At 39.7% G+C, this 144,179-nt stretch overlaps 3 protein-coding genes across 7 annotated transcripts; 2 read left to right on the top strand and 1 right to left on the bottom strand.

The window, feature by feature from the left end:
• Nucleotides 1-2,189: 2,189 nt before the first annotated feature.
• Nucleotides 2,190-11,937, top strand: LOC127580824 (olfactomedin-like protein 3). The gene is given in 7 exon segments (XM_052034746.1): nt 2,190-2,347; nt 5,131-5,188; nt 5,191-5,412; nt 9,134-9,459; nt 9,461-9,544; nt 9,546-9,631; nt 9,633-11,937. Coding segments are annotated over 7 exon segments (1,293 nt in total). The 5' UTR covers nt 2,190-2,239; the 3' UTR covers nt 10,042-11,937.
• Nucleotides 11,938-38,402: 26,465 nt separating this feature from the next.
• mcee (methylmalonyl CoA epimerase) lies at nt 38,403-39,743 on the top strand. Its single transcript, XM_052034816.1, has one exon. The coding sequence runs from the start codon at nt 38,445-38,447 to the stop codon at nt 38,940-38,942; it is 498 nt and encodes a 165-aa protein (XP_051890776.1). The 5' UTR covers nt 38,403-38,444; the 3' UTR covers nt 38,943-39,743.
• Nucleotides 39,744-52,577: 12,834 nt separating this feature from the next.
• LOC127580673 (homeodomain-interacting protein kinase 1-like) lies at nt 52,578-143,141 on the bottom strand. Of its 5 annotated transcripts, none has more exons than XM_052034366.1 (18): nt 142,165-143,141; nt 133,439-133,731; nt 128,945-129,079; nt 127,038-128,130; nt 101,407-101,530; nt 95,764-95,883; nt 88,628-88,714; nt 85,561-85,745; nt 84,141-84,303; nt 82,770-82,989; nt 79,878-79,996; nt 76,667-76,801; nt 70,901-71,043; nt 68,651-68,824; nt 65,939-66,148; nt 64,733-64,983; nt 63,312-63,424; nt 52,578-58,361 (listed from the first exon to the last, which is right to left on the bottom strand). In XM_052034366.1, the coding sequence occupies exons 3-18, from the start codon at nt 128,949-128,951 to the stop codon at nt 57,873-57,875; spliced, it is 3,633 nt and encodes a 1,210-aa protein (XP_051890326.1). In that variant the 5' UTR covers nt 128,952-129,079; nt 133,439-133,731; nt 142,165-143,141; the 3' UTR covers nt 52,578-57,872. The 5 variants fall into 5 exon arrangements, with proteins under 5 accessions (XP_051890326.1, XP_051890327.1, XP_051890330.1 ...); XM_052034367.1 differs by having other exon boundaries at nt 70,901-71,040; XM_052034370.1 differs by lacking the exon at nt 76,667-76,801.
• Nucleotides 143,142-144,179: the final 1,038 nt, after the last annotated feature.

Below are 144,179 nucleotides of genomic sequence, written 5' to 3'. Positions count from 1 at the left end.
CAGCTTTACAAAACTCTAGTTAGACCACACTTAGAGTACTGTGTTCAGTTCTGGTCGCCGCATTATAGGAAGGATGTGGAGGCGTTGGAGAGGGTGCAGAGGAGATTTACCAGGATGCTGCCTGGATTAGAGCGTATGGAATATGAGGAAAGGCTTAAGGTGCTAGGGCTTTATTCACTGGAAAGGAGGAGGATGAGAGGAGACATGATAGAGGTATATAAAGTATTGAGAGGAATAGATAGAGTAGACAGCCAGCGCCTCCTTCCCAGGGCACCAATGCTCAAGACGAGAGGGCATGGCTTTAAGGTTATGGGTGGGAGGTTCAGGGGAGATGTCAGGGGGAGATTTTTCACACATAGAGTGGTTGGTGCATAGAATGCACTGCCTGGGGTGGTGGTGGAGACAGATACATTGGACAGGTTCAAGAGTTTGTTGGATAGGCATATGGATGAATGTGAGATAGAGGGATATGCGGGAGGAAAGGGTTAGATAGTGTGAGGGTGGTTTGATGGACGGCACAACATGGTGGGCCAAAGGGCCTGTTTTGTGCTGTATGGTTCTATGGTTCTCATCTCCAATCATTCGGGAGGTTTCAGTATATGAACTCTGTCACATGGACTGAACTTCTCTTTGTGGCTTATGTTATGGTGCATATTGTGTTTGGACTAGTGTTTCTCCACTTTAGCTTCCAAATTAACTTAAACAAGATTCAACTGTGCCCTGTGTCTGTTGTGCATTGGCACTTGCACCAGAGTGCATCTAACATTGTGGAGTGTGAGATACCTTGGAAAAAATCTGCAAGTCGATGCTACATTGTGATGTTCAATTGGCCATCCATGAACTGTTTCTTCAATCCCTGTTTTACCAAGTAAGCTAGTCTTTCTGTTTCTCCTTTGGAAGCTGAAAGGAGAAGTGAAGCTCTATTCCACTGCTCTTCCTAAATTGTTCAAGCTAAAGCAATCTAAATCATGGACGATCATCTGATGTGACTTCTTCCGAAAGACCATGTGTGGCAAAGCTAGATCTTAATTCTTTCGCTGCAAGTCTTGTGGTGATGCAAGGTTTCACAGGCCTTACTTCTAACCACTTCAGTCAACTGCCAATTAATCTTAAGAAGTCGTCGGCTTTTTTCATAATAACCTATATGGACTCACTGATATGGTCTTGTAGGTCACTTCCACTTCTGACATGGTGCTTTAGCAGGTTGTGTTCTGCAGCTCTGAAGTACAGACCAGCTACTGACTAAGTCTTCCACATCCTCATTCAGCCACTTCCATTCAACTTTGCAGTTGAGAAGTGAACGCCAAGACCCAATGTTCAGTAATGCATCTTACTTCAGTGCACTCTGCTAATGCCCAGCAGAAGTCATTGGCATCATTAATGCTTTTTCTGCTCGAAACTGATGCTTCTATCTCCAGTACTTGCTAATGGGAGCAGTTAGTCAGGCTGCAGTGCATTAACTTGCTGCAAGTAACCATATTCCAACTCACAAAGTGCTCCTGGCCCCACAACGTCTACTATACCTCCGCTCAGCACGTTTCCTTTCCTTTGTAATCTCCAACCCTGCAGATCTCAGGGATCCTCCAATTCTGGTTTTTCACACATCTCCATTTCCCATCTCCTCAACATGGTGGCCTGGTCTCTGGCTGTCTAAAGTTCGGGAACTTCCACCTCCCCACCCCATCCGCCACCTTAGTTCTGCACCTCTCCACCCTTCCCTCTTCCTTCAAAGTACTCCTTGAAGCCTGCTTCCCAGTTTTGTCAAATCTCTTTGTGTGTCAAATCCGATTTGATAACTCACCTGTGGAATGCCATGGGATGTTTTCACTATTTTAAAACTTCCATATAAATGCACATGGTTGTTGTTATTGTCATAGAAACTTGTAGAAGGAGCCAAGATTTTAAAAACATGCCTAAATTATAATCTAGTTATAAATACCACTGCTGTTCCAGATGTCTATCCTGATGTTTGATTAAACATAATCCCTTCTGATGCTTTGATCCACTTTTCCCTGACCCATAAAACAAACAATGAGCAAAACATATGGAATTAATAAGAGGCTGATTGGGAATATTGCATAGTCCTGAGCCCCCACCCCCACTTGTCTGCTGGTGCATTCCAAAGCCATGAGCTGGAACCAGCTTCAACAGAGAGGCAAAGGCACATGATCCTCTTAGTACTCACACTCGGAGAACTACATACTCCCTTTCAAGTCACAATTTAGGGCCATCTCAGAAGATGGGGACCTTGATCCAGCATTTCACCGTGGCATCAGCCATCATTCTGGCAGTGCAGTGTCAGACCCCGTTCATGGAATATATTGAGAGAAGACTGTCTTCTTTCGAGGTGAGCCTATTAATCCTTCCTAACTTGCAAAGAAAGAAAACAGGATAAAAATGTTTTATCGGGTTGCGGTCCACAAGTTGCTGAGTTAAGGATTTGTAACTCACATTTCCTTTCTCCAGCTTCCTGTGCTTTGTGTAGAAGGAGTACATTTTCTTTACTGACTGGAGCGAAAGTCTGACTGCTTAGTTCAAGTACATCAAGATGTATTTCTAGTGTCGCACTAGTTGGTTTATTTGGTGTTGTTTTAATGTGGATGTTAACCCATTTGAGCATTCCTGCAAATGTTCTGAATAGAACTAAAGTGAGAGAACTTCATGCAAATGTATTAACCAGTGCACTATCAGAAGAAGTTAAACTCTTATGAATAATATGTAGTGACCTTAAAAAACTCCAGACCAAACTTTATAGTGGAGAATCAATTATCCTTGTGGGAGATTTAAAAGGGACTCCCCAGCTGGACTGGAACCAGGAGGCTCTCTAGTAGAACTAACTCAATATAGTCAGATAAATGCATATAGTACTGAACCAGATGTCATGCAAGGTTGCACAGAGTATCAAATGATAGTGGGAAGGTGACTAATTACTGGAATAAAATAAACACCATCCAATGTGCAGGTACATTGTGAGGCTTACTTTCCACAATATGGAGTTGAACTGAGATAAATTTTCACTGATATAAATAGTTAAACAAGCAGTGTGTCAGGGAAGTTTTAAGATTTTATTGAGTCACTGTTGGCAGTGACTCCCTGACATTTACATCTTGGAACCTCAGTTTTAACTCATGAGTCGGATTGACAGATCTTGCTCTTCCTCTTCCCTCCACCTTTTTGTACTGGCTATCTCCCTCATTCTTTCAGTCCATGCGAAATATCAACTGTCCATTTCCCTCCATAGATGCTGCCTGACCTGCTGAGTTCCTCCAGCACTTTTTGTGTTGTTTCTAATACACTATTTGATAAACACACTGCCTGGTGTGATAGTGAAAAAGGTAATGTTTAAAAAAAACTGTACAATGCAATCAAATATCATTATTCATCTATTATTGGCAAAAAGCTGAATCCCCAGTACTGATCACCAAAAAATATCCATGTTGCGTCCCAACATTCATAAGGCCTTCTTTGTATGATCATTCTATCAACCAACCAGTGAACCATGTCACGGGGTATGGGAGTTGGGATCACTGAGGTCTGAGGAGAGAACAGCCATGACTGACTCATTGGTTGCAGAACACAGGTACAGGTCATCAACCCCCCAGGACTGGATTGAGGAGCCCAGGAACTGCTGAGCACACGTCTGAGATCAGTATAGGGTGAATATCTTAGGATGTTGCATGTTTTTCTTTTCACTTTGTTCAAACGCATTCCATTAATTATGGAGGTATTGCAGGTAGAAATAATTATTTTCCACACTGACTCTCAAGAAGCAGCTCACTGAGCAAAGAAGTTTCCTTTCTATTTACCATTGGGAAGCATAGAAGATTATAGGAGGCCATTCAGCCCCTCATACCTTTACTAACAATCTGAAAGATCTATCTACTCTCCCTGCTCTTCGTTGAAAGTTGTGTAATTTCTTTTAATGTCCAATAGCTGTCATAAGTACTCAATGATTAAAAGTTCTCCCCATCTCCCCTTTGATTCTTTCTCAAACCTACATCTTTTCATCATTGACAGTAATAATGGAAGCTGGAAGGATTCTAAAGACACACAAAAAATTCCCTCACCCCAACATGACACCAACAAGAACAATATATATTTATGTAGTGACCTCAAACTAGTAAAACATCTCAAGGATTATCACCAGAGTGTAACTGAATAAAATTTAACACAGCATCATACTCGATGCTACGTGGAACAGGTGAGCAAAGTTTTGATCAGAGAGGGAGGTTTTATAGGTAGAATGGCAGGTGAAGAGGCAGAGAGATATAGGGTAGCACGATGAGGTAAGCCAGTAAAGCTGCTGCCTCAGCCCTAGTCACCTGGGTTCACTCCTGACCTCCAGTGCTGTCTGTTAAACTTGCATGTTCTTCCTATAACCACGTGTTCCCCTAGGTGATCCGGTTACCTCCCACATCCCAAAGACAAGCAGATTGGTAAGTTAATCGGACGTTGTAAATTGCCCATCGTGTAATTGACTGGTGAATGTCTGGGGAGTTGATGGGAATGAAGGTAGAATAGGGATTGCTCTGTGAGGTGGCACAGACTTATTGGGTCAAAATGGCCTCCCTTTAATGGGACCAGATTGGATGGGGCATCTTAGTCAGCGTGGAGCAGTTGGGCCGAAGGGCTTGTTTCCGTGCTGTATGATTCCATGACTCTCTATGACTCCATGACTTTATATCATGAGGAAATATGGAAATATGTAGAGATTAGGGTCTAGGCACTGAAGCTATGTCGAGCAAAAGTGGACATTGAATTCAGGGTGCACAAGTGGCCAAAACTGGAGCACACAGCACTGAGGGTTACAACACATCAAGGGATTTGAAAACAAGTATGAGAAATTAAAAATAGAGGTAGCGCCAGTCAAGAAGCCAACATGACATTGAGCACTGAGGAAATGAAATGAATGGAAGTTCATATAAGTCAAGATATGAGTAACAGAGATTTGGGTGAGCTCACATTCACTAGGGTTCAAAGTGAGACAACGGCTAGGACAGCATTGGAATAATTGAATCTAGCGGTGCCAATGGCAAGGATTTGGGAGCATGTGGGCTGAGGCAGGAGTAGACTCAAATTCAAATACTTGGCAGAACCACAAGAATGAACTGCCACCTATTCCTTCAACAGGTTCGAATTGCCGTCTGGTACGACCAAACACAGAGATACTCCTCAGAATACAGAGAATTCAAAACCAGATCCTTGCTCTTGTTGAAAGCTTGGATAAGGAGAAAGAAGAGCAGAGAAACAACCTTGACATAGCAACTTCCCGCATCGATCGCATAGAGCGGGAATTAGACTACCTGGAGACCAGAAATCCCGCACCCACCTGTTTGGAGGTAGATGAGAAACTTACCGACCATATTGCTGAAAGTGCTCAGGAAAAGAAGAAGCGCAAACAAAAGATGATAGGTAAGAGGTGATTGATACATTATTAATTGTTGATCACTGCATTCAAAGTAATCTGGTTCTTTATTATCTGTTGCTCATAGAAGCTTTTCTAATCAGCCACCACATGATTTCTGGTAGCCTAATGATTAAGAGAAAAATAACTAACTTGGATTTATATGCTTTAAAATACTTTACAAGCAAGGAGTACTTTTGAAATGTAATTACTGTTGTAATGTTAGATGTATAGTGTGGAGCCGAGCCAGGATTATGTCCGTATCTCACCCCCTACTCTAAGTCATTCTAAGATCTGTAAAGTCAGACTCAGTCACCTCAGATGTGCGAAAAGCAATCAGGTTCCCCAGGAAAGGAAGGAAAATAGCAGCCAGAGTTTCTCTGGTTTTTTTCTATCTAATTAATTTCTTGAATTTGTGTGATGGTCTGCAAAATGCACACGGAGCCATGTGTGTGCATGTATGTGATGCATGTACACAGATAGCATACCTGTGTTGAGGTTCACGTTTGCACAAATTTGTGCCTCTCTACTTGGCTACATTATGTATGCTCACTGTGTGTGAGTCCATGTAGACTTTGCTGTATGAATGTGTGCGTACACGTTTTGTTTGTGGGTGCATGTATACATGTTTATTTTTGTGGGTCAGATAAAGATGAGATTGCTCTATATTGCAAAGATTGAATAAGTCGATTACTTTTTCTGTGTGGACTTTGATGTGAAGAACTGCCAGTCAGGTAAATACTTATTAGTGTGTTGGCCCCATATATAAAGTATATCAAAGAGTTAATACAATCGAGATGCAGGTAATTCAGGAGAACAACTGTTTCTTTCACTATGTTAAATCTGATAACAAAGGATGCAAAAACTTGGTGTCATAGAAATTCCTTTGTCTTGTGCAGTACAAGTGAATTTTATCTGGAACTTGCTCATTTCTGGAAATTTGATCCTGTTCCTCCATGCATATGATGTACATGCACCCAGACATTGCTGAACAGGTCCAGGAATGTCAAGTAGAACGAATGATATAACCTGAACCATTTATTACCACACAAATGGTGCAGGCCTTAAACTCTGGAGAGCTAGTTAAAGGGCTCATCATTGTCTAGGGCTGCTACTTTGGAACACAGGGCATCTTTAAGGTAACTTCCTATTATGTGGACTGAACATTCCCCACAATTGATTCCCCACCAGATTTGCTAATGGCACTATATGGCACCATACCACCCAATCCTCCCCAGCTATCTCCTACATCCTCCCCCTACTCTGACTTGCCATTCAGCCATAGCCCCTATCTTCCCCAAGAATTTCTCCCATTCTTGATTATTCTCTCCCCAGCCTCCCAATAATATAGTTTCTCCCCACTGATTTTGGCCATTTACAACCTTCACACCACCACTGCATCTGCGGTCTCCAGTCTCACCGTGGGAGAGGCTGTGGAGGAAGTGTTGGTGCACAACTGAAGATGCACACTAACATTGTCCTTCACACAACATCACTTTAGAGCATGAAAGCAAATGTGATAACACCCTTTGAAGAATTTATAAATCACAGAGCGACAGGCCCTTTGGCCCACCAAGTCTGTGACGACCAGCAACCGCCCATTTTACGTGACCCTACATTAATCCCACATTCTCATCAACACTGGGGGCAATTTGCAGTTGCCAAATTAATCTACCAAACCTGCAAGCCTTAAGGATGTGTGAGAGAACTGCAGCACCTGGAAGAAACCCATGCAATCACAGGGAGAATGTGCAAAATCCACACAGAGAGCACCCGAGGTCTCCGGTGCTGCGAGGCAGCAGCTCTACTGATTGTGCCACTGAGCTGCCCTTGTCACTTGGCATTGAAGGCAACATTTAATCAAGTATTTTCCTGTCCTTGAAGAAAAACACAATGACGCTGGAGGAACTCAGCAGGCCAGGCAGCATCCGTGGAGAAAAGCAGGCGGTCAACATTTCAGGTCAGGACCCTTCTTCAGGAGGTCGGGTCAGGACCCAAAGAAGGGTCCTGACCCGAAACATTGACCACTTGCTTTTCTCCACGGATGCTGCCTGGCCTGTTGGGTTCCTCCAGCATCATTGTGTTTTTCATCTAGATTCCAGCACCTACAATCCTTTATTTCTTTAATTTTCCTGCCCTTGTTAGGTCAAGGAAACATAAAGCTAGATAGAAGTATCACTTCTCAGGATAGCAAGGTTTTTTTGTGATCACTGCATGAATCACGTTTATAGGTAGCCCCAAATAATTTTTCTGCAAAGGTTGCCAGGCTATTGTTTTGGGGGGCATGGAGTCATGAGGCCCACTGACTACTCAGTGCATTTAGTGTTAGCCTATGAGGCTAACGATTGATTAAACCTGTTGGCCTACAGACAAGCTGTGTGCAAATCTCATTATAGTCCCAAATGGCATGCCACTAACCCTGGAGCGTCTAAGCAGTAAAACTGATAACTTAAACCAACGGATATTTCAGGGAGGACCCAAAAGAGCAAATACTGCTGGTGCTGGGAAATCTGAAATTTCAGAATGATCATGACATAGTGGGAGGCCCTTCAGCCCATCAAGCTCCTGCAAGGAAGAACAATTCATCCAGTCCCATTCCACCACTTTCTCCTCAGACCCCTGCCCATTCTTTCTTTTCAGATATTTATCCAGATCCCTTTCAAACAACACAATTGAATCTGCCTCCTCTACAACTCCTGGCTGTGCATTGCAGACCCAGATCATCCACAAGTTTCTCCTTGTGTCAATTTTGGTGCTTTTGCAATCACCTTTGGTCTATGCCCCCAGTTCTTGAACCTTCTATCAATAGGTATAGTTTTTTTCAGCTGCTTCAGATTCTCTCTCTACGTCTTTTGTTCCAAGAAGGATAACCCCAGCTTCTTCAGTCTACCACTATTGGCTTGGACATATTTGCTAATGATTTACTATAACATGCAAATGGAACAAATCAGCAGCCCATTTCAAATCGTGCTCAGTTCCTTTTTTTCATTGGTAGATAGATATCTTATTAGTCACATGTATGTCAAAACACACAGTGAAACGCATCTTCTGCATAGAGTGTTCTGGGGGCAGACCGCAGGTGTCGCCACGCTTCCGGCGCCAACATATCACGTCCACAACTTCCTAACATGTACGTCTTTGGAATGTGGGAGGAAAACTGGAGGAGGGGGAGGGATGTTCAGAATCAGAATTATATTTCATTATCGCTGACTTATATGCGTGAAATTGTTGTTTTGGCAGCAGCAGTACAGTGCAAAGACATAACATTACTATAAATTACAAAATGAATAAATAGTGCAAAAGAAAGGAATGACAATGTATTCATGGACCATTCAGAATGTGATGGCGGAGGGGAAGAAGCTGTTCCTGAATCATTGAGTGTGGGTCTTCAGGATCACGTACCCTCCTCCCTGATGGTAGTAACGAGAAGAGGGCATGTCCCGGACGGTGAGGGGTCCTTAGTGATGGATGCCACACTTCTTGAGGCACTGCCTCTTGAAGGTGTCCTTGATGGTGGGGAAGGTTGTGCCCACAATGGAGCTGGCTGAGTTAATAACCCTCTGCACCTCCTTGCAATCCTGTGCATTGGAGCCTCCATACGAGGCTGTGATGTAAGCAGTCAGAATGCTCTCCACCAAACATCTATATAAATGTTTTCTGCTTCTCCCTTCAATTTGCAGCAATTTTTTCTTGTCAGCCCTTGATCTTTTCACTTTGTTTCCTTTCCAGATTGTGGAGAAATAATCTTCAACATTAAAGCAATGAAAATAGTCAAGAAGTTGGAGACTACTTCTGGCCTGTGGACCAAGGACCTCATGTCAGATTCGGAGAAGGTGTATGTCTTTGATGGTGTAAGTAACGACACAATCTATGAATTCACAAGATTGAGGGACTTCACTGACTTTACTGGCTTGATTAAGGCAAAGAAAATCAAACTGCCTTATCCATGGGCTGGCACAGGTCACATAGTGTACAAAGGCTTCTTATATTACATCAGAAATGAGCCTCAGTTTCAAGTGATCAAGTTCGATCTGGAGAACCAGACAGTGTCAGACAGGCGCCATGTTCCCTGCCGAGCAGCAGATCCCAGTGTACGGCCTCTCGCCATTCAATTACATCGATCTGGCCGCGGACGAGAAATGGTTTATGGGCTGTATACGCCACCAGAGAGGATGAGAAGCACATCTGCCTAGCCAGGTTGGATCACAAAACGCTGGACATTGAGCAATGTGGGATACCCATGTCCCATTGAGAATGCTGAGAATGCCTTTGTCATCTGCGGGATGCTTTATGTGGTGTACAACAGCAAGCTCCGTAGCCGCTCGCGTATCCAGTGTGTGTACGATGTCACTGACATAGTGACCACTGACCAGGCACCATTGCTGTACTTCCCCATGCGATATGGATCGCACTCCAGCATCAAGTACAACCCGAAGGAGAAGCAGCTGTATGCTTGGGATGATGGTACCAAAATAATATACAGGCTGACTTTGAAACAGAAATCACAACTGGTAAAACTTGCTCCTAAATACAAATTATTAACAGGAGGACTGGGCAGTGAGACCCTCCCCAAAGGCAGTAGGGAAACCCAAAAAAGAGGAAGAAATGACAATATTTTAAGATGGTTGACTAGCTAATTTGCCCTGGCTCTGTTAAAGTACCTAGCCTTGCAAAGATAAAGTCAGCCATATCATAAAGAAGAAAATTATAATTAACTATGTTCATATGACTGGTAATGTGTTACATGTCATTGCATCAAGGGCTTTGCATAGTGATGCAAACTGCAGCAGTCATTCAAAAGAGACACAGCGGAGTGGTGTGGCAGGTGCTGTATGCCAGGGGAATAGGAATGCAACAAGCACATTCACATGAAACCAGGCACTGCAGTTAAAACAGCAAGCACTGGAACTTCACATGAATGTGCCGATGAGTTCAGATGCTAAATAAGTTCTCCCAAAAAAACAACCAGCATTAATACAGTGCCTTTTGTGACATTCCAAAACTCTTCACCGTTAATTACATAACCTTGCAGCAGCTACTGTTGTGTGGTAGGAAATCCCACAGCCAATTTCACACAGCAAAATCCCACCAGCAGCAGTGAAATAAATGACAAGATGATCAGTTTTATAGGGAGCTTGAAGGTCAAACTTTGGTCAGAACGCCAGGAAGAACTCCCCAGCTGGGAGGGTAAAAGGATATCTCAGCAAAGGGTGATGCCCAATGTGCTATGTCCCACATCTCAGTCTAGGTTATTCGTTTAAGTTTCTGAAGAATTGGTTCAACCCACAACCCTCAGACTCAGAGACAAGAGTGCTTACCACCAAGACACTGCTAACACTGACACCTAGGAGAATTTCAACCTCATCAACATGAAAGGCAAAAAAAGAACCAGCATAGAATCTTAAGACATCTCAGTACAATTAATTGGTTTATTCAAATGAATGTGGCATTGAATTCATACTGCCCTGTATCTTGAGACTTACATCAATTTAATTCTACACTTCTGAATGTTAAGTATAAGGTGATCTCATGGTTCAGCTGATGTTCAGGAGCTCTTCATCCATCCCATATGCTGGCATTGAACAGATCCCTATTGTAAACATTATTCTTGACTAGAACCCCATTACAGACATTGTCAGGTACTGTACCTTTATCCTAGATACTTGCCAAAGACTAGACCTCCATTCCATGTGTAGTCATAGGCTACTGACCAGACCTGTATCCTAAACAATCTCATGTCCAAGATGCTTCATGTTGTAGACTAAACATTGTCATGGATTAGAAGTCTTTTCTAGATGCTGTAAATAGACGTCCTCTCCCCAATCCACATACTGTCATGAACTACACCTCTTCTTTCAACCCAGTCATGGACTGGAGCTTCATGTCAGATACTTCTATGACCGATAGTCCATTACTTATACTGTCATTGTTTAGAATCTTTATGACAGACACTGTGAAGGACCAAATCTCTATCCCAGATACTGTCACTGACTGGCCTTGACTCCGGACACTATCGAGGACTAGACTTTTTATGCCCGTCACTGTCCTAAACAAGACCTCAGACATTACCTTTAACTAAACCTGTCATTGCAAAGTCATTCATCCCATAAATACAAAAGTGTGATGCTATCATTTCTCTAATGCTGGGAAGTTTGTTAGTTATGGTAGGGCATATGGGTTTCTGTTGTAACTTCTCAACTTCCAGATTTGAATGCAAACTGATATTTTCACTGCATCCTGAATGTCTACATGGATACAAAATCATTCTGCTTGTGGTTAAGTATGGAATTCAGTATTGATATATGGAGGAACATCCCCTCACTGTGGCAAGGCACTGACCTCAGCCTGATTACCCTGCCACTGGGCTAGGCACTGCTCACCTTTATAACCTACCACTGAACACAACTATTAAAGTTCTACACACAAAATGCTGAGGAATTCAGCAGGAGAGGCAGCATCTCTGGAGGGAAACCAACAGTCGACATTTCAGGTCGAGACCCTTCATCAGGACCGCTTTCCTCCAGCATTTTGTGTGTGTGTTTGCTCCAGATTCCAGCATCTGCAGAATCTCTTGTGTCTCCATTAGAGTTCTATCAATTGGACCGAGCTTCTTAATATCCTGACAGTGAGCTCGTCTTTAATTCCCTGACTTTGGATTCACCCTTGGCACTGAAAAGTCCTGTTAATACCCTGTTACTGATTTTGCTCCTTAGATACTCTTCCCCTGGGCTCTATCCTTAATATCTTGGCATGGACTTGTTCATTGATACTATAACACAAATTAATTTGTCCTCTGCAAACCAAGCATTAATTCAGTGAATCATTGGTTCCTGTCACAATGAGATCATTATACTGTTGCAATGTGAACAAATTTACAAACATATATATTAATTGTACTCTCCATTAATTGTATTACCTTTTATATAATCATTATGTAGATTTTATAGTTATAGTTATCTGTATTAATAATAATCAGTAATTGTGAGACTGGTTGATACAAGAAATTAAAATGCTCTGCATTTCATACCACTTATAGACTGAGAATGCAAGTCTTTCTGTTAGCTGTTCTGGTATCATAGTAAGTATTAAGTTCATAATATCAAGGAATAATAGAGGAACAGAAGGAATCCATTCAGTCCGTCAGGCCTGTTGCCTGCTGGCTCTTTGAAGGAGCGACCTGATTAGTCCAAATCCCCCACTACTACCCTTCCAAGTATACATTTTTTGAAAGTTATGGAATCTCTCTCTCAAACATCTTTAGGCACTGCATTCCAGATCATAACAACACAATGCAGGTTTCTCTTCATTTCTCCTTCTTAGCCGAGTATTTTAATCATTGTTGATCCCTCTGATATTGAGCACCCAAACTCACCTCTTCCATTCATCACCCTTGTTCTGTGCAGGAAATCTTCATCTCCAATGTGTCCATATAATTGATAAACCCCATCCCTGAAGATCCCAAGTAATATGAGTTAGGTCAGTATCGATCCAGATTCTATTCAGCACAAGTACACCAATGGGTGTTCATGCAGAGAGGACTATTATACTTCGGATACATACTCCAGACCGTCTTGTCAGAATTTGTGGATGGGGGATAAAGTCTATCTTGGTAGTAGTGAACAGGAAGTTTATTTTACACTGACAAATTCACATGAACAGTTCTTCTGGTTGGCCTTTGCTTTCCAGATCCTGTCAGTTAACAATACAGTTTACCACCTGAGGTACCTTTAGATGTTGGATGGTTGTAAAGTGGAACCAGTCCACCTTTATCTAATTGTGTCTATCTCCTCCTCTACTCCCCTTTACCAACTAGTGCTATGTCTGGAAGAGCTGGATTCTAGCTGTACCGAGCACTAAAGTTGACCTTGTGCTTTTCGTAAATAATGGTAGTATCAGAGATTCTTAGAGGAAGCAACAACGTTACATCTCATTAAAATATTCTGATGCTTCAAAAGTCATTTTCCATTATTTGTGACATGCCATAGCATGTCATTTTTCAGGATCTGACGCTGTTATCCTATTGCCGATTTCTAGAGATAGCCTCCATCACTGCATCTTTTAATCCAATGAACACTTAACAAACATCGACGAGCCAAATTAGCTGCTTGCATATTGCCCTGATTTAAAGCCACACAAAGTATAATTTCTTTCTCTAATCCTTCTAATCTCTAAAAGCTGCAACTCTGCAACAACAACAATCTTTAAGCACTGGTATCTCTGGGTTAGAAGGAAAAAGATTGTGCTGCTTGCTTCATCAGTGATCTTCCTTCCCTATACATCAGAAGTGGGGATGTGTTCCCTGATGATTGCACAATGTTGCAGTTCCAACACAATGCCTCAGATAATGAGCCAGTCTGTTTGAATGTCTGCTCTCATCCATTCTCTAAGATACTGGTGAATAGGCAGTAATTTAAACCAACCAACCCAGGTACTGTCCTTATAAAAGAATTGTGCAAAGCAGCATTTCTTACATTATTTTCCTCCAGAGAAAGGGACAGCCTTTGTCAGTCTGTACACTGCATACCGCAGCAACAATGCAGACAGCAATCAATCATGTGCTGCAATTCTTAAAGTAGGTCCAACCAATATGTTATGCAATCCATGCCCACATGAAGCAAAGCCTAGACATGGGCTGACTATAGATCAATGACAGTCTTGCCACCAAGTGCCAGCAAATTACCGCCTTCATCAGCAGAACTTATTCTTAAATGGCTCTTCCATTGCCAAACTCCCACCATTAACATCTGGGGTCACCACTGACCAGAGTCTTAACCGTCCTGCCAACTATGTAGCTAACAGAGCAAGTTAGAGGATGATCATCTGTGGTGAGACACTAACATTCTGACTCCTCAAAGCCTTTCCACCATCCACAAGATATAATGAAGAATTGCCTTGAAGACACTCCACAATCCCGCATGAGAAGAGCACTCCAGAAGCTCAACACCATTCAGGATTAAGTGGTTAGCTTTAAGTGATAACTCAAACTTCACCAGAAACATTCATCCCTCCGTCATTGCTGCACAATGACTGGTGTTTACCATCTACAATTGTAAGTGACTTAGATGAGGATGTGGAAGGGTGGGTTAGTAAGTTTGCTGATGACACGAAGGTTGGTGGTGATGGGGATAGTACAGAAGATTGCTGTAGGTTACAACAGGACATTGATAAGATGCAGACCTGGGCTGAGAAGTGGTAGATGGAGTTCAACCCAGAAAAGTGTGAAGTGATACACTTTGGAAGATCAAATTTGAAGGCAGAATACAAGGTTAATGGCAGGGCTCTTAGCAGTTTGGAGGAACAGAGGGATCTTGAGGTCCACGTCCATAGATCCCTCAGGTTGCTGCACAGGTCAATAGGGTTGTTAAGAAGGTGTATGGTGTGTTGGCTTTCATTAGTCGGGGTATTGAGTTCAAGAGCCACGAGGTAATGTTGCAGCTCTATAGAACTCTGGTTAGACCACACTTGGAGTATTGTGTTCAGTTCTGGTCACCTCATTATAGAAAGGATGTGAAAAGCTTTAGAGAGGGTGCAGAGGACATTTACCAGGATGCTGCCTGGATTGGAGAGCATGTCTTATGAGGAGTAGGTTGAGTGAGTTAGGGCTTTTCTCTTTGGAGAGAAGGAGGATGAGAGGTGACTTGATAAGAAGTGTACAAGATGTAAGAGGCATTGATATTGAGCGGACAGTCAGAGACCTTTTCCCCGGGTGAAAATGGCTAAACACGACGAGGGGGTATAATTTTTAGAGGTAATTGGACGGAAGGTATAAGGTGGATGTCAGGGGTAAGTTTTTTTGCACAGAGAGTGGTGGGTGCATGAAACACACACTGCCGGCCAGAGGTTGTGGGGGCAGGATATACATTAAGGATATTTAAGAGACTCTTTAGATAGCCACATGAATGATAGAAAAATTAAGGGTTTGTGGTGAGGGAAGGGGTTAGATAGAAATTAGAGCCGGATAGTTGTCGGCATAACATGTGGGCTGAAAGGCCTGTACTGTTCTTTGTTCTATGCTCTAAAACATGGTCAGCTTGTGCTCGATTCACCCCACTTCCCGCACTTGCCCCCAAACTGCTCCAACCACCTGGCCCACCAAGGCCCGGGCCCAACCATTTACAACTGCTTTCATCAATGGCCTTCCTTCCATCATGAGGTCAGAAATGGGGACGTTCGCGGATGATTTCACAATGCTCAATTCCATTCACAAGCTTCAACAAATGAAGAAGTCCCTTCCCTGCTTACAACATCTGCACGATAACATTCAGGTATGGGCTGTAAGTGCACAGTAACATTCACACATGCAAAGTGAGAGTCAATAACTACCTCCAATGAGAACGGATCTAACCACCTACCCTTGATATTCAATAGGCATTACCATCAGAGAGTCCCCCAACATCAACATCCTAGGGTCACCATTGTCCAGAATCACAACTGGACTAGTCACATAGGTACTGTGAGTACAAGAGCAGGTCAGAGGCTGAGCATCCTGCACCGTGATTCACCTCCTCACACCCCAAAGCCACTCTAACCATATACAAGGCACATGATGGAATACTCTCCCCTTTGCCTGGATGAATTCCAAAACAATTGCAATGCCAATAACTCTCAAGAAGCTAAGCACCATCCATGACAAAGCAGCCCACTTTGTGAAAAGGGCTCTGCAGAGTCAGATTATGAGTCCACCCACTGCAGTGGATCACCCTCCAACCTGCTCTTATACAGTCAATACTCTGGTCAGCAGTGACCCCCCACAACCCCTGCCCCCCCACCCCAAATGTCAGCCTTGGGGTGTGACAATGTTAGAAGCCGTTTAATTGCAAGTATTTGACTTTTTGTTGATAGAGGTGGTGATTGCATGGCACCAAATGGCATGACTATTGCTTATCATCTGTCAGCCCATGACTGAATGTTGTCCAGGCTTTTGCTCCATTTGTAGCATTGGGCTGGAACAATATTTTCCACAGCTGCACTTACTTTTTGTTGGGCCAGCAGTTCCAGTCTTTTCCTGCACAAGCTATCCCTTGAGGCACAGCAGACCATGGGTGGTGACTGAACCACAGGCAGCAAATCCTGAGACCCTGCCCGCGACTACCCAAAAATACTTCTGACATTTAATAGTTGTTTCATACAAATTTAGATGGTATAAAATTTAATATTTTTGGAAAAAAAATTCAAAAATAAAAATGTTTACTTACAAATAATCTCTAAATACTAGAAATTAATTAAATATATAATGGTTAAGTAATATAACAACACTTCTTTCTTTTCCATTAATATCAACCATCCAGACAATCTGGATGCAAAATTACATCATCAGGGCAAAGTGAAACGTGTAACCGCCAGCTGGAGGTACAGTGCAATCCAGTCCATTTTGCAGCAACTCACCAAGGCTTCATTGGCTGTAAAGACTCACAGCCTCTACCATGGAGAAGGAGAAGGGCATCTGCCACACTAACATCTTCAGCTTCCCTTCAAGTCATCTCATCCAAACATATTGCTGTTTCTTCATTGACACTAAATCCTGAAACTCCATCCCAGCAGGCAATGTTGGAGTGCCTTCATTAATAAGGACTGCAATCTCAGAAGTGTTGACTAATGCCATCACCACACTTGCAGACCCAACTACCATGGAATGACTGATAAACATTACTACTTCTTTCACTGCACAGAAGTCAGCATCCACCACTATCTAAGTGCTCCAGTTAAATCTCGGTCTGCTTCCATCATGACGTTGAATACCAGGATCACAACAAGCCAGTAAATTCTTCACTAACACATTACGAGGATTGTTGAAGCACTGACCAACAGGAGCGGTAGTAGTTCCATGGGAGCCACACTTTTGATCGATCATTGTCACAGACCCTGTGCCTTTCCTGACACCTGGTAGCAATTCCTTTGGTTCGATGTGGGTAGTTTTACACTAATTTTTTCAAGCTTCTAGGCATCACTGGCAAAGCCAACATTTATTGCCCGTCCTTAAACTACTCTTGAACTGAATGGGCCCGCTAGCCAATTGGAGAGATTTAAAAAGTCAACTACATGATGGGTCTGGAATTACGTACAGGTCAGATTAGGTAAGCATGGCAGTGTACCTCCCACAAAGGAATTAGTGCTCTCGTGATTCTCCCTGCTCGCTTTCCCCAGTCATGCAGTTCTCTCTGCAGAAAACCAACTGATTCCACCTTCTCTGGGAGTCGCCGCCTTTGTTCAGAAGCCATAATGTCAGGATAAAGTCTTCAACACTCCCACCTCTTGTTAATTTTAGCAACTAAAGAATTCTAGAAAGCACCAAACACTCATTGATTTGTAACAGTTAATAGAAATTAATTTGCAACTAATAATGATCCTGTAAGCCAGTACTGGTGGGAGAAGCGGGGGTTCGCCCATGCAAGGTTAAGAGGTGGGTGTTTAGCTGAAGAACTGTCAGTAAGTCAGGATCTGCCTGCTGTGCATACTTCCTGCATGTATTAGCTGCACATGGGCTAACCCCTCACTAATCTGTTGTAACTAAGCCACAAGTATATGTACGCACATTTATGAACTAAATTCTAGATTCACAGCACTCAAAAGTACAAGTTAGAGCCAGAGTTTGCAGCTTTATTTTAATACCCAAGCCTTATCTTGTTGTCTTTTTACAACTTGAAAATACACTTACTGGATTGATCCATGGAGTGCCACAAAGATCCAAGTCAAAATTACTAATGCAATTCCTAGGAATGTTTCCAGGAAACATTCCTGTACTGTGGTAATATGTTATGCAGCCAATTTTTACCTCCTTTATGTAACTACTTTTGCTTACAGGCCAAGTTTTTAAGCCGACCTGCAGAACTCAAAGCAATTCACAGTTCGCAATCATCCTTTCCCGCTACGAGCTCTGTTGTTTCCTCTGGGATAGAAACATGCAGATCCACAGCTGGGCTTTCCAGCAGTGTGTCAACAGCTGGATTCAAGTACATGAACATGGGATTCTTTCATGAAATTAAAAGTCTAAAAAGATAAACCATCATTCTCCAAACTTAAAATAACATCTCTCCCTCAGCAAATTCCACATCCCCTTCTTGGGTACCCCTTCCCCTTGTCCCAAGCTGTTATCACTCTGCACTACAACTGCTTGAGTCTGGAGTTCCTTCCTTCTTCCTCCTCTCTCTTTTTCTTTTGTTTTTTATCCATTTTTGGGAATCTCAGGATTCTCACAATGATCTGTACTGTGAACACTGTTGGTTCATTTATTAAAATGATCTAGACTTTGAAACAAAAACACAACCTCTACCTTTACAGAAAGCATCAAAGTAGAAGTATACAGTTCATATTAACGAAATGCACAGCCTCATGTTACATTAGTAAACTTGCAGAATTGCCACATAATTAATAAATGGGGCGGCACGGTAGCGTAGCGGTTAGTGCGATGTTGTTACAGCGCCAGCGATCGGGGTTCGAGTTCCCGTCGCTGGTCTGTAAGGAGTTTGTAACGTTCTCCCTGTGTCTGCGTGGGTCTCCGCCAGGTGCTCTAGTTTTCCTCCCACATTTTAAAGATGTACGGGTAGGTTAATTTGGGGTTTAAAATGGGCGGCGCGGACTCGTTGGGCCAGAAGGCCTGTTACCACGCTGTAAATAAAATTTTTTTTTAAAATTTAAAAATTTATAATTTAAATGTGCAGTAGTACATTTTAGTAAGAAAAATACAAAGTCCACAAAGTTATACCAACACTGAACTTTGATCAGACTTCATTTATCTCCTATGTAAGATTCTGGTCATCATATTATTAAAAAGTACATAGAGACTTGGGAGGGGGTGCAAAATAAATTTATGAAGGTAGTAGCAGAAATGCAGGTTCTTTTTTCTTCCAGTAATGAGACTGTGGCATTATCTAACAGAGGTGCTTAAAATGTGGAAAGATTTTGATGGTGAGCACTTGAGGAAGAGGCCACCAGCATAAGAAAGTCAGCAAGATAGCCAAAGAGAAAATTCAGAAGAAACTTCCCTACCCAAAGGTCGACAAGAAAGTAGAACTCACAACCACAGAGAGTGGTTGAAATGAGTAGATGCCATTTGAGACAGGCTAAATCAACAAATAATCGGATACAGGAGTAGAAGAATAAACTGATAGAATGAAACGAAGAAAGGCAGGAAGATGTGTGCAACGTAAAGGCAGCAGTGGACTGGTTGGTGGAAATTATCTGTTTCTGTATGCCAGAAATTAAGATTAGATCTAGTTAGAGGCTAACAAAATTTAGTTTTTGAATAGCATATTGGTTTGCGACAACGTAGTTCAATACATCACTCCAATGAGTGGAAATTGGCTGCTTATAAACTAGTTATTGACTTACCGTATACATGGCTGAATCAGCAAGGTAGATATTGGGCAGAAGTGGGGTGGGCAAGGTTTCTGATTGGTTGTTCACTAAGTTCCCAACATAAATATGACCATAAATCTGTTGGGTATAAAACAAATTGAAGTGAATTTATGGGAATTAGTCACAGGTGGATGGAACTGCCCAAGATTAGATTCAACAAATGCTAATTTGTAAACTTCAGGGTTTGTCAACAGAAGTAGGATTTTTTAATGTGTTCCTGCAATGAGAAACATTGGGCCAAAACATACTGATCATTGCCTGTACTAAATTCATGTTGCCATAAAGCTCTCAGTGCACTGCCAGATTCATTGCCACAGTCCTACCAAGTGCAAGTGACGAGAAGGCTGCGGTTGATGAGAAGTAAGGCCCTGCCCACTGACTACCCTGACGGGTGAAGAGAGACTATTTCCACATCAGGAACCCAGAGGTCATCATTATAAAATTGTCATCAATTTCAAACCACAATGCCAGAGAAACTTTTTGCTGCTTTCAAATGTAACTAATGATCAAAGACTACTGGAACTGGTTCAGAGTTAAATAATTAAAAAGTATGAAACAGTAATAAAAAAATTAAAAGTGATAAATTTATTTATCACACTTGAAGCTGCTGTTTAGAAGGATAAATATACATTGAAATAAAGAAAAGTATACAAAAAGAAAATTCATAGCATCTTTGGAATGAAGGTTGGCAAAGCTATTCAAATGAATGGGGTCAAACTAGGTGTGCCTGCTGTGGTTGGCGTAAAGCAGAGAGGACAGGTATGAAGTGTACCCAGCCCTCAGCTCAGCAACCCAATGGCGAGTCCAGGGGAGGGAGAGAGGTCGGTTGCACACACGTGGCTTCTTGGACATTCCCAACATTTGTGCCAATATGTGCTCTGTGGCTGGACAACAGCTCTCTATCAACCACTGGTTAGCCAGCATCACAATCCAGCCCAATATGAGGATGACTGAATTTCACTAGCAACCATACCCCCGATTTACATTTGTTTGCAACACCACTCAATTACTCTTGTTGGATTGGCTCTCTGAAGCACTGAATTATATTTAAGGATTCAGAAAGAGCAGGTTCTATGAAAGTTGCCAGCTTGCAAACCAGTCTAGTGCACTTCAACTCCCAAATTCTCCAGCTTTACACTCGGTATTGGTATTGGTTTATTATTGCCACTTGTACCGAGGTACAGTGAAAAACTTGTCTTGCATACCGATCGTACAGATCAATTCATTACATAGTGCAGTTACAATGAGTTAGTACAGAGTGCATTGAGGTAGAACAGGTAAAAATAATAACAGTGCAGAGTAAAGTGTCACAGCTACAGAGAAAGTGCAGTGCAATAAGGTGCAAGGTCACAACAAGGTAGATCGTGAGGTCAGAGTCCATCTCATTGTATAAGGGAACCGTTCAATACTTGGATTTTCACTACGTACACCTCTTCCTGCATTGATTTCCATTGTCTTGTGAACATTTGTAATAAAAAGGGGCAGGGAAAGATCATCTGACTGCTTAAACCAATAATGGAAAATCCCAGCAAAATGATAGCATTTTGAAAGAAAGCCCCAGACTGACATAGGATAAAGAATTATGACACTTTCCTCCCCAACGCACAAAGACAATTCCAGGTGGTCCATAAGCTACATCCCCAAAGTTGCTCCACCTTTATACAAAACAATATTAGCTGATTATACCTTTTTGAAGCACTCACAGCAACATTTACACTCACAGCTTGAGTCAACAACTTCTTCCAAGGGGCAGTGACCTACTTTGAAACAAAGGAGTCTCTCAACATATAATCTAGTTTCACGTACATATTGACTGGTCTTTCCTACCTGTTTAATTCAAATAGTCAATAAAGGAAAAGAAAGACTTGCATTTCTATTGTAATTCTCGAGTGCTCAAGACCTCCCAAACTATTTTAAACCCAATGATGTCTTCCTGAAAGTGGTGCAAGAAAAACAGCTGCTAAAAAGTGCACAGGAAGCTTCCACAGACAGCAATGTGATGATGACCAAATAATCTGTTTCAGTAGTGTTGACTGAGGGATAAGCATCGGTCAGAACTCTCTTACCATTCATGTTGTCACCTTCTAACCATTATTTTAAGTCAATCAACTCACTAAATTCCTTTATCAGTATTTACTTCTTTTCCTCTCCATTTTGAAGCTATCAAATTCAAACATTACAAGTTCAGTAAATGGAACTCACCAACAGAAACATAGAGCAGGCTGTCCCAAAAGCTTTGAGTTTCTGCACTTACAACAGTGTAATTCACTTTACTGTTTTCCTTGCATGAAAAACACCACGTGAAAACATTGGTTTATGAGCAGACGAGAGACATAATCAACCATTAAAATATTCATGTGTGAGCCTATTTTCGTGAACTAGTATGAGACCACCTACCAAGAATTGGCACTACAGGTGTCTTTTAAGGGCATTGCTAATGTAAGAAACAATCATAATAGTCTCTTCAAACTGAAAGATGCCAAAGTAAGCAACTCCTGAGCCTCTGAGGAACAGTGGGTAATAACTGGAAATTTTCTCCCACTTTTTTTTACCTAGGTTTGATCAAGGATCAAGAAAACCATTGTGAGCTCTTTACTTTGAAGTCACACTTCAACATTTTATGAATGATTTTCTCTACATGAAGTAAATGAGGCCAGGCTCTGAAACTTTCCATTGCCTAAGTATGCAAGCAATCAAAGCCACACGGTTGAAATGGAATAAGTAAATATATATTGTTTGGAAAACAATTCCATGTGCTGTTTGGTCAAATTTAATGAGGTTCTTTATTTTCATTGAATATTAAACTGGAGTTGAAATGAAACACACTGGGAAATAACAACTTGTGGCATGTACTACATTTGGATAAACGCCCAAAAATGTCACTTACAATTTTCATCTCACCACTTTCTTCTGTAGCGTGGCCATTGATCTGTCTGATGTTTATTATCCTCGAACCCTAAGAATTCTTTCAAGTTCCTATAGAGTTTAATGTAGAAGCAAATATCTCTTGTTCCACGGGGATGACTCCAGGAGAGACCTTACCCTTCCATTCTCCTTTCTATCCACGTCCCTGCTTTCACCCAACAAGTTGACTCCAAGGAATAATGAAAATTTGTCTCCTGCAACAAGTCATCAAGAAGGGCTGCCCAGTCTGGCAGTTCCTTCTACTTTTCAGGACGATTCCCCTTGCCTTCCTAGATCTTATCACTCCATCTCCTTTCAGTGTTCCATATTAGAGTGTGGCGAGGACAAACAAACTCAGTGCCAAAAATTCTTGTTAGGGCGTCATTTTGACAGGAAAATGCCTTAATCTCACTTGCAAATTTTCCCTCTCTGTTCAGAAAATGTGGAAATGAGTCATTGCATGTTAGTCGAGATTACTGCCCACTAATCTGCCATAGTTCTACCTGTCGGTGAGTCCCCTTTGTAATTTCAGTGAATAGAACCAGTTTCCATTAGGAACAACAACACACTTTGTGGCAATCATTTCAATTTTTCAAGATTAATAAATTTATCTTAGGTCTGGTTTAAGAATTGGTGGGAGATGGGTTGTTGGTGGTGAATGGATGGGATAGGGTGTATGTGGGGGTGTGGGAATGGTGGTGATGGTGAGGAGTGGGGATGTTGTTGGTGTTAGAGAGGGCTGACGGGGTGAGTAGGTGGAAAGATTGTTGCTGATGGTAAGGGGATAGAGTGGATTGATGGGGATGCAGTGAGTCTGTGTTGGTGGTAGGTGGGTGAGGTAGAGTCCTACAGTCATAGAGCAATTACAGCACGGATACAGGCCCTTCGGCCAACCTGTCCATGCTGCCCACGGTGCCCACCCAGATAGTCCCAATTTCCTGCGTTCGGCCCATATCCGTCTCTAAGCCCCACCCGTCCATGTACCTATCCAAGGGCTTTTTAAATGATACTATTGTACCTGCCTCAACCACTTCCTCTGGCAGCTCGTTCCATATACTCACCACCCTCTGGGTGAAAAAGTTGCCCCTCAGGTCTCTTTTAAATCTTTTCCCTCTCACCCTAAATCTATGCCCCCCAGTTATGGACTCCCCTACCCTGGGGAAAAAGACTGCTACCATCCACCTTATCTATGCCCCTCATAATTTTAAACATTGCTCTAAGGTAGTTGGTGTTGGTGATGGTAGAAGGTTCAAATTAAGCCAATAGTTTCAAAACAAACAAACCCGAAAATGCTCAATCACTATTTTGCACATGTGCTTGTAGTATCGAAATTACAGGAAAGTCAAGCCAAACTGTACTGTGAGGCAACTCTGTAAGCAATCAACAGTTGGACTGCCCTTCATGCCAAGAGAGAAAAAAGATTATTTTACAAAGTACTTGTCCCTGTTTCTGTTAGTTACTAGCTGCCAGAATCCTGCTAATCTTGGCTCACAGATCAACTCTCAATGCCAAACTAAGGCCTAAAATGGAGGATTATCTCCAAATGTTTTGTGTACACCCGGGCACATTGTTCGCTAGCGATGGTTGTGCTCCAGTCCAAGCCATGAGGAAACAAAAATTAACTGCATGGCAGCCAAAATCAAGGCTTTTGCATCAAGCAAGTTGTTTTTTAACTTTGCGTTGACTATTGCATATTGGAGTGCTATTTTAAAAGAAACCAAACTGCTTTTTTAATCCTTTTTTTTTTCCCCTGTGAATCTGTGTTGAGGGTGTCATCGTTAATGAGCAGATACTTGGACATTTCAGATACAGTGTTGAGTTGAGCCTTTCCTGCTCCATTACTCTCCTTGCCTTATGCTCAGCAGAGTAAACACCGCATCTGCTACTTTGCCAGTGCAACATTTACCTGTTTTTCCATCGGGTTAATTTTTGTGAAGCTGCCTACGGAGCAGTTTAGTGGTGGAGATCTGAAGTGCACGCATGAAACTACAAGGGGGCAATGCAGGATGGTAGGATTGAAGAGGATGGCGGTTACACGTGCTAATATCACGTGCCTGAGGGCAAAAGCAGTACCTACTTGAAGGTTGCAGGGGAAATGCATTTCCAGGCTTTTGAAGGCAGAGAAAAATTCATGAATAGCCGTGCATCCTTAGAGGACTGAGGAAAAGGTTTTTTTTTTAATAAAACAAGGAGAATCTGAATAGATGTATTAGGTCCCATATACAGAATCCAAAGCATGTACGACGTTACTGTGCTCTGGTTGTGAGGAGAGTGGATGGGGACGCTGGGCCACTACTGTGGTAATTATTGAAGACATCATAACTTGGGTTGATCCATTGAAAATTCAAATGGTGAGTTTGCTTCTGTTCCCTTTTGTTTTAAGATTTTAAAATCAAGTACATGCATTATCATTAAAAAGAATACACTTTCTAGGTACAAATCAAAATGTTTTCAGGTGATATGACTCCAGGAAACCTTACTCTTTGTCCCTTTAAATATTTCAATTTTCTCTTGAGATATCTTGAATTGTCTTTGTGTTCAGTGCCAATAAAATGGATATACCTATGCCTCAAGCATAAACCTTGCGTACAATCTTGCTAAGGTGCATTGCAGCTTTTAATCTGCGGAGATCTGTGGACAATGCCAAAGTGGTTCAAATTTTTTGCTCAACTAGCATTAATTTTCTTGGTTGGTGAAAATGTAGTGAAATACAAAGGATGATGCGGTGTCTTCATATGGAGTGATTTAACCCAGGTCTCAGATTGAAAAGGTTTAGAGGATGGAAGAGATTTTAGAGCAAAACGGACCAAATGTAGACAAATGGGACTGACTCGGGCAGGTAGCTTGGTCAGCATGAACCATTTGGACTGACGGGTCTGTTTCTGTGCTGTGAATCATGTCCAATAGCTGTAACAACCAGTGTCACAGTTTAACTGGTCTAGAACCACAAGATAAGATCAGATCTTATTAGTCACATGTACATCGAAAACACAGTGAAATACATCTTTTGCGTAGTGATTTGGGGCGCAGCCCGCAAGCGTCGCCACGCTTCCGGTGCCAACATAGCATGCCCACAACTTCCTAACCTGTTCGTCTTTGGAATGTGGGAGGAAACTGGAGCACCCAGAGGAAACCCACACAGACACGGGAGAACATACAAACTCCTTACAGACAGTGGCTGGATTTTCGGATTTGAACCCTGGTCACTGGCGCTGTTAAAGCATTATGCTAACCACTATGCTACCATGCCTGCCAACAGGGGTGCAACTACATAATGAGAATTTGATCAAGTTTTTGGGAAGCACACTCAGGTTCCAGTGATCCTCGAGGTGGCCAAGTTTGGGACTTGAGCAAAAATGATGGGTTAGCTTGTGTTAGGCACGTGTCCCCATCATGTGAATGAGTCAAACCCAAAACATGAATGGCTTCTCAGGCTCTTCATAGAACTGACTTCCAGTACCTCAGTGCAGTAAAGAGCCAGCATAGCACTTGCTGGTTAGAACCTCAACCAATGCCCTCCGCTAACGGCAACCGGTTGCTTAGGATTAAAGGTATCAGTAATACCAATTTCAATCACTAGTTGAAAGAGTTGAAGGAATATCCACTGTGTCAAGTCTATTGTTGCTGGAACTATGAAGAAGCCCTCTAAAAATTCATCAGGAGATATTCTGGAACATCTTTGTCAAGAGTCTACCAAGACTTTAGCAACAATAATTCCAGAAATTCTATGAGGACTTCACCCAGAAAAAGTAACTGCTGTTCCTCTCCATCTCATTCAGGGAGCCATCACAGTAAAGGTGTTGGTCGCTGACTGGCATCTTGTCAGATGGATGGAACAGAAAGCCAGTCAGAACAGCATCAACTGCTGAAGGAGAGAGGTACAGCAGAGCAATACGGCATCTTTTCTCTCTGTGATCCAGGGCATCATTTGTCCTCCACAATTCCTACACAGGATCTCCACTATCACATCCTACACTCTCCTGTCTCCCAGAATCACTACGCAAACTGGCATTGTGTGCCATGCAACCTCAGTGGACGTAGGGTGCAAGAAACTCTGTGAAGATCTCAGTGTTTTAATGTTAAATTTACAGGTGTTTGGATTAGCACCTCCAGACAAAAATTAAGTACAGCACGCAGCAATTAGGTCAAAATCTTTTGCTAAATCCAGGCGTTTCCAACAGGTGGACCTAATTAGCACTTTTGCTTACTTTATGTTAATTCATCCTTTGGTCAAAATAAGGAGAGTTTATTTAAAGATGTTGTACACATTTGAACTAAAGGAGACTATTAAGGCTCATAAGCATGTGCTAAGATCAGGCAAACATCATTTTGTTCCCAATAGTGTTTAAGGTCCTCTCATCTGATGAGAATGCAGCCTAGTCAAAGTGGGAGCTAGGTACAATGTGCATTGAGGATGCGACCAACTGATGTCCTTCTTTACTCAGGACAATAAGGAAGCAATTTATTCCATACCTTTGCCAGTCAAAGCTACTCAATATCTAATACTTTAGAGTGCTTGTAAAAATATCAGAAGTGCCCTTGTCTTGGACTCAAAGTTAAAAAACAGAAAACCAATTTCCCAGCATTTCACCACTATGAGTTGAAATTGATTTGTCTTTTTTATTTAATTCCCAGGGCATAGAATTTTCAATTTTAATTAGTAATATGCAAGAAAATTTACTTGGAAAATTGTTTTTTTATATTAATAAGCTCTGTGTTGCCAATATATTTTATGACGTCAACCATAAATTTTGCTTTAAGACTGTGGCTTTCAAGTTACCAACCAAACGGCTTTGTATGTGGACACATAATAGAATAAACTAGCTGGTTACATGATTGGTGAAAAAGAAACAAAACAGAGAAAACATGGGTGGGAATGGACTATAAAAACTGGTGCATGAGTCCACTTCCTAGCTGTTGTTGGAATGGGGCTAAAATGTGGGAGTGCAGTAAGGAGTCTGACATACACCAGTGTGACTTACATCCAACTATACTCATCAAGTAAAATTAGGCTGGTAGAATTCAAAGTGTAGATTTCAAGACACCATTTACTGATGCCTAAATTTTTCATGTCTGTCTATGTTGTATTAACTTTTTACTTGAACAACTTAATTTTAAAATGTAACATCAGAAAGGACAAAGATGGGCTGAATATTTTCCTTGTTTATCATAAATTTTCTAAGATTCCATGAACACAGTACTTTCCTAATAGAATAGGGTTTCAAAACTTTGAACTGATTTATTTTCTGAAGCATACAGAGGAAAAAAGTAAATGTATTTTAAACTCAAGAAATATTCTTTCCTGAAAGTGTAGGTCCCCAAAATGGAAGGAAGCGACTTCTATGCTTTGACTGCATCTGATGTGATGAATTGCTGCTGATTTGCATCAGGAAGAATTTGGATGGCCCTGATAGATGACCTTGAGCAGTCACAGGCCTTAGTAGCTCAGCTTTTGATCATTTAGGGCCTGGCCTGGCAGGTCTCAGTGAGGTAGAGCGACAATTTTCAGGCCATGTCCTGAGAGAGGATAGCAGGTTGTACTCCACAGAACCTCTGCCACTGCCTGAGGGGTTGCCGCACCGTTCAAGGTTGGGTTGCCGGAGTGCAGTGAAGTCCACAGTCTTCTTTGATCACTGGTCAGAGTCGTGACAGCAGTGGTCTGAGCTTTCCTGGGTGTGTCAGAGCTAGAGGGATCACCAATACTAAATGATAAAGTCAGGCAACAACCACTCAGGGGGTGGAAATAACTTATATTTCTTACCAGTGCCGAATATTGCAAACAGCGTTGGCCTCTTCCTTACTGGTACATCAAACTAGATGACCTCAGCTTACTTTTCACCCCCAGCTGTGGTCCAGTCAGTTTTATGGCCGGGGATTGTTTGCCCCACACGCAAGATGTTTTTACAGTACTGCAAGTCCCATTGAGCCCTCACTGCAAGGGAATAAACTGGCTCTGGACACCGAGTTCCAGTGTTAATTTAGTTTTGTAAATCAAACCTATTTCTCCCTTTTAACTCTATGATACTGATGTTTAAAGATGGTGGGATGCAATAGGCACTCCCTGGGTCCTAGTGCTGGTGGCGAGCTATCGGGCCCAGGGCGGAACTGAGGCCAGGCAGATAATGAATCCTGTGGCCTACGCTCCTTAACTCTGCCCACCTCTCTCCCTGCTCCCTCCACCACCAGTCTCACTGCTAATCACCTCCGAGTCACCACAGGAGTTTCTGCCTCCAACCCACTAAACCTAGGATTTCCCACTGCTGCCAGGCAGACAATCTCCGGACCCCTGCTGTTGACCACCGCACCCCCCCCCACTCCTACTGCCTCCCATACATGCCCTGGACCCCTGCCGTCATCTCCCCCACTCACCCCTCCTGCAATCTCCTGTAAGCAACTCCTGATCCCTGCTGTTGACTCCCCCTACTGCATCCTGCTATCCACGCTCTGGCCCCTGCTGTCAGCTCCCCCACTGCCTCCCATTCTATCTCCAGACTCCTGCAGTCAATTCCCCCATTCCCACACTGCTGCCTGCTGTACACACTCTAGATCCCTGCTGCTAACTTCCTCGTTCTTCCCCCCCCCCCCACCACCTTCCTGATCGCTTGCTGTCAACTTTTCCGTCCTCAACTCCCTACTGCCTGCTGCACACACTCTGGACCCCCTGCTGTCGACTCCCCCACTTCCGATCCTGAGGCCTGTGGATCCCTACTGTTGACTTGTCCAGGAGGTAGTGGGAGAGGGAAGAGTCAGGGCTCAGTGCACTGTATGTAGCCAGACCTCCAGCAAGAATGCATTTAACTCAAATCGAAAGAGCAAATTCTTTACTCAGAGGAGATGAATCTTTGGAATTCTCATCCCTTGATGGATATAGAAGCTCAGCCAGTGAGTTTGATAGATTTCTAGATATTAGAGGAATCAAAAGACCTGGGGTGGTGCAGGAAAATGGAGCTGAGGCAGAAGATCAGCGATGATCTTAATGAATGGCAGAGCAGGCTTCAGGGAACTCCTGCTCCTATTTCTTATGCTCTAGGGCAGGTACGGTAGTGTAGTGGTTAGCGTAACGCCATTACAGTGCCAGCGACGTGGGTTCAATTCCGGCCACTGTCTGTAAGGAGTTTGTACGTCTCCCCGTGACTGCATGGGTTTCCTCCGGGTGCTCCCAGTTTCCTCCCACATTCCAAGGACGTACGGGTTAGGAAGTTATGGGCATTGCGATGTTGACGCTGGAAGCGTGGCGACACTTGTGGGCTGCCCCCAGAACACTCTACACAAAAGATGCATTTCACTGTGTGTTTCGATGTACAGGTGACTAATAAAGATATCTTATCTTATATTAAAATAAACCAACATAAAAGGGTTTCAGACACCTATACTGTAATGGCAGCTGTGGCCTACACATGTAAAAACTGACCAAGCTTTATATCCCAGCCCAGGAAGCCTTCAAATGAACTTGTAAAACAGGCTGTGAGCTGATGGAAGAACTGAAGGAGTTATTCATACAGAGACACGAGCAGGATGGACTTCACACTGAATCAAGGAGATCCATCGCCAGACCATACAAGGACATGTGTGCCTGCTTTCTCTGAACCCCTGTGGTCTGGTTCTCCACGAGACTACAGGTCTGCTGAGGAGTAACATGGGAGGCAGTGGGAAGTGAGGAGAGGATCAGGTATGAGGGCACCATTTGTTTTCTACCCCTCTTGGCTAAAAGCTCAACATTACCACTTCAATAATGACAGCACACTATCCGCTGACTGGTGAATCCTTGGATACCATTGGTCTGGTTTTGCACCGACTTTACTTTTAAAGCATCTTCAATGTATCTGGGACTAGGTCTTGGGATGATTAAATAAGCAGCAATCTATGGGACCTGGAATTGTGTTAGCCCTGCAAGGTATGGTGGGGCATTTGAAGTTAGGGCCCAAACCTGAACTGACAAAGATCATTGTTAGGTGAATGCTGAAGTGTATGACATTGAGCAGTGGGTGGGGATAGTGGTCCAGTTGTTGGGAATGCGATTTGATGAGCTTAACCAAATGTCGAACGTATTAAACTTTTCACAGCGATGTTTCCATGTCTTCAGGCTTCAATGTGGAGTTGACTTCCTCCCATTGCTGTGTGCTCATCTATCCAGAGAGCTTCCTGGGCTCCTATGTACAGAGGGCCTTGTTCCTCTCCACTGCATCAACCAAGGCAGCACGGCATGGTAGTTGTAGCGGTTAGCATAACGCTATTGCAGCGCCAGCAACCCGGGTTCAATTCCGGCCGCTGACTGTAAGGAGTTTGTACATTCTCCCCGTGTCTGCGTGGGTTTCCTCCGAGTGCTCCGGTTTCCTCCCACATTCCAAAGATGTACAGGTTAGGAAGTTGTGGGCATGCTGTGTTGGCGCCGGAAGCGTGGCGACACTTGTGGGTTGCCCCCCAGCACATTCTGAGTAACGCAAAAGACACATTTCACCATGCGTTTCGATGCACATGTGACTAATAAATAAATATCTAAATATGTATATCTAAAATGTTCAAAGCCACATCCGAAAATCAGGGCACTTGTGCCTGCCTATGCTCTGCCATGGTTTCCAGCCAGAGTTGACGACTTGAGGAATCACATTTTGATGGACTCAGTGGGCACCTCCCAGTCAAGAAGGGCAGGCATGGTGGCTTCAATCAGCGAGAGCTGGCTTCAACTGGTGCTTGGCACTCGCAGAATTAGACTCTGCAGATCAGTACCAAGGTACTAAGCAGCTGGTTAATGCTGCCTGGATGTGCAAATGGTGGACAATAAAGCAATAAGAGGAACTTGGTATGCAAGGAGATCAAATCAGACAGCAAGGGTTAGCTGCACACAATGGTCCCATTATTCTCAAATTTCTCCCCCTGGATCTCTGGACATCTGATCTTCACCATCCCTCAGAGGGCCGCTTGAAAGGCAAAGAATTGCCACGATAGCATCAGATAGTCTTCTTCTATAGATCACAGCAGCACATCATTTTTCTTAGGAATGGTAGTCCTGACGAAGGGTCTCAGCCCAAAACAGCGACTGTTCTTTTCTCTTCATAGATGCTGCCTGATCTGCTGAGTTCCTCCAGCATTTTGCGTGCATGCTGGAAATCACTGTTCCTTCACTTCATTCCTTTCCATACATTTCTCCTCACCTCCACAGCAGTATTTTCTGCAACAGGTTACGGGTGTCATGGAGACTGGTTTATTAAGGTCTGACCATCTTCCCAGCAGGCAGTGTGGCTGCTACCTAGCAACTGGAATTCTTCGTGTAACTTCTTACAGGAACCATGCAGGTCCTGATCAATGCATGAATTGGTGTGCAGAATGCCATAGTACTACTTTTTAAATGAACTTTGGGGGAAAATTTGAGCGAGATTTAATGCTATAGGCCAGCACATTTTTGTGGTCCAAAACACACTGAACTCTTGGCTTCCTGGTTTAAATAATGTGGACAACAGCACCCCCCAGTGGTTCTACTCTGAAGGCAATGACCAGACAAATGGACCTTAAGTCTACCAACACCATGGAAAGATGTTATAAGGAAGCTCCCCCACAACTCTCTTTAACTCCAGCAACCCCTCTGCTAAACCTGCTTTGATTACTCCTATAGCATAAAAACGCACAAGCAGCCACCTGCAGTGGATTGAGTGAAAGGTTAAATACTGGTCTGTTGAGGACCTGTCACTTGCAATTTGACCAGAGTTCGTCGGCACTTGGAGCTTCAAGCTGGAGATAATTGACCATCAGTACCTGGTAAATTCAATACATCACAGATAAGAGAATCTATCCAGTCCTTGTGTGCATACTGATGTCAACATTAAAGGTACACCTCTAAAGCCTGTTTTTTCAACTTAACCAAAGCCTACCTGTCAACAGATCTTCTCCAGCAAACAAATGTGGGTGCGATTCAAGTAATGGGATTCAATATTTTGATGGTACTTAATTAATAGGCAGTCATCTTTTTTTTAATTCCAAAATAAACTTCATTCATCATAAAAAACAAACTATGTACAACATAAAACAGTGCAAACCTTTACATTCGTGTACGGATCAATCATTAGTGTTATCTTTTTATATAAAAAAAACACAGCACCGATGCCACCTGTGTGGCTCCCTGGGGTGCTACCACAATCCGTATTTACAATATTTAAGGAGCTTTCGTGCCTGACCCCACCCCTCCCTCCTCAAGTGGCAGAAGAACCCTAAACTGTAGTCCTTCCCCACTGAGCCCTTGCGTTGGCTGCAGCCAGCTTCAGTGCGTCCCTCAGCACGTACGCCTGCAGCCTGGAATGTGCCAGCACTCACCTGTCTGCCTAGTTTTCTTCTCTCTTTGTTCACCTTTCCCATCTTCTCCCTTCCCTCACTGGGTTTCCATCTGCACATTGTCCCCTGCCCACCTGGTTGCACCTATCATCTACCAGTCTCTGTCCACACCTCTCCATCGTCCTGCTATAGTCTGACAATCTTTCCCCTTCCCTCTCAGTCCTGATGCAGACCCAGGCAAGTTACATTGTAGTGACCTCTCCACGTTCCCCCATACCTGAGCAAACCCCCATCACACTTCCAACCAAGATCCTTCTTCCAGGGTCTCACTCAGGCTGAGGTCTCCTGCTACTGAAAAATCTCCGCAGAGCCTGAAACCATTGTAAGGGGAGATCATCGGCCAATTGTACAGGCCAGGGGAACCAGCACCCAGTGGCACAGCAAGGAATCTGATTGACCAGCAGGAAGGTCAGTGCTCAGCAGGAGTTATGCTGAACAGGAATGAAGGTAAGTAATAGTGCTTAGTCATGTGCTGTGGTTAGTGAGGCCACAAAAAAATGTAGGCTCAATCCAGGAGCAGACCAACTCTCACCTTCCTCTGAGTTACATCTATTTTACACATAGAGTAGTTTGTGTACAGTAGCTTATTGTATTGCAAGTACTTTGAAGTAAATCAAGGGAGATGAGATAAGATGCCACATAAGTGGAAATCTTTCATTATCTGGGAGGTACAAATCTCCTCTGAGGAGCTCATTATATGTTGCAATAATTTTCTCCTATAAAAGAAGCCATTTGCAATTTCACCTGAAATAATAAACTGATAAATTTTGGAAATATGTCTTCTGCAACAGCGTTAGTTGCTTTAGGGATCAGAACAGGTTTTCCAGATTTATTTCAAAGTCAAAGTCAAGTTTATTGTCATATGCACAAGTACAATCATGCAAGGGTGCAATGAAAAACTTACTTGCAGCAGCATCACAAGCACAGAGCATCAGATTCACAAGAAAAACATAAATTATACAAAGATTATACAAGAAAGAACACAATTAGAACAAAAAAAAAGTCCATTGTACTGCAAAGTGGTCATAGTGTTGCAATACTGAGGTAGTGATTAGAATTGTGCAGGTTGGTTCAAGAACCAAACGGTTGAAGGGAAGTGCTGTTCTTGAACTGGTGGTGTGGACTTCAGGCTCCTGTACCTCCTGCCCGACGGTAGCGGCACGATGATGGTGGGGATCTTTGATGATAGATGCTGCCTTCTTGAGGCAGCACCTCATGTCGATACTTCCAATGCCGCCTGCCTTGGCCTGTTTTGAAGATGGTTTCTTGCTTATCCCAGGAGACTATGTGGTCAGTGGTGGCGGTGAGGGAGTGCACAAAGTGCCATACTCATGGAGGGCAGATTAATGGATCAGAGGACTTTCTTCCTCCATCAGTGTTCACTTGATACTATTTACAGAACAGGTCATCAGACCAAGGGAACGTTCAATCTCAACTGAGGAACTGAGTGCATCTCCCCTGGCAACAAAAGTTGCATCGCTGCCCACTTCTCTCTGGAAATTAGTTGACCACCAGTCAGCTATTCTGTCACTGCCATTGCCTCTGCTCTACCAGACAAAGGTACTTCAACATCTACCTACACTGTGGGAAGATGCCATAGGGAAACTCCCCCAGAACTCTCTAACTCCAATAACCCCTCTACAAAACCTCTTTGGCTACCCTTGTAGCAGTAACAATGCACAAACAGCCACCTGCAGCCCTTCCTGAGCTCCTGCCCTTTCAGATTCATGCCTCCTACCTCCTCTCTAGACAAGTTTCTTTAGACCCTCAGACGCCTCACCGGAGAAGGTTGCTCTTTACATGGGTGCCTTCAGGCTATTGACCCTTCTAATTGATGATATGCTTCTGTACTTCACCACTGATTTCTTGTCATCCTTATCAGAAATAGACTAGGGCTTCCATACCATATAGTACAGCAATGTAGCGGAATATTATTGGATTTTGATATACAGTAAATTGGCATAAAATACCATGGAGAATAACACACTATATGGCACACTGTTATCCAATAACATCATGCAGTAAGATTGTGTAATGTTGTACAATATAATGCAGTACTGTAGTAATGTTTTAAAACAAAATAGCACACTGATATGGCATAGTAATACTTCACAATCACAAGATCACAAGACAAGGGAGCAGAAGCAGGCCATTTGGCCCATCGAGTCTGCTCCAAGGAAAGGGAAATAGAAATGAGAAATGGGGAATGGGGGAAGAAGAAGAAGAAGAAAAAAAACTATTCTAATCCCAATTACCGGCCTTATCCCCATGTCCCTTGATATCCTGACTATTTAGATATCTATCTATCTCCTCCTTGAACGCAATACAAGAAAGTGATATCATGTGGAAGTCCGGCATCATATTATAGCACAGCAATATGGTGCAGAAAATGCTACAGTAAAAAGCCAGTAATGTAGTATTTAACGTTTGAAATAATATAAATCTCTTACCCTGAATGTTACTGCAGTAGGTCCTCGTGGCAATGTCCTAAATTCTTCCATCTTTAACTGCTTTGCCAAAGGCCTTTCTGCTATCACAAGGCTGATGTTTATAACTTTCACTGCTGCCTTTTGCTCCTCTGATAATGAAGCAATCCTCACTTGACCTGCATACAGAAAGACAAAGATAGCATCAAAGCTGGGGTTGGTAAAACATTCACACCTTACATGTGGCGGGGAACACCAACTGCAAGTACCAGCAAAGAGTGTAAAGATGTCACAGACAAACAGAAGTACAACAGGTACATGTGATGTGGTTCCTTCTTTTAAAGGCAATCCAAGCATTTATTTGGATGCATGGGTTTGTGGCCCATGGATTTTGTTTAATTTGTAACGTTAACACTTGTAGTTTTTTTCAAGTGCGTTGAATGCAATGTACATAAGTTGAACAGAGGTTTGTTGCACCTAGATAGAATTGTATGTTATCATATGTAGTATGTTTGTAAATGTAACCATGCAACCTGTGTTGGCTTGATTGTACCTGCATTTCTTGTGTATATATGCTTCCAGTGTAAATATGTTTATCTGTTTATACGGTATTGTTCAGTTTTCTTAAGGAGAGAGTAAGATGGTGCATGTCTGTTAGCTGTTAGGGAGGTATTTATGGTTGATGGGTTGCTGTTACCTTAAGAAACTATACTATGTAGTTATACCTTGCACTGTACCTGCTTAAAGTTCAGTTGAAGCTAATTATCACAAATAAAGTTTACTTGAAACAAAGAACAGAATGCTGGAAGAATTCAGTGGATCAAGCAGCATGTCTGGAGGCAAAAGATATCCATCAAGGCCCTGCATCAGGACTGAGAGGGAAGGGGAAAGATTGTCAGACTATAGCAGGACGATGGAGAGATGGGACAGAGACTGGTAGATGATAGGTGCAACCAGGTGGGCAGGGGACAATGTGCAGACGGAGCCCAGTGAGGGAGGGGGAGAGGATGGGAAAGGTGAAGAAAGAGAGAAGAAAACTAGGTGGGCAGGTGAATGTGTGCAGGAGGGGAGCATCAAGGGTGTGGGTTAACTGAAATTGGAAAATTCAATGTTCATACCTTGGCTTAAGCTACTCAAGCTCAATATGAGACGTTATTCTTCCAATTTGTGTTTGGCTTCTCTGCAGCAATGGAGAAGGCCGAGGACAGACAGATCAGTATGGGAGTGGGAAGGAGGATTAAAATGACATGCAACTAGAAGCTATAGTTGGCCATTGTGGACAGAGCACAGGTGTGCCACATAATGGTCACCTAGTCTACACCTGGTTTCTCCAGTGTTTTCCTTGTGTATATTTGTGTCTTAGTGAATGAATAACTAACAACAATACTCTGCTCTACAGACTCGTGCAAGAGGAGCCCACGTTATTAGTTCTTCTGTTTGACCTTTATGCTTTAATTGAAGTATGGGCTACTTGATTGGATCCTGTTTCATCTAGGTGATACTTCATTACTATTTGCTATGACAACAATTACACTATTGAAATTCCTGTGATAACACCTTTTCATCAGGGCACTTGTGAGCTAACTTCCTTATTAATAGGACTGGCAACTCCAGTTAAAGTAACTCATTGGCAATTAATCAAACAGGTCTGATAGTTCCAGCACTTCCTTTGTTCTCTTCTATTAATCTTCTATTTACACCTCCACCAGACAGATTAGATGCTGTTAAGAAACTCATTCATCTGAAATCGGTCTGTGTCACCAATTTTCACTCGATCTCTGCCCAATCACAGTCATTCCCTTTGCTCTCTCTACCCCTCCCCTGCACTGTCTTCGTTTTCCAACTTTTACCAGCAACAATCAATCTACTGGAGGAACTCAGCAGGTCAGGCAGCATTGGGGGTCAAAACCCTGCATCAGTCAAAATCAAGTTCATTATCAGAAGTCCTGAGGCAGGGTTTCCACTAGACACATCGACAATTCCAGCATCTGCAGTCTCTTGTGCTTTTCAAATGTTAGTGCTTTTCCTCCCACCACAGATGCTGCCTGACTGGCTAGTGTTTCCAACATCCTCTGTTCTAAGATCCAAGGGACTCCTGTTCTCCTCTCCTGGACATTCACAACCAATAAAACAAACACACTCAGCTAAAATAAGACCCTAATAATAATAAAAATGTGGTTCCTGCAGCCTCCCACTGATTCCCCGGGGTCCTGAGTACCCAGGGTTGGCAGGCTTCATCCAGGGGATGGGGCCTCAGTCAGGGGGAGGGGCTTCATCCAGGGGGTGGGGCCTCAGTCAGTGGCAGGGCCTAATCCAGGAAGCGGGGCTTCACCCAAGGGGCAGGGCTTGGTGCAGGGGGTCGGGGGCTCAGTCAGGGAGAGGGACTGCATCCAGGGGGCAGGGTCTCAATCGGAGGCCAGAGCTTTATTCAGGGAGGGGCTTCATCTGGGGTGGGGGGCATTGCGGCCTCAGTCAGGGGTGGGGCTTCATCCAGGAGGCTCGGCTATCTGGGGGTGGGGCTTCAGTCTGGGGCGGGGCTTCATCCAGGGGAGGGGGTGCAGGGATATCCAGGGGGAGGAGCTTCAGTCAGGGGCAGGGCTTCATGGGGGGGCAGGGATATCCAGGGGGCAGAGCTTCAGTCAGGGGCAGGGCTTCATGGGGGGGCAGGGATATCCAGGGGCAGAGCTTCAGTCAGGGGCAGGCGGGATATCCAGGGAGAGGAGCTTCAGTCATGGGTGGGGCTTCATTCAGGGGGCGGGGCTTCATCCAGAGGGGCATCCAGAGGGCGGTGCTTCAGTTGGGGGCGGAGCTTCATTCAGGGGGCGGGGCTTCATCCGGGGGGGGCGGGATATCCAGGGAGAGGAGCTTCAGTCATGGGTGGGGCTTCATTCAGGGGGCGGGGCTTCGTCCAGGGGAGCAGGGATATCCAGGGGGCGGGGCTTCATCCAGAGGGCGGGGCCTCAGTCAGAGGGGCATCCAGAGGGCGGAGCTTCATTCAGGAGGCGGGGCCTCAGGGTCAGGAGGCGCCCGAGATGGCGGCGGTGTGGGCGCTGAAGGTCGCCCGGGCACTGAGCTCGGGGGTCCGGGGAGCCCGGGCGCTGAGCTCGGGGGTCCCGGGCTCCCCCTGGCAGCTCGGCCGCCTCAGCCATGTGGCGGTGGCCGTGCCGGAGATGGAGAGCGCCCGCGCCTTCTACCGGGACGTGCTGGGCGGCCGGGTGGGCGAGCCGCTGGCGCTGCCCGACCACGGCGTCCGCGCCGCCTTCGTCGAGCTGGGCGGCGCCCGGCTGGAGCTGCTGGAGCCGCTGGGCGACGGCAGCCCGATCCTCGGCTTCCTCCGCAGGAACCCGGCCGGCGGCCTCCACCACATCTGCCTGGAGGTGGACCGGCTGGCCGCCGCCCTGCAGCAGCTGCGGGCCCGGGGGGTGCGCACCCTCAGCCCGCAGCCCCGGCTCGGAGCCCACGGCAAACCCGTCATCTTCCTCCACCCCAAGGACTGCGGCGGCGTCCTGCTGGAGCTGGAGGAGGCCTGAGAGCCGCCCCTCCCCGAGGAGACGCAGGAGGCTGCGGGGCGCTGGCTTCATCTGATCCTGAGGCGGTTCCTCCCCCCACCCACCACCACAGATGCTGCTCGACCCGTTGAGTTCTTCCAGCAGAGTGTTGAGCCCAAGTGTTGACTCTTCTTCTCCCTCCGCCAACCTGCTGAGAGTGTTCCAGCGTTTCCTGTTCCGAATTGACACCACACCGCCCAACGTCCTGTTGCATTGGGACTTCGCTTCAGCCTCCTGATTAATCCAAGTCTACCAGAGATCTGGCAACACCCGAGAGGTTCTGGCAACTCCTCATCTGGTCGAGCAGCACCTGTGAGAAGAGAAATAGTTTTGACCCGATATTGTAACTGTTATCTCTTTCCGCTGATGCTGCCTGACCTGCTGAGTGTTTCCAGCACCTGCAGTTTTCTTTTTCAGCTTGCCTGAAGCAGATTATCACTGTATCAAGTTGGACTAAAATCTCAAACAGGACTTTTCCTCACCAGGAATGCTCAACAGACCGAAGATCTTTGTTCTCCAGTGATCACGAGGGGAGTGGAGTGAGAGTTTCCATAATTTATTTAATTCTGCATTTTTGGCCACAGCCTTTACAAGTAACTGAAAATATTTCTACTTCTGCAAGATCAACATTAAAGGCCGGGGAGTGTTATTTGTGGACAACTTGTTTCTCTTGTGTTAAATTGTACACTTCTGTACACTGAACAATTCAAATATTAAATTAGTATTCTGAACTCTGTACAAAATGCTGTTAAAATTTCAAATTAAAACAGCCTTAAAACAAAATTGTGTCAACCCTTTCAAGAAGTCACTTGTTAGCATTTTTGTTTGAGTTAGAAGGCTGGGAGAACACTCCAACACATTGGCATTAAGAAATGTGTTGGTTTGAAGGCTTTGGTTAAGGCTGAGCCCCTCATTAAGTGCAAAGTTGTGCAATAGTCAGCAACCAGCCGCAGTCAGTGAAACGTTGCAGGTAAATGTTGCAATGTCCCCCTTGACCTGTCCAGGCAGCAGAAATTGTGACTGTCCTCTTCACCACCTGCGACGTGCACAGGATTGTGTTTGTCCTGAGCTGCAGTATTGGCGCGGCAATAGGGCATCATCGGTCAAGGTTTCAATAGGCAACCTCTTATCTGTACAGACCCTGTGCACAGTGCCACATGGGCATCATGCAGGACCTAATGCCATTGAATAAATCTATTGTACATGCATCTGCAGTGATTAGCACCAGCAGGTGGCTTTAGTATGATGTGTGTCACCTGAAAGAATCCAGCCTCTGGTGGAAAGTTGTGGCCCTGTCCCTCTGCTGTTTCTGACAGGTGCACACTGATGGACTCCAGTGCAACTGCTACTTGCCGGTCTGAATACTGCTGGCTGCTGCCCTTGCTGCCCCCTCGGCAATGTTGCTCATTACCTCTAATAGCCAATTGGAAAGAGCCCAATGCAAAGAAATTCAATGGTCACCATGAATTCACTCAAAACAATACCCTTAAGCATTTCTCCTGGTCATCCTTGATCAGGTCAGTGATTGGATCAGCAGTCTCCTTTGTGAAATGGAATTCTGTCACACACATCTGATGGTCGTATAGTCTTTTTACAATATTTTTCTGCAAAGAAAATACAGAGTACATGAATCAAAAAGATAAAAATACTACTAAATACATTGTGTTAAATCATACTTGAAATCACAATACTCTATATTAATAATCAAACATGATAATAACCAGAAAATAAATTGGAATAATTTTATTATAAAAAAAATCTAAACCCACTACGAAGACCAAAGCTGTTCAGTAAAAAAAAAGGACAAGGAAAACCCTTGACACATAATGATATCAGCCAATATCTGTACTTTAGCCCCCAGATCAAAGGTTTTGAAAACAGTTCAAAGAAAGGACCCACAGCATTTGAAAGTCTAAGTTAGATTCTGAAATTGAACAACGGATCTTCTCTTAATTTAGGTAATGACATAACATCCCATAACCATTGAACATGAGTAGGCAGAGTGACTTCCTTCCATTTAAGCAACACAGCCCTCCTGGCTATAAGAGGAACAAAAGCCAGAATGTGTAGATCAGAAGCATCCAAAGTTATATCTTTTTCTCGAACATTCCCAGATAATGCAGTCAAAGGATTAAGTTTAAAATTTATTTTAAAGAACACAGAAAAAGTTTGAAACACCTCTGTCCAATATTTTTTAAGACTCTGACATGTCCAAAACATGTGAATTAAAGAAGCCTTTCCGTTATTGCATTTATCACAATAGGGAGATATATCCGATTAAAAACGGGATAGCTTGTCTTTAGACAAGTGAGCTCTGTGGACCACTTTAAATTGAAGGAGAGCGTGACGGGCACGTAATGATGAAGTGTTAACCAATTTAAAAAATTCATTCCAAGTTTCCTCAGAAATTGAAATCTGCAAGGCTTGTTCCCAAGCATTTTTAATTTTATTTAAAGGAGCCTTATTCATTCTTAATAACCTGTCATAAATATTAGATATTGAGCCATCATAAAAAGGCTTCAAATTAAAAATTACATCTAGTAAGTTCTTATCAGGACTCATAGGAAAAGAGTGTTATTGCGATCGGAGTAAGTCTCTAATTTGTAAATGTTGGAAAAAATAAGTTTTTGGTAAACTATATTTGGTTGACAATTGTTCAAATGAAGAAAGATTTCCTCCAACAAACAGGTCTTGAAAACAAACAATACCCGATTTGTCCCACTCTTTAAAAACTACATCAGTCATGGAAGGTTTAAAAAAAAATTTGAAAAAAATGGGACTAGACAAAGAAAATCTGGATAAGCCAAAATATTTTCTAAATTGTAACCAAATCCTCAAAGCATGTTTAACTACTAGATTATCAGTTAGTTTATTTAATGATAAGGGAAGTGAAGAACCAAGCAAAGAGATAATAGAAAATTTTTTATCAGAGTTAGCTTCCAAAGAAACCCATGCTGGACAAGCCTCATGATTAATGTAATGTAGCCAAAACATAAGATTTCGTATGTTGACTGCCCAGTAATAGAACCTAAAATTAGGTAAGGCTAAACCTCCAATCTTTTTTAACCTTCTGAAGGTGATCTTTATTTAATCTAGGATGTTTGTTTTTCCATATGTAGGAAGATATAATTGAATCAAGAGAATCAAAAAAGGACCTAGGAATAAAAACAGGTAAAGCCTGAAATAGGTATATAAACTTAGGTAGAATATTCATTTTAATCGAATTAATTCGGCCAATCAATGATATAGAGAAGGGTGACCAACTTGATAAAACCCTTTTCACATAATACAGTAAGGTAAGAAAATTTTCTTTAAATAAATGTTTATAGTTTTTAGTAATTGGTACACCCAAATAGGTAAAATGATTTCTTACAATTTTAGGTTAATATCAAGTGATATCAGATTATTCAAAGGAAAAGGTTCATTCTTGTATAAATTCAATTTGTATCCTGAAAACTGACTGAAACAGGAAAGTAGAGAAAGCAGAGGAGGTAACAAGGTCTCAACATTAGAAATAAAGAGTAAAAAATCATCAGCACAGAGCGAAATTTTATGGGTAATACCCCTTCTAAAGATACTAGCGATATCTCTGGATTCTCGAAAAGCAATAGTAAATGGTTCTAACCAGATCAAAGAGCAAAGGGCTCAAAGGGCATCCCTGTCTGGTTCCCCGTTGAAGTTTAAAAGGTTTGCAATTTTGAAAGTTAGTAAGAACTCGAGCAGAGGGAGATAAATAAAGTAACTTAATCCATTGAATGAAATCGGGTAGGGTCGTATAGTCAAAGTTATACAACATGGAAACAGGCCCTTTGGCCTAAATCACCCATGCCAACCAAGATCTCTACTGGAGCTAATCCCATTTGGTATTGGTTTATTATTGTCACTTGTACAGAGGTACAGTGAAAAACTTATCTTGCATACCGATTGTACAGATTAATTCATTACACAGTGCAGTTACATTGGGTTAGTACAGAGTACATTGAGTTAGTACAGAGTGCATTGATGTAGTACAGGTAAAAACAGTAACAGTACAGAGTAAAGTGTCACAGCTACAGAGAAGTTGCAGTGTAATAAGGTGCAAGGTCACATCAAGGTAGATCGTGAGGTCAGAGTCCATCTCATCATATAAGGGAACCGTTCGATAGTCTTATCACAGTGGGATAGAAACTGTCCTTAAGTCTGGTGGTACGTGCCCTCAGGCTCCTGTACCTCCTACCCGATGGAAGAGGAGAGAACAGAGAATAACCCAGGTGGGTGGGGTCTTTGATTATGCTGGCTGCTTCACCAAGCAGCGAGAGATAAAGACAGAGTTCAAGGAGGGGAGGCTGGTGTCTGTGATGCACTGGGCTGAGTCCACAACTCTCTGCAGTTTCTTGCGGTCCTGGGCAGAGCAGTTGCCGTACCAAGCCGTGATACATTTGCCTGCATTTGGCCCATATCTCTCTATCTATCCATGTACCTTCCACGTGTCCTTAAAGCATTGTAATTGTACCCACCTCTACAACTTCCTCTGGCAGCTTGTTCACCCTATGCATGAGATTGCCCCTAAGGTCACTTCTAAATCTATATGCTCTACTTTAAACTTAGGCCCTCTAGTCTTAGACTCCCCTATCCTGGGAAAAACAGACTATCCACCTTATCTATGTCCCTCACGATTTTGTATCCATCTGTAAGGTCACGCCTCAGCCTCTGACACTCCAGGCAAAACACATCAGCCTATCCAGCCTCTCCCTGTAACTCAAGCCCTCCAGTCCCCAGTAACAATGTTTAAGCTGCTGCTGATATTGAGCTCTGGTGGATAAGCAATCCTCTGCCAGTGATTCAGTCTGTAAGTTTTTTCCCTCTGTCTGCCCTGCAGCAAGGTGAGACGCACATTTCACTCAGGCCCCGAAAGGCAACTTTTCCCAGAAAGGACTGAATCAGAGGCTGCAGGTTCAAACATATAACACCAAACACAAACTGTCTCAGTGGAAATGTATCTACAGAAGACCCCCATGTCTGATGCTGAACTAGAGGACAATTAGGGAGCCTTTTAATCCCGTGAAGGGGTATACTGACAATTATTCACTACAACAGTGACGTTCATTAAAGTCTGAGCATTTCATACCATTTTGAATAAACAGCAGCTCTGTTGGCAGAGACAAGAAGCCACATTTCTTCACTACAGCTTGTTATCCTACAGATGATGCAGACAACTCTAGAATTCATGTGCATTTTATCATTGCAGGAAGTCTAACTATTTCAGACAGAATGGCAGCCCTGTTGTCAGGAAAAGGAAATTTATTACAGATTTTACAATCCTTGAAAAGAGAAGAATCACAGATCATCACAAACCGTGCACATACCATTCACAACACTACTGTGCTTTTTTTTAAACAGTGCACATATGATTGTCCTTAAAACAAAATAGCAACCCTTTGGTATTTGGCCAGCTTCAGGGGCCTGTTTTCCAGCACTCCAGAATGGTTCTCCAGAGCCACTTATCCCATTACTGAACCTCACAAACTATTCTTTCCAAGCATAGTGATAAATTTCTTGAGCAATTATGTTGTTAGATTGCTGTAAAGGATCAAAGCCTATGCAGGTGAGTGAAAGATTGGGATATATCCTGTGTCATGGCCACTTGCACTGTGACATGCAGGCAAGTAGGAAAACTAGTGCTAATGATCCAAAGAAATATTTACATCATCAATTATTTTAAAAGCAACATTGGCACAAAGCAAAGTTGCAACACAATTAATGGTATTATAAGTATCATCAGGCAAATTCCTTCAATGAAATTAATGGTAGAACAACTCGCAGAAATGGGCCGCATTGATGGAGAGTAGCCAACGGGGGGCGGTAGTGATCCACCTTTCGTTTTCCATCTCCAGAACCCTTGCACAGAACATCACGTTGAGAATGCAGTTCTAAGCTTGAAGAGCACTCCAGGATTGCTGTTTTTCTTCCAAGATGTATAAGCTAGTGATTAATTTACAACATAATTTATTTACTGACCAAAGTAATAGCATTAACTAACAAAAAAAAAACATAAATCTTAACAAAAATGGATTAGGCATTTTCCTCTCCCCACTTGTCTCAGGGTACAATTCAGAACCACAGGCATCTGTTCTGATTCAGTGGTTTCTTTCTTCCTCAGGGACTCCCATTTCTCCATACCTGCTGAGCCAGAAGAGGAGCCAATATGTTCAGTCTACAGTGTTTCAATGTTCCTCTGTGGGTGTAATATAAAATACAACAAATAATAACAAGAAACTACAAAAGAATTCGTCATATATCATACAAATGTTACTAACTATAAAGTACTGTACATTGCTGCAGCTGTTGATACAACCTTTTACACAGCTATTAACTCTTGATCAACTGAAACTCCTGCTCCCATATAATTAGCTCTAACTCTGGTTGTGGACTCAACTCACCCCAGCATTGCCCTGTCTGCAGTTTGAGTGACTCATCAGTAGCTTCCTTGTAAACTGCCCAGATTTGCGCTGAACTCCTACACAAAAGATTCATACCTGTGACAACAGGTTGATACAAACCCCTCACTTTATGATTGTACCTTCCAGTTTCAGCTTACTCCTAAGGTGGTGCACCCTAACCCAACTAATCCTCTGTCATGACTTTTCACCAAAGAGTCCATGTGGTGGGGAAGCAACTCTCAACTAAATTGGCATCCGGAGAAGCTATTCCTCCCCAGGGATGTTCTGTAGACAGATACAAAATCCTTGAGGAGAACAGTTGACGTAAACTGATTATTTGGGTTTATCTTGTTTGTGAAAGAAAAGGAATTTTTTTGCAACTTCTTCAAATTGCAGTCTGCTTTTCCTAAAAAAAACTAGTTAGAGAAAAGGTCTCCTTGTCCCTCATGCTGGATAGAATTCAGATAATTTCTGGTCTACAGGAACTAAAGGCACATTTTCCTAAAGTATTGCCGACAGGAGACTTCCTCAAGTGACTGATGTCCCGACTCCCCAGGACATTGGTCATTTCTAAACAGTTTCTTCTGTTCCTGCTGTGGCACAATGACATGCCTTAAATTTTGATGGTTCTTCTTCATGGTTCAACCAGTTACCACATCATCCTGGAATGCCCAAACATTATCACCTTGCTTTAGGAGTTGATCTATTTTTCAACCCATATCTAAGTTTAGTAAAGTTCATAAAATGAAGAGTCATTATAAGATCTTCATATAGCTGTTGCTGTATTGAACCATTGTTGTGCTGCACAAAACTTTTAAGTTGCCTCTTTGCTTTCTTCAATCAGGAAATTTCCTGTCAATTTAACTCATGTCATTAATTTATTCATCAAACCTCTTCCTTTCCCCTTGTGAACTTAAGTTATGATCATAGTGGGGTGAAGTAAACCACTTTTCACTTCTTCAAACTGACTTTCCAAATCTTTGAATTCCCAAAAGTCTTTAACTATTTGTTTGCTGCACCATCTCACTTTGGTCAAATTTAAAATAACTGGAATAGTTTGATACAGTACATCTGCTACTGTCCTGATGGAGGGCTTCAACCCAAAACATTGACAATTCCTTTCCTACCACAGATCCTGCTTGACCCGTTGAGCTCCTCCAACAGATCATCTGTTGATACATTTGATCACTTGGAATTATTACTAGTCCACCTTTACATCCAGTGCTTTCGGACACTTCAATGAACTTTATTGTTGCTGATTCCTTTAAGGCTGTTTTGAACTGGTACATTGTCATTAGTTTACTTCCTCACTCAGGACTATTCCTGCCACTTTGGCCTCAAGTGTTCACAATAATATTTTCCTTCATACTGTTCACTCCAGGTCAGCCAACAGTTCATTATACCAATGGCTTATAGGACAGTCGGTTTCATACTTGTATCAAAGCTAAATTCCTTTCACATCCTGATTTCCCCTAGCCAGAGCTGAGGTCATTCTTAAACTGACTTATGAAAAGAAGCTCCTTGGAGAACATTAACCACTGTCCCAAAATAAATGACAGTTGAAGAGGTCAACCAGTTTTGGTTGTCACAATCTTGCTCCACGGAACTTCCAAAGAAACACCACCACCCTCTTCATTCTTCTATGCAGAATAAAAAAAAAGTTGCTCTGCATTGACCCCTTTTATGTGCTCCAAGCTACACAGATCTAGTTGATTAAATAAGCTGCATGTTTATTTACAAAATTTGCTTACGGGTCTTTAGCATATTTGCCTTCTCCAGTCATACCTTCTGCCTGCTCTCCAAGAGGCTGGGACTAACTAACTGTGGTGGGGCCTCATTGGTGTCCAGATGTGAGCTAGCAGAGCTGCTCCAAGTCTATCCCATTCAGCACACCAAATACTTCTAGAAAGACTTAGAACACTACAGCACAGTACAGGCCCTTCAGCCCACAATGTTGTGCCGATGTTTTATCCTGCTATAAGATCTATCTAACCCTTCCCTCCCACATAGCCCCCCCCATTTCTCTATCATTCATATGTCTTCTTTAAAAAAACAGATCAATCACATTGACATCCTCAACCCTCTCCATTACCTCATAGAAAAGCTCAAAGTTAGTTAAGTAAGCAAAAAAATAACCCCACAGATGCTGGAAGTGCTGTGGAAGTGAGCTTTGGTCAACACCCAATCAACAACAAGGGAAACAGACTTAGGGACAAGAGGCAGCTGGAAATCCAATTATCCCAACACCTTATCAGAAACAATTTGGCAGCCCTTGGGACTCGATATTGAATTCAACAGTTTCAGATAATCAGCCTTTCCTGTTTGTGTCAGAAGTGATCAATACTGATGAAAAGTATCATTAATTCAGTTTATTCTTACTGTGTATTTTTAGTATTCTTTATTATTTCAGTCATCTAGTGACTGCTGTGTTCCGAATCTCACAGTTCTAGCATGTTTTTCTCTCTCTACTCCCCCATTAATATTCCTGCATTTCAGTTAGGACTACGAAGCAGTGATTTCTCTTTCAGATGGTACAGAAAGTACTGTGTGTGTTACCTGGGTTACCCCACCTTACACAGCTCTGGACCTCCCACTCACCATTTTGTTCTCTGCCATCGTCCACCTGTGCTTGCTATCTCACTGTTTCCACAGGAAAAAAATAATTAGCCAGCACTCAGAGGTTACAAGATACAGAATGTCTTTATAAATCCGTCTTTTTATTTAATAGCTTAATTGAGACATTTTCTTCCACAAGTTTCATTAATGGCTTTCTATTCAGAATGTTTATCACTTGTTACATTATTGTTCACTCTGAAATGTTAACTCTCTCCACAGATGCTCCCTGACCTGCTGAATAATTTCTACTACTTTGTTTTTATAGCAGATAACATCTGCAGTGGGTGTTGGAGTCACTCTTTGCATGATACATTGATTTAAAATGATCGTTGTTATACCATTCCCTGACCAGTGTAATCTTATTGGGAAAAGAATGAAGTAGAATGCTTTGAAAATAATGAATAGGCAGGGATTTCAACTTTCTTAGACTGAGTGCTTTATCAAATGTTAAATAAATAGAGATTAGAATGAAAACTTAAAGATATAGGAAATTGCATCTTGCTAGAGTTTTACAATGATCTAAAGTTAGTAGAACTGAAACAATCTAGAGTTAAAACCAAGAGGTAAATGCCTCAACAATGTAACACAACAATGGTGGGAGATGCTTCACAATATAATACTAGAAAATAACAGGCAGGAAAAGTCTGGCTGGTTCATCAGGCATGCTGGCAGTCATGAAGTCTGAGAGCAATTTAAATCAATTTAGCCTTAGGTCATGGAGGTGGTCTCAAAGTACAAATGTGTCCATGGTTCAGCACAGGTAATCTCACCAAAAGGCCTGAAGACAGGTTAATGTCCACCAGTTGTCTGGGGAATGTTATTCAAGATTAGTTATAAGCAGGGTCCAGGATTGGCAGGGATCAGGGAACTTTTGTACCTATTAATACATTTGATTTGGGAGTCATCAGCCCACATGTTATGTGAGGAAAATTTTACTTTAAGTACTAAGTTCACCTTGTAAAATTCTTGCCCTTTCAGACTAAAACAAATGAAGTAGCAATCTCTTTCTAGAGCTGTAGATGGACTTTGTGATTAGCCAAACCTTGTTTCTTCTAACAGATCATGACAAACTAACAAGTTCTTCCTCTACTCAAGGGAAACAGAAAATGCATGTTAATGATTAGAAATCTAGTCATCCAGGGTGGCAGCTTTTCTCAAGATACTTTTTTTTGTTGTTAACATGAACTCAGAGGGTTATAATTTAATTGCATCAGTGATTCATTTTGTTTTTGCAGTGGTTAATGTATTTAGTAATCTATGCAACACCAGCTTTTGTTTATAAGCTCTGCTGTGGTTCCAGCTAAGCTGCTACTCTACTGAGATTCATGAATACAGAAATATTTTGGTAACATCAGAGACACGCAACAGTAACTTGATGCTAAGCAGCAAAAAAAAAATGTTCGTGTTGAAAATCTGGTACCAAAAAAGAAACTGAAAATGCTTGTAAACACTCAGCAAACCAAGCAGCATCTGTGGAAAGAGAAACAGAATTAATGCTTTGGATTGTTGACCTTTTGTCTGAACTAGAAATCAATGACATTTTAAGTTGTAGAGAAGGGGGACTGCTTGTGATAAGGGGTGGGGAGACCCAAGGGCTAACTGACAAAAGGTGGTTGGCACTGGCTAATAGAGGTGACGATTTGTTTATTTAGTTGAACTGTTCTAGAGAAGGTGTAAATAGGAGATCAATTAGGGCATTGGAAGGTGGAAAACAATGCTGGAATTGGACAATACGAAAACAAAGTTGATGGAAATTTGAAAAACTGGAAAAAACTTGGCAGATAATAGTGTCCATGGAGAGAAGAGGAAAAAAACTTGAATTAATGTTACAGGTGGATACTTACTTTGGAAGTGCCAAATTCTGACCAGCTAGAAAGGCTGGTTATGTGAAATTATTGAATTCAATGTTGAGCCGTGAGGGCTGTAACATGTCCATTTGGAAGACGAGATACTCTTTGGAAGGTTCCTTGAGCTCATGTTGGATCACATTAAAACAGCGCAGGAAGTGGCTACAAATGGATAGAGGTAGATTAAATGGGCAATTATCTGTCAAATGGAATATCATGGGAAAATATGTTAAAGAAAAAAAGCATCAATCTAAATGAAAAATGTCAGAGCTCCAGATTCAGAAGGATTACAGTGCCCAAGTGCATGATTCACAAAGGCATTTAGGGAAGTTAATAGAATGGTTTATCACCAGGGAAAATGAATACAAAAGTAGAGAGGTTACCCTTGAGTTACATATGGCATGACAAGACCATGATGGGAGTACTCTGTACAATATTGGTCTCCTTATTTGAGGAAGGATGCAAATATAGTTGGAAGCTGTTCAGAGGGGATTTAATCATCTAGTACCTGGTACATGAAGCTTTTCTCACAAGTTTGAATAGGCTAGATTTTTATCCACTGAAGTTTGGAAGAGTGATGGGTGACGTAATTGAATCATACAAGACCCTGAAGGATCTGGATGGATGGGTGTGGAGAGGCTGTTTCCTCTTACAGGAGAAGAGGGTTTGGTCATTCAAGACGGGCAAGGCCAAAATGTTTCTCTCTAGAACATCAGGAGTCTTTGGAGCCCTCTGCCTCAAGGGGCTTGTGGAAGCAGATTCTTTGAATATTTGTAAGGCAAAGGCAGATAAATTCTTGATGAGCAAAGAGGATTGAAAGGTTACTCTGGGTAGATGGAAATGTGGAGTTGAGAATTCAGGCTGATTAACCATTACCTCATTCAATGGCAAAGCAGGATCAAGGACTTGAGCAGCCTATTCTTGCTTTGAATTCTCATGCACATTTGTAATGCAAGAAGCCAAAGACAAGGGGGGGGGGGGGGGGGGGGGGGGACCAAAACCAACAGGAAGAGTCACTGTTGCAGACTGAAGTGCTTTACAAACCAGTCACCCAATGTACCTCTGGCATCTCCAATGTAAACCACACTGTCAATACCAAATGGAGTAGACTAAATTGCAAATATCACAAGTACTTTTCTTCTTCACATGGGAGGAGTATTTAGGCCCCAGAAGAGGTTAAAGGGCAGCCATAATTTTGTAATATTTGTTAATAAGGAAAAATATCCACCATTAAAAGACTTCAAGATTAAAATTGTAAAAGATAGAAAGTTTTCAAAGGATATCATGCTCTAAAGACAAGTTTTAAAGGGGATAAATACTTGTAAATTTATGACACTTGCACCTGCTGCAAGTGTCATAAATCACAGAACAAACAAGCAAAAGCTTTCACAACACCCATTTCTTCCCAAATAATTGCAGAGCTATGCATTTCTCGCATTGGCTCACTGTCTTTCACAGTTATGGTACAGAAAAGCCCTTTCCCCATTCATAGAAACCTACAAAGCAGCACACCCACAGGCCCAATCTCAACATCCCTCTCTCAAATCTTTCCAGAAATTGAGACACACCTCCACCTTCCAGTCAGATTAACTTCACCTGCTTCTTTCGATGGGCCTTTTTCCAACTCTACTTGGTCTTGATTTCCACTGTTCCTTCTCTCTTGCCTACCCCAAAGGGAGAGGATAGTGATTTTTTTGTTTAAACAAGTCTTGTTTAGAACTCGTATAGGGAGGAGTTTCTAAGGGAAATGCATAAATAGTTTTACTGACATCTTACACAAATTCTTCCACGAGTTTTCTGACAATTTCCAAACCCTGCTTGACAAGATTTCTAACAGTTCATTTGGAACCTCAAAGCAAATAGGATGAACTTCATTCAGGTGGGCGGTGTGTTACTAGTTTCTTTTTTTATGAACACTTTGCAACCATATATTGTCACCTCTAAAATCTTTTTTTCTATAGGGAAATTAATCAGAAAAATTGCTGCTTCATCCAGTCATTTCTGGATCATCTTTTATATGCACTGCTTAAAAATAACCAAGTTCATTGCTTTTCCCAGTGGCTACTCTTTAAACATTTTGCTGCATGTTTTTGCTATTTGTTTTCCTACATATGATTTTATATTTTAATGATCAAAGGATAATATCCATAATCTTACCAAGGAACATACCAAGATGATGGAAGCAGAGTAGGAAAATTCTTTTGGAGGCAATAAATTTGCATCTTGATTGTGCTTGGACACTGCTTGGGCTGGAACTGTGCAAAATAGACCAGAAGGTTCCCATATTTAACTGAGGCCTTTTCTAAAACATAAACAATGATGGGAGTTTTGTAATTGGTTTATTCCTGAAGCAGGGAAATCAGTGTAAATGTATATGCATGGACACTAGGTCTGGGCTGTATCAGGCTCTGATATGACACTATACTTATTTCTCCCTTTCACGTTCAATCATTCTGCAAGGGCCACAGATGGAGAACCAAAGGTGGAAGACAGCTGTAGTCAGAATAAATGAGAATCCCCGAGGTTAGGGAATAAAAGCAAATTAATAGTCTTCTGGTATATTTTGATGTAGTTGAGTTTCTCTCTCTGGATCACTGTCTAGAAACTGACAACTCCAAATCCCAGAGAGATAATGACTACAAAACTCTACGCATCAAAGTTCATGATCCAGTGAGCTGGCTTTATAAAAGAGGCTGATTCCAGGACTCATAAAATGACACAAAAAAAATACACAAATGTAGCCCATTTTATTGGTAACTCAATGCATTTTTAACATATGTAGAAAATACTTCAATCAGAAGACAAGCTACTTTGGAAACCAAAGACAATAAAACAGTGAATTACAAGATAAAACAGTTTCATCACAATGGACCCCTTTTCCCAGTTTAAAGTTAGTATTATGAACTTTTTTTAAATAACTATAATCTCTTTATCTTTTGTTAAATTTATTATTTTACAATAACCTCTACAGTTTAACTGCCAGACTACCATAGAAAAATCAATAATTTCTATGAGCTGCCTACACATTACATGTGATAATCACATAGCTATATCAAAAAGTAAGAAACCGCAGTTCATACAAGAACTAGAGTAGCAAATAACATTATACAAACCAGTCAAATAACCTATTATAGCAATATCAATGATACAAGCCAAATATGCTACTAACAACTGTTGCATTCGCTACAATCATACTATTTTAAAAAAAACACTGGTTCACCCACATATGATTAGCATTAATAAATGCAGACACATACAGCAAAATAATGAGAACATGCTCCAGCCAACAGTAAATAATGACACACCCATATGTAACCATATAAGTCAACCCTATAAATATATACTGTTTATATAGATTTTAAAGAGACAGTGCTTTTGCAGCCCTACACAGGTTATGTTAAACAAAAATCCTGGAAAATTTTGTTTGAATCAGTGCAGCAAACTTCAATCCCTAAAAATGCTCAGTTGAACTTGAATCAAAGTTGTTATAATGATTTTCAAAAATACAAAAAAAAATCAATTGGCTGCATAATCAACTTGAAGTTATTCATGATTAGTCTTGGTCTAAATCCCAATCCCTTCATTCTTCCCAAAAGAAAAAGTAAACTGTATCCCTATTCAAAGGTGGACTGTGACAAGGTTCATTTAGGTGTTGCTTAGATCACGTCAATCATTTTAAATACAACTAGTGTGGGCGCCTATCTCTTTAAATATACATTTTAGATACTAAATGACTTACACAGGATACAGATGGTTTCCTTACAAAACATTTGACAAAAATTTGTTACAAAGTAGTACTTAAAGGTGCAAAGACACTGGCAAGTTTATCTACAGATCTATTTGATCTGCATTTATGGTTAAAACCAGCATCATTCCTTGGGCAAATGTTTTCATAAATAAAATCAAACTTCTAGAATTTTGTATTTTGCTCCATCCCACAAGAAAATCCCAATGAGTTTCACCATCAAGGATCTCTCGCAGCAGGTTTGGACACATTAATACAGAATTGGACAAGAGTCTAACATTGCAAGAGTATCCAATGCCTGCAACCAATAACAATGAACAGCAAAATAAACTACAAGTCACAAATACTTTCCTCTGCTCCATTGAACTGGTGCATCTCAGTTTGTGGGCAGGATAAAAAGACTACACAAATCTAAATTTGCAGCAAATGCATCTCCCAATTACTGTAACTAACAATAAAAGAATACAATGTGCTTGGCCATAGATTTTAAGACTTATTTTGAACCTTATGATTATAAATGTGAGTTTAAAAAACCCTCTCATTTTGAGGCCAAGAATTATTAAAAATGCACCAACACAGATACAATACAGCAGGACTATGAAATGCCACATTATGAGCCTCAGTCTTGATAGCAATAAAAATGAACACTTGGCTTGTCAAAAATCCAATGAGAAATCACAATATATAAATGTATTCTGTAAATTCCAGATGCTGCACCATCCAAGGATGTGGGGGAAGCAAGGATGGAGGAAAAGTGGCAAAGTGAGTTTGTGACATCGATCAAAATCCATCTGCCATAAAGCAGCTGTGAAAATTCACTTCTGAAAAAAGTTTTCAAATTTGAATTACCATCCGTTTCCCCCACAAGTTTAAGTGAACCAAATTAACCTACACAATACATTAAACTGAGAGCTTGAGGACTCTCCCATCCCTGCTGAAGAAGATGTGTGCAAACAGTGCTGAAGCCAAATACAAAACATATGACATGCTTGGGCCAGAGAAAGCAATGCTCCAGTTACTCCATCCTCACACGTTGGTTTGCTTTATACAAACCGAGATTGTGGTGAATAGAAAGTACATGTCTGAACAATTCAGGTATCTGAAAGGTCTAGAAGATGGAGCATTCTGTAAAAATAAAATGCTGTAGAAATAGTTACCTGGTATATAAGTATTGGTGGAATGTTTGTTCCATGTTAGAAATTTAATTTTTTTTAATAAAAACATCTGAACCAGCAGGCTAGTGTTTTTCTGTAAACCCTCATTTCTACCAGTTCATCATTTTACGAAGCTGGCATTGCGATAAATTCTAATGGAGATCCGTGCTCTCCAAGTGTACACATAGAACTACAACCTTTCGTACAGAAACACCTGCAAGGACACCATCCCCTATTAAGTCTTGCAACAAGATAGGTTTCGCAACACCAGATGTATTTGACATAGGCCAGTTCTCTGGAAGATCTCCAAACAGACATCAACTTCTTGCAACCTTATGAAACCAGGGCATGAAATAAGAGTTTAAAACATTATAAAATACAAATGGCTTACATAAACACTTCGAACAGCAGAAAGGGGAAGTAGTGTGCTTATTACTCAAATGCAAACTGCACAAAGCAACTTCTTGCAGCAAGAACATTTAGGTTGTGGAATAGGATTTTTTTTTAAAGATTTGAAAATAATGATTAACAAATACTTGCATATCTGTTCAGCAATACAACTTATTCCATGCCCTGTAAATGAGGCAGAATAAATAGGCTTTTCTTTGGTGTGATGAACATGTGCTTTACAGGCAGTTTGCCTGCGTGAAACCAAAATCTGGACAGTTGCTTTCAAAGGGTTTACTCAAAATAGCATCCTACTGCCACAAGGAATGTAAGCATCCACAAACTATCGAAAAGTAAAATTAAAATAAAAAATACACATCTAGAAGAACCACAACCACCTAAAGCTAATTGCACATAACTTTCCTTGTCCAAAAACTTAAATCAAAATACTGCACTACCCTCACACAATTATGATATGCTTAACCATACCTTTAACTTAAAAAAAAATTAAAAGGACAGTACATGGATACATGCATTTTCACATTCTAAGTAGCTTGCTGCATTAAAAGGAGCATGGTTATATGTGCCAAACAAAAAGAAAAATAACTTCAAAAAGAGAAACAAGAATACTGTTTCAAATGTCATCTCCTTTTCCTAAACTAAAACAAATTTTAAAATAGTCAACTGATTTTGCTTTTAAAAAGACGAAGATTTAAAATCAGTTCCAACAGCACAATACCCTCTCCTGTGCTCCTCTCCCATCACTTTGTTTTGTACTCTCCAGAGGTGTTCCGTGCACACACAAGTCCAATGTTCTAACTGTAGCAAGTTGGGATTTTCTAAAGCACAGTGTAAAAGTATTAGTTCAATGCACTATGTAAAAATCTGTTAAGGCACTATCTAGGGGAAAGGACTCATCAAATAAACCCCCACAACATTCACACCTGTGCAAAAACTGAGTCAAAGAATTACTCCCATTCAGAACACACAGATGATGCCTGTTCTGCAACCACTTCTTTTCAAACACAATTTCTTTTTCATCAGTGCTACAACAATTAATAAAGATCCAAAGTGTATCTAAAGACATTGCATGTACATTCCAACATGTTCCAACTTAATTTACCGCAAAATTACAAGTATGTAAAATAAAAATCCTCTGGACGATTAAGGAGCTAAAAGTTGAATTACTAAAAGTACAGAATTCAAGTATCATAATTTACTTATTCCAAAGACTGTTGTAGCTAATTCCACTGGAAGCTCAGTCACGTCTTGCTTTTTCAGCCCAGATGCTAAAGCTGTATTATTTGCTGGAATTAATCTAACTAGACCTTAACATACACAAGATATTATAGCAGTAATATCATTGTCTTGCACAAGCTTAACTGACCCAACAATTCAATACCATAGATTTTAGTGACGAAGGTCTATAAACAGTGAGGTGATGAGCAATACATTTTTAATCCTGTATGACACTAGGGAACAATTAAGTCATGCAGGGAAAAGGAACAAAATGGCTCTAGAACACAATGTTGGAAATAATTTAAAGACGTAGGATGTGTGCTCACATAATTATGTAAAACTTCACTAATGACACTTAAATGATAACTGGACAGATCAAGGATTCAAACAGTGATGTAGGTACCAGAACACACCACTATAATACCTGTGTTTAGAGTGATGGTATAGTATGTGCTGTACAATTACAATATTCCCTCATTCTTCACAGAATTAAAGCATGAATGACTTGGAATAATTTACTCTTTTTTTTCATAATCCAGCAGTGACCATCCAAATCGTGTCATTGAGATCAAGAGTCCTTGATCAATTAGGAGGACAGAGGCAAGTGGAGTTCACAGAAGCCACCAGTTGAAACAGCTTCGCTGAAACAGTGATTAAACAGCTCTGTCTGCAGCTTTAAGTAAAGCTCACTAATCCTGCATGGATGGCAGTCCATCAACACATCACAGCTAGGTGAAATGTTTAAAGGAATCATTTCTTACAAGAGCAGGTTAATGTTTCCAATTCTCATTTTTAACACTTACTTACACATTTTACTGCTCAGAAAATCAATACTTAAAGAAATCTAAATTAATAAAAAATTAATGTTGCTTACAATATAATAAAAGTGATATTTCAAACTATTTTGTGCTCTATTCAAAAAAATTTCATTTTTTAAAATTTTGAAGCCCTCTCACGAATGGTCCAAAACATCTCAAAACAGTGCATGTTTGAAGATGTCTATTAAATGAGTTATGAAAGTCAGGGTTGGGTCAGGCTCCGATGCAGCAACCAAACCAATCTGAGCATCCATTACTCACGATTATGAATAGGCCTAGAAAAAAAATGCATTGTTTAACTTCCTAAGCAATAGTATTAACACTTTCAGCAGCATAAACCCATTTCAAGTAGCAGATTCATCAGTGTGTTTAGGCAAAGAGCTGGCAAAAATAAAGCAACAGTAAATTTAAAACAAACAGCAATTCTGTAGGTTTTGAAAATTTTTTCGAAATCATTGTAAAATATAGTTAAAATGTGGTCTATTTCCACACCCTTATAGAAAAAGGGTTAAAAAACCAAGTCTCCTTGCTGACAGATGCTCTGCAGACACGTGACCCAGTTCAGAAGCAAAACAGAAACACCACAGAAGAGTCCTGACTATTGGAACGAAGTGCACTCCTCCTTCATACAAAACTGGATTTGTCTAGATCTCGTACAGTAGCACAGCACATTTGCAAATAAGAGAGCTACAGATAAGAATACTGATTTATTTTAGTGGGACTGAGTGGATAGCCAGCATAAAGTGTAGGAGCCCGAGAGGCATTAATGTATGACTGGGTGGCAAATGGATGCTGGTACTGGCTAGCAGCAACGCTGGCAGAGGGCAGAAGGCTGGGGCCCATGCTGACTGGCACCTGTTGGAGGAGACTGGTTGGATGAGCTGCATACGTGGCCGGTTGCATGGCATGTCTGGAGGAGCTCTGTTGGTTCAAAAGATGGGCCATGGAACTGGAGGTTGCTAAAGCAGCAGCAGTTGGCGTGTAGGTATACATGTGGGGTTGTCCTGAAAGATGTGTAGGAGCTGACACTGCTGTCAGGTGCGGATGAACACCCGGATGCGTTGGACTGTTATGCTGGAAGGAGTAAGGAGCCTGGGCAAGAGTGGGAGTAACATAAGCCTGTTGCCTGCGGGGAGCAGGATTCACACTCCGCTCTTGAGACACGGATTGCTGGGCCTAAGAAAAGAAAGGAAGTAGAAATTAGACTGCATTCTTCATTTCAAAGTTGTTATATAACTTTATTATCTAAAGTGACTTCTGGAAGATAAGTGATGCTGTGATACAGCAATATTTTTTTTTAAAATCCCAGTGGGTATCAAGTTAATCTGAAAATTTGAATAAAGCAGTCTTAATTTGTGACATAGTAGCTGGGATTTTGTGTTCCTTCATTTTCCAGCCTACCATTTTGCAGTTTAAAGGATAGAAAGGTACAAGATAGTAAACCTCAGGAAAATCTGTGATGTCCTCATATCCTACATTAACTATGCATGGCCTTTAATATAGGAAAAAAATGGTGTTAATCACTAGATTCTTCAGTAATAAAACCATCATTGCACCCGACTATTTCTGCAATAAAACTGATGGGAAGGATTGCTTTGAAATATTGAATATTTCTGGTTAGTAAGCCATAACCTCTTTAGAAATAAGATAGTTTAATGCAGCAGATTGGGCTGACACCCTTGGGATTGGGCTCATTTAATAATATCCAATGTAATGAGAGAGAAGATAAAATATATTCTACTGCATTTTTAAAAATGAAACCACATTAATGGTAGGGCAGCAGTTATTGTGCCGATTAGTAACAAATAATTAGCTAAAATCCCACTGAAATCTGACCATCTGTTAGCTGTCAATAAAAAATAGTTCAACACCTCACTCAGGGAGGAAGGTTTCTACCTGCTACCCTTTCCAATCTATATGGGACTTCCAGTTCCATGTTTGACTAGAAATAGTGAAACTATTGTTTTTGGCCCCAAGCACAAACATGCTCCATAATCACTTCCCAGCTAGCAAACATTTGAATCTAGAAAACTGCATATTTGACCAGGAGTTTCTGACCACATCCGTCACCAAGCCTGCCCTCTACTTCCTCCACAACAATGCTCGATTCCATCCTTGCCACAACCCACCTCAACCCTTCATCCATGCTGCTACTACCATAGTCAGGTCCCAGATTTAAAATCCTAATTCCCATTTTCAAATGGGTTGTGTCCTGGACTCTCCTTATCACTAGCATCTTCCAGTCCAAGAATCCTCCAGGGTCTCTTTACTCTGCCTTTTGAGCAGCGTGACATTTAATCATTCCACTAGTGGCATCTGTTCTTTCAGATACCTTGAACTGAGTTTCTCCTCAAAACCTGCTTTGTTGACTGCCTTATTTCTTTCAATGTTAAAAATTATTCACAATGTTCTGACACAAACACAAGCTGTGCTGACTTCCACATGCCCATTTGGTTGCAAAAGCATCTGCTATAAAAAAATGCCCAGTTTCATTTCCTGGGACATCTACAAATGGGTAATACATATGCACACACGGAACAAGCAGAAAGGGGCCAGTTTCTTTTGTTGCTCCTCCACCATAAAAGATCATGGCTGATCAGACTGTAATCTCAACCACACATTCCCACGGTAACCTTTCACCCTCTTGTTCCTCAAGCTATCTACCTCTCATTTTAAAAATATTCAAAGATTCTGCTTCCATTGCCTTTTGAGGGAGAATACCAGAGACTCGTGCACCTCTGAGAACAAAAAGTCATCTCATCTGTCTTATTTTTAAACAGTAACCCTTTGTTCCAGATTCCCCCAAAAGGAAACATCCAGCTGTCAAAACAGTTTGTGATCTTATATGTTTCGATCATGTCCCCCCTCTTCTAAACCACAGTAGACACAAGCCTTCCCTGAGCTAACTTTCCTCATAAGACAACCCACCCATTCCAGTTAAAGATCTAGCGAACTTTGTTTGAACTGCTTCCAATGTGGTAATAGCCGTTCTTAAAATAGAAGACCAATGTAGTCTTGTCAGTATTCGAGAACTGAAGCAAGTTACCGTTGCTGGGTTCTTACCATTTTACAAAGTATTATGGCAGTATTTGCAATTCCAAAGCAGGCCATGTAGAATAACAGATCCATGGTGGTGTTTAAACCCTGGAAGAGATTCCTCCCACCTATATTCTTTCAATACCAATACCAGGGATATAGATTTAAAGTAATTGGTATAAGGATTAAGAGTGAGATAAGGAAAGTTTTATTTTATTTTTCACCCAAAGCGTAGAAGTGGCCTGGAAGGGTGGAAAGAGGCAAAAACTCTCACCACACTTAAAACGTATTTGGATATGCACTTGGAAACCTGTGACCTGCAGGGCTGCAATCAAGTGTTGGAAGGTGGAATTAGCCTGGAGATCACTCCTTGGATTGGTCCAGGCACAATAAACAATGTGGTTGCTTCCTGTGTCATACATTTTCTGTGGTTCCCTCAACATTCTCATGTCCTTGAATCTGCTCTGTTACTAGCCAAACTAGTTCATAACCTTGAAGGCCTCTATCAGGTCAATCCCTCAGTCCCTATTTTCTAGGCAGAAACTCTTCAAGTCTATTCAGTCTTTCAAGGCAGTTCAACTTTCATTTCTGGTATTGTTATGACAAATATGTCTGTACCTTTAAGTACCTCCATATCCTCTCTGTAAAAAAAAGCCAGAACCTTTTGAGTCATCCAAATAAGGTTCTATGTACTGTTAACATAACTTTTGCTGTTTTTCCAATTCTATTGCTCTTTTAAAAAAAAATGAATCCATTGCTTTGCTTCCTTTATTAACTTGCTTTTAGTAATTATTGTATCTGTGCCCCAAGATTCCATTTCTCTACACCATTTAGACACATTTTCTGAGTTTGAGACCTGCTTCTTCCTATCAAAATCTGCTACCTTCTACTTAACTATAATTTGCCTTCTATATCTGATGTTTATTACTTTCTTGCATTTTGTCACAGTCCTCCATTGTATTAACTACACCTTCTCAATCAGACATTTCCATGTCTGAAAGTTTTAATTCCAATTTATCAAGTCCAAATCATTTATATAAATGAACAGTCCTCCCCAGCATTAATCCTTATGAAGCATTATTTCCCACCATATTCCAATCTGAGTTTCTACCTTTAACCCTTGCTTTCTGTATTCTGTTTCAAAGCCAGCTTGCTATCCATTCTGGATCGTGTAACAACTCCATTTGTTCTGACTAGGGCTGTCAAGCGATTAAAAAAATTGATCACGAGTTATTCAGTTTTAATTGCAATAATAAGCACACTATTTATATTGTTTGAACTGAACCTAATTAACTTATTTAAAATTTCACCAACTTATCTTCAAATAGTTATTTTGTTTTTTTTAAATTTAGTTAGGGCTTTCTGTATGTTTAACATATTTGATGGTTACGAAGTGTAGCTTAAGCTGGCTGTCAGATTTATCAATTTTTTTTTTCCCCACCAGTTTTGTGGACTGGTTTTATTTTGGTTCCCAGCACCCACTTCCCCAGTGTCTTGGCAGTGTTGCAAGTAGTGCAACACAGCTTAGGCTTTAGTGTGGCTTTGGGAAGGAAGTCCTCAATGGGTTTGTCCACAAAATGCACCACTCATCACGCAATAGGTGGTCTAGGATTAAATATTTTTTTCTTAACTTACACAATTAAATGTTAATTATTAATTTGTCTTTGAGTTAATCATGTGCATTAACTGTGATTAATCATCAGCCCTAGTTCTGACTTTCATCCTGTCTTTTATGAAATGAGTTTTCTGGAAATCCAAATCTGGGTAGAGTCTCTTTGGCACAATTGGAATCCAGGCCAAATCTGCATCCAAAGCTGATTAATCTTTTTAATTGCTTTCAGTTCCTTTAAGTTTCGATTTAAACCTGTTTGCTCTAAACCAGTATGATGAGGTGGTACTTTACAACATAATTTAGAAAACTTATTCTAAAACAGCAACTTGGTGCAATTTGATTAATACAGTCCAAAATGGGTTTAATCACAAATTTTTATACAGTATACACACACACATCACGTTGTCCATTCACTAACTGCAAGTTATGACTTAAAGGAACTAAAAATGACTAAGAATAGTTCTTTTTATTAGTTACTTTAGGGAATAAAATTTCTAAGAAAAAAGATATTCAGAAATTTTTACAATACATGTTTACAGCCAAAATAGTGAAGACCAGCAAACAGGCACAAGAAGGTAAAACACCCAAAGATGATCAATTCAGTTTGGGTACGTGGTCAGATTTGTGACAAGGTAGAGGTTGGATGGTTGAGGGAACTTTCTCCAGCAATTTAGTTTAATCAAACATAGGTTTTGCACTCGAGTTATGCTGAATATTGCTTAAAATTCCACATTCAATTATGATTGGTGGTTTCACCAATTTCTGACATATTCAATTTCTGGATCTCTTTTCTATAATATTTTTGAATAAATCCAACTAGTATTCCTGCCACTGACATTAAGCTGATTGAGCTACTGTTTCATGGACTAACTGTCCATTATTCTACTTATTTTGATATTTTTCTTGTTCTATATGTGGTAAAATATTTGCCAGAACAACTTAAATTTATAGGCTCTCATTGGTTTCCTACTTTGCTCTATTGGCTTTATCCCTGACCTTTGGACATATCCTCTTTTGTTACATACATAGCGTGTGCTTTTCTCATTTAGTTTCAATTTTGCACTTACTGCTTTATTTGCCACTGCGCATCATTATTGCCTATTCTGTTCTTGCTTCTCGGGGAAAGTATCTGACACTGAAAGTCACCATTTTATGCGCTTCCTACTACTGTTCTACTTTCTAAGAATACTTTCCTAGATTATTTTAATTTCCCTTAAAATCAACTTTTTTGTCACATTTATGACTTGCCTTTATTGAGGTTGTTACCCTCTCAAGCTTCATCTTAAATTTTATTAACTTAACATATTTTCTCTTTTTCTTCAACTTTCCAAAATTATTATTGTAGTTGGACTTTAAATTGCAAAAAAAAATGAATGGCAAGAAATATCTTGAAGAATGACTGAGAACTTTTAAAATCTGTTCTTCTCCCCCAAAAATAAAATGTACACTGCTGTTACAAAACTGAAAACTTTTCATACCTGACTGAGGTTCAGAGGTTGCCGTTGCCGGTACATCGTTGGTGTAGTTGAGCTTGAAGTCTGCCCACTCATAGGCATGCCTGTTTTAGCCTTATAGACATTTGTAAAAAAGCCTATAAAGGGGACAGGAAACAGAGGTGAGTATATAAAACATAACCAATAAAACACATGCCATACCAACTCCCTTCGATGACAATAGTTCAAGCCAATATAGGAGCGCAAGCAGGACGAACTTCCAATTTATCCGAGCCCGAAGTAAATCAAATATAAAGGGTCCAATCAGTACCTTTTTGAAGAGGTGTTACCACAATGAGTACCTTAAGATGTTCTCTACAAAATTAATATGAATGAATCCTGTTTTAACTTCAGACTTAATTTGCTAACTGTTCAGACATCCTGACAGTTTGGCATTTGACTCCTCACACTCTTCAAGGCCTGAGTGAATTTAAGAAACGGGGCCTCAATGAACTTGTATTTCCAGCACCTTAAGTTCACTGGGGCCCCTTTCCTACGCTCCCTTTAAACTCACCTGGTTCATTGAAAAATTTTATACGAATATGCAACATCTTAAAAAAAAGAGAATTAAAAGTGTATGAGGTATTAGCAGGAGTAATAGTCTGGAAAATATGCCAGCCCAACAACATGTTATTGGAATTCTACCAGGGATCAGTTACAGAAATTTTGGAGATGCAAGATTGATGGGGAATACTGCAGTTCCCCACAATTGCAAACAACACCTTTCTCATGTGAGCTAGTTAAAAGAACTCTAATCTTCAGTATGGGGAAGAGGTTAGATTTAGGAAAAGATGGGGTTTGGACAGAAGTAATTAATGTTTCTAATACAGTCAACCAATGATGCTATTGTATGGTTACAAAAAGTGGTGGTCAGTTTAATAAGTTGTGCCACCATACTCGACTCAATAAACTTTGAATACTAAACATGTTGAAGTCCTGCATTTTAAGAAAGCAGACCATTTATACAGTGTCTTCTATAAACACAAGGTGCATCAAAGCTAATGAAATACTTTCAAAATATAGTCATTGTTATAGTATGCCAATTTGTGCACAGCGTGCTCCCACAAACAGGAATGTAAATAACCAGGTAATCAGCTACTGATCTGACTGAGGGATACATTGGCCAAAACACTGGGGATTACTGCATTACTTTTCTTCAGAATAGTTCCATTAGAGCAGATGGCACCTTATAAAAGATTAAAAGGTGAATAAAAAAAAGAATCTTGAATAAATTTTAAAGTATTGATGAAACCTCTATTGCTTCATGGGACTAAATCAATTAAACTCTTACCAATACAATTTGTTTTGCTATGGATACAGATAAGCTTTGAAGTAAAAAGTAAAATGACAAGATTACAACAATTTGGGTCACTAGATGAAATTTTGGTATAAAACTGCATGCCTACCTGACAAACTGCTGCTCTCTCCCATACTTTCACTGACTTGTGCCTTCAAAGGCTGTACGATGATGGTACGAGATCCAGAATTATGACAAGCATCCGTGCTTCTTTTAGGCAAGTCTTGTGTACTACTGATAACATGTGTTGCTCGAGGCCGTTCACATGGATAGGGACTGTTACTATTTGAGGAGTCAGATTCTAAAGAATCATGCACAGTAACGTAGCTGATGACATTTGACCTCTGTTTCACACCAGAACTAAAAGAAAATTTAAAAATTGTTTAGGTATCAACAGTATGTACAACTGGGATTAAAACATATTGTGCTGCACTGAGTTACTGACACTGTGGTAGTCAGAATATTCCCAGAGCCTCAAATGCTAGAAATAGGTTCTAGAATATACAATATACTACTGCTGGTTTGAGCTTCATTTTTCCTATTTGCTTCCCAAACAGTAGGAAAAGTCAGCAAACTGAGATTTCTGGTCTTGAAATTGTGGTCTACTGTTTACTGACTGCAGTCCATGACGTACTTTTCAAGGACTCCAGTGAGGAAGCAGCAATTCTTCACCAGTTATGGTGGGAAATCCATAAGAACAGTTTAGATTTTTTTTTAAGTTGTTTGAATGTGTACATTAAGTGTTTAATTTCATTTTAATTTTCAAAAATGTTTATTAATTTTGAATGTTTGATTTTGCCAACACCTTGTCTAAACTCCTGCTGAATGACTAAGCAGGTAAAGAATTACAGGGAGAGTGTCATTCATGGACCATAATCACCACTTCAAGCTAGAGAAAAACATGTAAATTGGACAAAAGTTAATAGTACCAAAAACTTACATTTTGGAACTTAGTATTTTTTTTGTGAGGTTTAAAATTTGCCAACTCTAAGATTAAAGTAAGTTTAGAATGTTAATGATCAACTGGAAGCAACATTTAAAGAAAAACTTGCTGGATTTCATTAAATCCAGCAGTAAGAACTACAATAACATACCAATTTAAAGCCATGTTTTAAGGTGAGTAAACTGCAACCCAGGTTCCAAGGCAAATAAACCAAGTCCTAATGAACTACAGCAATCAATTAAGTTTCATCATACCCTCTGAAATCAGTCAAGCCTTATCTACCTGGGTTGCACTTGGACACTGTATGGGCGGTATTCCGAATCACTATATGGAACCCATCTCCTGTTATTCACTGCACAGAGGCCCACCTACCTCCCAATTTTCTGCTTAGTTTCCTCTTCTTCATCTGTGTCACTACGGATGGTGATAACACTGACGGCAGGACTAGGTGTATCAGGAATCACGATGGTCTGTCGCTGATGATCAAGTGTTGTGCTGCAGTATGGAGAGGGTGCACTTGCTGGACTGTTCTGAACCACCATGTATGTTTGGGAGGGAGTGACATCCAACAAAGGAACATTCCTGGTAAGGGATTCAAAGATGTTTATTGAGAGAGAGTTTTAAAGTTAAAATGATGAGCTCAAGTCATTGCCCAAGACTTGTTCAAAGATCTCCAATAAACAAGTTTCAATTTTATTTGAATGTATTATTTTGCAAGAGGCTATAATGAGCTCACTATGTATCAGAATTGGAATAAAAAACATCAAAAAGCTGCACATCCTGGAAATCCAAAATAAAAACAGAAAATACTTGGAACACTCCACAGGTCAGGCAGCATCTGAGGAAAGAGAAACAACTAACATTTCAAGTTGAAGAGTCCTTGTCAGAATGGAGAAGTGATATAACAAATTAGTTTTAAGTTGCAGAGAGGGTGGGGGATGGATGAATGAATAGAATAAAGGGAACATCCCTGTTAAGGTGAGGCCAGCGTTGACCAGATGACAGATATTTCCTAAAGAAATAGGTGGCGGCTGTGGATGCAAGTTTTGTTCTTTGATAAGCCATTAACCAAAAGGCATCTCCTTCCACAGACACAGGGCGTTTCCAGTTTTTATTCAGGGTTAAAATACCTTTTATGTACTACACTGTACAACACTAAAAGTTTATAATGCAAATCAACACGTTCCCTAATAGAGGGCCATTTGACTGTGAGACTTTCAAAATTATTAGCACTTCATCCTGAATAAAGAAAATTTCAGGGATTTTTCAGTTGTTCAAGGAGTTAAATGAAAGTATGTTCAATAAATTGAAGTCCACTGCATTTCATACAGAAAATGGTAATAAAAATACACTTGGATTGGAGGCTATGTAATGCCAGTGGGTCAAATACAAGTAATAAAAGATATATATGTGTGTGTTTTTTGCGCTTTTATTTATATTTAATTTATTTATATTATATATATATATATATATATATATTATACACATACACACACACATACACACACACATACACAATAAAAAATATACAAAATCCAAGTGTTTTTTTTAAACCATTTTCTGCATGAAATGCAGTAGACTTAATTATTTGAAGTCAATTATTCAATTGAAAAATTCCTGAAATTATTTTCTTACTGTATTCAGGGTGAAGTGCTAATAAAAAGAACTACTTAGTACTGAGATTTCTTTTAATCAGTTTCTTTCCTATCCTTGTATTCCTTTTACTTGGAGGTCAGCTTTGCTTGGTAAAGTTCTAGAGGTCCTTAGCATCCAACAAAAGTGGGCATAAGAAACCATTTACCATGTAGTCAGTGAGTGATGGCAGGCAGTTCAACCACAAAGACAAAATGAAGCCTGAACTCCTCTTCACATAATTTTTTTTGGGATTTAACATAGAGAAATCATTTAAACTGTTAAGTACAAATGCACACTGATTTTTTTAAACAAAAACAGCTAATGCTCCTAGCATGATTTCCAATCCCAAAAAAGGGCAAACCAGTAACAGTTTATTCCCAGGAAATAAAGTTTTATTCATTAATAGTTTTCAGAAAGTACTAAAACTTGCAGCAAAGTACCTTTCTAATCCATCAACCCTCTTCTTATATCTGAAGAGTTGATATAGTCAGAAATAATATTTTAAAAGTTTGCTTTTAATAGTTGATTCTAAGCTTCCAATTAGTCAGTGTGCATTGACTGTATTGTGCACTTTTTATTAGAAGCTTGCATGTGGTTTGAAGAACCTACTTCCCGTAACTGAATCTTCAATGTGACCTACAAATCCTTCCATAAGAATACCCAAATAGCTTGCCAAAACTTCAATATAATTTCTGTCACTCAAATATCTCTTCCCTTGGGATTAAATTTTGAATTTTAGATAGAGATCTTCAGAATGCAGTGGTTTCTATTTTACTTTATTAGCTAATTAATGTTTTGTTGCAAGTTTATTTTAAATGAAATATGTTACTTATCCTCAATGATTAGCACTGCTTGTTGACAGAGTTCTATTGACATGATTGTCCCTGCGCCTTCCTGCATTGACCCTTATTTAAACGCGTGCACTGAAGTCGATTGTTAGCGACTTCAGCATTGAAACACATTGTAGTCAACTTCTAATGGAAGTTGATATATATCAAACAATTGATATATAAATGTTGCCTTGTTTTCTACTTACAAATCTGGGTGCTGTGGCACTCCTACCAAAATCCAAGCCCAAGCTAAGAACAAAAGGCAGATGTAAACTGCCTGAAGGTTTGCAATTTTTCTAGCCCTGGATCTTCACGTTCCAGGACTCATTTTTCACACAAAACAATACATTGAATGCCATTTGTTTTTCCCAAATAAAGTTGAAAGAAATATCTGCATCGTAGCAACTCAGCTAACATTCCAGCTGAACCAGCTATGTTAGCACAAACCAGGTAACTGATCTGGCACCATTTTGGTTTCTATGGATTTATTCCACCAGACAACACATCTACTGAGCAGCAGACATATGATCCTAAATGCTGTATAGAAGAAATGTCACTTTAAATGCACGGATTTTGATACACAAACTAAATAGCACTTTTCAATGTGCAAATGCTTTACCTTGTGTTGTGAATCTGCTTATTCCTTTTGGAGGAAGATCTGGAGTTCTGCTGCTGACGTACCACGTGGGCAACACCAACATTTAGGGGCTGTGCAGCCAAGGTTACATGACCAGCCAATAACGATGGCTGCTGCACAATGGCATTATACTGGCCTCCATGTGAATGTGCATTCCTGAGAACGAGGAGGGAAAATCAAGTTTAAAAGAAAACAGCATGTAGATTTCGAACAATAAAATTGTAATAAATAAAATCAGTTTATACAAAGCTTGGCCTCAGAGTGACAGAGGATAATCCCTACCAATGAAATCATCTGCCATGGTTTATTGCAATTCTTTAAAAAGCAGATCATGACAACTAAAAAGGGTCCCAAATAAGAGAAAGTACTGCTGCAAAACTTAATGTTATTGCTCAACTTTCCACACTGAGATAGAAAATTTTAAAATTAAATTCCCTCAACCCAATAACTTAAACCTAAAACTGCTACAAAATTATCTAAGATTTACAGTTGTTTTACATGTTCCTTCATAGCAACAGGGATCTAAAGATGATGAATTCTGTAGTATCTTCCTCAGTCTTGTTTGACAGAGTACACCTCAGGATAGGCTCTCCATTTCTATGAACTGCAAACCAGAATGCATCAGAATGATTTAAATCACAAAATGGAAGTAACTAAGACATTAGACTTCATAAGCAAGCTACCTATGTTGGCTCTCCATATATAGCAGGTTTTAAACTTTCCAATTCTACTATTTCTTAGGCACCTTATATGATTGGAAAATTGTCAGAAAGCATGATTTATTCTAAGTTAGCCCAAGAGGAAGATACCTATTTGGCCCTTTTTATAGTAATTTATGACAAGGGAATTAAGTAGAGGGATTTCCAGAAGGAATTCAAAAAGGTACAAGGTTACTGCACAGGAGTAACATACTGATGTGGACAGGAGAGTGGCTGACAAACAGAAAACTGAATCGGGATAAATGGGTCATTTTTAGAATGGCAAATCAGTAAACAGTGAGGTTCCACAGGGATCAGTGCTGGGGCCTCAACTATTTATAATCTGTATTAATGATCTGAAGAAGAGTGTAATGTAGCCAAATATGCCAATGATACAAGGATAGGTGACTTAACAAATTGTGAGGACACAGAGCCTGCAAAGAGATTATAGATCGTTTTCAGTTAGTAGCTAAGAAGTTGACAGAGGAAGAATAATGTGGGAAAATACAAGGTTTATCCACTTGGGAAGGATGAAAGCAGCAGCAGCAAATTATTAAACTAGAATGTAACGACAAAATGTACAAAGGGATCTGAGGAGCCTGGAGCAGGAAACAAAGGGTTGGCATAAAGGTACAGCAAGTTATTAGGAACGTCAATGGAATGTTGGCCTTTATTGCAAGGGGTATAGAGTATTGAAATTTTGATGCGACTTCACAAGATGCCGGTGAGACTGCACCTGGAGTATTGTGTATAGCTTTGTATTCTATATCAGAAGGAAAACCAAGCAGTCCATGGGTTAATGCAAGGGTTCCATTCAAGAATGGTCTGCAAGCCAATTTCTCCCCAAATCAAAATGTCCACTTTCTTTAGTAACCCATATTGATACACTTTACGTACACTTGCTGTAATTCTTTCATTCCATTGAATAATCACCCTAACACTAGCCATAATTAAATTAATGGAACGTATACTGCATCCAGTCATTAATGAATAACAAAACATTTTATTATTACTACTAGCTTGAAAAAATGCTTTAAAAACATATGGGAGAATTTACACAAAAATCAGATTTCCATTAAGTCAGGCCATTGGTAACCCAGGGGGCCTGTACTTAGTGCAGTGAGGCAGTGCAGAGCAGATTTGCTGGGTTGATTCCTAGGATGAAGGTGTTGATGTGGAAGAGGTTAAGCAGGATGCAACAATACTCAGTGTTTTAGAATGGGAGCAATCTTATTGAAACAGCTAAGATTCTGAGGGAGATTGCCAGGGTGAATGCTGATAGGGTATAGGAGGCTTAAGGGACCAATTAGCCTACTCACACTCATACTTCTTGTGTCCTTACATAAGGAACTTTGCTGTATTAATGCATAAATCCTATGTGAAGGACTTTTTGCACAAAGCAATTTAATTCATGATTATAGTGATAATAGTGTTTTTGGTCAACTACATTTCCAATTCCTTAAGTGAGAGAAAAGTGTAAAGTTTGAGCACAGTTAAAATAGAAACAATCCATTTTATTCAAAAACACACTTGCCTCCAGTCTGTTAGCTGCTGAGTACTAGCCATAGCATCTGGTATCACAGTTGCATGTGAGACAGAGTTGTGGACAGCTACTCCAGGTAACTGCTGCCAAGTTGACGGCAGCAGGATTTGCTGGGTTCCTCCAGGCCATGCCTGCTGCAAACAGAGACAAACTGTTAATACTGCCACTGCCTGGGTCACAATACCAGAAGTTTGCAGACACCCAGAAAAGAACACAAAGCATCTAGCGGAAGACCGCACACAGCTGGCAAGAGAAGCACAATGGTAAAACAAAGATTTGTGATGTTAGATTGACACAACGCCTCCCTCCAAAGCCAATACCTGCACAGGACAAGGCATTACAGTTTAATGAGAGAAAGAGAAAGTGAGTATATCCAATATCTTGCAGCTCTGAAGCAGAAACATACATTCGAATATTCTGTGCGACGAGCCATTCTGCAGGAATACAAACACACAGACACAGCAGTCTCTTCTAAGCAGGCTCATGCTAAGCAGCAAGGGGAAAAGGGAGGGAACATTCTAACCAACCTCTGATCTGAGAAAGCAAAATGCACATTGTCACTGGAAGCGACTGCAGAAGTTGCATGATCCATTTAAAAATAAACATGCTACTATGGTTTAATTCAAGACCACAGAAGTTAATTAGCACTCTTCGAATCACCAAAGAATATTTCATTAAGTGTGGCAGAACCCTACATTTTTTTTAAAAAAATAGTCACAAATATCTGGGATTTGCAGGATATGCTGTTAACAGTGGGGAACATTACCAAAAAAGTTTAATTGTTACAGGAAGCAATTCCATTCTACTCAGGAAGAACATGTTACATGCGATTTATAAATCAAAAGGTCAGGCAAAATGTGTTTTTGTAACTGATGCCTAAAATTGCCCTGATAGCAGTATGAATAATTATAAAACCACTATCAGGACAACTTTAGGCATCAGTTACAAAACACATATTTGCCTGACCTTTTGATTTATAAATTACTTTATCCATCATCACAGAAAGCATGCACTTTGCTCAGTGAGTAGGCACGAATGTGTGTACCCGGGTATTACAACATACATTAATGACTTTGTTGAAGTGATTTTTCTATTAGTGCTCTACAGCTCTGTGGCTGATCCCATAAATATTAGCATATAATATTTAAGTAAAAGGTTTCTACAAAACTAGGTATTAATAGATTAACTTCAAAGTGTTACACTAGCCTTGGAATGCATCTTTTAAGAATACTGTAATAATATAACCTTGAGATCCAATTAGTTTAGGTGCTAAGCTAGTCTTTCAAAAGCCAAATTAATTGATTGAACTATTATTCTAATGTGACAGTAGGATATTGTTCATACCACATGATCTACCAGTAACTTTGCATTGGGGTTTTCAATCTATTTAGATTTGTTCTAAAGCTAATTATAAATTTTAATGTGTTTAAATTATGAAAATAAGATTTTTGAGAATACTTATCAAATTATACAGCAGTATATATGCTTGTATAGCGTATAAAGACAGTACCTTTGTGGAAAAGAGTACTGCAACATTTTTTTTTGGTTTCTAAGAATTTGAAGAAAGGCAATCATTTCCTATCAAGGCATAACAATACCCATTAAAAATCAAGTGTTACTCCCTCTTCATTCATTACAACAGGGCCAAAAATACTATAAACTGAGCAGTTTTTAGTATTTATCCAAGTATTTTTCCATAATATTTGAAGAGAAAAATAAATTTTACAGTAAAAATCAATGTTTGATCCTGCTAATATTCACATTTATTGGTTCAAGTAGATCTCACTGGATCCATGCATGAACTTGAGCAATTTTTTCAACCCTAAACACTGTCTCAGCTGCCTAGTGCAGCAGAGTTTCAGTTAAATCTGGAGAATTTTTATATATAATTTAAGCAGTGATGTTACAGGGAAGTTTGTATCTTGTTTTCAATGAAATTACATCCTCTTTAAAGCATCTTAACAGTTATGACAGTCACCTGAGCCAAGAGATTTTATCTTTTCAATGAAGGCTTTTTGAAGCAGGAATTAGGCAGGATGCAAGTCACAGACCTTGATTAAGAATAAAATTGTCTATACAGAGACTAGTTTGCTCACTCACATCACTACAAGCCCACTTCAAATCCATCATTTTATCCATTACACTTATAAAGGAAAAGAAAATTGCTAATTAATTTTTGTGGTCTTCACTGTAAATGTTAAATATCAGTTCAGATTTCAATTTGAATCAGTCTTACCACGTCACTAGCCGTTGAACATGTTTGGAAAATATCAATTTAAATTCAATGGATTCAACATTACTAAAAGGCTCTAACTTGTCTGCTACCACACAAATGGAATACAGTGTTATAAAGCACAAATAGAGAACTATAAATCAAACCCTTAGCTGCAAGGTAGAAAAAAAATGTTACTGTGGTTCTGTAATTAGCACATTGTTGCTTCTGAGTTAGCAAGCACCAGGGAATCCACAGATTTTATGCTACCACAGTCCAAACTCTGCTCTTCCAACTTAATCATGTTAAGATTTTGTGCAAGTTTTTGAACTAAGCAAAGAAAGGAGATGATAGGATGTAGTGACCAGACTGTTTTATTTTAACATTACTCTTTCGGCAATCATATGCCAAAATTAATATCAATATCCATCAATAATAGTGCCTATTTTATTTCTAGTAGGGATAGGAGTTATGAGATTTTGGAAAATCAGTCAGCATGGCTTTGTGCAGGTCAAGGCACGTTCTAACTAACTTGATTGAATTTCGAGGAGGTGAAGAAGGTGATTGATGAGGATAGAGTGTGGATGTTGTCTACATGGATTTTAGTAAGGCGTTTGACAAGGTGCCTCAAGGGAAGCTCATCCAGAAGACTGAGATGCATGGTATGCATGGTGACTTGGCCATTTGGATTCAGAAATGGCTTCCCCATAGAAGACAGAGGATAGTGGTTGATGGGACAACCAGATTTGCATTCAATTCTGGTTGTCCCATTATAGGAAGGACATGGAGGCTTTGGAGAGGGTGCAGGTTTACCAGGAAGCTCTGCTATTTGTTTAGGAGCAGCACAGTAGTGTAGCAGTTAGCATAATGCAACTACAGCACCAGTGACCTGGATCCAATTCTGCTGCTGTCTGTAAGCAGTTTGTATGTTCACCCCATGTCTGCGTGGGGTTCCTCCAGGTGCTCTGGTTTCCTCCCACATTACAAAGACGTACAGGTTAGGGTTAGGAGCTGTGGGCATGCTATGTTGGCGCTAGAGTGGTGACACTTGCGGGCTCCCTCCAGCACATTCTCAGTAATGCAAAAAGACACATTTCACTGTGTTTTGATGTACATGTGACTAGTATCTTTTGTGGAGAAGTTGGACAACCTTGGGTTGTTTTCTCTGGAGTGGCAGGGGCTGAGGGGAGACCTGATCAGTTTATAAGATTATGAGAAGCACAGATAGACAGCCAGTATCTTTTTCCCAGGGTTAAAATGTCTAATACTAAAGGGCATGCATTTAAGGTGAGAGGGAGCAAGTTCAAAGGAGATCTGCAGGGTTTATTTAAAATGTATACACAAAGCATGATGGGTACCTGGAATGTGCTACCAGGGGCAGCAGTGGAGGCAAATACAATAGACGTGTTTAAGAGGCACTTAGATGGGCACATAAATGTGCAGAGAATGGAGGGATATGGACATTGTGTAGGCAGAAGGGATTAGTTTAGTTAGGCATTTAATTACTAGTTTAATTAATTTGGCACAACATTGTGGGCCAAAGGGCCTGTTCCTGTGATGTATTGTTCTATGTTCTACTCCCAATTCTATATCTTCAGGTTATGTACTTAAAATTTTTGAATCGTCTTTTAAAGTACTGCTTTTCTGTTCATTTACAGACCTTCTGATTTCACTTGACTCAAGCCACTTTACAGCATACTATATTGAAGTACAACTCATCCTCTCTAACATTCAACTACATTTCTGATTACAACTTTACATATACACATTAATATGTAAACATTAATATACATCTTTCCCAATGCATATATACCTCAAAATAGGACCAAATAAAGCATCTATGACCTGAACAATGCACCATAAAACTCAACCTCTGAAGACAAACTAACGTTCTAGCTATTTATCCCAAAAGTAATTGAATAAAATTTGAAGTGAAAGGTTTCCTGATAATCTCAAGTCTCCCAGTAATTGATTAGTTTCCAACAAGGTGTCTGCCTATCATATAATGGTATGTAGCAAGAATAAAAAGAATCGCTCAGCTCCACCCTACCACCAGTGTTTTTAAATTAGCAGACATGCCTGATATCCAATATTAGATAGGCAGAAAGTTCCACTAACTAAATCTAAGACTCAAAACACTATCATTGTTCCCTACTGGCAGAAAGTTCCACTAACTAAATCTAAGACTCAAAACACTATCATTGTTCCCTACTACAAACGCATCACTCTGTGACCAAGTCTGAACTAAATTTAGGGGAACTTTGGTGTCGTATTTGACTCAAGGTTGAACTTCTGACAACATGAATGCACATATCTAAAGCAGCCTATTTTTATCTCGATGGAATCAAATTAACTGCTGCTGAAACACATTTCATTTAGACTTGACAGCTCCCACAAACTCCAGGCCAGCCTCCCATTCATCTTTTGCCCTCTGGTTACCAAATATTCTACTGCCAATCCAGCTTGCACAAAGTGCCAAATGTCTATCAACCCTATGTTCATTGATCTCTAATCGTGCATAGTTAAGTAATACTTCAATTTTGAAATCCTCAACTTCAAATTTTTCCATAGACTCATCCTCTTCCCATTCCTAATCTCCTATAATCTACTGAGATATGGCTTTTGGGAGAATGCCCTCCCTAAATTTCTCTGACATTCTACCTCTTTTTCCTCTGTTAAGATATTCTTAATACCCCTGATCAAGCTTTTGGTTATCTGCCTCAATATTTCCCTATGACTCAGCTCAAAATTTTGTTGATAAATCTACTGTAAAGCACCTTGGGACTTTCATATCAAAAACAAACACATTAGTGTTGAAAAACCTGGGTGAAAATTAAATGCATGGAATTTGTAACAAAAAAAAACAAACCATTTGGTTCCACTGGTCTACACCAAAAGTAATATTCTACGCAAGCCATCTTCCATCACTTATCATCTAATTGCACATCTTATTCCTTCCTCACTCCTATGGTCATTTAGCTTCCCCATAAGCTTTGAACTCAGTAGAAACTGGAAGAGAAAACGACCTACTGTTAACATTGTCTAGCTGCATCTAGCAGGAACCATTAAATAGTACTAATTTCCTCCAAAAAGATTTGTTCACAACATAATTATTTACCTCCTCTCTTCCATATTCTGTAGCTGAACTTAGATCTGATCTGAAGTGGATGAAAAGATCTGGATCTGGCAGCTATCTTTAATTTTTGAAATAATTACTGTACAGTCAGATAAATTCTCAGACCACCATATTTTTCTGGATAATAATTCATTAAGCAAAACAAACAATCAGTACTGAAAGCAACTTTCTACACTTGTCATTACCAAACAAGTTACTAGAATGCGAGCCTTTTAGAAATGTTGAGTGCTTTGGTCTGAAGTATAGCTTGTTTCTTCATTCAGATTGTTCAGAAATATAAACAGAGGAGACGTCCAATGACGTGAAAATATATAAGCCGGCACACGATGATACATGCTTCTGTTCCTCTGCAGCAGCCTCAGAGGAGCATCTGTTAGTGCACAGAATCACACCAAGTGGGAGCGTTTACCAGTACTGTGGTCGTCTGATCGACCAGCGCAGGCCGGCCGGCTGCGCAGTTCAAGGTAAAAGGGACCGCATACTGCGGAGCAACAGTGGCAACGTGAGGATGTAGAGTGGCCACCATCAGCGGTGTGCAGCTGCCCTGTAATGGGGGTGGAGGGGTGGGGGGGGGGGTGGGAGTTAGTTATATGGTTCATTAGTTCTCAAAACTGCAGCGTCCCTCTTTGATACCCTGGATAGTATGAAAATCAGGGCTAAGCCTTTGTAAAATAAATGAAAACCGAGTGAAACCAGAATTAAAATTTGCATTACTAAGGAGTTTTCCCAAAAATAGTCTCTTACCCACCCTCCTTTATTCAGATTCTGTGGGTTGGTCACGGTTTGGTAAAGAAAAAACATTATTACTCAGCTGCTCATCCCATTTAACTTGCATACAAGTTAGGACATACAAAAAGGAACGCTGCCAACTGCGTAAATGGGAAAAAGGATCCCCATTATAGCTTTTAAAATAAAACAGGTAAGGTTGCATCTAGATTTTAACAAAAATATTTCAGTTTCTGCTTTTACAGTATTATAATTTATCCCTGAACAAAATTATGAAACCAAGACAGTACTGCTGTCAGATCTCAAAATCTTGGATTAAGAGATAAACATTTGTCCTCTAGCAATAAGACTTTCAAACTTTCAAAGCTACAAAAAGTTAACTTAATATTTCAAAATTACATTTTCCAACACTGCAAAAAAGGAAGTGGTTATTTATTCCAAATTGTCAAAACCCTAGACAGAAAAGAAAGAAAATTAGTAACCAACAAGTGATTCCTTAATTGATCACAATCATTTGTGGCCATAACTTGTGCTTCCAATTCTCATTATAGCAATTCTGATCTGGATGACTGAATCACTACACAAGCAATGAACTTCAAATTGCAGAACAGTATCCAAGTAGAGCCAAAAGAAATTGTATATGAACAACTTCAAACAACAATGCAACACCAGTGGTACAACCATATGCGTTAACAACTATACATACAATTTCAAGTTGAGATCACTGGCTTGCACAATTAGATGCCTGCACGGCAATTTAAATAACTGTATTTTTAAAAAAAATCATTTAATAAAATTCTGACATACCATTAATGTTTATTGATTCAAAACTGCATTAAAGTTTCATGTACACACAAAAAATACTCCATAGTAAAAGTACAGCATATGATTTAGCAAAATGTTTTGTGCGCCAGTGAGTCACAATGAAAATAGGATAGAAAAAACACCAAGTACTAAAATATTTTGGTGTGATTAGAATAATTTGTATGCGAGACAGTTACTTCTTCTGAAGCTTTAAAGCTACTTTTTGAAATATTTTGTTTACATTACTATCTTTGTTCTTTCTTTGCCTCTTTTCAGTTAACTCAAGACTTGCATTTCAATAATTGCATTTCTTTTATCGTTGTGAAACAATTCCAACTTTTCTTTCACATTTTAGCAAAGAAATTCCAACAATATGAAACAAAACTTGCAGATGGCTTTGCAATGAATTGATTTGTTTCAGCCAGGATAATAGAATTTTAATATTTATAAAAATAGTTATAAAGCTGCTAGTCTTCACAACAAAAAAAAAATCAGTTCTACAATTTGTGTAATTGAATTATCTAAGCAATCGAAAAGGTCACTCACTTGAAACATTAACCCTACTTCTCTCTCGACAGATGTGGCTAGACCTACTGGGCATTTGCAGCATTTTCTGTTTTTATTTTAGATTTTCAAAAAATATTGAGGATATTGCTTTTCAATTATCTAAAACTTTTAAATATAAATTAATATACAAATATGAACACTACAGCATCAAGTAGGAAAAACAATCTATTCCTGCATTCCCTCGACAACTTTAACCAGCGATTTTCCTAACGAATGCAAGCCACAGAACCAGGTTCAATCTCTGGTTACTACCAAGTTATTTCAGCAGGACAGTGATAGGATATTACCAATGACCACAGTAACCAGAGAATCCACAACAGTTCCCATACTTATTGTTCTCATATTGGACTGAACTGGGCCTGGTACTGGTTGCCCCAGTGGTCAAACAGATGGCTAATGTTAAATGTCAAATTTCATCCAAAGCTATCGAGGTAAATACTGTATTGGTGGAATTCCAACTCAGTTAAAAAGCCAGAGTTTTGAGTCAAAGGCAAAGCCAAACAAAAATAATACCACTGGAGTTATTTGAAACTGCAATTAATACAATCAACTACCTGTGATTATTATTTCTGCTGACATGAAAGCATGTCTTAAACAGCTATCATCTTCCACATGTACAATCTGTAGATACTTTACACAATTTTTACAATGAAAATAGCGATTTTCAAAATGTTAAACTGTACCAGGAAACTGCCCTGATAACACGCAGATAACTTCAATTTGTGCTACTAATCACAATGGACCCACACTCAGCTTCTGAGCTTTGCCAAGTGTAGATTAAGTGACCATTTTGTTGAGCATCTGCACTGTCACTCTTCCCATCCCACACTGACCTGTCGTCCTTGGCCTTCTCCACTAACCACAATGCAAACTAGAAGATCAGCACCTCATATTTTGCTCAAGTAGTCTACAACCCAATGGTATGAACACTGAATTTTCCAATTTCAAGTAACCCACACCAGTGTTCCTTTCCCACTCCCACCAGTCCATCCAGGTTCTCTTCCCTTGTCCATCCCTCCCGTTACCAAGATTCATTACCCTCCCCCACCTGATTCCATCTGCCTATCACCTGCATACTTACCAAGGTTTCTCCTACCTAGGTTTCTTCAGCTTTCCTAACACCCCCCACCCCCACCCAGCAGCTACAACTGCCCTTCATCCCCCATTCATCTGGGTCCACCAACACATTCCAGCCTCTGACTCACTCCTCCCTCTCTTATATACTGACTATTTTCCCTCTTCACTGAGTCCTGATGCAGGGTCTTGACCCGCAACGTCGACCATGCCTTTGCCTCCATAATTGCTGCTTGACCCGCTGAGTTCTTCCAGTGGTTTATTTTTTGCTTCAGATTTCAGCATCTACAGCCTCTTGTCTCCACTACTAGTTACACTTTATAGCTGCTGCCGACACCAGAGTAATTGTGCAGGATGAGATACCTGTGCCTATTGAGCCCAACCTTCAAGTGCAGAAGCACAGGAAAGTGTAGGAAACTGAATTTTAAATTATCTAGTCAACGACTTACCTGAGCAAGAACACCTGGCTGAATCTGAATTGACTGTGCAGCTGGTGCCTGTGGTACAACGGGCACTGCATTCTCCACTCGAACAGAAAAACCAGAATGCTTTGCAGATGCTTGTAGCCCTGTCAATAAAAGCAGCATAATGTGCTTTCAGGTGATTTAAAAGAAAGTTGGTTTGTGAAGAAACAAAAATGAAACTTAAGAATCAACGATTTTATATTGGTACTTTTCAGGGGTCTTGCAGAGTGGCAGAACCGTGGCTTGGTATTGATGTTCCATTCAAACAGCAAACCTGGGTCTCAAACCATATGAAAAGGTGCAAATCCAGTCCTTATAAACCATAGTTACATACTTTCAAATCTCGTCTAAATCTCAGTATTCAAGCTACTGGATGCCAGTTCTTCTGAGACACACAAACAGGGAACTCCAGACCAGAGTCTGATTTTAGTAACAGGGAAAATGCTTGAATCCATAATTAAGTGGTAGCAGGATGTATAATGAAGTGAAAGCTTTGTTATCTGGCATATGCCAGACTTGACTTGTGCCAGTTAATCAAATAAACCAGTTAATTAAGCCCATCCTTCCTGAGATGCCAAACTTCCAATGGCCCAGCCATTCCCTCTTAAATGCCTGCCAGAGAGCACTAGATTGTGGCCAATAAGTTGTTAATGGATGATAAACAAGTCATTTTAGAGTTGGGAGGCTCTGACTAGCAGGGTGTCACAGGGATCAATGCTGAGGCTCCAGGTGTTGCAATCAGCATCAATGATTTGGATGAGGAGACCAAGTGTAATATATCCACATTAGAAAATGATAGCAGGCTGTGGGGAGGTTGCAGGGAATCTTCAAAGAAAGTAGGCAAGGACATGTCAGATGAAACAATGTTGAAAATACTTGGTTATCCACTTTAGTAGTATATTTTAAAAGGGAAGTCATTGAAAAGTGCTGGTGTTCAGAGGGACCTGGGTGTCCCTACACATCACTGAAATTAATGTTCAGATACAGTAAGCAATTACGAAGCCAAATGGTATGTTGACCTTTAATGAAAAAATATTTTAAGTACAAGATTCATCTTGCTCCAAAAAAAAGTAGAGCTCTAGTGACACAGCAATTAGAATATGGCGTACAGATCCAGTATGCCAATGTAAGGGATGATATACTGTCACTAAGGGGAGTGCAACAACAGTTTACCCAATTCCTGATATTGTGGAAAGGGTGCGGAAGTAATGGTTTTACAAGGAGAGATTAAACAGACTATACCCTCAAATTTAAAAAAAAGTGATCTCATTGAAACAAGAATTCTTACAGGGCAGATACTCAGAGGATGATTCCCTTGACTGTGTTGTAAACCAGGGGTCACAGTATGAAAGTAAAGGGATATCCATTCAGGACAGTGATGAGAAGAAATCTTAGATAATTTCCACCCAAGAGGGTTGAGAAGCCTCAGTCACTGGATATGTGAGAGATTGACAGAATTTTTGGATTTTAAGGGAATGCAAAGAATATCAAAATAGTACATGAAAATACTGCTGAGGTAAAGGATCAGCCAAGGTGCGATGAGGTAAAAGATTTTAGCAGATGGCAAGGGAAGTGCAAGGGGCTGAATGGCTTGCTCCTGTGTTTATTTCTTACATCTATGTTCTCCTGACTACATAAGTTTTTGTGTTATTTGGACAGGTAAAAATGGTTGTAGGGCCCACATTTACTGATAAATTTACATGCTTAGATCTCCATACTTAAATATCCATAATTGCTTCACACAGTATCAGGAAAATTAAGTGCCCCATCAATGGATTTGATTTCTACAGATGTACGGCGGAGAGCAGTCCGACTGGTTGTATCACAGCCTGGTATGGAGGCTCCAATGCACAGGATCGCAAGAGGCTGCAGAGGGTTGTAGACTCAGCCAGCTCCATCACAGGCACAGCCCTCCCCACCATCAAGGACATCTTCAAGAGGCAGTGCTTCCAGAAGGTGGCATCCATCATTAAGGACCCTCACCACCTGGGACATGCCCTCTTCTTGTTACTACCATCAGGGAGGAGGTACAGGAGCTAGAAGACCCACACTCGACAATTCAGGAACAGCTACTTCTTCTCAGTCATCAGATTTCTGAACGATCCATGAACACTACCTCGTTGTTCCTTTTTTTTTTGCACTAATCATTTTGTAATTTATGGTAATTTTGTCTTTGCACTGTACTACTGCCGCAAAACAACAAATTCCACGTCACACAAGACAGTGATAAAGCCTGATTCTGATTAAGCAGATGATGCACATTCAACAATAAAATTGTGTAGAATTCTACTCATCAATACAGAACGAATTTATTCACATTTACTCGTTTGATTATTCACCAACTGTTCTTGCTGTTTATGGAGCTCTAAGCAATTTCTATTAATGTATTCTCTCTCCCTTTTAATGCCTTTTTGTAGTTTACATGTATATTCCTCTATTTTTGTGCCCGCCTAGAGTGTCAAATCAAATTATCTACACAAACACGGAAAAAGATTCAACACCTAGGTAAAGTTAGTCGAAGAAAATTTGAGTGACCAAAATTTCCACTTAGTCAAATTCTAGATTTAAGTATTTTCTAGTCAAAATTAGCAAATCTGTAACTTGAGTCAATATATTTGTCATCCACTTTGAAAAACAGCCAACATACACAACAGAATCCATTAATTCCCTGCAGATAACATTGAAGAATTCTCCAACTGAGCTAAACAAAACTTTCCATAAAAACTTTCCATGAGGCTAAATATACACTTATTTCAAAAACATTGAACTATTTTCTCAAGAGCTTGCCATTCTGAATTTTAAACTATAAATGAAACGGAAGACAAAAGTTTCACAAGAGTCTTGTTTGTTCTGTAGGGGCAGAAAGGAGTCACTTACCTTGAAATGCTGGTGGACACACAATGAGGGCTTGCTGGAAGGGGTCAGCCTGTGCACACAGTTGTGTCGTTCCAGCTTGCAGAGGCATGCTTGCTTGTGCAACACCCGCCACAGGTGCTGCTGGAGGTTGATACAGTGCAGATTGATAATTAAGCAGAGATACATCTGTACTGGACAGAGAAAGTGTTGCTGCTGTGGAGGTAGGAGCCAGGGTGTTGGCCTAAAGAAATTACAGATTTCAATGATTAAGTTATAGGTACACCAACACAAAGTACACAAATCTTTTTATTTCTTTTAAACATCTAAAAGAATAACATACAACGAGAACATGAGTTATAAATATAGTATTTGTATTTTCAGAACAGTGTAACAATGAAATCTGAAGAGAAGGAACAGAACCTTGAAATACTGCCTTCAAGCTTTAATAAATACTGTACAAAGCAATTATCTCAATAGAGCATTTTTCTACTTGTTATTTGGTACAGCCAATTCAAAATAATGCTGTAGTTCAAAATCTTACTGATGCCTTAATATGAAGACTTTGAAGTAGCAAAATAAATTCCACAAGCTCAGTACTAGGTTCTTTTCTGTTCATGGTATACAGTAAGGTTTACATTTGAATGTAGGGGCCATGAATATGAAGCTTAAGGATGACATTTCCTTTATCAAAGAGGTCTAAAGTGGAGGACAAACTTGTAAATAAATAATAAATCAGAGAGGAATTTAGGAGCAATGTTTTCATCCAGAGGGATGAGATGAAGGATATTAGAACTTGTAGTTGAAAAGATGGTAGAGATAGAAGCAGCCATTGCACTTAAATAGGACTTGGGTATGGATCGGAGGGCCCCAGACTAAACAGTGGGATTAGACTGGACAGTTGATTTTCAGCCAGCGCAGATACAATGGGTTGAATGGCCTCCCTCTGCGCCATTAGAGACAGTATCAGCTAATGTAGACCTTCCATTTCACTGTCTAAGCAAATTTACGGTGAGCATCACTTTTCAATTTAGTGAATTAAATATCCAGCTTTTGAAGGAAGCATATAAATGTGTTTTTTTATTATTGTCGTGCAATTTCAGAACATAGTGGATATTATTTGAGAAATTTTGCAGTGGTATCAGGCACTTCCTCTATTTTGTATAGTATTTTGCAGGTTGAAGTCAGAAAAAGCATCCACTTATAACAGGAATGACAGTTTCTCCCTTTGTCTTACATCAATTACTCTGTAAGCTCTTAAGATAGTCAGTTCCATGTCACACATGGGGGGGCGGCGGCGAATGAATATATACTGAAAAATTATGACTGACAGGTGCTTTTCATCCTTTCAATGATCTTGTTATACACAAGTGACAATAACCATTTGGCTCATACCTGATTGTGCATGGTGTTGAGTTGGTTATTGAAGGCCATTGTCAAGTTTGTGCTTGTGTTTGGTGCAACATGTGCAATAAACGGGCTCTTATTCTGGCTTACAGTTTCATAATTGTTGACTCGCCGTTTGCAAATCTCCATGTTTTGAAAGCAGGATTTCACACTGTAAGATAGATAAGCATCTTTCTTTTAGAAATGGAAAAGAAAAATTTAAAAATAAACATGGCAGTTCACACATAAATAACTTGAGCACCTTTACGTCTGTTACACATTTATCTTTTCGAATTAAGCAGCAAAAGAACCACAATGAGTCAGTGAAAAAAGATCTATAAAATACATTTAAGCTCACGGCCATATACTTCTCATAAATACTTGATTACAGGCTCTTGAGAAGCCATATGCTGAGCGCAAATGAATATCTCATGGTATTACAGATAAGTAAACTCACATTCAATTGAGTGCTGTTTAGAATCCATGTCTAGCTAAATAATTGTTTGCTCTTAATTGATCTCCCATCCATCAAAGAATAGGGGCATACTTTCCAGCCTATTGACCGAATACACTAAAACTACTAGCATGCTTTTTTTTAATGCAAGTATTTGGAAACTGCACCAAATGTTGGGATCTGTGGCATGGCTCTTACATGGCATCAAAGCAGTGTGAAATAATTTCCCAACTAGGAACAAAGAACAACTTCCTATTGTATAGCACCTTGAGAAGAAAATCACAAAGAAATTGACTCATAATAATATTATCCATCATAATAATATTATCCATCAAAATTTGGCACCAAGACATAAAGGGATTATTCAGGCAGGTAATCAAAAGCTTAGTTGAGGTTATTGTGAACAATATCAACAGGAAAGAGATGATATGGGAGTGGATCTCAGGTGTGTGTGTTGCTGGATTTGGGGGTTAGGGAGGGAAGGGTGGAACGAGAAAATATCAAAATAACTTTCAGAACTTAGGTCTGTGGAAACCAAAGAATAGACAACATTCGCAGAACGACAAAATGGGGTATGAAAGAAACCAAAATTTGACTAACACTGGTACCTTGACAGACCCAGAGCTGAGATTTTAATGAGATAAGAAGTAACAAGTAAAAGGAAACACTGCTATCCCAGGAGCCAGTGCAGGTTAATGAGCACACGGATGGATGAGTAGGACATGGGCATGAGCTGTAAATAAGCTTGTTAATGGAGGCTGTAAGACTAGAGGCAAACCAGGAGTACAACAGAATGATCAAGAGGTAGCAAAGCCATGCATCTGGCCTTCTATAGATGAAGCAAGCAGCTGAAGTGATGGGAAGTGTTTCAGATTAAGTGCTCAGCATGTCCTACATTAAGACCCAACCATATGACTTCTACATCTTGCCCCAAGGAGCTTTGTTGCACAAAAATATATAATTTAACAGGCTTACTGATTGCTATGAGGGAAGTCAAGCAGATGTGTCATGGTAACAAATGGGTGATTCAGGGTTTTTAACGGATTAATCCTCTTGTCAGCATCTATTGTCAACATTTTCTTCAACAGATCAATGTATTCCCTCCGGTCTGCCTTCTCAACCAACATGTCTGTTCCCTCCAAATCATTCGGCATGTTCACCTGAAAGTACAAAAAGCATTAAATGATATAAATGTACATAATCAATGAGTGACAAAGCAACACTGGACTCATCCTTAACCATTTTAAGTAACCTAAACCACTATACAGCTTTTATCTGAAGTTACTGTGGCACTGAAATCTCAAATCAAACCCAAATGTGAGCATTACCTGAATTGACATGCACAGTTTAACATTCAAGGATAACTGGAGTACAAAAAGACAGGCAGGGAGTTAGCTAATTCCACTTAGTGTGTGTGTTTCAGGCCATATTATTAACAATTCAATATCCAGTATGCAGCATTACCAAAATGCTAAAGAAATATTTACATGCATTTTGCAAATTTTAAAAATCCTCAATACTTGAAAGTAACCTAAGGAATTAGGTAATTCAACAAAAATTTTGCAGACTTCAGAAATGGTAGCATGGAACCTTTTCTCAAGTATTTGCTATGTAAAACAAGCAATAATTCTATACTTATTAACCTTACAAATTAAATACACATCTATGCCCTACATAATAATTTTGTTTGTACTTATCACTCAAGCTGTGAAGCCTGTAAAATCAGATGGTAAATCAAAATTGTACATCGCCAAACTAATTCTCCTGCTAATATGTACTCCTTCTATAAATGTCCTTACAAAACAAAATCAAAACTTCCCAATGATTAATTTTGTAAATATTCTAGAATACTGCAGGTTGGATTCTAAATTCGATCAAATTCTAGTTATGGTTAAAGGCAAAGTAGCACAAATGGTCTCAATACTGTTGGCAATGTTGGTTGAGTGAAACAGAAGGGAAGACACAAAAGTTACTGCCACAAGACATCAGAAACGTCCCTTCTTTTCAAAAAAAAATACAAGACAAGGAAAAAATCTGGTTCATTATCAGGCTGTCTTCCAACACTAGCTTCCTTGATTGGCATAGAGAGAAGCCACTTGGTCGATGCACTGGTATAAATAATGCACTCGATCACCCAACAGCTATGGAAGTAACTGCTGACTTTCACATTCTGGAAGGGGAGGGACACACTTTTTTTAAAAAGACTTTTTAAACTTTATTTATACAGCACAGTAACAGGCCCTTCCAGCCTAATGAGCCTGCACTACCCAATTACACCCATGTTAACCTACCTACCTCTATGTCTTTGGAATGTGGGAGGAAACCTGAGCACTTGGAGGAAACCCACAGTTACAGGGAGAACATACAAACTCCTCACAGACAGCGACGGGTTGAACACAATCGCTGGCGCTGTAATAGCGTTACTCTAACTGCTATGCTACCGTGCTGCCCACTTCCCTACGTGATCCTACAAAAGGTCTTGGAGGTTTAGTCTAGCAGGGGAGTAGCTGCATCATATACCCAGACTGGGGGAGCAGTCCTCTTCTGGGGGCCATCCTCTGCAACCAGGCACTGAGCTTCAGGAGAGATGCACATGGAGCTGTGAGGGAAGGAGGACACCCGCCTAGCCAGCCAGATCAACCCCAGCGATCAATGGGGTGACAGATGTCGCAGCCAGATCGACCTTGCGGCACAGCTTGCCATGAATCCAGTCAGCAATCTTCTGATTGCCCATTCAGCAGCAAGATCTGCTCCTTGCTCTAAGACAATCTCCCAATCTTTGCCTCAGCAGGCAGCCCCCGTCATTCAACAATACATCTCCATTGGAATTTTTGGAGCAACTGAACTAAATTGTAGGAGGCTCTAATTCACCACAACTTCAGCTATTTCCAGTCTTACTGGTTCAGTATGGGACCCTGGCTTGATGGGAGGTGGGTTGGAGCAGGGAAGTATCATCATGCAAGTGTCCGGCTAGGAAACTAACAGATATTTTGGGCAAACAAGCAAGGAGGGGTTAGCTTTAATATTTTGCCTTTCTTAAAAAAAAGTTTTCAAATTCCCAATTACACCCAGAATTCCAGGACAAAGCAATTCAATGACAGACATTCCTCCCACAACACAGTCATTCCCTCCACGATCACACTGTGGCTGCAGTGATTGCCATGGACAAAATGCACTGCTGTTATTCACCCTGGGTTTCCAACATCTCTCAAACTCATGGTATCTACTATCAAGAACAGGGCAGCAGACCCATGGGAGCTCTACCACCTAAAAGGCTGACTTCAAGTCATATACTATCATATCCTTCATTATTACCCAAATCGAAACCCAAGAATGGTCCACCCAACTGCATTTGTAGGAGTACCCTTGAGTAAATTGATAGTTCTTCAACTAGGGCAAAAGCAGGTGATGTTACAGACATAGAAAAAAAGGTGTCTCTCAGGGATGATAAAAATATTTTGTCTAAAACCTAATCAAGTTTTAGATTCAGACAGATTTCCAAAGAAAGGGAAAAGTTATCAGCAACTAAGGAATTGCATTTATGGGGCAAACTGAAGGCAATGGCTTTGGTCTCCTCTTTTCCTGGTAAAAAGCCTGGCTCTGCTCTTATGACTGAAAGCCAGGGCTCAGTTTGATTGACTCTCATTAACTTGGGACATCATTCTCACTCCACTCTCCTTCATTGTTTTTCTCTTTGCACCAATCCCAGTCAAAGCAAAAAGGTTTTGCTTTTATACTAAAAAAAAAATCAATATTCTATCATAGTTTTACAATGGAATTAAAACCACAATTAATCAGTGCTCCTCTTGTGCTGTCAGGATCAGGAATTCTGCTCGTGAGCAAAATGTGTGTGTCACTGATTTACAAAAGAAAATAGTTCAGAAACAATTTTTATTTCAATGCATAAACTCAGGTTAGTGCTTTGTGCAATATTTTCTTAAATGACATCTGAATAGCTAATTAACATGTTATTTTTCTTACAGATGGAATTTAAAATTATTTCACATCTTGCAGCAAGCTGATGTTCAAATTCCATGCTTACCTGAGCCATATCATCCAAACAGTTGAAAATATACTTTCTTGCTTCCTTCGATTTGATCCCTGTCTCTAACTCGTGCTCTTCTGGTGTCTAAATAGAAAAAAACCCACTCCAGATAAAAGAAAAACTTACAAATAATGGAAGTTTATTAAGGCACAGTAACAACAACATACATAAACACAGGCAGTTAAATGTGCACTTTGCGCCAAATAGAGAATTTAGCTCCTACTACTACCCCCCCTACCCCTCCCCCAAAAGGCGTGCAAATCCATTTGCCACAAGGTCTAAATACAATTATGTTCGTGCACTGGGGATTTTGTGAATTTGGAAAGAACAAAATTGCAGGAAGGGGAAGTTAGAAAAGTAGTAAGCTAAATAAGTAGATGGCAAAAACAAATGTTAAGCAGCCAAGGGGGCTGAAATACAGGAAAAAGTTAAAATGACATAAATAAAAGCAAATAGATATGATCTAACCTCCATTGTGGAAACATGGCTGTTGGGTGACCAAAGTTAGGAACTGAATATTCCAGGGCATTTGATGATTTTTTTTTAAGGAAGGAAAGGCAAAAAGGAAGAGTGATACAGCACTCTAAATAAAGGAGATCAGTACAGTGATGAAAAGTGACCACAGCTTGCCAGATCCTTAAGTAGAGCTAGAATCACTTTGGGTTGAGTTAAGAAATAGCAAATAGCAGAAAACAGTGGTAGGAGTTATTTATAGGCCACCAAATAGTGGTTGCAATATTGGACTTGACATAAATCAGGAGTAATACAGTAATCATGAGAGACCTTAACCTATGTATAAATTGCCAAAATCAAATTTGCCTCCAATAAGGTGGAAATGAATTAATAGAATGTATACAAGACACTTTAGATCAAATCAGAAGAAAGGAAAAGGTTATTTTGGATCTTGTTTTCTATAATTGGAAATGGTTAATTAATAAGCTAGTCATTGAGGTAGCTTTGGGAAAGAGTGACCACAACGTGATAGAATTTGACATTGTTTAAAATTGATGAACTATAGACCCAGGAACTTGAATCCAAACAAAGAAAGCTATAAAGGCATGAAAAGATGGTTAGAAGTGGTTGATTGAAAGGTACAATGGCAGACAGGCAATGGTTAGCATTTAAAGAAATAGTGCACAAGTTGCAAAAAAAGATCCTCTAAGATGCCAAGTGATGTGTGATTCATCTGCGGCTGACAAGAGAAATTAGAGATAGTATTAAATCAAAGCAAAATACTTGTAATGTTGCCAGAAGTAATAGTAGGCTTGAAGACTGGAAGCATTTTTAGAACTCGAAAGAGGACCAAGAAATTAATAAGGCATGATAGAATACGACAGAAACACAAAAATGGACTGCAAGACATTCAATAGGTGCACAAAGAGAAAAAGATCAGTGTGTCCCCTTACAGACAGAGGCAGAAGAATTTATAATGGGAAGAAATGGCAAAAGGATTAAACACTTTACATCAGCCTTCACAAAAAACTGCCAGACATATTAGAGAATCAAAAGGTCCAACTGGAAAGGAAGAGAAGGAACCAAGCATTAGTCAAAAACAAAGTACTAGTGGTTGGTGAGCTAGAAAGCTGATACATCAAGATCCAATGACTTGCATCTCAGAATTCTGAAAGGGCTGTCTCTGGAGGCGACGGATGCTCTGGTTGTCATCTTACAGAATTCCACTGATGCTAGAATTGTTCTTACGGACTAGAGGATAGTAAATATGACCCCACTGTTTAAGAGAGAGAAAATGGGGAACTGCCAACCTGTCAGTCTGGTGCTAGAGAAAATGCTTAAATCTATAATGAAGGACAGAATAATAGTACACTTTGAAGAGAGTAATAGGATTGAGAGAGACAATGTAGGTTTATACACAGGAAATCATGTTCAACTAATCCAGAACTTTTTACAAGAAAGTATATGACTACTACAATATACAAAGGCGAGCCTGTTGATGTGGTGCATTTGGATTTTTGAAAAGGCCTTTGATAAAACAAGATTAGGGCAGATGGAATTAGGGATAATATACCGACATGAATTGAGAATCGATTATCAGACAGAAAACAGTGGGAACAAACAATGTTCTCAGGTTGGCAAGCTGTGACTAGTAAAGAGGAAGATGTAGAGGCTTTAAAGGGATGTGGACAAGAATATGGCAATATAATGGATAGAATATATTGTGGAAAAATGAGTTATCCACTTTGGTGCACATAACAGAAAAGCTGAGTATCTATTAAATGCTGAGAAATTGGGTTGTGTTACTGTTTAAAAGGGACCCAAGTGTGCCTGTATTTAATCACACATGCAAGCACAGCAAGCAATTAAGAGGACAAATGGATGGTTAGATGCAGCGATCAACCACATCTAACCTTGCATGCCTTTTTGGTTTCCTTTGTTTAGATTTATGCCCCTGGATCTGCAGTTCATCAATTTTAGCACAAGATTTGAATACAAGCATAAAAGGTGTCTGCAATTGTACAGGACTGTACATGCTATATTGCATACTATACATTGAGTATTATATGCAGTTCTGGCGTTCATACTCAAGAAAGGATGTCCTTGTCATAGAACATGTGCAGTGAAGTTTCACTGCACTGATTCCAGAGATGGCAGGTTTGCTATACAAGGAGAGAACGAGTAGACTGAAATTATATTCTCTACTATTTAGAAGAATGAGGCGAGATCTCATCGAACCACACAAAATTCTTAAAAGGCTTGATAGGCTAGATACAGAAACGATATTTCCCCTGGCTAAAGAGTTTAGCATCGGGGGAACAGATTTAGAATAAGGACTAGGCCATGAAGGACTGAGACGAGGAGAAATTCCTTCAGCCAGAGAAGGAAATGGAAATTCTTTACCCCAGAGGGCTGTGGAAGTCAGTCCCGTATTCATTCAAAGCAGTGATCAATAGATTTACAGAGTGATAGAAAGATACAGCTAGGGAAACAGGCCCTCCAGCCCAGAGTCAACCACTCTTTTGCACTAATTCAACACAACATTTTTTTTTATTATTCTTCCTACATTCTCATCATTATCTCCCCATTCTCTACATTGTCTCCCTGGATTCTACCACTCACCTACACATAATTTACAGCGGCCAATTAACCTACCAACTCTTTGGGATATGGAAGGAAACTGGAGCACCCAGAGGTAACCCACACGGTCACAGGGAGAATGTACAAACTCCACATAGACAGCACCCAAAGTCAGGACTGAACCTGGGTCTCTGGCACTTTAATTTCTGAACATTAAGGGAATCGTGGGATATAGAGATAGTGTTGGAAAATTGCACTAAGGTAGAACATCAGCAAGATCTTGACAAATGGCAGAACATGCTGATCAGGCCAATTGGCCTACTCCTAATTCTTATGTTCTTTGAGCCTGATCTTCTATCTCAGCTCCTTTTTCCTGCATTATCCCCACATCCCTTAATTCCCTTAATATCCAGAAATCTATCGAATGTTGCTTTGAATGAACTCAACAACCAAACTCCAGGACACACCAAGGTAAAGCATTCCAAAGATTCACTATCGTGATTGAAGAAATTTCTGATCTCAGTCTCTAACAATCTGCTCCTTAATCTGAGACGGTGGTTAAAAACTCATCAGCCCGGGGAAAAGATCCTCTTGGTATACAATCTGTCAAGCCTTGTGAGGTTTAAATTTCAAGGAGATCTCTTACCATTCTACTCAACTCTTTAGAGAATGCAAGCCTTGTCTACACAATCTCTCCTTCCACAGCAAAACCACCATTCCAGCAACCAGTCTGGTATACATCTTTGTTGACACCCTCTATGCCAAGTATATTCTTTTTCTATGTAAGCAGACCAAAGCTGCATGCAATTCATCAGGTGTCATCTTCAAGGCACTAGATAATTGCAGTGAGGCATGTTTACACCTGAAATTAAATCTTTTCATTATCAAGGCCAACATACTATTTGCCATCCTAATTGCTTGCTGTATCTGCACATTGGTTTTTAGTGACTTATCTAAGGACACCCAGGTCTCAGCATTTTCCAATGGCATTTATGCTTTTGTTTTCTGCTCCAAAAATTGATGAGCTTTCATTTTTCTTTACTGTATTCTGTTACATTCTCACCCACACACTTAGCTTGTTCATATCCTCAAAGCCTTGTGTCATTCTCCACCCTCCTCACAATCTCACTAAGTTTTGCACCATCAGCAAGCTTGACAAATATGACATTTGGTCCCTTAGCCAAATTACTGATATAGAATAAGTCACATCTTCCCCACTCTTTGCTCCGTTTTTCAATTCTCAATCTATGCCTGTATATTACACTCAACTGCACATGCTATGAGCTTGTAGACTAATCTCCTATGTAGGACCTTATCAAGAGTCTAAAAATCCAAACACTGTTTCTATTGGTTCCACCGTCTATTTTACCTTTCATATCCTCGAAGTACTCCAATAGACAAGTTGAACATGACATCCATTTCATAAATCTATGACAACTGTTATAGGTTGTCCTATTATTCTTTGCTGGTTCTATTATGTCCTTCATTATAGATTCCAGCATTTCCTCTACTACTGATATTAGGCTAACAGGCTCTCTCCTCACTTTTTAAATAGTGAGGCCACATTTGCCACCTTTTGCAGGAACCATTAGAGTCCATAAAATGTTGAAAGATAACCAATGCATCCACCACCTCTATAGCAACTTCTTGAAATTGTGTGATACAGATCATTGGATGCTTGCGATTTATTGCTTTCTGTCTCACCAAACTTCTCATACTTTTCTTTACAATCATTTCTCGCAGTTCCTCATTCACATTAGCCCCATGATTCTCAGGTCTTTCTGGCAAAGTATTTGTGTCATTGTAGAGGAAAACAAAGCATTTAATTTTTGTGCCATTTCTCTTTCTGTATTTTAAATTCTCCCATAATTATCTCTTCCAAACATTAGAATATGATAACGGCAAGTCCTGATTTTCAAACTGTTGCAATTAATAGCCCTTTAAGATCAAAGGGAGGTTTGCTGTTGAGAAATCATGATAGTGGATCTTACTTCTGCTACACTTGTAAAGGAATTCTGGCTAAAATAACACATTATTAAATGTTTGAATGTAATGACAATCTAAACTTTAGTTTGTGACTATTTCAGTCACATAGCTATCAAATGTAATGATTTTGTCACTCCTAGCAACTGGTTACAGGAATCAAAGAACAGCTGAGAGTCTATGAATGGTACACGAGTAAACAAACAAGAATGTTAGCATTAAAATGGTCAGTAACAGCAAGTTACGATAAAATATTACAATAACTAAAATTAAACAAATCTTGGAACATCAGTAGCTATCTCAAAGGAAACACCTACCCTCTTCATCAGGCAGGTGGGGGAAAATAAAAGCAGAGAGAGGGAAAGGGGAATGCTTTCCCACTGATTAATACATTTTTTGAATATGAAGGGAATTAATAAATATAGGATATTAAGGGATGGCAAATTGAACCAAAAGATCCAAATGAATGTTGGTGCAGGTTTAAAGGACTGATGGTCTACTCATTCTATTATTTCTTATATTCTTAGTGCAAAGAATGGAGAGAATAGAATTTATCAAATTATCGAATCTACAATCCCCAGATGTATTTGGCACTGTACTTCGGCAAAGTACTGTTTAGTAAGGTAGGTGAAGGACAAGGTAGGTGCAATAATGTACAAATAATTTTTTAGAACAATGAAAAACAGACACAGGAAACTGTCAAATGCTTCTGGCATTGCAGACAAAAGGGAGACGCTGCCTGAAAACAAGCAGCTTTTAGACAATAGCCCAGATCTTGCTGGCCCACTCCCTCCATACCCAAGGTTATGTAAATGTAAAAATACAAGTAATTTAGAACAGACATCATTTTTAAAAATACTACTTTGCTTCCTAAACCTTTGCCTTACCAATGGCATTGAAATCAATGGTCCTGAATTCTGCACTAGGTATAACCTGGCACAAGACTCAAAATGAAATTAGAATCCGTATCCTATTGCATGGAAATATGCCCTTCAACCCACAGTATCCATACCAACCATCATTCACCCTTTACACTAATCCAATTTTATTCTCCCCACATACCCATCAAGTCTCCCCAGATACTCATCTACACATTAGGGGCAATTTACAGTGGTCAAATAATCTACCAACCTGCACATCTTTGGGAATGTGCAAACACATGGACAGCAATAATGGTCAGAATTGAACCTGGGTCACTGGAACTGAGACTGTACATCAACTAGCTGCACCATTATGTAATGCCGGGGAATCCCGCTAATACTGGGCTTTGTCACTGCACTCTACGTGGCATTCTGAAGCTGAAATTAAGTTTCAAATATCTAAAATGCCAAATCTTATTGCAATTTCAACAGCTAGACTCCTGCAGTTGGCAAAGCGCATGGAGCCTTTGTTATTCCTGTCTTGCTGTTCAAAGGTTACATTGTTCAGTAGTGAATCTTGCAGACAACAGACACTAAAAATAGTTAGTCCACTGCTGCTGGGGCCATGAAATTAATGTAAATTTTGATTAATACTATAAGCTGACCAAAACTACTCAAGAGGAGAACTAGATGCATTAATTATATAATTACTTATCTCTGCTGACAAACACAGAAGTTAGATAACTTTTACCAGAAGTGAGGATGCAACAGTTAAAAAGCTGAGAATTTAGCAGATGGTAATGCTGGAAATTCTCCAATTAGAACACCCAAGGCTGATTCTCAGGCTGATATTCACACCCAATCCTCTCAGGGGGAGAAAAAGAATTTGCCAATTACATCAACATCTGGCATTGTTTTGCCATACTGTTCCAACATGCATCTGATTAAATATCAAGTCGTTTAGACTCCACCTATACCTGACAATCCTGTTTCCATAATTGCAGTGGATATAGTTATGTACTTGTAACTTTTACATGCTTATTTAGCCCTTTTTCTCTTCAATATCAGTCATTGAAAATATGATGGAAGTTAAAAGTTCATCTACTAAAATCTGCACTTTTTAGTTGCCTGCAAATGCAAAGTAAAGATGCTTAAAAAGAACAAACAACAACTTAAAACTTAACTATAACTGGCAAGAGTAACTTTTATCACCCTTGATGACTACAGAGATTTTTTTAAAAAATAGATATGATTAACCTTGAGCTTCCACAATGGATATCCTGAATCCGGATCTCTGTTAAAAAACCTTGTCGTCTTTGTTCCTGCACTTAGCAAATACTCAGTAGGTAAACCTTGTGTTTGGGAAATATAACGAATCTGAAAGAAAGTACAGAAAGAGCAAAAATGAAAGTTTCTTCCAAATGGAATTTTTAAAAAAAATATACAAGGTTTTTGGAAAAGTCCCACACGTGGAAAAAACCCACCCCCACACATCCCTCCCACTCCCGAACAAACCTCCGCCCACAAAGTTTAAACACTACCGAGTTCAGCACACACCAACTGTACAAGCAGTCATTAGAAAAACAATTTGGAAACTTGCATTAATAAAGAAGGTCCATTGCTTTCACAATCATGGAGGTTAAAGCTGAAGCGCAGTAAAGAGAAAAATAGTTTGGACAATATCAGAAATGTAAACTTGTATTTATAATCATATCTCCCCAGACTCAGTGCATCCCATCGCATTTCACACTCAATTAACATTTTGAACTATAGTTCAGAAGAACGGAGGAAAAAAATACTGCCAATTTGTGTACAATATACGACAAACAGTAACAAGAAATAAGGTTATTTTTATTTCTCCTGATACAGACAAAGAACAAATGCTGCAAAAAAAAGCAAAGATCAAAATAGAATTTTATGTTTGCACTTTTCCAAAACAGATAATTTAGCCTCTACTGGGCAACAGATTCTGAAAGAACAAAGGCACATCCTGCCCAGATAACCCTGTAAAGACCTCTCACATCAGTGAGCTCTGTGCCAAACTGGGAAATGTATCTGATTGACTGGTCAAACAAATGTCTGGCATAACCACAGCAACTGCATTGTAATCATATGCAATGCTTCAGACTCAACCTCCATCTCCATCCCTAGATACATCCTGCTCAATTAAAAAGACAGACATACCCAAAGACAGCAATACAGTAGCATTTGGATGTGAAGAAGCCTTGCTATCCTTCATATTAACTCCAGAACCCATCAAGTCTCAAGTCATCAAGCCAAATGTGAGCCACGAAGTCTCCTGCTGATCATCAGTTATATTCCTTAAGCAGATAAGCTCATTCTTGCACTTAAGCGCCATTCTGAAGAAGAATCAAGGGGAAGCTAGACCACAGAATGTACTTTGGGTGGGGAGATCTGATGTCCAAAGCTTAAGTTGGTAATACCACTACTGACCCACTCCCTGAAGGAGATAACATGGGAAACCAAAAGTAACAGCTTCAGTCTTGCAAAGGTCACAAGGTCTGAGAACATTGGAGGGCCCAAGGAATAGTAGAAAGGTTGAAGCTCTCTCAGTTTACATAAGAGCATCCCACATATGTAGGTGATGCCACCAAGGACTAGCATGTATCAAAAAGGGTTGTGTTAAGATTGGGTTATTTAGACTCTCAGAGTGACACTGTGGAGCTCCAAGCAACTGGAAGCTCTTGATCACTTTTGTGGCTTGACAGCTCAAGGGTCAGCTTTTGAATCAGTATGCAGTTTGTGATATTGTGCAAGTCTGAAATTTCTTTTACGTGGTATGTATGCGTGTAAATGTTGAGGAAACTTGGGGCTTGATTGCGATTACTACTGCTGGAATTACAAGGGTACTCGATTAAGTTGAGTAGGAAGCTCAGTGGTGAAATAGATGTTTAATCATTTGATTAATTTTGGGTCATTCATGCATTTGTATAAGCTTTGGTCAGGCTCTATCTTTAATTTGGATAAATCATTGCTTTTAAAAATGTTATTTTAGGTAATAATTATGAAAGAGCTGCACTTATACTGACCAGGTTGAGTAAAAGTAGAACAGAACACCAGTAGTTCCATTAAGCTGTACTGCAAAGAAACAACCCTGAAGGAGAAGTGTATTCAACCTTCTAAAACTAGGATGATTTGGAGGAAAAAAGCAGATGTCAGTTGTATATAGGAAGGATAGTGAACTGCAGAAAATGCCAAATGAGCCTATCTTTTTAATGATGAATCCATGGTATTCTCATACTTGTCATTAGACACAAGCATGAAAGTAGAAGGGGAGACTAGCTGAAAGAGATAATTGACCTTGAAGGAAAGTAGCCTAAAGTTACCTATGCCCTCGAAGATCATCATGCAGTAGTGGATATTTTAATACAGTTTGTGGTGGTCTAGGCACATCCAACTCTGGATAACATATGCACCAGTACTGTCAAATTTACACCCCCTTGGCAAATTAGAGCCGAGAGCTCATAGTTTTGCTGGTTACTAAGATATCAAAGATGGAGGTGAGGAATTGTATGGTGGGAAAAGTATGTGTCCCCCAAAATGTTTATTTTAAATTTGAGGGAGGGAAAAACAATGAAGGAATGTTCTGAGATATTTGCCTTAAACTTATTATATTAATTCATTTAGGGTATTGAGCACAGTGTCAGAATAAGGAGTTATCTGTTTAGCAGAGACGAGAAAGAATTTCTTCTCTCAGGATAATAAATCTCAGAACTGCAGTTATTTAATATATTCAAGGATGAGAATGAGGAAGGTAGATTTTGTTTTACACAATAGGAGAGCTATGAGTAATGGGAAACAGACAGGAAAATACGGATCAAGCACAATCTTAGGATATATTACTGTTCCTATTTCTTATGATTTGAATATTTAAGAACAGAAGATTTATACAGTCACCTCTAATAATATTAATTGATGTACGTAACAGAAAACTAACAGCCATCAGTGCCTCGTGCCAAAAAGGTTGATGCAAGAAAATACAGATCAGTCACAATCTTAGAGCCCATTGCTGCTCCTGTTATTTATGCTCTTAATATTTAACAATGGAAGAGTAAATGGAATCATCTGCTAATAATATGAATTGACGTGCAAAACAGAAAACTAATAACCATCAGTACTTCACATCAGATAGGTTGATGCCAATAAATGCAGCCATCAGTTGTTTTAACTAGAACAAAAGCAAACCTGTTGCCAAATTCACATTCACTTACTGGGCTCAATTTCCCAGAAATGGAAGCATTAAGTGCAATACACCTACCTTATCTTAATTTTGGCCACTAGCTTTCTATGCAGTTCCTAAATAAACAGATGGTTTTAGTGATATTTGTATAAAATTATAAAACAACAGCACCAGCAGTTTTAGCATTTCTCTCACATTTATTAATTTATAAAATTTTCCCACATGACAATTTTCAAGTCAAAAACTGTTAACCCTAGTAGAACTTCTAAATATTGTGAAATGAAGTCCATCAAGAGTCTTAAAAATATTAAAGATGGAAGTTTAGTCAAACATTCAGATGGAGAAATTCTATGAGCTTGTATTTAAGCTGATACCTGTCAACTCAACAACAAGACTTGTATGCTGGGGGGTTTTAAGGAGCTTAAAACACTAGAAACAATATAATTTAGTTTCTTTGACTCAATAACTAACAAGTCTCATTTTCAATTCCCCCGCCTGTGCTGAGTCAGCTAATCTCTGGGTGGTAGCAGCAAAGTGGCCTTAAACATTTGCACATTAATAAGGGAAAACACTATCATACCCATCTATTTCCAGCTGCTTTGGAGGCACGATTCCATTTTTCATAATTGTTACCAAAAATAACAATTTTTAAAAAGCAATGATTTATCCAAATTAAAGATAGAGCCTGACCAAATCGTAAAGGACCTTTAATATACAAATGCATGAATGACCCAAAATTAATCAAATGATTAAACATCTACGTCACTGCTGTAAAGCTTCCTACTCAACTCAATCGAGTACCCTTATAATTCCAGCAGTAGTAATCACAATCAGGCCCCAAGTTTCCTCAATATTTACATGCATGCAAACCACCGTCAAAGAAATTTCAAACTTGCACAATTTCAACTGCATACTGATTCATTACTGATTCAAAAGCTGACCCTTGAGCTGTCAAGCCACAAAGGTGATCATGAGCTTCCAGTTGCCTGTCACTTTAATTCTCCATTCCACTTTGACCATCCTGCCTTTGACCTACTACACTCTGTTCCAGCAAAGTTCAATTTAAGATCATGGAAATAACATCTTATCTTTTAACAAGGAACATTATAGCCTTCAGGATGCAATATTAAGTTACATGGTTTCAGCTCACCGGCCTTTCCAGTTGGCATAAGAATTGGCCAGCTACAATAAAAGGTCAACCTATATCATTAATTTTTCTCTCCCCACAGATGCTGCCTGACCTACTGAATACTTATAGTTTACTCTAGTTCAGAAATCCAGCATCTGGAGTTTTTGATTTTCATGCAAAAGTTTCAATCCAGAGGAGTCCATGACCCATGTACATTTTAACTACTGCACAACGTAAATGGTTATAGACCAAACCTCAGCTTCAGCACTCACCACTCCACTCCCTCCCTTCCCCCCCTCCCCCCCCCCCATTCTCATACACCTTGTTTAGCTCTCCTCCAGACAGACCAGCTGTGATCAACCTCTCTCAGCCAGCACCACCACAACCTGTATCAAAGTCTTTTCTGGTCTCTCCCAATCACAGATATTCCCTTTGTTCTCTCCATCCCTCTCCCTTCTCTGCAACTTAATGTGTGCTTAATTTCTATTTTTTCTTTGCTCTGATGAAAGGTTGTCAACCTGGAGCATTAACACCATTTCTCTCCATACAGATACTGCCTAACACTGAGTATTTCCAATTTCATTTGTTTCGTTCTTTTCAATTTCAGATAAACAACATTTTCAACTTTTCCATTTCACAATTCAAGCCTCACTTTCTTCTGTGGTTTCTATGTATCCTTCAGACCCAACTTGTTATTCACCAATTCCTCTCTCACTCTGCACTCTTTAGTCATTTAATCTCTGCCTTCAACACCTTTTTTGTGCACTGTACCCCCAGCTCTTTTCTCTTCATCTTAAAACTTCATCCCTAAAAATTTTTCTCATTTCTGATTATGAGGATTACCAATTTGTTTCTTTTCACAAATCCTGTCTGACCTAAGCATTTCTAGCAAAAGTAGTTATTTCTGCAGTTAAATACCCACTCACACAAGTTAGTACAAATCTTCAAGATTTCTGTTGTTACTCTGCAGATCTATAAAGCACATGACAGATATGCCTTGATATACACTAACTGGCATTATCTGCTACAATTGAGATGAAAAATACAGTATGGTGTTATTCAATGCTGCTTAAAAACATGTTTTCTTTCTGCAAGAAATGTGGTAAACATGGAATGTCATAAGATCAGCAGCCTCAAAATGTGCTTTGTTAAACATTGTGCTTAACAAAGTAATGTAACCCAATGCTAATGAAAAGCTACAAATGGGAATTTGAAAATACTGTAAACTTTCTCAAAATGTCTTCAGAAACAGACATTGTAAACAACATTCCACGGGTATTTCACCTCTAGATGGGGCTAAGATCATAACATTACACAACAATATGGAGTAGCCAACGAAAAAATTAGTAACAGCCTTGGAATTATTAAAAGGTGAGAAAAATTAATTTACAACCGGGGGGGGGGGGGGGGGGGGGGACGCGAATGCTACATCTTTGAAAACAAAAAAAATTTAGAAGGCACTTGTGATCAAAAATAGCCAAAGGCAACCCCTCCCAAATGAATTTAATATGATTCAGAAGAGACAAATATTTAAAAATTGATTTTTCAGATCTTCTGTGACTTTGCATACCTGATCATACTCTGATGCACCTGGATATAATGGCCATCCCAGAAACATCTCTGCAATAACACAACCTAGAGACCACATGTCAATAGCTTCACAGAATCGTAGCCCAAGGATGATCTCAGGAGCTCTGAAACAAGAGGAACAAAATGTAATGTACCACTCACTTAAGATTGATATGCATTGCTTTGAAGTGTAATCACCATAATTTTTTTAGTTTAATCTTTTCAAATGTTCCACTGCCATTACAAAAGGAATTACAAACAGTCCCAGTAAATCAAATATTGTAACAGCCAGACATCTTATTCTTTTAAAATATTCATAATTAAAGCAATAAATGCTTCTTAAAACTTCAAAAATCAGTAAAAATTCAAGAAGAAATGAATGGGCTGGCAAATTAAGACAGTCGATATTTTTGTTAGAACTTCCCAAATAACTAATTTCTGTTTAATACAGTGCCAGAAAGTTCTGCAATTATTTTTAAAAACTTCAAAGCAAAATTCATTTTGGCAAACATTCACAAGCATGTTACATCTAGGTAAGGTCACAATATTCATGCTAAAACTACTGCTCATTTCCACCATTTGCCACAGTTGTGAACAAATAACTGAAAATAAAGACAAATCAATGCAATGTTCTTCAGCCCCCACTCACTTGTCATTAATGCTCTCCCTATTACTTCCTCAGGCCAAACCAGGCTTTCAGAAAAAGATACTTGTGTTAACTGTGCTTGACTGCATGTTCAATCAAAATAAAACCCTACTTTGCATGCTCCAAAGCAAAAACATTACACTTTTTAAAATCATCTTTGCTCCATTATACCAATGACCTCTTTGCCAGCCTTCCATCCTACATCAATTCAAATTAGTTTACAAGTCAATTGCCTTTATCCTGTTCCCACAGTCAAATGTGAATATTCACCCTCCACACCCAATTAGAATGGCTCCGTTGCAGTCATTTTTTAAAATCCTTGCCCTTGAGATAAAAGCCCTCTGTAGCCTCACCCATCCGATCTTAACATGGCCTTCAGTTTTGAAACATCACCCACACTGTCCATTTTTCATACTAGCTTTTTATTATTGCTTCCACCCCATTCCTCCAATGCTGTTAAGAGCATCAAAGTTTTTTGTTTTTTAAAAAAAAAGGTTTCAAAGATCAGTTCAGAGCAAACTTTCAGTTATCCAACTCTCCCACCTAGTTGTTAATTTTGAATAACCACGTTCCATTTTTTTTTCTTCCCTCAGTGTATTGAACTATTTTCTGCATTAAAACGTACGGAATATGCAGCCAATTTCAAACAATTTGAAATTATAGAAACTGTATTTACTGACTGATAATAAATAAGCCATTCCTCAATTTACAAAAAGGATGCCTTCTTAGAAAAAGTTCCATTAAGTGAAAAATTGTAGATTGATTGTAAACTGAGGAATACAAGTAATGCCAGCGTTACAACTATCTGGGTCACGGAAATTCATCCTTGTAGAACTCACAAATCACTACCCAAAAATTTGAAATATGAAATAAAATTCGTTCTTGTGGAATTTGAGAAAAAGAGTAATTTTTTTTCAATTCACTTTTCCTGATGCATGTGCAGATAACATGGCTTCACATTATGGAAAATCATGCTATGGACCAGTTTCTAGGAACGCAAATTCCCTGACCCCACCCCGCAAAGGCAGGTGTTGCCTGTACCTACCGAGGCAACTGAAGCCTACTGAGAAGCTACTGAGGCAAGGTATACCAACTCTTAATTTGATACATTTCAAAATAAATACAGGAGGAAAAGACTGGGATACTGGATTAAAGTGAACAATTCGCACCAGATTGATCAACTCCCTTGCTGTTAATCCCATGGTTGGAACATTAATAGGATAATTATACTGTTAAGAATTTTAGAAATAAAAGCACACATTTAAAGTGGGTCAACTACTCAAATGTAAGAATGAATTCTCATTCAAAAGGAACATCAGATGATCAAGATATGTCCTTTCCCCTTCAGTGAGAATAAATGCATTATACGGAGGAGAAAAATACGCTAATTTTTAACTTGCACAACATGTACCTTTTCAAATGACCATACAGCCTGCTGACAAATCAAACAGAAAACAGCAGCTATTTAAGAGACAAGCAAGATATCATCACATAAGAAACCATGACCAAAGCCACAGTGGAAAAGTACTACGCAAATACCTGATTAGATCACTTCACTAGCAATGCAAGCTAAAATCTGTTCAATTTTTGGCATTCTTATGCCATGACAATTTTAGAGGGGGCTTGCGAATTCAGTAATAATTCAGAGATCATGGAGCTATGATAATGACATAGCAACAGCCCTGTAACACTAGATACTAACTTAGGATCCTAAAATCCCTTTTCATTAGTTCTTCCAAACAATTCTTCTTCAGGTTTGGCATCATTTTATTTTACCCATCTGTGAAATACCTTTGAACACTCTTGTAAAACAAATATTAAAAGTGCAATATAGATATTACGTTATTTGTAGTTGCTTGTTTAAGATTACAGAATACCAAGATATACCATTCAGCTCCTTAAGTTTAAGTCATTAATTTACCAGACACAAATAAAAAGGTCTTTGTGCTCCTGGAAATATCTGAAATTATCTGACCAAGTGCCACCCAATAGAACACTGATTATGGTACATACCCATTTGTACTCCAAAAAAAAGACATCTGTTCAGACTGTGCACTGCTGTGCTAGATCACCTGGCACCAACCCCTATCCTCTGCTGGGGCCTCCCCAGGAATGAATGCCCCCATGGCTCGGCAGTGAGATGCTGACTGCAAGGGCAGATCTGGGCAAGCAATGCAGCTGCTCAGTGTGGAAATGCAGGGCTCAGAGGTGCATTCTAGCTGGTACATTTTTTGTCAGAAGGACTGGCAGTACCTGCACAGATCCTACAATCTCCCTCATCATATCCTTTGAGATACAATGGAAGCTGTTGCCTCCTCCTCTCTTTTGGCTGAACATCTCTTCCTGGCCCAGAGATTTTTCTAGGTTACATGCTCAAGTAGACACAGAGTTACATTCAGCTTAGGGAATATTAAATCGTTCTTTTATGCCAGCAAGTTGACAAGTATCATTCAAATAAACTAACCCCTCCCACTTTGAATCAACTAATTGAACCAGAGAAATAAAGCTAAATTGAATGGGAAATAAGGATGTACCATGCAACAACAATGGAAGCAGATGTCTAGGTATGAAGGTGTCACTGCCAAGGTATGAAAAATTGTTTGCTCTGGAATGCGTAATAACTGCTTGCCCTTGTTTGCTCCAAAATGCAAGCTGAAACTGTTTTCAAAATTTATTTTGTAGGTTGCCCTTTTAGATTGCATAATGCTCCCAGGAAATTCCAACTTTAATAGTCAAAAGACAATATCAGATCCCCAAAGAAAATACCACCATTCTGGAAAATACCTTTTAATTAAATTTTACAATACTAAATGTAACTGAAGTTCAGGACAGAAGCTTAATGATATGCAACATGACATATCTGTTAACAATCTGAAACCAAGAGGATTGAGAGGCATGACATACGTTTGGGTCATAGTAAACAATAAGCTGTGGTAAACACTGGAGGAATTTGTTTGCCAGTTGTCTATGTGCTGCTCTTATGAATAATTTTTGTTTAAAAAAAAGTGACCCAAGCTTGGTAACAGACTTCACAAGGACATTTATTGACTAGTTCATGAAATAGGTCATCACAATGCAGCTGAAATTTAACAGAATGTTTAACTGATGCATTCTGGGAGGAAAGGTGCTCAAAATTGCCTATGATTTTATGAAGTAAAGAAAATTTCAGCCCCACCCCCTACCAGAAGGTGGGCCATTAATACAAGATAAGTCCTGAATGCAGCACCTGATGATCATGAAATCACTGCCTGAAAGGGTGCCAGAAGCAAATGGAGTTATACAGCACAGAGACATGCCCTTCAGCCCACCAGGTCTATGCCAACCATCAAGTACCCATCTACACTAATTTTATTTACCAGCACTTAGTCCATAGCATTCTATGCCTGGGCAATTCAAGTGCTCGTCCAGATACTTCTTAGATGTTGTGTGTGTACCTGCCTCCAACACCTTCTCAGAAAGTCTTTTTCAGACTGCAACCAACCTCAAATCCCTTCTAAACCTCTTACTCTTCACCTTAAACCTATGCCACCTGGTTAAGGATGTCTGTTATGATTAAGGTTTCTCAATATCCGTGCCCGTCATAATTTTGTACGTCTCAACCAGGTCCCCCCTCAGCCTCCTCTACTCCAAGGAAGACAAACCCAGCCTATACATTCTCTCCTCAAAACTGAAAGGTTCCGTCCCAGGCAATGTCCTGGTGAATCTCCACTGCACCTTTTCCAGTACAATCAAAGCTGCATAAAATACTCAAGCTGTGACCTAACCAAAGTTTTATATTCTATGCCCTGGCTAATGAAGCCACAATCCTGTGTTGCCTTCTTTACCATCATAACTACCTGTGCTGCCACTTATTAGGAATCTATGGACTTGTACTTTCAAGGTCCCTCTGGTTCCTCAGTATTCCCTAGGGTTCTATCATTCAGTGTATATCCTAGCCTTCTCAGACCTCACAATCAGGATTAAATTCCATTTGCCATTGCTTTGCTCGACATACCAGATGATCAATATTGTTCTGTAATCCAAGACTCACTCTCTCCTCCTCACTATCAACACTACCACCAATTTTCTTGTCCTCTGCAAACTTGTACCTCCTACATTCATAACAAAATACTACATTCATATTCAAATCATAATGAACAAAACAAACAGCAAGGGTCCCAGCACTGATCCGTGGTACACCAATAGTCAGAGGCTTTAAATCAGGTTTCCAAAAGTAAATATACATTTGAAATTAAAATGTGGTTGGCTCTGAGAAAATAACAGGAGAATAGGACCATAATCCACATCTATTCCATTCATTTCCCCACCTTCTCTGCAACTTAAAGTAACTTGTTCTCTTTCTCAGTTCTGCAGGTCTTTTACCTAAACATCGAATCTGTTTCTTTCCACTAATGCTGCCCGACTTACTGAATGTTTCCAGTGTTTTCCATTTCTTTGTACTGTATTTCCAAAATGTTGGTTCTTTTTATTTTCTGATTTTTAAAGATGACGCACGAATACAAGCATGTTCACTTCAAAAAGATTTTATCCTGAGCTTTTTAAATTTTTTAAATATTTTATTTACAGCGTGGTAGCAGGCCCTTCCGGCCCAACAAGTCCGCGCCGCCCATTTTAAACCCCCACATTAACCTACCTGTAAGTCTTTAAGATGTGGGAGGAAATCGGAGCACCGGAGGAAACCCACGCAGACACGGGGAGAACGCACAAACCCTTACATAGACAGCCGATGGGAATCAAACCCCAATCGCTGGCGCTGTAATAGCGTTGCGGTAACCGCTACGCCACTGTGCTGCCAATTGTTACTAGCATGTGAAACTCTGGCAAGTTAATCAAGATTAATTTAAAATAGTTTGGTTCACTGAATCCATTTGGTTTTGTCAATTAAAACAAGTTTAAGGTTTTAAGTGTTAACCTTTATAGTGAAACTTTGAATCCAAGTTTAGACAAATACAAAAGCTTGCTGTGTTTTATTTATAAGACCAACACCACAAATAAGCACTATCCAGGAAAGACCAGCCCTTGACAAACTCACCAAGTTGTCTTAAAGAGGCAAGCATCATAATTCTGACACAGAAAACGTCATGTTTATTATACTGACTGCAAACTATAATGTCAATAAGTTATTTTATTACTGTGCATACATATTTGAGCATGAACCATTCATATTGCATCGGGTAGCAATTACAAGTTCAACCCGCTGCACCTAAGTACCCCATCTTCACTGAGAAGGTCTTCAAAAGGACATTAGAAGGTTCAACCCATTATAGTTCCAAGCAAATATAAAATGTTAGAAAAGCCACGATGTTAATGGCACATGTATTAAAGACAATTTACTTCCAAACAACTTAGGTCCCAAGTGTACGTGGTGCTTGAAAAATTATTTCACAAGGTAGAATACTTGCATTTCTAATTAACCTATTGCCTAGATTTTGCTGCTGGTCCAGCATTTCTGTTTAAGTAGAAGTCTGGGCACTTTCCCCACTTGCACAAGTTCAATGTGAAAATCCCAAACTTTCCAGAAGATTCAGAAAGCATAATCTACAGTTTGCTCCACTACTAGCCTCCTTTGGGAATAGAGTTGAGTTTTTTTTGGGAAATCTTGCTGAGATTCTGACAGTTACACCTGGGAAAATTAGCTCTCAGATCCTGTGTCAAGTTAAACATGGCAGCCTAGTAATTCCAATGAAAATCTGTAGAGCTTTATATAAATGGAATGCCCTTAAATAACTTATGTACAGATGCAATTTAAATTAATCATTAAATCTTGTTTATTGTGTCAATTTATAAAAATGTGCAGGTGGAGGAGAAAACGATGGTTATAACTGTACAAACTATACATTGGCGTCTATATCCATGAGTCTTCCCCAAACTATGGGTCATGACATCAGCTGGGACCATGATTAACCCACCGCTTTGCCTCAGACATTGGAGTTATGCCCACCTGCTGCTAGAATGCTCCACCACAATCAGTTCCTCAATAACGAAGGCTTAATGTATTTATCTGCTCTACGATGTCCACTGAATGCAAGGAAGCCAGTTTCAAGTTCTGCTTTGCAAATTTTTCAAACCCTACACGATTCCCAGATTGTTTTTCAATTCTGCCTGCCCCATTTACAAAGTGAGCAAATCACACAGTCATGTGGAAAGATGCAAGGGATTTTGAGTAAAGAATTTTCCTAAATGTTCCCCTCCATAGAACCCTACCCCTCAAACAAAATGGTGGGGTGACGTGGAAGGGAGTAGTAGAAATTTGTACATAGGTGCAATTTGTACACAGAATTTTACAGTATTTCATCTTTATTAGCTTATGTTTTTGAATCACAAATATTTAAAAACTTCACTAGCTTTTTACAGCAAAGCTCTGGGCAGGGCTTTACCAACTGTTAAACGTTTTAGGGTATTTCAGAGGTGGGGCTTTGTCAAGGTGCAGCAGGCCCCATTGTTATGCCACTGGAGTCCAGGGCATTTTAGGCCAGAAAGATAAATCCCCTACATCCAGACCAGAAAAGTTTGAGGTGGAGCAACAGAGTAGTGATTGCACACAAGAGATACATTCCAGCAAGATAGTATATTAAAGCACATGGAGGGGAAAGATGGTCACCTTTAAGATTCTGCATACCTAACATACATTTCAAGCATTTTCAAAACCATCATTCGGCATTATTTCAGTGGTTAAACTTTCAGGCAAGTATTAACAAAATGTGATGTACTTCTTATGTAACGTCTCTAATTACATGCCAACATAAATCATCCAAAAAATCTGAAACACGATAACTTGCTTTGTACCAGTAGACATTAGTATCACACTTCCAAGTCAATTGGGCATGGATTCATGTCTCAATTTATAGAGTTAGGAAAATAATCTAAACTAGCACTTCACTGTTAAACTAAGAGTATTGCTTAGCAGTACCAACTTTTCAGTGTGGCAGGAAGAATCCTGCAATTATCCGCATTCATCACTCTAAATTTTGAAGTTATGACAAGAAGACTTGTAGATGATAATGTTTGCCCTCATCTCTCACACGTTCTGCTCATCAATGCCTGAACTTTAACCTATTTAAATGCATAAGTCAGCTTTAAGGGCTATATGACAATGTCAATAGCACCCTTCCAGTTACCAAAATAATTTTCAATGGAAGAAACCTTCAAATCTTCAAAGTCACCTTCAAATCTCTAAAGTAAATGATTACCTTCTATATTCTGATTAGACAGTAGAATCTTGCATTCACTAATTTCCTAATTCATTTATAATTATGGGTATGGTGAATTACTATCAAAATAGCTTATTGGTTTACAAGTTCCCAGTAGGACTAGGTTGGCTGAGTATTGGGAACATCTTGACGATCCTGACTGGAAGCATCATGGTCTGGTATGAAATGCAAGAAGCTGCAGAGAGGAAGTGGACTCAGCCCAATGCATCACGGATACATCCCTCCCCACCATCAGTGATATCTACGAGGAAGCACTGCCTCAAGGCGGCAACGCCCAAAAGATCCCCACCATCTAGGCCATGCCCTCTTCTCACCCCTACCATCAGGCAGGAGGTACAAAAGCATGAAGTCCCACACCACCAGATTCAAGAACAGCTACTTCCTTTCAACCATTTGGTCCTTTAACCAACCAGCACAACCCTAATCACTATAGTTTAGCAACACTATGACCAGTGTGATCACTTTGCACTAAAATGGATTGTTTATTTTAGTTGTGTTCTTTCTTGTACAAATTGTGTACAATTTGTTTTTCTTGTGAATGCTACTTATACGATGCTATGTGCCTGTGATGCTGCTGCAAGCTCTTTTTTCATTGCACCATGCAAACATGTACTTGTTCATATGAAAATAAACTCAACTGACTTTGATACCATAATTTGAATTATTAAAACTTTGCAAAATTCTAATGATTAATAGCCCAAGGCAAGGAGGAAAAAAAATAAGCTTCAATTAATTGTTCTGAAATGCACAAATACTTGCAAGGAGAAAACCAATGTGAATGCAGAAATGTAGAGGTTAAAACTAAGCAGAAGGTGGAAAAAAACATCCGGGAATGAAGAATGAATTCCTAACTGAGTACGCAGCAGAAAATGGAGCAATAATTGATATAGCCATATATTAAACTATAGATAACAATAAATGGATTTAAGTGCAACTTGTTTCTGCTCTTATGTTATGTTCTCCGTATACGTGTTTGATTAAGTAATCATATTTAGAGTGCCTGCGCAGAACAATTACCCAATTTAAAAAGATCCAAGAGTTTATATAATCAGGACACATAATCCACAATTCTCTGTGCACATCTGCATGTTTACATAATGACAGATCAAGCTTTGATCAATTCTATTCTACTACTTTACTTATTATGACACAGGAAGCCACCATCAGCTGGTCGGGTCCATGCCAGTTCACAGCTGAGCATCCAATCAGTCCCATTTCCCTTCCTTGTTTACATATCCCATTACTAACCCCTATCATTTCTCCCATCTTCACCCTATTATGGTCCCCCTACCGTATCACAGATCTTCCTCCTTGTTCTTTTCTTTCCTCCCCTTTCCTGCATCTGTTTTTATTTAAGCTACAAGTATATTAAATTATTTAACTTTAACTGATGAGACAGGCATGAATATGCTCAATTCCAATTGTTCATTCTACAAATAAAATTGCTGAACCTTAATAAAAAGGTCACTTGCATTATCAGGGAAGAGTGGAAGGATTGACAGAGGAAAGAGCTGAGCAAAACTAGTTCTGGAGCGCAAGAAATCAGGTGCAAGAGTAGGTGACCTAACTCCTCGAGCCTGCCCCACCATTCAATATGATCATGGCCAATCTGCCCCAGATTGCAAATCCTCGTGTGCCAGTTTTTCATAGCCCCCTGATCTCTGGAGCAATCAACTAGTTACATCCTTCCAGCCAGAAAAGGCCACATTTATTCCAACACTGTCTTCAATGTGATAAACTGTCTTCAATCCACGCTAGTATATTTTTTTTATTGTCACATACCAAGATACATCGGAAAGCTTTTGTATGCATGCCATCCAGACAGATCATTCCATACGCAAATAAATCAAGATAATACAAAAGGAAAGAAAGAATGCAGAATATAGTGTTACAGTTACAGAGAAAGTGCAGTGCAGGTAGACAAAGTTCACAGGCCATGACAAGACAGATTGAGAGATCAAGAGTTCATAGTTATCGTTCAAGAGGTCCATTCAAGAGTCTTAACATCAGGGTGCCTTCTGGAAATCCAAATACACATCTGCAGGTTCCCCTCTATCGATTCTGCCTGGAACATCTTTGAAAAACTCCAGCAAGTTTCTCAAACACTATTTACCCTTCATAAAACCATGACAACTTGGTTTGATTACAGGAAGCTTTTCTAAATGACCAGCTATTTCATCTTCAATTATAGATTCCACCATTTTGCCAAAGAGGTTAAATGGCCTATAATTTCCCAATGGGGACTGGTGTTAAACTAGAGCATCAAACCTGATAACAACAAGACTATTCCATTCCTTAATATTCATTATTGCAATCATAAATTTAATTGTTGAATTTTTTTTAAAACCATGGACGTGAAAATTATGGGGAATAATTTTTGATGCACTTCTTCAATGTGAGGCAAAGTAATACTGCTAGTTAATGGCTCTTTTTGAGAGAGACAAAATAGATGGAACTGAATTATAGCCATACATTATAAACTAACAATGCAAGTTTAAGCTGTACAGAATTTAGAAAATGCAAACTACACCAGGTGTCAGTAGGTTGCATTTACTGAAATTAGCAATTCCAGTGCACTACAATTCACCTATCAAGTATGTAACACTTCTGTAATAATTACAATTTTCATCATGTCATCCTAGCCTCCTCATAACACTTAGGTCCTGTGCCACTTAGGTCCTCCTTACCACTGTTGCTTTTAGGTAGCCATTAGAAGATACAACATCCTTATGGCCTCTTTTCCAGAAGTGCAACCAAAAGGAGATGATGAAGAAAAAACAAACCATCAAATCCACACCCTTCACTCCACATAATAGCACAAAATACTCAATTTTTTAAAAAAAAATTATGTACTTTAAGCAAATCATAGAACCCCAGTTGCAAGTGGGGAAATTACAGGGCAATTACGCCAGTCAGTTCAGACAGCCCCAATTCCAGTTCTAAACAACTGAGTATATATCAACATATACCCTAATATTACTTAAAGTCAGCAATTTCAATTTACAGACCGAGTAGATCTGAGTAGACAAAGATTCTAAATGTAACTAAATTAAACTGCATGAATTGCACCAAAAACAAAGTACAGTAAAACTGACAAACTAGCACCTGTGGGGCTTTGGTGGTGCAGAATTGGTAGATTTCCCAGGCTTTGGATATTACTCTTACTAATCACACTTTTAATTTGCTTCCTTTTAAGATGTTACAAAGAGATAAATGTTCCAGCGGACCTGGAGAATTTAAAGGGAGCACGGGAAACACAACCAGGTGAACAAATGCCAAACCAACGAGATTTCCAAAAAAAATTGGATGGAGGATTATCTGAGTTTTATTGTAACAGCAGCTGGTGAAACTGTAGAGCCAACAATTTAAAATAAAAATAAAGAATCCAAAGTGCATTTTGGTGCAGAATCCAGGAATCACTAGAAATACACAACACTACTAGTACAATATTGTATTTCTGATCTTTATTACAATTTGAAAGTGAGGCTCATTGGAACAAAGGGGGGAAAAACCTCAAATTTTCAGTTGGAAGCTCTGAAGTCATTAGAGAACAAATCGTTTTCTCTTGCACTGAAAAGATGGTGCAGGGGAGTGAAAAAAGGACATTGATAAAATAAACTACAAAATAAAGGAAGCAAAGCAGAACGGCTGAAAAGATATTTTCTGAAATATTTTTACACTGAGTAATACAATAATGTAATAACAAGGGTTTAAGAAGAATTTCCAAAGATTATGTTTAAAGGCTCTGCTAGTAGTGGAAGGACCAAAATGTAACTTGGACAGACTGGGAAGGGACAGGGAGTAGTAAAGGCAGCAGGCAAAGAGCACACACAAAGCCAGACGAGCTGGATATCCAAAGAATGTGATAGGAAATAAAAAGACAAGATGCATCAAGACCAAAGTGATGAAAAGTGTTTAAAGATGAGGGCTTAAATTCATTTTAAATGTTAGTGTATGCTCAAGATGCAAGTAACAAAAGCACCATGTAATGAATTAAGTATCGAATCACCTATCAACCCGACAAAGGTTTCAAATGAAAAGGTGGAGATGTAAACTGTCATTTATTTGCAATACACCAGTCTAGTCTGGCTACAACTGTTGTGGAAATACAGTGACACCATTGTATTAGATTTCAACCATCTGTGTGCCATTGATTTATGCTCAATGGAAAGAAGACTGGAACTCATTTGACTTGGATCCTTGGATAGACAAGTTATATTGGTTAGCTATTTTCACCCTTCAGCTCCTCAACTGACTTTTGCTTTTGACTGAGTCCAGGCTATCAACTCTTAGGATGCAGTTCAGAATTGAGGGCAAACTCCAAACGAAAGTTTCCAGTGACATACTATTCTTTTAAAATATAAAAAAAAAATCTCATTTAGTTCACTGGATAAAACTAACGTGCTACCAGGGCATACAAATCAGAAATGTTTAATTTCAGATTGTGAACTGAGGTAATGCTTCATCATGAATGGTTACATTCACTTTCAATCCAAGATCCAGGCTTGTTTCTGTGCTGTACAACTCTATTTTAGTGTGCATTTTTGAACTAAAAGTTGTTGCATCTAATTTAAAAAAAGACAAATGAAGGTCAGTGAAGCATTTTGTTCTTCAATGCATATGTGCACGGAAGACTAAGGGATGGCTTGAGATAAGGCACCTGTTTGATGTGTCAGTGGTAATGTTAGTCACAGGTCACTCTGGAATTGTGAAAACAGTGGTAAACTTTATGCCCATAAACATGTTCAAATATTTAATCTTAGTATATACCACCGTAATGTGACAAAGCTTTGGGGTAACAAGCAAAATTTGTACAGACAGAAATAATGCAGACTGATGATTTCTCATGCCAAGCTTTCAAAATAGTCTGGTGCTCAGCTGATCACGACAATCCACACACAAAATTACATAGCACTGGAAGAAACCAGTAACCAAGTCTAATAGTTTAGCTTAGGCAACTGTCATCAAAATATGGTTTCTTCACCAATAATATGGTATTTACTTTAGAACAATGAATGTAGCTAATAGGGCAAAGCCAATGTTACTTGGAGCTTGCCTGATTTATACTCGTTACATTCACAATGTGGCTCTAAAAATTCAAAATCTGCTCCAGCTTCACTGCAAATTAATTTCATCAACAGGGAGGAAAAATAGCTTCTCTTGGCCTGCACTCTACAAACATATTTTAATTCTGTAAAATATTGCAGGTAAGCACACAAACATTATGATTTTGTTAAACTGCATGAGCCGCAAATGTTAGAGGATTAAAATGCTGCATTTCTTTCTTGTCCGCACATCAAAGTCACGTTTTCCCCCCCCCAATGGCTAGTAATATTTCAATGCTTGCAAGCTGTCATTCAGCAAGGTTTCGTGTTATGCGGGAACTATCTTCAACCTGTGGGCAGACAAAAAGGTACTGCATAATGTTTCTTACATTAGCCACAGATCTCAGGTCTGATAGAGTATCCGCATCTTGCTACATCAGCAGCCAATGTGTTGACACAAGTGCAGATGATTTAAGGCCTTACAGGTGGTCCATCCCCCCCGCTGCACCCACAGGTAGCTGTTCATTCTTGACTCCAGCTTCAAAATTTCCAAGCTGCACATACCACATCTCTTAAGCATTTGCAGGTATAGTGTCCCCTACAAATCATAGACATTGATGCACAACCTCAGATCAGTCGCTGTGGTTTGACTATGCACATGCCCAATGTCCTAGCTCTTCCTTCCTACTCAGGCATCACTGTTCCAGAGAACTGCAAGATTTTCATCTTGACTGCAACAGATTTTGCACTTATTTCAATGTGCAATGTGTATATTTCATGGCAGAATAGAGCAAGTCAAAAAACTGCAAATACTGGAAATCAAACAAAAATAGAAAATGCTTGAAACATTGAGCAGATCAGACAGCATCTGCTTAAGGAAACACTTAAGATTGTGTCCTGGACACTTTATTAGAACAATGAAAGGTCCCCCAGACTTGAAATGTTAACATTTCTCTTTCCACTGACCTGCCGAATGTTCCCAACATTTTGTGCTGTTTCAGTGGTAGAATACAGATTTGATCCAATGTCACTCAAGTTTTGTTTGTCTCCGAACCATGTGTTTTAGCAAGGCTTTGAGCAAAGATTTTTATTTCACCCCACTCTCCACACCCCCCCCCCCAAAAATAGAAAAGATGCATCCTGGAGCTCCTTCACTGCACCAGCCACCCAGTTATAAGATAATGTCTGAAATCAAGATTACTTTACCATCCATATTGTCAGTTGCATGGAGTAACATATTATTCAAGAAAGAATGAGTTACTGGCTGAATTAAAAGGTAGCATCAACCAAGGAATCTCTTCCATAACTATACTTTTGAAACCCTTGTTCATCAAAAACTCTCCCAACATGCTTATAAAATAAACCTCTTCCACAAGTTCAAGGGACATAGGTGAGTATATTTGGTGTCCAATTTTCTAGCCATCCAATTAGATCTAGATCAACCACAGATCTAGCCAGACTTCAGGGTTCTCCAGGAGACCAAACACTTAAGTTCCTCTCATGCCTTCTTCACTTTTGATCTCCATTAAATAAAAGCATTAAGTTTCTCATCTCTCCTCCGGTCTCAATTTCCTTCTCATCCTCACCTCCATGATAATTGAGTGTGTCAATACTAAGATCAGAATTTAATACCCATTCAAATATGCCCTCAAGATGTCAAAGAGAACTCCAAAACCATTTTAATCCTTTTGGTGTAGGAAGTTTTGTATTAACAAGTGGCATGCTATGCCACTGCTAACATCTAGAATGACCTACAAGAGGTTGTCTTAAGACAGCCAGTAAGTGAGTACTTGTAATTTATTCGATACTCCAAACTTAAATCAGACTCTACATAAAAGAGTCACCAGGATCAAAGATAAAGTTCCTCCCACTTTCTGGTAACGCCAATTTGTTCACGAACTTCTCACCCAACCCTGTCACATCTAACCTATTAATCTACACCCTTGACAAACTTGTACATAATTCTGCTGCCTGCTTTCCTGTAGAAGACCCATCACTCCTGTCCTTGTCTACATACATTGCCTTCCTATCCCCCCCCTCCCCCAAACACCTCATGTTTAAAATTCCTATTCCAATATTTACATCTCCTCTTAGCCTCACCACTCCCTTTACTGCTGTCACCTCAAAGCTGGCAACAACAGCACCACCCCTGCTCGCTCAAGAACAATGGCACTACTAGAGAAGGGGCAACATTCAACCTCCTCTTAGGAAATGAGGCTGGGTAAGTGGTGATGTGTCAGTGGGGGAGCACTTTGGGACTAGTTGCCATAATTTTATTAGCTTCAAGATAATTATGGAAAAAGACAGGATTGGTCCACAAATTAGTCCTAAATTGGGGCAAGACTAATTTGGATGGCATTAGACAGGAACTTCCAAAAGTTGACTGGGGGAGGCTGTTAGCAGATAAAAGGACATCCGGCAAATGGGAGGATTATAGAAGTGAGATAAGGAGAGTGTGGGCCACCATGTTCCTGCTAGAGTGAAGGACAAAGCTAGCAGAATTAGGGAACCCTGGTTGATGAGGGTTATTGAGGCCCTGGTCAGGAAAAAGGAGACATATCAGGTAATGGCAGCTGGGATCAAACGAATCCCTTGAGTATGAAAGATTAGGAGTACACTTGAGGAAATTAGAGGGCAAAAAGAGGATGAGATATCCCTGGCAGATAAGGTAAAGGAAAATCTCAAAGGATTCTGTAAAATATATCAAGAGCAAAAGGGTAACTAGGAAGAGAGTGGGTCCCCTTATGGATCAGTGTGGTCATCTATGTATAGAGCCACAGGAGACAGGCTAGGTCTGAAATGAATACTTCTCATTTGTACTTACCATGCAGAGGACATGGAAAGTAGCAAGTTCAGGAATGAGAACAGTGATACAATGAAGCACATTAACATTACGAAGAAGGTCTTGAACTGCATAATAGTGGATAAATCCCCAGCGCCTAACCAGGTGTATCCTAGGATGTTGTGGGAAGCAAGGTAGGAGATTGCTGGGGCACTGGCAAAGATTGTTGTATCTTCATGGGCCACAGGTAAGGTACTGGAATATTGGAGAATAGCTAATGTGGTGCATTTACGAAGGATTGCAAGAACAAGCCAGGGAAATACCAGTGGGCCAGTGAGCCTTACATCAGTGGAGGACAAGTTACTGAAGTATTCTGAGGGACAGGATTTATTTGCATTTGGAAAGGCAAGGACTAATTAGGGATAGTTAGCATGACTTTGTTCCTGAGAGATCATCTCACAAATTCAATCAAGTTTTTTTTTGAGGTGGTGACCAAATGGTGGATGTTGTCTACATGGACTTTAGCAAGACCTTTGGCAAGGTCTTGCAAGCTAGGCTGGTCCAGAAGGTTAGTATATATCCAATAAAAGATGAGTGAGCAAATTGGATACAAAATTGGATTGGTGGTAGGAGACAGAGGGTAGTAATGGAGTGTGACTTTTCAGATTGGGGACCTGAAACCAATGGTGTGCCCAGGAATCTGTACTGGGTCCTTTACTGTACATCATATGTATTAATGATTTGGAAGAGAATGTATGTAGCATGATCAGTAATTTTGCAGATGACACCAAAACTGGTGGTATAGTGGACAGTGAAGAAAGTTGTCTAAGGATCTAGATCATCTGGGGTCACCTAACTGTAGGAAGGATATCAGTAAGATTGAAAGAGTGCAGAGAAGCTTTACTAGAATGTTGCCAGGTCTTCAGGAGTTGAGTTACAGGGAAAGATTGAACAGGTTAGGACTTTATTCCTTGGAGCGTAGAAGAACGAAGGGAAATTTGATAGAGGTTTACAAAATTATGAGGGGTATAGACAGAGTAAATATGAGTAGGCTCTTTCCACCCAGATTAGGAGAGATAAGTACAAGAGGACATGGCTTTGGGGTGAAAGGGGAAAGGTTTCGGGGGAACTTCTTCACTCAGAGTGGTGGGAGTGTGGAATGGGCTGCCATCTGACATGGTAAATGCAGACTCACTCTTAAGTTTTAAGAGTAAATTGGATAGATACATGGACGGGAAAGGTCTGGAGTGTTATGGACTGGGAGCAGGTCAATGGGACTAGCGGAATAGAATTTCGGCACAGACTAGAAAGGCTGAATGACCTGTTTTCTGTGCTGTAGCGTTCTATGGATAAGTGGCCAAGGGAATGGCTGATGGAATTTAACTCACACAAGTGCAAAGTGAAGCACTTCAGGAAGTTAAACCAGGCCAGGACATACACAGTGAATGGAAGGGTCCTGGGAGTGTTATTGTACAGCGAGACCATGAGGTACAAGTACATTGTTCCCTGAAAGTGGTGAAAAGGGTAGACAGAGTGGTGAAGTTGTATGGTATGGTTGCTTTCATCGGCCAAAGCACTGAGTATAGGTGTTGTGATAGCTTGTTACAGTTATACAATCATTCATTAGGCCACACTTGGAATAGTGTGTGCAGTTCTGGTCATCACACTACAAGCAAGATGCAATTAAGCTGGAGAGGGTGCAGAAAAGATTCACAGAAACATTGCCTGGACTGAATGGCTTGAGAGTTAAGGAGCTATTGGATAGGCTGGGACCTTCCCCCCCCCCTGGAGTGAAGGAGGCAGAGGGATGACATTATAGAGGTTTATAAAATTATGAGGGGCATAGGCAAATAGGATAGATAGTCTCAATGTTTTTCCCTAGTGTAGAAAATATAAAACTAGGAGGCAGTAGTTTTAAGGTGAGGGGAAAGATTTAAAATGGGATCCGAGGGGCAAGTTCCCACACCCGCACCACCCCCCCCTCCCAAAAAGAGAATGATGGGTATATGGAAAAGCTGCCAAAGGAGGTAGTAGGAAAACGACATTTAGCCAGGTTCATGGATAGGAAAAGTTTAGATGGACATGGGCAAAATGCAGGCAAATGGCATTAGCAGAGATAGGCATCTTGGTTGACATGGATAAATGGGCCAAAGAGCCTGTTTCAGTGCTGTACAGCTCTATGAATCGTTAAAGTGCATTTTTATCTTCTCCACTGCCAATTATACGTCCAGTCAAGTATGATAAACGTAGCATTAAGATTCAGAAATGTGTAAATAGCCTTCAAGGTGATTAAAATCTGACAATGATTTGAAAATGCAGAAAGGTAATAAAATAATCTAGAGTACTTTATAAGAAACCCTGCTTAAGATCCTTACTAATTGTTTGTTTGCTCAAGTATATTTAATGCATATATTTAAGAACACAAGCGTACTGTGAATATTAGAAGATTTTACTTTCAAAACTGAAGTTTCATTATTTTATTAGAAAGCAGAAGAAATTATGTTCAAAATGGTTTGCCTTGTGTTTTAAAAGTCTAATTTTCCCTTAAAAAGGTTCAGGACATACAAATGGAAATTCCTGGTATTCTCTGAATAGCTAGTCTTCACATTAGTAGCAAATTCTAGAAGCCTGCTAATTTGGGAGCCTTGAACCAACAGTTGAACTGTTTGTACCTAATGTAGTACTATTTGTATCAGTTACTCATGACAGGAACTTCTTGATCTTCATTATCCCCAACCATGTGCCTTAACCATGAAGGGGTTATCACATTAGATCTATTTTTTTTATTGTGAAGTCTTTTGGAAAACAAAATATGCCAATTGGAGATAAAAATCGAGTCAGTTGGAATTACCTATATTTTCCCCACATAGTAAACAAGAACTTCTACATTTCTATGATTTTTATTTAATAGTGCAATGAAAGCTCTCAAATATTACAGGTACCAAAACAAGATACAGTCCATTTTATAAAAGTGCAACCCCCTGGAAAAGGAACAGAGAAGTGCAGAAAATGTGATGGAAAAGCAACCCATAGGCAAAAGCTACATTTAAGTAGATCTTTAAAAGTGTGCAACTGCCTTTTTATTTACTTTGTCAGTTTTAATTTTTACAAGATTGAGGTGGGTTGCACAATAACGCAATGTCGTGGAAAGTAAAATACCACAGAAAAATTGTGACCTTAAAAATTTTCTTACCCAAACCATCCATTGTATACAGAATAGAGTATTGCAAAAAACACACTTTCCTGCATGAGTCAGAGGTGCAAGCTTCATTTCCAGTCATCGGTATTTCAGTCCCACACTCAGAAAAAACCCAATTAGGTGAACATCTGTAATTGATTGCCTTGGTTTACAAGCTGGCCACATGCATGTATTTTAATACTTTTGCATTTTAGGTTAAAGTGCCTCATTGCAAGCATTACAGGCAGCCATCAAAAACAAAAGCCAAAAAGCACACTAAAAACAAAAAACAAAGTTTACTTCATTACACTATATCCTGTCAAATTTGCAATTCATTGTGAAAACAAGTTTTACTCCGCATACATTTTTTGTTCAATTTAAACATGCAATAATTACAAATTAGTGCATTTAGGAAAGACGTGCAAAAGTCCTATACTTACTATACTTCAAAACAGTGCAAAAGACAACTCAGTAAGCAAAATTGCAACAAAAATCTCAAATTCCTCATATGATACGATGAATGACAGCTTTTCTCTAATTAAAAAGGCATTGAGGGAATAACATCAATCTAAACAGTATTCATTTTTAATAAGTGATCTCAGATCTTTAATGGCAATGTAAACCAGACCAATAACATTGCTTCAATTACCTCCAACAATGGAGCACTCCCTGATCCCGTGTACTGTGATCTTAGTCTCAATTTTTCTTAAATCCCTCGGTCTTGAACAAAAGCTTTGTGACTCAGAGGCAGGACCCTCGGCCAATGAGAAACATTGGTAGAATATCACATTTCATATAAAACATTTAATTGCAGTAAGTACTCAAATACTCTGATAGGATAGGAGTCATTATAAACACAAGCACTTTTAACTGTGTGTATACACACAATGTCTAGCCAAATGTAAATATTCAAATAAAACCATTCACGCACTCTGATATTACAAGACTGTTGGATGAACTCTTGCTGATGCTACTACACTCTATGCTGAGGGAACTTTTGCAAATTTCTTCTCAGAGATGGTGAAACTCTGGGAATTTGCAATCCCAGACGATTGTGGAGGTGAGATCACTAGAGGTACTTAAAGAGGAGACAAATATTTTTGGAAACATTGTAGAATTGAGGGTTTATAGATAATTGGTGCATAACAGGTGTTGAGGCCAAGGGGCAGATCAGCCATAATCATTTTGAATGGCAGGGGAGACTTGAAGGACCAGATGGCCTGCTCTTATTTTCCTCTGTTCTTACCATATTATGTAGCAATGTGAAAACTTATGATTTCAACTTCATGAACGTAACCAAGTCTTCCCAATTTTAGCAAGTGGCTAGCATCTTTAAAGAATATTATTGGCTAAAGCCACAGAGAAACTGGCAGGCCATTAATTAAAGCAGCAACAAACAATCCGCTGGAAGAACTAAACGGGTCAAACAGCATCTGTGAAAAAGATACTGTCAACGTTTCAGGTTGAAACCCCACATTCCTCCTACAGATGCCAAGTTCTGCCAGCAGATTTTATGTTGCTCCGGATTACAGCATCTGCAGTCTCTTGTGTCTCCAATAAAAGCAGCACATTGTTCTGGGCAACTCCTGCATTGTAAAGATTGCAACACACTCCTGGACATTGATATTTTGAGCCCCATAGCAAAGCCAGAAATTTAAAATACAATTTAAACATTAAACAAACTCAACCAGACATGTTCTCAGTCACGCAAACCTGGTAGAATGCTTGTACTCAATGCTAACATACTATTCAGAAGATTAATTTTCTTCCTGTCAAACATCTAAACATGCTTTTCCCAACAGAAACTGGGAACAGGAAGTCCATCACTGGATTACAATTGATAAATGGTGTTCTGACCAAGTTAGAAATCCAAAGTTGATTACAACACTAGGCTGCCAGCTTGTCTAGATCATAGATAAAAACAACACATTTTCCATTTCAAATGTTACAGGCCATTTACCAACTCGACCACAAAGCTGGCATTGAAACTAACCGATTTATGTCCCATTTAATCTTGAATGCAATAATATCCACTTGTCAGTAATACATTACAGAACTTTACAATTCCATGTGAAGTTTCCTCTGCCTTTAAGAATGCTTCTATCTACCTTCTGCCATCCTTATTTTTTTCTGTAGTATTGACCCATAATCTGCACTATTACGACAAAAGATAACCGTCTTTCCTGGCAAAATATTTTCTTGTGTTAAGCAACATTCCACCAATTCACTGCTTTATTCTATTTAAAATCTATAAATCCCTGCTTCAATCTCAGGTTCCCTCCTGTTTTAAGAAGACCACCATCATCCCTGTACCAAAGAAAAGCAAGATAACATGCCTCAATGACTACCGACCAGTGGCTCTGACATCCACCATCATGAAGTGCTTTGAGGGGTTGGTCATGGCACGCATCAACTCCAGCCTACCAGATAACCTGGACCCACTGTAATTCGCCTATCAGCGAAACAGGTCTACAGCGGATGCCATCTCCCTGGCCCTACACTCAGCTCTGGAGCATCTGGACAGTAAAGACATATACGTTAGACTATTGTTTATTGACTACAGCTCTGCCTTCAATACAATAATTCCAAGCAAGCTTGTCACCAAACTCCAAGACCTAGGACTCAACACCTCCCTCTGAAACTGGATCCTTGACTTTCTAACAAACAGACAGCAATCAGTGAAGATAGGCAGCAATACCTCCAGCATGATTATTCTCAACACTGGTGCCCCACAAGGCTGCATCCTCAGCCCTCTACTCTACTCCCTCTACACTCATGACTGTGTGGCCAGATTCTGCTCTAACTCCATCTATAAGTTTGCAGATGATACCACCGTTGTAGGCCGTATCTCAAACAGCGATGAGTCGGAATACAGGAAGGAGACAGAGAGCTTAGTGGAATGGTGTCACGACAACAACCTTTCCCTCAATGTCAACAAAACAAATGAGCTGGTCATTGACTTCAGGAAAGGGGGCAGTGTACATGCACCTGTCTACATCAATGGTGCTGAGGTCGAGAGGGTTGACAGCTTCAAGTTCCTGGGAGTGAACATCACCAACAGCCTGTCCTGGTCAAATCACGTAGATGCCACGGCCAAGAAAGCTCACCAGCGCCTCTACCTCCTCAGGAAGCTAAAAGAAATTTGGTTTGTCCCCTTTGACTCTCACCAGCTTTTACCGATGCACCATAGAAAGCATCCTATCTGGATGTATCACAGCTTGGTATGGCAACTGCTCTGCCCAGGGCCACAAGAAGCTGCAGAGAGTTGTGGACACAGCCCAGTGCATCACGGACACCAGTCTCCCCTGCTTGGACTCTGTCTTTACCTCTTGTTGTCTTGGTGTAGCAGCCAGCATAATCAAAAACCCCACCCACCTGGGACATTCTCTCTTCTCTCCTCTTCCATCAGGTAGGAGCCTGAGGGCACGTACCAGACTTAAGGACAGCTTCTACCCCACTGTGATAAGACTATTGAATGGTTCCCTTATGTAATGAGATGGACTATGACCTCACAATCTACCTTGTTGTGACCTTGCACCTTATGCACTGCACTCTCTCTGTAGCTGTGACACTTTACTCTGTACTGTTATTGTTTTTACCTGTACTGCATCAATGCACTCTGTACTAACTCAATGTAACTGCACTATGAATTGACCTGTACGATCGATTTGTAAGACAAGCTTTTCACTGTACCTTGGTACAAGTGACAATAATAAACCAACCAATAAATCCTACTTTAAAAAGGAGTATTAGAGCAAGTCTTCTACTTCCCTGCAATCACTGGTCAACCATACTCTGGACCACTGTTTCTTCCTGTGGCCTCCTTTTCTCCTGTATGCAGTCTTCCACAGGGACAGTGGCTCCCAGTTCACTTTCAAAGCACCAGACCTCTCCAGAGCAAGTGGTCAGCTTCAAACATTGATTAGTGAGTTGATGAGGTCCCACCTCAGACTCACCAGCTACCACTTAAATTGAACGTGAATGCCAATGCACTGTCAGGCATACACAAACTTTCAACATCACACAGGACATATTAAAATCATTAAAATGAAAGGCTTGAACATATCCACCGTACACAACATGTGGAAATACAAAGCTTTACTCACCTATCTTCTAGTGGCCAATCTCTCCTATTAAATTGTTAAGGCCCCACAATACCGATGCCAGACTAACCTGACAGCGGGAAAATATGCAGAAGTTTGCATTGCCGTTTAACTCAACAAGGAATCCAATAAGGTTGCAGCAAAGCTCCACAGCTCGCATTCTGCTGAGCAGAAGGCTGGGCTACAGCCAATGCTCAAAAATTGACCAATTACAGGCATATCTACCTGTAGATATGTATAGATATCAGCAGAATAATTACATCATATGATGAATATAATACTACAAGTTGCCCCATTCGAAATCACAATAGCAAATTATTACAATAATCCATTCCTGGTCTTAATTTTATTTGCGAGTTCAGTAAGATCAAAAGCTTGCAAGAAGGGGTAAAACTGATTTTGAGAGAAAACTGCATCAAATAGTAAGTGTTTCTATGGATATACAAAAAGGTACAGGGCAGCTAACATAGGACCAGGATCTCTAGAGAATGAGGCTGGTGAATTAATAACAGGAAACAAAAAGGCAGATAGAATGGCAAATCTTTTCTTTTGCAGCCTTCACTGTGGAGGACACTGCAAATATCCCAAAGGCTAGAGAAGACCAATTTCAAATAAGATGGGTAGAATCTGTACAAATCACAATCACAAGGAACAAAGTACTGAAGAAATTCATGAGGCAAGAGGCAGACAAGTCACCAGAGCCTGATGCACACAAGGGTTTTAAAGGAAGCGGCAGCAGAAATGACCCTCAATTATTTACCATTTATATTAGTGACCTTGGAAGAAGGAGTCAAAATGTAAGATTGTCAAAATCGGCAAACTTGGCTATCTATACAAAATTTCAGGCAATTTCTTCAATGCTTTAGCAGTCTTTTCTTTCGTACCATCCATATTCAAATGACTGTACAGAAATCACCAAACACTGTGATAAGCAGGCATCGAAAAGTATCAAAAACTTAGAATTTCCAAGAGAAAGCTACCAAAAGTAAAATCATCATTCTCCAAAGTTAGGTATTATTAAGAGGTAGCAGGGCAGACAAAGCTTTTGGCACACCCCATATGAACCAAATTAGGGATGACCAAAATGTTTTATATACACTAGGGTGCAATTAGCTAAAAATTCATTTTTGAATCTAAACCCACATAACAGCAGTTTGGTATTATTTGGCCAGAAACTATTGAGGCAAAAGTACTCGGAAAATTGTTGACTGGTTAGTATTTTTCCCTCTCAGACTACTGCCCAAATTTATTTCCTAGACCATGCTGCAAATTTACTTGGAAACCCCACATTATTTAAATTGACATTAACCTGTTGCATATTTTTCATGTACTAAATGTAATTCTGAGAAAATTTTACATTGGTAGCTCGCGAAAGAAAACAGATTCTTAGAATTCTCAAGTTAAAATGCGCTGCTTATTTAAGGCAAACTTGTGATTATTACAAGGATACTTCAAAGAGTACATCAAGTCTGTTTTATAAAGAAATCAATATGCTGGTGCAGAACAGTTATAAAAATATAGAAGCTTTAACAGATTCATAATACCGATTCCAAGGTACTATGCAGCCTACTTAAAGCAGGTGTTCATGCAAATTTAATTGCTATAGTAAGACTCAACTAACTTTGAATTGGTTTCTTATTGCAATTATGTCTTTCTGAAAATACATTAAGTTGGTATGTTTAGAATAATCAAAGTTCATAACCTGATGTACTGTATCTTACATATAGAAGCCCAAACACTTCAGTATTCCCCATATCATGGACCTTGACAGATCATAGGCAGTTCCATCAACCACAAATTATACCACAGAAAATCTTACTTCAGAAAAATGCCAAAAGTATCACCACCATGGCCAAGAATACACAATTCTCATCAACTTTTCATATCTGGTGTTCTCTTCAACAATGAGAATTCTCTTCAAAGCTGGCTTGACATAAATTCCTTACTGTCAGCAGTGCTTAAAGCCAATTCATTCCAAATCATAGCTGTCAATCTTGGAACTCAGAACATCAATTTAAACAGGTGCAAATTGATTTGGTACCCAATAATAAAGCCCCTCCACTTTAATACTGATTTGTCTCATTCTTCAATAGCTTAGCAGCTAACACCTCTCAACTTGTATGATCTAATGTGGTTAGTGTCAGTATCTGTCTAGCAAGCTGATTATTGCTTGGCAGAACAAAGTAAACAATTACTTCAGCCCAAAATAAGCTAAGCACTGAAGATGCTGCAATTCTGACAATGCTATCAATGCTTTTTGACCATTATAGCAACTGGAGTTTTAAACAACTTTTTTGCTGCCCACCAACTATTTCCATTTCTACTTTATTGCTCATCTGATGAGGTTATAAATAGTAACTTTATATGTCACTCCCATCCCATTCCTCAAAACAACTGCTAAAAGGTAGAAACTAATTTGAAAGCAGGAATCCAGAAATAAATTTACCACAAAAGGCAGAAATGGTACCCAGACTTCAATCTGTGATCCCCAAGTTACCAAATTTATCCAATATGCAAATGAATCCCAGGAATTAAAGTAGTCTAGGCTTCAAAATGATGTCAAGGGGTAAGCAACAGGAGATTTAATGTAAGCCCCACTAGACTGCGTTGTGGAATGATCACGATGCTCGACAACCACAAGCAGCAAATTGAGAACATGACACTAACCTGTAATATCGAGACTGCAAATATGTGGAACAAACTGCTTTTAAAACATGACTGGCTGAACCAAAGTCTATGACCTTCACCCTGTAAGGCTGCCGGGTAGGGTCCACAAGCATGATGTTCTCTGGTTTCAGATCTGCATGGATTAGACCAAGGCTCTTTAGTTTCATTAAAGCTGTGGCCACCTGCTGCAGAATTGGTCGAATATATTTCAATGGCAGAGGGCTGAACTTGTTTTGTTTAAGGAAGTCATAGAGGTTCTGCTCCAGCATCTCAAAAACTAAGCAAGTATGATTCTTGTGTTGAAAACACTCATAGGATCGAACAAAGTTGTAATCATCAGCATTTTCAGTGCTTAATCGATTTAAAATGCTCACTTCAATCTGCCCTTGCCGTGCATAGGAGGGATGGTTTTTCAAGATCTTGATAGCCACAATTTCATTGGTGCCCCTTTTCCAGCATTTCACCACCTGTCCAAAAGTGCCACGACCAAGAAATTCCAACACCTCATAACTGCTGGTCACTGAGCAAAGTATTTCATGCTGTACCAGCTGATAATCCCCTTCATTAGTGGAACTGCCATTCTTTGAAGTTACAGTTGATGTGGTGGTGGCAGTAGTACCCACCGCAGTCCTGCCAGTGTTGTTCTGAAGCATCGGAGGTGGGTGTTCCTCAATTATTTGCACACTGCCACTACTTTCAATCTCCTCACTTTTTCTCTTCAGCCCACATTTTTGATAGGTATCCAACAGTGTCACTGTGCTTCTGCGTGTCAAACTCTGCACTCCGTTCGAAGACCCCACAGACAGTGCTGCTGTACAGGCCCCACTGTCAGCACTTGTAACTGGGATCAGCCCAGAAGTGGTAGTGAGGTGCAAACTCTGGTCATAAACTACTACACTGTTCGATGCCTGATGGGGCAGATTTGCTTGTCCTTGAGTCACTGGTGGATTTTTGCTCTGATTGTAATGTTTTACAGTGCAGCTCTGTCCCGTTGCATCCCAATTGGAGGGCTCCACTTTCAATTTCTTCACGCTGCAAAAGGCACTGGACTTTACTGACATTGGTGAAAACACTTGCAGTTGAGAGGCCATACCTATCAAAAGAAAAAGACATATTTATAAGCTTCACTGGTTGCACCAGAGCTGTGTGGGTATACACAAACATATGCAGTTCAAAGGTTTGAAAAGAACATTCCTTAAAATTAAACACAAAAACAACCATCTCCTGCTTACTAGCAATCATAGACCAGACAAGAGTTATCATGGTGTTTCAGACAGAATGGAAGCATTTACTCTGCTGACATTTTATAAAAAACAGCATTTCACTCTATTAAAACTTATGAAAAATGGACATGTTCAAACTTTTGGAAACATTCCTTTCCATAAATCCAAATATACAGCAAATAGTATTTAACATTGAACATTTACTATGCAAATAGATTTTCAACTCCTAAAATTTATGTCCAAAAAAAACAAAGAATTTCCTTAATGAAGTATTGCTTTGCCCTGACAAATGTCAATAGAGCACAAAGCAAAATATGTGTTTCATATTTTAGTAACACAAATTCTGAGTACAACCCATGGATTTTTACCTAGGGTTACTTTTAAAAGTATACAATTGTAACCATAACAGTAGAATTCTCACATTTAGAAGTAATATGTGCCAAACAAGATTGGAGGTAGCACTGAGTTCTAAAGAAAGGTCTGATATCCACTTTCAGCTTTGCAGGGAGCTCTCAGCTAAATCAGGGTGGGTGCTGGAATTGACCTAAATGTTCTAAACCATAGCAGCGCAATCAAAAATTTGGGCTTCCTGCTTCCAACTCCTAACCAATGACTACTGTCAAAAAATGCCTGTGCATGGGCATCTACTAAAGATGAAATTGAAATCAGATGTGCTGCCCCCACCTGTCATGCAGCCCGCTGCCAATCATTGTTTAAGCTCACACATGAAGGGTGGTTACTTGGTTGAGGTACCATTGCCCTGCCAGCACTCGAGCAGTCATAACTCAGCTGGAGGCAGTATCCTTAGCGGTGAGAAAACTGTGCAAAAGAAAGAGCAGGAGAAAAGAAAAATAAACTTTTGCTATTTAGTTATATATGTACCATGTGGAGTAGAACTGAATCATACAAAGCAAGAACTGAATAGCAATGAGCTTGTTAACTGCAAGGGAGGACAGTTGTTGAGCAGTTACAATAGATTTCAGCATCATACAGCAGGGACAGAAATTTTTCAAGTGACCTTTACTGGAAAGCACATGTACGTAAATGTCAGGGCTATGACCATAGAATGCTGCCTCACCTCCCCCACAATTAGATTCACACATTAAGAATGGATGATATTCTTATGCAGCCATAAGTCAAACAGACGGGAAAGTTTTATAAATCAATAGAAATGTAGTACTTTTCTTTTTGTAAAGGGTTGTATTTCTTTTAATCACTCTCATACCCATCTCAAAACAAATTAAAACTTATGAAAAATTGACATGGACAAAATGCCCACTACCTTCTCTGATACTGTCCAAGAAGACTTCCTCCTGTACTTTAGTACTACACAACAAAAATGCAATGATCTAGCTAGAATAAACATTTGACTTACTGTCAGATTTTTCAGTTAATCTTTTCACAGCAAATCTGGATTACCAGAATATAGTAGCTTTGCTTCACCAAGATGATGTCACACTATAAATGTGGTCCGAATCCAATAATGTGACGTTGTAACAAAATCTACATGAAATGCCCTGGAGAATGCAGTCAGAGTTCCATTCCACATCATACTGGAATCAGTTCTGATTTTCATATTTAATTCTCGCCAATTGTAATTTTAACCACCAACACACAGTTAGCTAGTTATTCATAAACTTCAGGGTACATCTTCATTTAGAAATATGCACAGTATCAATGACTTACCACAAATCATATTTACAGTATTCAAATTCTAAACGTCCAATGTTGGAGAAAAAGTTAGTAAGATATAACTACTCAGAAAACCCAGAAGGATTAATTAAGTTTCTGCAAGGAAGAAAGTTTCAGTTGAGAACATTTTATGGATTGCTTGGCTGGAATAATTCATGCACCAAAAAGAGGTACAAAAGGAACAAGGTAGATTAATGAGATTTAAATCGTTATGTATAATGGGTAAAGCTAACACCATAAGGGCATTAGCTTTACTCAGGCCATTGAGATAATTTTACAAAGCAATGTTTTCAACCAATTTTCAGTAACCAAAAATTGTTAAAGGAAACTGTAGATGCTGTAAATTTGAAATAAGGACAAAATGCTAGATATACTTAACAGGTGAGGCAGCATCTGTGGATTGGGAGTATAAATGTTTCAGGCTGATGAACTTTAATTGTTCCAGTTCAAAGTGATCGATTTGAAATGTTTTCTCTCTCATTCTCACTTCTAATGCTGCCTGACCCAAGTACTTTCAGCATTTTCTTTCTCCATTTCAAAAAAAATGGAAGTATTAACCTTAAAACAAGTAAATACAGTCTTAAAGAAATATTACAAAATATTACAAGAAAATACATTTTTAAATATATGTGAGACAGTTGGAAGTACGAACAAGGTTAACCCAGAAGAAATTAATCAGCAAATTGATTGGAAAAGTTACTGGTAAATCTGCAGTGTAGCATAGTTATGAAGATATAATTTGAGATTTACAAAATAGAATATATACCTCTGAAAGGGAAATTTCTGGGGATTTAACCATATTTTAAAATAATGATTTAAACTGAAGTTTAAACTTATATTATTGTCAGCCTTGTACAAGTTTGATAGGATTCCAGAAAGTAACAGGAAATACAAGAAATTAAAAATACTTGCAGTTTATTTCCAGTATTTAACAAGTATGCTATTTAATAAAATGTGTTTAGACACAAGAGACTAAGTATGTTGGGTCTGTGTCCCTTTCCAATTTGAGGTTACCAGCCTTCCTGAGGTGAAAAGTGGTAAATGGAAGAGGGGCAGAGATCCTGCACCTGAATTGAGTGCACAATGAGCAGGGATATCCAAATTAGCTTGAGGGGGAACATTTTTGTTCTCTCACCTGGATATAGTCATACAACTGCAGAACCTGGAGGCATTTCAAAATGTTATCACCAAGATCCATTGGACATACCCTATCCCACCCTGAATGGAAGCCCCAAGCCTGGTGGCTAGGCATGTAGTTATTTCATGACACAAGAGGCTATTCAGTCCATCGAGTCTATGCCAGCTCTCAGAACAATCCCATCAGTCCAATTACAGCCCTCACCTCCTCCCACTTTTCTTGCCTGCCACCCTAAGGACACAGTTCGCTACACTACGGGCAATTTACAGTGGCCAACTAACCTATCAACATGCACATCTTTGGGATGTGGGAGGAAGTGGAAGCCACAAGGATAAACCTATATATTCATAGGGAGAACATGTAAACTCCACACAGGCAGCACCCAGAGTCAGAATAGAACCTGCTCCCCCAGAAGCTGTGAGGCAACGGTGCTAACCACTGCTTCCAAAACACACTGGTTCCTGGTCTCGGAATTCTACATCAGTGGAAGTATTTGTAGACTTTTACCAAGGCCAGAACCTACAGTAAATTAATGGCCTTTGACAAGTGCATTGCTCCCAAGCCTATAAACTGCATTTTATTCCAGATGTACCATCTGACTGGTGCCAGGTGTAGGGAGTTGAAGAATCAACACTATGAACTTCAAAATCATCCATGAATAACAAAGGATTAAAAAGCAACTGTTTTACTCAAAAGAGATGAAACGAGTTTAAAAGGAAGAAATTACCAGTGATAACATGAATGAGCTGGTTAAGGAGAGTCAGTACATAATAGATAAACAATTCATTCTAAATAATCAAATTAGCTTTTCCTCGCTGTCATTGTGGGATCAGTTATAGTAGCATCAATGACCATCACTAATATGAATTTTCATCAGGCAAAGTTTCACATACAAGTATTACATAAAACAAAATGATAAAAAAAAGTGGCCATTCTGCAAGCATAGGAAACAATTGAAGATCGGCACAGTAACACAGCGAGGAGAGCCGCTGCCACGCAATGCCAGAGACCCAGAAGAATTCCGACCGCGGGTGCTGAGAGTATACATTCTCTCCGTGACCATATGGGTTTCGTCCAAGTGCTATGGTTTCCTCTCACATCCAAGATGTGCAAGTTTGTAGGTTAATTGGCCACTGTAAATTGCCCCTAGTATGTAGGTTGAGTGGTAAAATCTGGAAGGAGTTTATCATAATGTGGTAAAAATATCAAAGAAATAGGGATCAATGTACAATTAGTGCAAATAGATGTTTGGTCAGCAAGGACTCAGTGGGCCAAAGGACCTCTTTCAATGCTGTATCTCTCCATGACTCAGAGTGGAAATAAAAGGATACCCTTCAAATAATGACTACCCAGAATGCGAGACCATGGAACAATCTTAGAACTCCAGATAAACCATTTACAGTGCATCCACAAAAAAAAATTACACAAAGGTTAAAATTAACAGAATATATTATTCTGAAAATTTTAGAGGGTATTAATACAAATTGCAATAGAGGCAGAACTAGTATGAACAGCTGCAAAGTTTAGCAGAATTAGTCCTTCACTTAACAGAATTTTGTCCCTCTAAACTGAAAGGGTTTCCCTAAAGCTTTGGTGTATCAAAGCATTTTTGTTTTGCTAACCCATTAGCTGCATACCACTTAGTCTTAAAACTAATTTCAGCTTGGGATAGCGTATGGCAAAATATCCATTTATTTAGATATAGTATTAGCAGCAAATACTACTACATGTCATGATATTATAATACAACAGAACCATAACAGTATTTTTCCCTTAAACCTTCAGGACCTCAACATTAAAAAAGGAAAGAGAAAATGGAAGTATTGACACAGCTGCAGACAACAAGGTCCAGAGTTTGGACATGCTCTTAATTCAGCTCTGTATGGATAGCATTTTCTGTTTCATTTCAACCATTTAACCAACAGAGCTTACAGACATACTGATAATTCCTCAGTCTATTTGGGTGCTATGCTTAAAATAGCCATTCTGACCTTTAATTCATCAGGTGATCTAAAAGTACTGTCCAAATGGACTAAGACAAAGTTGCCTTCAGATGTAACACTTGACCCAAGAAAAGCATTGGAATATTCCTATATAAAAGGTACATAAAATTACAAAGGTGAAGGGTAATACTTTGGTATACATAACTCTCAATGTATGAAAGCATTCCCTAGCTACAGTCACCATGTTATTATGTGCAGTTGTTTATCATCAACGCACAACATTCAATTCTTGTGTAGTTCCCGTAAATTCCTTTTTCCGTTTCTAGCCATGGTTTTGACCATCTTTATATTAACACAAGTCACCTTGAAATACACAATGAAAAGAAACGTTAAAGGCAAACCCACCTTGTAGAAGCAGCAATTATGCCAGCACACTCCACCAGCAGCTCTTCTCACAATGCAGTTAGTAAACAGACTTTCTTTGCACTCCAGCCAGTGTTCTCCCAGCACGTTCTTCCCCCCACAGCAAATTTCCAACTCCACCGATAGCTTCTTATTTAAGCAACCTCTCCTCCTTTCAAATAATAGCAAGTTCCTTCACCATAAATGATGGCACCACAACAACAAAGGTTACTTCAAATTCCTCACACTTCTCTTGAAGTCACCAAGATCAATCTGCCCTACTTTCCAGTAGAAACCTGCATAGAACAAAAGGAAATCTTTATTAAAAATTGATAAATTCTACATTAGGTAAAAGAAAGATGATTCATTCTTAAGTCACATAACCACTTCCTTGTGCACTGTGAAGTACTTTTCCATACTGTTCAATAGTTATTTTTTCAAGGCAAATTTGCATGTATATTTACGTACAATTACAAGCCTTGGTGCAATTTTCCAATAGCTCATAAATCACTTATGCTTTCCTTCCAACTCAGCTCTCTCCTTGAAGAGTTTGCTCACAACAACAAAATTCTCTTTTTTTTTTAAAAGCATACAAATATTAAATGAGAGAATCCAAAAATCAGGAAGCTGCACATCAAATTTCCTTCACTACTTGAACCCTAGATTATTTTAAATAACTATATACTCAGGCCACGAACTTTTTCCCTAGGTATTATACTCAAAAATCACACATTCTCACCACAGTCCAAGGTATTGATAAATATAATTTCAAATTAAAAAAAGCTGCTCATTGGTTAGCTGTTGAATGGCAAGGGTGAGAAAAGGGATGGCCAATAGTTCCATTTTTAATGGTGATATAACTCAGAGGAATTCAAGGGAAAAAAAGCCCACAAGCATAATGACGCAAATGAACTAACATTTTGTATGGTGGTGGTGAAATGAGAAACTTTTCACCAGAATACCAGAGAAATCCCTTCTCTTGTTGGCAAGTATCATGGAACCTTTATGAATCACCACAACCACTAAAATAAATTGACAGGGCCCTGGTGTAATCTCTTCTAAAGCACAATATCTGCCTCTATCAATACCATCACGTCAATCTAGATTATTCATTTAGACCTATTACTTTCCAGATCAAAGACTGAATGCCAATTAAGCTCAACCAACAATTAAATATTAGAAATTATTTAAAGAATGAGTCTTTGGATCAAACTATCAACCAATGTAAAGGAGTCAAAGGCATTAACGGTATCTAAAATAAAAATTAATGCTAGGAAGGGCGAGCTGGAATCTCAACAAGACAAGATTCAATGGGTCACATGGGTTTAAAAGGATTAGAGGAAGTTGATCGGATTTCCTCCCCCCAACCCCCCCCAATTTAAGAGGGTGGTGGTGGTGATCTGAATAAAGAGTCTTAAAAGAATGGAAGAGGCAGAATTCTGTTCAGATTTTAAAAGTTCTTAGTTGAGCATTTAATGTGGCATAACCTACAAATTTATGCAACAAGACCTGAGAAGTAAGTTTAGACTCAAAAGCATTCTTAACAAAGGACAAAGTGAACTGCATAACTCTGCTGTAAATTTCTGATTGGGATGGAAAAAGCAGGTGAACAATTACAATGTTAGCCTCTATGTTACCTACTAACATTTCAGACACACCCACAGTAGCCAAAGGGCTGTACTGATTAAAGTTGTTTACAGCATTTATAACTGGGAACACCAGAAAGACCATAAGCATAGGAATTATGCATAACCAATTCTCTTGAATATACATTATCCCAGAATACCAGTATTGACTAAATGATAGTTTTATATGGTGCTTCTAATGGAACACAAGAAATTCTCAACTAAGCTGGCAAAGTCTGCATTGACTGTGCATGTGCCAAAACACCTTCTGCAACTTATTGTGACTATTTATGAATTTTTGAATACAAGCAATCCAGCCTTCTTAATAAGTCAACTGCCACATCAAAAAAGATGCATGCAACAAAATTAATTCACACTGTAGGAGAACATTTTGACAGCAATCAAGCTTCGTTAATGTGCCACATAATCTTCCAATTTTATCAAATGAAGAAAAATAAATTAAGAATAAGGTAGCCCCCATCCTCTGGTCTAAAATGCAGTGTTATATTTTCTAACAACCTAAAACAACAGAGGTGCATTACAGGAAAACATAACAGTTTTAATCTTTGCAAACTAATATACTTTGCTGAAACTCAAACACCTTAATTTTTATCAACTTCTATACTTAATAGTATAGCTTTTAAAAAAGACAATGTCTTCCAAATGAATGGAACTATAAACAGTAAATTGTCCTCACTTATGGCAAAAAGGACACATCTTTAGTGCCAGTGGGACACAGTTGAAATACTCCCAACAGAGAAATCAACAGCTGAATTTCAACCATATAGTGCATATAATGGGCCCAAATCTCTGATCCACACTCACTGACCTCCTACCCAAGAATACCAGCCACAGAGTGTTGGCCTTTACCAAACAGCATACAGCAATATGGATGCCTTTGACCAAGGCTTTACCATGTTTCTAAAGCAGTTGTCATTGGTCAGCTACAAAAACATTGAGAGAGTTGGGTTGAAGAGGTTTCCTGAGGTAGACTGGGAGCAAAATTATTTTGCCAATATTATCTATTATATGTATTATCTTGAACAATTCAAGCTGGGGACAGAGACACACAAACAATATTGGAAGACATGGCTGATGAAAATCCAACTTTGCAAATTCTGCTCTCAGGTATAATAACTTCATCTGGAAGGCATGCAGAGATGACCCACAAAAAAAGCCAATGCCTTCTCCAAACTCTCCTTCAGGCAAGATCAAACGTTATGAACCCCACACCATCTCTCATTTGTATGCACCACCTTTAATGAAGCTGCCAATAGTTTCTTCGTTGATTAGGAGATCAGCTCCCACCCACTCCTCTACCTGGGCTGCATTCAAACAAACAAACATTTGTCACACTTCACTTGCTGGTAACAACTTATATCTCCTACACTGATCTTTCACACTCTTACTCTTTTCAAATCAATTCCTAAGGGCTGACAAGTCTAAAGATTTCACTTTACAATTTGGGGGAAAATATTCATTTCTGACTTACAGAAAATTCAGTTTCCGACCATTTCTCAGGAATGGAACCCTTATGTAATCTGGGATCTCCTGCATTCTAAATCTTACTGAATGGTTATCATAAAACAATGAATGCAAAACAAAAGCTGATAAATTATACAGGTGTACTCAAAAACATCATTTATGAAACTTTTATAACTATACATTAAGGACTGAGAAATTTATACACTTTATCTGATTATATCACCAACACAATTACTTTTGCTTGACAGCAATCCAAGCTCCATGTCATAACAAAAAGACTGCTGCAGATCTTCCATTCAGAATTTACTACAAAAGGTGTTACAAAAACATAACCCTCAAAAACAGAGTATCAAGAGATTTGAATGGGATTACCCAAATTCAATGGAAATATTAAATGTTACCTTAAACAGTAGTGCAGACATTGAACAGGCAAACATTTGGAAGATTAAGATACCAACACTATAGATCTGAATCAACAATGCTAAGGTCACTGATGCAATTTAACTTCCATTCTTGAACCTGTACCAACGATACATAAATTACCAAACCTTAAACTGCAGAAGAGAAAGCCATCAATTCTCAATTAACATTATTTGTAAATCACTGGTCAGTTAGCAAATTAGCACAATGACCTCTAGTTAACCAAGTGTTTCATAACATTTCAGTAATTTTTAACAAAGCTTCTGAGAATGGTGACAAAGATAAATATTTTTGCACAAATTTTGCATGCAGCTTTGAACATACACAAGGTTATCAACAACTCCCACCCAGTTCCTCCTCAATTAGGTCATCAGCATAGTTTGTACAAAAATACTAGATTAAACAAAATACAAGCAGAAGATGGAATAAAGGTGAAGTGACTCCATCTTCGAGTTAGTATGTACCTTGCTTCTGAGTGTTTATACAGCAAGGTTGAGGGTTGCAAGGAATTCTTCTAGTGTTCCTTTCCAAGTGTCTTTTTTTGGTGCAGTATTCTGCAGTTTCCTTGTATAATGCATTACAAAAATGATAGGGGACCAAGTTGATATCATAATCATACACCATACCACTTGTGCTTTCAATATAATTATCAGCAAGAACACAACTATGAATGCAAATCAAATAACAAGTGTAAAAAATGTGTTACAATAGTAGAGCTAAAATCCAAGATAATAAAAGGCTCTGCTTGGTGGCTGTACTTGAATCCTGCACATCAGAAAAAAAAAATCAGTTGATCAATATCTGCAATTTCCTCCCTCCCACAGATTAACAAAAATTCAATGTAGTGTACATGAATAAAGTATTGACTGTTTGCTCCCGTGGGAATACAGAACGAATTTTACACAAGACCAGAAGATATTTTCCAGCAAAGTGGTAACTTTTATTTTTAAAAAGTGCATATTTTCTCCAAGCAAGTTAACCATCCTTAACCATTCTGAAACAAAGACAGTATAAAAGCAAGCCCTAGTCCTATATACATGAATTAAATCAAATTAGACTTACCAAATACTTTGTAATATTTCACAATGAAACAGACTTTGTGTACTTGATAAACAAAATTATGTAAATGCTGAACCATGATGCCTTTTCTATTTGGAATTCATAAAGACTTTTCAGTTCCTCCTCTACAATAAGAACAGTGACAATAAATTCCCTTGATTAATCATCTGGAACCAACAGAAATCAATACTGGTACCATTTAAAAACAAGAGGAAGTCAAATGAGATAAATAATAGTTTCCACTCCAGCCTACTTCATAGGAAGTTTTAACCAATCTTAGATAAAGTTCCCTGTGCTCCAAACCACAGGTACCAACCATAAATTGACTATAAACAGTTTTGCCCTGCTGTAATAGCCCATATCAAAACATCCTCAATGGCTTTGACCTATTACTGAAAGCCTCAAGCAATCACCTTTGTACAGACAATACAGCAGAGGTGATTTTCCCCCTTTCAACAAATTGCTCAAAAGCCACAACGAATTTATAAACCATCCTCTTAGGCAGCCCCAATATCCAAGAAAGTTGTCCAACTTGTCCAGTATATTTTACATAAGATAGTCAAAAGATTTGGAATATAGAGCTTAAGTACAGCTTAAAATTTGAGAAGCTCCTTTAAATAGATAAAGTGGCACAGCAAAGCTCTGCTGACAATGTACAACTGAACTCTGCCAGATTATTGATGTCATAAGTGGCCTAATAACCCACAACAAACTTAAATATCTTGCACATTATTGTGCTGAGAGTTCCACTACAGATCACCAATGGTACAGGGAAGATTCCCTTACAGAGAATTTCTAACTTGTGTAATTATAGTCTACATACTATAAGAGACTGTATTCAGATTTTCCCAAATGCAAGCCCAAGCTCACAAAAAATGCTTTATATACTACGATAGAAAACCAACATGTAACCACAATCCATATACCAAGATTATTTCCACAATCTAGGATGTGTTCAAAGCAGAACTTCAAAACGCTAATTTAAACCTTGCAAGGATAAAATCTAACCATTAAAATTCCTAAGGCTGGAAACTAAAGCTATACACCAGTTCCCCCTGACAAACTATAACAAAGTTTCTATTTCAATCCAAGTGGAAAACATATCAAAAGTTAATGTTCTCATTGTAACTTCAACACTCAACGTATTTGCTGGAAGAGTTTAACTGACTCTAATTTATTGCTAACAACACAGATAGGTATGCACTGGCTTTGACTTGGTATAGTTAAATTTACTTAGTCATTTACATAATGATCTAATAAATAAAATCAGTAATGATTGGTAGATTAATATTCAAATATTCATATTTTGATTATTTATTCAGAGAAAGCATCCTGTTCACCTTAAAAATTTTTAACTTTATCCAAATGGCTTAGCGAGTTAGATCTATAACTATGTAAATGAACACTTCCATTTCAAAATAGATCTGCAGGTGTAATTCTATTTTGCTCAATAAGTATTTTGTTCATGCATAAGATGCCACATGCAGTTGAAATAATAAGCAGCTTGAGGTTAAATATGGCTCTGAAATCCTGAGGGATTCAGTTCAGAGTTGAAAAACACCAGATCAAAAGCTGTTGCTATAACGCAGGCCAAAAGTCTGGTTAAATTCTACATTCACATTCCACCAGCCAAACTTCCAATCTCCAAAAGGAACTTGGATTAAAAACCTAAAAGGCAGTACAACCTTCATAATAAACAAAAAAGTACTGATTTTAATACTGTATTTATTACTAAACTGCATTTGGGAAAAAATGCCTGCAGGCACTATGGCCTACAATCTCCATTTGTTCTGATAATGTACAAACAGTGTAGAAATAAGCTTCTCAATTTTTACCAATTTAAAAAGAATCAAACTGCCTCAACAACGCATCTCAACTGATAAATGCTGACCCAGACAGGGACTGTTACCTTCATAACAGGGTAAACTGACACTAGTAATTTTCCAAAGGCACCACTGCTGCTATTGTATTGTAAGTGCATTGCAAGAGTATTACATATCAAATTAATGCAATATCAGAAGTGTTAACTTGCTCAGCTTACTAGATACATTTTTTGATAGAAACTTGCACTCCGCAGGCATGCATACAACTTAGTTGCTTCCCAAGACATTGAACAGATTCATTATCTCAATTGCGATCCTTCAATTTGCAATTATTCATCTAGAAGCACTCAAACAGCACTCCCCCCTCCCCATTTGTTCCTTTACTAATGTGCTCTCTTCACCTTCGTACCCTGCCCAGGAACTCACTCTTTACCTGTGCCATAATTAATATTGAGGCCACTAGATCGCAAGGGACATCACAGGCAGACTGAACCAATCCCTGCCTTCATTCATGTATCCCCCAAATAGCAGTAGTGGAAAGACTAGCATATTTTTCTCCTAAACCAAGACGTTCCAACACCACTTACAATGCCCGTCAAACATGGGGCTCCCTAGCTCACTAGATTTGTAAATCCAGCTAAGATACATCCAAAGGACAAAATGCAATGCAACATTGTAAACATACATTAAACCAGAACAGTTTATACTAGACTTTGAGGCAGGGTCATTATACAAATTAGCTGGCTTTCTAACAGTCAAATATAAATGGTAACTATGTTTATTTTACATTGCATGGGTATGCCACTTTCAATGTCTTAGATCTGCAGCTGCATGCAAAACAAGTAACAAACATATCCCTGCAGCAACTGTACAAGCACAAATCTTGTACATGTATTTATTCTGTTGGACATTATACAAATAAGATTTAAGACTCACTATTAGCCCAACAATATCACAAGTGAACAGCCATGCAAATTGTTTGGTTCATTAAAATTAATGTACGTATTGGACAACTCATTCATGTATGCATCTCTCAAATCAAAAATAGTCATCATATTGTGAATCCTACTTTAAAATGGCCCAAATTGCTCAACCTTCAATATGGTTAGTATCATATCCCGACCTTCTTAATCCACTAATGGCTGCAACCTCCAGAAAAGAAACTAAAAAAAAAATTAAAGACATACCAATATGGCTCCCAGGTCCTAGGTGCAACTACCCTCAGCTGTTAGAATGACTTCATATATTGAGGTCAGAACTGGGGTTTTTACTAATGGTTGCTCAATTTTTATTTTCAATTACAACCAACTCATGCGGAGTTGCAACAAGATCCGGACAGCATTCAAGCATGGGTTGATAAAAGCAAAGTAACATTTCTATTCACGTAACAGGCACTGGCCATATCTGACTGGAGAGTCCAAACAGCTGCCCTTGAAACGAATAGCGTTACTGTACCCACTCCCCCACGCCCTTAAAATCCTAGAATCACTAGTTTCGAACAAAATCGTCAAAAATAATCTGTAAATCATAAGCTAAAATACTGAAGGCTCTGAATATTAATCTTTAAACCAAAGAATAAATACAATAAAATACAGCCTGGTTTCTTTGCACGAACAAGAAAACAAACTATCAAAACTAAATGGATCGGATTAATAAAATGGTAATCAGAAGCATGCTCAATGCAGTGTAACCAATTTCAACCAAGGCACCAATGTAATCTTCAGCCTAGATACATGGACTGAAAAAAAAGTTCACAAAAATGTACACTACCTGCTCCACTATCCAGAAAATCAATACCTTACAGCGCCTATAGAAATCCGTATCTAGCGTGTGAAAAATGTAACGATTCAATTATCAAAAGTAACAACAGCACCACAAACTAAACCAATACTTTAACAAAGGCAGAAAGGCATGTTGCAGCAGCCAAGATTCAAGTCCCGATGAACCAGTGAGCTATGTTCCACTTGTGAAAGGGGCGTCAGTGAAGGGAAAACCCTTTCCTTTCACTTACGACCATTTCAAATGGCAAGATGTTTCAAGAAATCCGATAACAACTTTCCAAACTGATCACAGCAATTCTAACAAGAGGGGAATGGGGCGAGTAAGTACACAGGTGATGTCAGCAAATGTGGCACTTTCAATGTGGGCCATCCAACCCCCCCCCCCTCCCCAAACAAACCCGTTTTAAAACGCTCCGAGCAAAGCTCTTTAAAGGGAAAACTTTAAATGCCCGTGTCACACAAACCCCACTGCCAGCAGAAGAAAAAAGGTGCAGCTCGCCTGACCCCAGTCGCCCTGGAGATCCCAGTAACCTCACCTGATTGCGGTGCTGGGCGGTGGGGAGGGGGGGTCAGTCAGTGCCACCAGTCACCCAGCGACACCATCAGAAGGCCCGGACTGCCCCGTCCCGACCCCACCATGTCGCTCGCTTCCTCCTCCTTCTTCCTCCTCCTCCTCCTCCTCCTCCTCTCCTGTGGATTCCCCCTGCTGTGGATTTAAAGGCGAAGCGTCCGTGGCGGAGGACAAGTGGGAAGGGTGGTGGTGGTAGTGGTGGGGGGGGGGGGAAAAGAGGAGGGGAGAGGAGGAGGGGGTGTGGGGGGGAAAGGGATGGGGTGGGTAGGGTGGGGGGCGGCCGGTGTCAGAAGCAGCGGAGGTCGGGGGGCGGCAGGGTGCCCGAGGCAGGCCGCATGGCCTCGCTCCTCTCCGAGCTCCGACTCCTCTCCCTCTCCGGGGGCCTCTCGCTAATCCCTCCAATTGTTTTGTTCCTGCGCTCCCGGCCGTGCGCGCCCCCGCCTGCGTGCGCGCCCCCACCCCCCCGCGCGGTAGGCGCGCGGGCACGACGTCAGCGCCCCCCGGGCGCCCCGCTCAGCAGCGCCTGGAAAGCCAGCACACGGCGGCCACCATCCGGAGCAGCCGCGCCGCCGACCGGCGCGTCACAACATCCCCGCTGAGGGGGGACTCGGGCAAAACGGAGGGAGGGAGGGTTGAAACGTTAGCGCCGACTCGCATTCCCCGTCCTCCGCCGGTGTTTTCCTCAGCGCGTCGCCAACGGTCCCCCCGGCCGGCTCCTCGCTCCGCAAACAAGGGGCCACCAACTGCCCGCCGATTACCTACCACATCGATTTGGAATGTTGTGCCGGAAGTCCCGCCTTCTCCCCCTCCTCCTCAGGCGCCGCAGCCACCGCCGCACCAGCCGAATGCCCCCGCTCTGATTGGTTCTGGCGAACGCCCGTCTCCTCTTCGAGTGCGGGCGTCATGACCGGAGAGGGCGGGCTGTGCGCATGTGCGACACTGGTGGCAGGGCAGTGTGGGGGTTGGAGTTTATTCACACCTTCCCAACGCAACTGTGCACAATGACGGAGGCTGTGATGTTGCAAGTGTTGGCTCAGAGCAGGGAAACAAGCAGTTGCAACAACTTTTGATTCAAGTCATCATGTGACTCTTGGCAAAACACCCCTGGAGGAAAAAATCTACTTCAATCACATAAGGTTCATCGGTTCTAACAGTTCAGGGGATTTCTATTTAACAATTTAATCAGTACCTACAGAATGACAGTGGTAGTGACTTGGCAATCAAGAGTGACATTCCTTACCATTTAATCCTTCAACCTCCCCGGAACTTTTCATACTGACTATAACCATGTCCAATGCCTCTTCTCTAAGCTCAAAGCCCATTAAAAGACAAGGCTTAGTTTCACACTTACCTACTGTCATTTCCGTGTCTATCTTAATGCAACCTCCAATAACTTTAACAACTTATCTGAAAATTATAAAGTTTTTTTCAGTTCGGCATTATCATTCAGAAAGCAATAGTTTTAAAATTTAAAAAAAAAATCAGTGTTTTGAGGTACACAAAACTCACTTCCCACCCTTATCTACACTGTTCCCTGCCACATCTAATCTGGAAATCCATATTTGATTTTCCTTTTTTATTTTTTCCTGTACTTGCATCTGAGTCCTCCAATATAAATGAATGACTGTTGTGCATACCTGTTGTTCAATTTATGAAACATTATGGCCATGTTAAAGTTATAGAGGATGTGTCACTTTTTTCTGAACTGTTGGTCAGGTCTTGCTAGTTTTCTAGGGATGTGACATCATGGAATTTTTTTATTCTATTGATCACAGAATAGTACAAAATGAATCCATGTCACCACTTACACATCCTTCGCCAGAGATTGATGATTCATACTGACGTGAACGTCAAAGGGTTTCCAGTACATCTATTCTTCGCATCTGAAACTGGACATTAAAACATTGTTGCACAGTGTTTCCACTGCAAATCAGATCCAAGGAAGTAGATCCCAATCTTAGATCACAATGAGTGCATTGT

The sequence above is a fragment of the Pristis pectinata genome, chromosome 20, assembly GCF_009764475.1.
Source record: "Pristis pectinata isolate sPriPec2 chromosome 20, sPriPec2.1.pri, whole genome shotgun sequence".
Classification (NCBI taxonomy): Eukaryota; Metazoa; Chordata; class Chondrichthyes; order Rhinopristiformes; family Pristidae; genus Pristis; species Pristis pectinata.
The sequence above is the reverse complement of the archived record's forward strand: the minus strand, read 5'-3'. Positions and strand labels throughout refer to the sequence as shown.

Excerpts from the sequence above, each read along its gene's own strand:
- mcee (XM_052034816.1), top strand. The coding sequence starts at position 38,445 with ATGGCGGCGGTGTGGGCGCTGAAGGTCGCCCGGGCACTGAGCTCGGGG.
- LOC127580673 (XM_052034366.1), bottom strand. Across the intron at positions 76,802-79,877 it reads AGCCAGGTGTTCTTGCTCAG|GGCAGCTGCACACCGCTGAT; the intron begins GTAAGTCGTTGA and ends CCCCCATTACAG. Across the intron at positions 64,984-65,938 it reads ACTAAGCAGAAAATTGGGAG|TTCTGGTGTGAAACAGAGGT; the intron begins GTAGGTGGGCCT and ends ATTTTCTTTTAG.